A 124,729-nucleotide genomic window follows, 5' to 3' on the forward strand; every position below is an offset into this window, starting at 1 on the left:
ACTAAAAAAATAGAAATAAGGAGCTATTTTAACAGTCAGACAGTAAGTAACATAGAATGGTTTAAAATGTTACATTTAATCCTTTAATATTAAAAACACACTTGTATAATAGTAACATTACATGCTTATAGGAAACACAGATATCCAGTAATAATGATGCAGGGCAGCTTGAAGGTGAAGCAGGTGATGTCTAAATGATTTTAATCACAAATTAAGGAGCAGATTTTTTTTATATATGCAATATAAATATCAGTTTGTATTTGATTTGGCTGAATTTAGGAACTCAGACAATGAGTGATGATGTTGCAGCACAGGTAGAGAGAGGTGTTTGAACCTTCAGGGCTTCAGGGGACAGTTTAGTTTTGTTCAGTATGAGTAAATGGATTCTGTGATCTCTTTTAGAGCTCACAGAATGATGCTGCATGAATTTTAATATAGTTTGCCTGATTAACAGGTTTGTTTTTTTGGCTGTTTTCTTCACTTCAGATGTAAGAAATTAGTTTGCCATGTTACGATAAAAGTAGGGCTGCAACTAATAATCTATCTAATCTATCTATGGATCATTTCTTTGATGAATCAATAACTAATTGGCTAACAAAAGGTTCCTTAAAGAAGATTTTTTATTGAATTAAATGAGGTGAAACAAAAATGTATCCAGTTGAGGAGTTCTGGATAGAACATATTGGCAGACAAAACATTTTTTTTATCTTAAAAGCAAAATGTTTTTTTTCAATTTTTTACAATTTTGATATAATTACTGTTCTAAGTTGTTTGACATTTAATTCAATGATCGATTAATCTGATTAATCCTCTGCACTATTCTTTATCTTCAAATGAAAATACATGAGAAATCCACATATAACACACACAGTTAGACTATATTTGGTTAAATAGGCAAGTATTTACCTTCTATATTAGTTGCTGCAAAACTTTTCAAAGTGATAAAAAGTCTCAATTCCTCATTCATCAGAGCCATTGATGCTTTAAACATTGATAAACAGCATCTACTGCAGAGCTAACCAATTAAAAATCAGCAGAGTCTGAATAAAAATCATCAACCAGTAAAGGTCCAGAGACATTTTTAATTATGATCTGTAACTTTAAACAGAATTGAAAGCTAAAATAAAATGAGATGTTTATGCATCCATTGATATAATTTTTAAATAAAAATAGATAAAAAAAAATATATATAATATGTTTCAATTTTAAAATCTAAAGTGTTCTTTTAAGTAGAGAACAATAATCATTCAGTTTGGTATATAGACAATTTCCTGATTCACATATTTCATAAAACACCTGAACTGACTGTTTTTTTTTTCTGTCTTAATGTTGGCAGTGGACTTTAGGCTGCCCTGCAAGGCTTTAAACCTGGGTTTAACCAGAGACTAAGCCATTCTCAAGCACATATCAAGGTGCTCATTTTGAGCCTGGATCCAGATTTATTGTTGATTCTTTTCACGGTGGAGAATCCTGCTTCACAGCAGCAGGTTGAGCCAAACATCCTCTAAAGGTGCAGGGTCATCTTTGAGCACGCCATTTCACTTTTCTTTTGTTGGGATCTGGAGATCTGCCACCTTTCTCCAGCAGAGAGCGCCCTGGGTCTCCTGAGATGAAGCCACCTACACACCTGAGGCTGATCCACCTGATTAGGAGACCTCCCTACTTAAGCAGCGACCAGACCTGTCTTCAGCGCCGGAGTGTTGACCAGTTTTGGTTAGAGGAACCTGAGCCTCAATCTGAACTAAGAATCTCTGTCTGCTCTAGAGAGTAACCTGATCCTAACCAGTCTCTGTCTTCTCTGCTCCTAGGAAAACCCGACTGAACTCGGTAGCTCTGGAGGAGCTCATGTTTGGAAACCTGCCTGCCTGCCCAGAGAAGCCAAAGCTGAAGATCCTCAGTCTGAATCTCCCAAGTAGTTCTCAGGAGAGAACTAGGAGAACAACTCAAGGTCTGAATCTCGCTAGCCTGAAGCTAAACTCTGCCGCTGCTGAGCTCTCTGCTGGAACCACAGTCTCTGGACCCAACCGGTTCCCTCTCTCTACTGATCAGTCTGAACCTCATCAGATTACTCTGTGTAACCAAGTCCCGGACCAGTACCAGAACCAGTGCATTGTTTACTCTGTGTTTGCCTTCCTTTAATAAACTGTTAAACTTTTACCCTGCTTCATGTGGTGTTCTGCATGTGGGTTTAATCACAGAGACCCATCATAACATCTTTCACCAGTTCACCGCAGTTCTTTCAGCAGTCCACACTTTCTCTGCTCTCTTTTTCTCATCGTCTTCTCCTTCTTTCCCATCGCCCGGCTTGCCACAGGTTTGCCTGCTGTGTCTAAAAGTAGCAGCAGCAGCAGCAACCCAGACTGACAGCTCATTGGCTCATTTGGATCACATGCAGCCTGGAGCCGGACGCTCCCCAGGGCTTTACCGTAGAAACAGGAGAAGCTGTCATGATGGGTCTCTGTGATTAAACCCACATGCAGAACACCACACGAAGCAGGGTAAAAGTTTGACAGTTTATTAAAGAGATGTAAAACACAGAGAAACAAAGCACTGGTTCTGGTACTGGTCCGGGACTCGGTTTCACAGAGTATCTGTAGAGAGGGATAGTTTGGTTAGCCAGGTAGAAGAGATGGCTTGGCAGTGTTTGGATCTTGGTTTGTACCTGATGAGGTTCAGACTGATCAGTAGAGAGAGGGAACCGGTTGGGTCCAGAGACTGTGGTTCCAGCAGAGAGTTCAGCAGTGACAGAGCTTAGCTTCAGGCTAGCGAGATTCAGACCTTGAGTTGTTCTTCTAGTTCTCTCCTGAGAACTAGTTGGAAGATTCAGGCTGAGGATCTTCAGGTTTGGCTTCTTCGGGCAGGCAGGCAGGTTTCCAAACATGAGCTCCTCCAGAGCTACTGAGTTCAGTCGGGTTTTCCTAGGAGCAGAGAAGACAGAGACTGGTTAGGATCAGGTTACTCTCTAGAGCAGACAGAGATTCTTAGTTCAGATTGAGGCTCAGGTTCCGCTAACCAAAACTGGTCAACACTCCGGCGCTGAAGACAGGTCTGGTCGCTGCTTAAGTAGGGAGGTCTCCTGATGAGCTGATGATCCTCAGGTGTGTAGAAGACTCCAGCTCAGGAGCCCCACAGTGCTCTCTGCTGGAGACAGGTGGCAGATCTCCAGATCCCAACAGAAGCGGCGCAGGTGAAACTAGACACTGTCGTCGGACAACATGCAGTAATTTATAAATGTTTTAAATCAGGTTGGGTATGGAGTAGCCAGCAGGTGGGTCCGGATTCAGACCGCGGTCCGCTAATCCGTGACCTCTGATCTGATTTGTATAAATGTAGTATGAAATGCTGCTGTTTTCTTTAAACGAAATGCACCCTGTGTTGGGATCTGGAGATCTGCCACTTGTCTCCAGCAGAGAGCGCTGTGGGTCTCCTGGGCTGGAGCCTCCAGCACACCTGTGGATCATCAGCCCATCAGGAGACCTCCTACATAAGCAGCAGCCAGACCTGACTTCTTCGCCGGAGTGATGCCCAGTTTTGGTTAGCGGAACCTGAGCCTCTGTTTCTCGTTAAGAATCTCAGTCTGCTCTTGAGAGTAAAGATTCTAACCAGCCTCTGTCTTCTCTGCTCACAGGAAAGTCCGACTAAAGTCTGTAGCTCTGGAGGAGCCAGCTCGGAAACCTGCCTGCCTGCCCTAGGAAGCCAAACCTGAAGACAATCAGTCTGGATTCCCCAATCAGCTCTCATGGGAGAGCTAGGACATCATTCAAGGTCTGAAACTCTATTGCCTGAAGCTAGACGCTGCTGCTGCTGAGCTCTCTGCTGAACCCATTGTCTCTGGACCCAATTGGTTCCCCCTCTCCAGTGATCTGCCTGAACCTCATCAAGGTACAAATCTGAATCAAACATCAACAAGCCTTCTCCGCTGCCTGGGTAACCAAACACTCCATCTCTGCAGATTCACAGTGACTGCTGTCCCGGACCTGTACCCGAACCAGCTCTTGTTTATTTGTGTGTTCATCTTTAATAAACTGTTCAACTTTTACCCCGTTTCTGTGGTGTTCTGCATGTGGTTTTATACACTAGAGACCCATCATGACACCCTGATACTCAGGTCACATAAAGACTGTTTCACACAAATAAACCTTATCACTCACAAATAAAATCTCCTCTAATGTCACACACACACTTTTTTTCAAACTATCCTTAAATGCTGCACACACACAAAAATTAGTTTTACAAACCAGACTCTAACATTGCACTGAAAATATAATTTGTAAATTGTCCCCGAGTACAAAACGATCTCTGCTCGCATACAAAACAGCCTCTCCTCGCGTACGAGACAATTCTTCACACTCCGCGGTAAGTTTCTGCCAAAAGTCACGTGATATGTGGAGAATTGTTGTTCTGAATAACCAACAGCTTCTACAGCACCTGTTCTGACACAAGCCTCCACAGCCGTTGCCTTCTTCCAGCAATCAGTGGATGACTTTGGATTTCCCTTAAGGTAAATACAGGAACAATGTCATTTTCAAAATGTTGAAATGCATTCAGGTAACCGCTATCTTGCATTGTTTGATGCTTTTCCTGCAAATAATTCAATTCAATTTCAATTCAGTTTATTTATATAGCGCCAAATTCACAACACATGTCATCTCAAGGCACTTTACAGTTCAACCAGATCATACAGTCAAATTGATACAAAGTTTTCTATCTAAGGAAAACCAGTTGATTGCATCGACTCAAATACAATCCCTCACACTAAGCATGCTTGTAGCGACAGTGGAGAGGAAAAACTCCCTTTTAACAGGAAGAAACCTCCAGCAGAACCAGGCTCAGTGTGAGCGGCCATCTGCCGAGGCCGACTGGGGTTCAAGGAGACAGAAGCAGAGATACAAAAAGCAGCTGTAAAAGGCGGCCCCGTCCAGGAAACACACAGCCAGGCAGACGAGCTCCAAGGCAGCTCCCATGCCAGAGGACGAAGAGAGCACATCCACTCAGTCACGGTCAGAGAAACAGGACCACACTGGAAAACAGGCCGATCTCCAACATCTATAAACAAGGGTGTTGATGGAAGCAGCACAGCTGATGTTTCTTTCCAGGATGACGTCACAGCCAAACAGGAACAGACGAGGCAAAGCTACTCTGAGGAAAAGCAGAGAGAGCAGAAGGTTAGAGATTGAACTAACAGATTCTGCAGTTAGGAGAACAGAGAGAGAATGAAGCAGAATGATGAAATGGGGGTCCCTATGTCCTCCAAAAGTCTAAGCCTATAGCAGCATAACTATAGAGATAGCTCAGGATAACCTGAGCCACCCTAACTATAAGCTTTATCAAAAAGGAAAGTTTTAAGCCTAGCCTTAAAAGTAGACAGGGTGTCTGCCTCACGGACTAAAACTGGTAGTTGGTTCCACAGGAGAGGAGCCTGATAACTAAAAGACCTGCCTCCCATTCTACTTTTAGAAATTCTAGGAACCACTAGTAAACCTGCGGATTGAGAGCGAAGTGCTCTGTTAGGAACATAAGGAACAATCAGATCTCTGATATAAGATGGAGCTTGGCCCTTTAAGGCTTTATATGTGAGAAGGAGGATTTTAAATTCTATTCTTGATTTAACAGGAAGCCAATGAAGAGAAGCCAGGATAGGAGAGATATGATCTCTCTTTTTCATTTTCATTAGAACTCTGGCTGCAGCATTTTGGATCAGCTGAAGGCTTTTAACTACAGTTTGTGGACTTCCTGATAGTAAAGAATTACAATAGTCCAGCCTTGAAGTAACAAATGCATGGACTAGTTTCTCAGCATCACCCCTGGACAGGAGATTTCTAATTTTTGCAATGTTCCTCAGATGAAAGAAGGAAATTCTAGAAACCTCTTTGATATGGGATTTAAATGACAGGTCCTGATCAAAAATAACACCAAGATTTTTTACTTTATTATCTGAAATCAGTTTAATCCCATCCAAATGAAGTGACTGGCTAATCAGTTTTATCTGTGGTTGTTGAGGCAGCGGAGATGCCCAGACTTCATGATCCACACACACCTCCTTACATTTTTATTTCACAATAAAACTTTAATTTCTTACTATGCTATACATTTTAAAAGAATCTAAATGACAGATGGACGTGAACTGAAGTAGTTTATATATCGTGACACAAACTTAGGCCTATTTCACAAAACCATAATAGAGGATTAAGCTGGAGTGTTCCAGATATTCTGACTGAAATATGCTTTTATTTACTTTCACAATAGCAGCAACACATAAATGACCATGGTAATTTATTATTAGCAGCTAGCCTTTTTCAGACCATGCTAACGGTAATATGATATATGGCTTTATGTTTTTTTGTAGACATCTAGGGATTTTAGGCTTGGAGAGAGGGATAAAGCCAGGACACATTAATCATGCTTTCTTAAGCCTGCCTTTATCCTGGATTTGAAATTTCAGCTTTTGTGAAATAGGCCTCTGGGGTCTGGAGTCCTATGGTATGAACCACACATATGAATTTGTAATAAATCCTGTTCATCTTTTTATCAGAGTAAGAGCAGACCATGGGGTCTAAAATGTTGACATTGCCCAGCTGATGTTCTCCGTCAGGGGAACAGGAAGGTCAAGCTTCATCGCTGGGAAGAGCGTGCACAATTAAAGGCAAGTCAGCAACATTTTAGTATTAGTCATATTTCTTTTATAATAGGTTGAAATCAGTTTTTATTTTTATAGGTTGTTATAATTAAACTGCTTTAATACTATATTCTTAGTCGCCCTGTTCGTTTTGTTCCTCTTCTTGGGTAGAATTTTCCTACGTTTAAATGATTCTTTTATAATGAAGAAAAACCACCTCCCCTCACCATGACACTACCACTACCGTGCCTTATGCTGAATGTGAGGCCTAATATTTACAGCAGCTATGAGGCGCAAGCTAACCTTTCAAAATCTGAAGAGAGTTTTACAAAGCTTAAAACTAATTAGCGTTTCAGAAAATTATAAATTTAGAGAAAACAATTCAAGTATAAAAAAAGACAAAATCGACCAGAAAGGGGATGTACTAACTCCTATGATTTTATAATGTTGGTTCACACCTAAAGGCGCCAACGTAAATATTTCAGTTCAGAAGGGACATTTTACTGTAAGACATCTCTGTTTCAAAATGTTTAATAACAAGCATGGCAACAAAACATCGCATGTGAACAATGCATGTTTAGAAAAATATATCTGCAAAAGTTTTCTTATTTTGGGAGATGCTATACATTCACTCAACCCCTACTTGATATTAAAAACCAACGATTGACGGCGTCCCTGTTGAGTCGCGATAGAAAACATTTCGAGCTTCCAGTGGAACCAACTCACAGCAGGAGAAAGATGGAAATGAGTTCAAACAGGCAAACAAACCTGAGATGTCCTTGAATTCATCAGACCTGCCAGCTCTGCAGCCTCTCACCTGTTTGACGTGAGGGAAACCCTCCATTTCTGACAACATGTCATAACATACAGTTTAATAGATTTTCTTCACAAAAGAGGCCTAAAAAAACACCACATGGACAACTTACTGAAAGGATTCCTGAAACCAGAAAATATTTCTGCATCATGAATAAATCCAACTGCGTTATTTCATAACTAAATATCAATGTAGTAAATTTGGTTCCATTATTGCAAGCAGAGAACATATTTTGTAGATGCAATTAATGAAAAAATAATAAAAACACACGTTTTGGAAATTAGAAATTGCAAAAAATGAAAAAAAAAAAAACAATTTCCAGAAAAGAATCTTTGAAACACTTTGATCAAAAAATGGTTTTAAGATAAAATTTGCAGTTTTTCCGGATTTTTTTTTCAAATGTTATTCTTGCAACAGATTTTTACGTTAACTTAAAAAAAGTTCACTGATTTTTTAATTTTATTTCAGTTTAGTATGGGAAAAAAGTCAGAATTCTGACTTTTTTTCTCAGAATTCTGACTTTAAGCTCAGAATTCTGACTGAATTCTCACAATAAAAAAAGTCAGAATTCTGAGAAAAAAAGTCAGAATTCTGAGGTTAAAGTCAGAATTCTGAGATTAAAGCATGTTAAACTGAAATAAAATTAAAAAATCAGTTAACTTTTTTTTTTTTTCAGTGGCCCTAATCCTTTTCCGTAGATTTTTCAATTTTATTTAAAGATGTTATAATTTTTTGCATTTGTTTTTAAATTTTCTCTTTTTCAGATTGAGTAATATGATTTGCATTCTCTTTATATTGTGGTCTACGGATTACATTGTCTTCTGGCCCAAATCAAACACACACTGTTGACATTGGTCAATAGATTGTTGTTAATATGAATGCAGACCAATAGAAATGCCCGCCCTCAGAAATCAACAGGATGTGATCTGTAAAATGTAATTGTGTAAAAAAAAAAAAAAAAATTAAATATAAATCTTTTTTTTTTAAACTATCATTGAAAAAAATGTATTTGAAAATATAAAATCTTTAAGAAGTATTAAAAAATGTAAACAAATTAAAACAAAATAACAGAAAAAAGTCAAATTACTCAAAAACCCTTTTTTCTTATTAAAACAAGTTACATTTCTGGATTATGCTTATTCTATATAAATAATATGCTTTCTCAAATTTTGTATACAAAACGTGTTCTTTGCTTGAAGCATTAATGGAACAAATTACCCCCATAATAATTTTATTGAAAACAGATCCTGTTGGAGCCATTTTCCTCTGCTTAAATCAATTCCTTGGTGTTCAGGAGTTATACTCTCCACAGGTTTGCTTTAAAATACTAGAATCATTTAAATGAGAAGATCTGCTAAAAAAAAGGGTCATGAAATTGAGTCGTCTCTCGTGTCTCAGTGAAAGTGAAGAGGTGTCGGCGGTGTCCCTGTAGTGTAAACATAAATTCATTCCTCGGTGGTTTTTCTGTTCAGATTGTGGCTCTGTCACTGTGTTCACTGAGGGTGGGGGGCGCAAACAGGAACCAGATGGGAGGCTCAGCTCAGTATCCTGCTGGATAGCCTCCTTTCCGGGGATCGGACTCCGCACAGAGACGTTCTCCCTGCCGGACCACAGCCTGGACCACAGAGTCTGGAGTCCCCAGAGTCTGAGTTACATGGTTCTTCTGTTCCAGCCCCTCCAAGACGCTCTGGAACATGTCACACATAAATACAAGATAATTATGGAGTGAATTTCACTCCGTAACTTGCCTCTCTGTATATGGCTCCTCAGCCTCCAACTGTAAGCTTTTGATAAAGCTTATAGTTAGAGTGGCTCAGGTTATCCTGCGCTATCTCTATAGCTATGCTCTTATAGGCGTAGACTGCTGGAGGACATAGGGACCACTTTTCCTCACTGTTTCATTCTATAATTTATTCTCCAATTGTGCTCGTTCATTCAGCCCCTGACTTTATGTCCTGCATGCCTTCTCTCATAGTAGCTTCATCTAGTCTGTTCATGTTGGGGCAACAGTGGCATCGGATGCAGAAGATTGCCCTGCGACTGGAGGTTTGTCGGTTCAAGCCACAAGTCTAGGCTTTCATTGTTGTTGTGTCCTTGGGCAAAACACTTTCCCCACATAGCCTACTGATGGTGGTCAGAGGGCCCGGTGGCGCCAGCCTACGGCAGCCTTGCTTCTGTCAGTGAGCCACAGGGTAGCTGTGGCTACAATGTAGCTTGCCACCATCATGTGAATGGGGGAATAACTTAAAGGCACACTATGCAACATTTTTCAGTTAATTAATGTGTTCCATAACGTTTTGGATGATTAAATGAGTCATTTCAGGTTGAACAAAGGTATTCTCGGCCGCCCTGGTGGTCTGTGGGGGAAATACTGCACTTGCAATTGCAGGAGCACCGACCCGCACCCACAGGCTCAGAAGTCTTGCGAGAGTCAGTCTTGCTTTACGGCGAGAACTGCTACACCCCCCAGTTAAAAGCATTCTCGTTGCTAGCACAGTGGCGATCTTTGTGCAGTTATGCTACGTTCACGCAGCAAAAGCAGCAAAATCGCGTCTGCTGCTTCATTTTTGCTGCTTGTACCAGTTTAGTTCTGACGCGCGGCTGAAGCAGCTTTGCTGCTCTGGCTGTGCTGTGCAAAAGTGTGTCTGACGCGCGTTGGGCGGAGCTTCACTATCCTTTCTTTGCCTTGCAGCTATATATTTGCTGTGATCATTTGGAATAAACTAGTTGTAATATGTGTTTAAATGAGAAAATACACCTGAAAACGTAATCAGTGCAGTCAGTTCATTCAGATTATTATCCTGCCTTCAATATTTTTTCTGTCAGAGCCGCTCTGACCCCCACATACCAGCGGTGCGCCGACAGAAGGAATCCCTTCATCAGCAGCCTCTGGCCGGGTCGCCTCCTCGCGGTTTACCGCGGCAGCTGGTAGGTGTTTTTCATCTAAATAATCCAAACTGCATGTTCTGCCGGCAGATTTCTGCATTTTAAGTTCATTTAGGCGTCAATAAACTGTTTAAGAGGAGTGATCATAGCCTCTGATCATCAGCGCTGTGTCTCTCTCCCTGCGTCAGATGCTTAAACGCGCCCGACGCGCTGCTTCAGCTGCTCAGACGCGCTGGGCCTGCTGCTTAAAACGCGCCGCGGGACCTTTTGCTGCGCCTTGACGCGTGTCAACCATTGACTTTGCATGTAAACTCGCTGCTTCTGTCGCGCCAGCTGTGGTGTGAATGCAGCATTAGTCATTCGTTGCGTTCGCCTGTCTGCTAAGCTCAAAACAACCGCGCCTGGCTTGACGGAGAAACCAGGAGAACAGCTGTGCATATTTACGACAGTGCACTTTTACTTTCGCCCTCTGGGGGGAGCCTCGCTGGAAAATCAACACCGGTTGCATAGTGTACCTTTAATATAGTGTAAAGCGCATTGGTCAACTCTCCTGACTTGAAAAAGTACAGGCCACCATTTTTGCAGTGACCTTGTCCTGGAGGGAAACATCGTTTGAGCTGATGCAAAAAGCATCTTCTATTATAGCTGATATAGTTGGACCTGTTTCTCTCCTATAGATTCAGCTTTCAGCTTTTTCAGGCTTTTTTCCCATGGCCGACTCACCTTCTCAAAGCCTTGCTCCACTACCGTCATGTTGGGGTTGAGCTGATTGTGAACCCGTGGCTCCATCACAGCTTTTTTTAGGTCGTAGTTGAAGAAAAGGGAGTTGAGGATGACCTGGAGTTACCAAAATATGCAAGTTAAATTTCAGTCCTTGTAGATTGGGAATCTATAGGGAGACGTGATTGACTGACTGTACTTACTAAGGCAGTAGCCGTGGTAATCTTTGTGCCCCCTGATGCTCCTACAACCATTTTCACTTGGTTGTCCTTATCAAAGATTATTGTTGGACACATGGAAGACAGAGGCCTTTTTCCTGCAGCAGAGATAAAAAGGTCTACGTTGTCTTACAACAATATCCACACCCCTTAAAACCTTTTTACATTTATGTCCCATTACAACCACAAGCATCTATGTATTTTACTGGGCTTTCTTATTTTAGACTCTACTTCTTAACACCTTTATGGTTTAAGAGACATGGGCCTCCAAGGAACCTATTCAAAGAAAACAATCTATTGTGCTGTAGCCAGTAAACATCTAGGTGCGAGATCTTAATGTTTTTGATGACTGGAGTTGGACATGTCTGTGATAGGCAGATAGTAGAGAGATGCTTAACCAGGTTATCTTCTTGTAATACTATCAGTTTAAAACTTCATCCACCCCCCCTGTAACCCGACCAGGTTTGGTTTCCCAGTCACAGCATGATTCAACCTCCATCATGTTTCACCATTGGGATGTTCAGGGCGATGTTCAGTGTTAGACTGGTCCTTAGATGTAGGCCTGTTCACCTGGCCTGTTCCTTTTCGGCTGTGACTCCATTCCGGAAAGAAATATCAGCTGTGCTGCTGGCATCAATACCTTTGTTTATAGATGTTGGAGATCAGCCTGTTTTTCAGTGTAGTCCTGTTTCTCTGACTGACTATTTAGATGTGCTCTCTTCATCCTCTGACATGGGAGCTGGCTCAGAGCTTGTCTGCTTGGCTGTGTGTATCCTGGACAGGGCCGCCTGTGGAGCTGGTTGACAAGTTCCTTTGTATCTATGCTTCTTTTTCTATGTCTGCTTCTGTCTCCTTGAACCCCAGTCGGCCTCAGCAGATGGCTGCTCACACTGAGCCTGGTTCTGCTGGAGGTTTCTTCCCATTAAATGGGAGTTTTTCCTCTCCACTGTCACTACAAGCATGTTTGGTGCGAGGGATTGCCTTTGAGTCAATGAGGCGATGCAATCAGCTGGTTTTCCTTAGATGGTAAACTTTGAACCAATCTGACTGGATGATATGATGAACTGCACTGCAAAAAATTTAAATCTAAATAAGTAATTTTTCTTAAAATAAGTACATTTTTCCTTGAATTGATGAGGTAAGTGAGACACTTTGCCAATGGAACAAGACAATTTTCATTTGAAATAAGAAAAAACGATTGCATTGTCTTATTTCAAGTGCATATTATCTAATTATCTTGTTTTAACTGTAAAAATACTCATTCCATTGGCAACCTATCTTATTTACCTGCTCAAATTAAGGGTAAATACACTTGATTTAAGAAATTTCTACTTATTTTCAGATAGTTTTTGCAGTGTGTAAAGTGCCTTGAGATGACGTGTTGTGAATTGGCTCTATATGAATAAACTCAATTGAACTGAGTTGAACAGTCTGTAATATTATTAGGATTTGTCTAATCTGACCAGGGCACCTTTTTGCACATCTTTGCTGTGTCCCCTTCATGGTTTGATGCAAACTATCTTCTATGGGAAAATATTTGTAGAGCGTAAACTAATAATTGCTGTGAGCTCAGGGTGCTACAGCTCATCTAAAAGATGCTTCTGTAAGGAAAAAGAAAGTTTATTTCTATTGCTCCCTTTCACCACAGAGGTTATCTCAAGGCACTTTACTGAGAAAATTCAGTCAGATCATACAATCATATTGGCTAAAGCAGTGTTTTTCAAACCTGTTCCTCAAGGCACCCTGCTCTGCATGTTTTGGATGTTTCTGAGGTTCAGCACACCTGATTCAGATAATTGCAGTTCAGCAAAGCCTGATAATCTGCTATCAATTAATAACAGGTGTGTGAAAGCTGGGAAATCTAAAACATGCTGGGCAGGGTGCCTTGAGGACCAGGATTGAAAAACACTGGGCTAAAGGTTTTCTATCTAAGGAAAACCAACTGATTGCATCCATTCATTTACTTAGAAGGATTTCCACCTTGATGAACATCTAGTATCAGTAGAAACTCCCTTCCATTGGCAATTTGAAGATCTGAAATAATCCCCTACCTGCCGGCAGAGACAGACAGAAACTTCATGTGCGCAGCCTTCTGCAGAGGCAGACTGGTTGGAGATAGCCGGGAAAACGTTTTTTTTTTTTAAATTAATCATAACCTTAACAAGTTTTTTTTTTTTTGTTTCAGATTCTGCACATATTAATCCCTGACCTGCTGTCATGTTCCTTGACCTAAATTAACCTTTTTTTTTCTGAATTCCTGAGATGGACATTCATGATAAAACAATTGCGTTCCCTCCAACTGACTGAGATTTTTTTTTTTTGCTTTTATTTGTAAAAAAATCTTATAAACTGTGTTTATCTTTTCTAAAATGTGTTTTTAGACACATTGATGTTTGTGGTTGTAACGTGATAAAAAGTCAATTAAAAAGCCCCAGTGTCGTCATTAAGTTTACTGAAACCTGGCTGTATGAAGTTGTTGGGTGATGGTGGGATTCCAAACCCATTGGTCATATAAGGAGAGCTGAAGTCATCCATTTCATCATTGAAAATGATCCCAGTGGACCGAGACATGACTTTAGACCCAAAGCTGTGGAGGAAGAACAAATATTATTTATCTCACTCAGTGTCTAATAAATGAAAGTGAATACGTGGGCGGACACAGCAGGCTCTCACTATAGGTTAATGGTACTGGTAGCGGCGACGGCACTTCCATCCTCGGCTATGACGGACAGGTGAGCTGTACCGTGGTTTTCCGGAACAAAATACTCAGGCTCATAGTAGTTATCGGGATGCGTGGTGTCATCAGTAATTCTACTCCTGATTCCGTCAGCAAAGTAGTCTGAGGTCATGTTATGAATCAGCTGAATTTGTGCAAAACAAGTCAGTGGAAGAGAGAAGAGTACATGAAAAACAGCATGGGATGTTTTTAAGGGATGAGAAGCTCTCAGACTCTTGATGATCCAGTGAAACTGGAAATACTGCAGAATAAAAGCTGTGAATGGAGTGAGCTTACATCGGTAATGTTGAGGTACCGCGGGTCGCCCAGTCTGCTTCTCTTGGCATAAGCAAAACGAAAGGCCTCGACGATGCGGTGGTACGTTAGAGTTTTTCTCTCCGCTGTCGAGACGCTTGTGTCTGAGAAGTTGTACCCTTAAAAAATATTAAAACATACAAAGAAAATGAAGCAGAAGAAAAATATCCCATAAAAAACGTTTTTTTTTCTTTTCTACAAACATGAAACTACAGGTAACTATTTATTTAGTTTTAACAATCCTGAAAAAAAGGAATTACTTAAGAATCTTTTGCATAATTACAGGAAAAAAATATTTTGGTGAGGAAGATATTGGGGAATGACAAAATGGCCATAATTAAAAACAACTATATCCTATGAGGAATGCAGCGCCATCAGTCACAAGGAGTTTTCACCTTCAGTTCTATCCAAGCTACTTCACCAGCAGACCGCGGCACGCTAAAGGAGGTCTACAAAACTCCTAAGATGTCATCTGTCATGATCTGGCCTGTTTGCTCTCCCTTAAATAGTAATTCCTTTCACCTGTCGTTTTCCCTTCCTGCCTCAATTATAATTTATTCCTCTCACCTGTTTTCTCTGGTTTATATTCAGTTCAGCCTGAGCATTCAGGGCCAGATCATTACTTGTCTTTCTGTTAGCCTGTTATTTTTATTTCATGGTTCATGTCCTGGATCCTAGCAGCCAGTGGAAAGAGGGTTTTTGTGTTTGTCTCATCTCCTGATCATCCACTGTTCCTCCCCTGCGGAGTCCTTTGGGTTTTGGCTCTATATATGGGGAGGTTCAGTTTTTATCCAGTAAGCCTGGCTCCAAGGTGGAGACCAGTTTAAAGGTCCTGCATCAAGTTCTGGTTCCAAGTCCTGTCTCGGCTACCCTCTTCCACTGAGTCTGCTCATCTGCACCTGATCCTGTCTGCTCCTGTGTGTGACCACCTGGTCACGCTTTCGGACCCTGTCAGACTCTGAACCCTGCTGGGAGCTAGTGGATGCCTGGAAGTCTGGATCCTGCCTCCTGTTTCTGTTCCCGCCTGATCGGGATCCTGTCCCTGTCTGTTCCTGTCTGTTCTGGATCCCTGACCAGGATCGGCTTCCAGCATGTCCTCTGGGACTGCAGCACTTGGGGACATTCTAGGACTGGACTGTTAAACCAGGTAAGTGGCCAACTCAGATAATCATCTTCTGTCAGATGATCGTGGTCACTTACCTGTGTTTCTCCTGCAGAATGTCTGAGATTGGGCGGTGCCCCCCCCCCCCCCCCCCCCTGCAGTGTCCGTGAGTCACAGCTCTAGTTTAGTTAGTTTTTGTTTTATTTAATAAACCTTTTGAACTTTCCTACTGACTGTCTCTCCTTGAATACTGGGTCCATCTGTCCGCATTTCATGACATCATCATAGCACCTACTGCACACTCTGGATGTTGCTTACGAAGTGATTGCCAGGATAATAGAATGCAAATTTCCAGGTTTTATGTGAGTAGAAAACCTTTTCTTACTGTACTGTTTTGAGAATATCAATCTGGCCAGTGAAATATATATTAGCCTAACAGGAAACGGCCTTGATGAACTCAAGTTGTTTTGCTTCAATGTTCAAGTGTGAGAAAGTTCTTTATGCAGGGGATGGGTTGGTTCCCCTGGGGGGAGTGTGTGTGTTGAGAGTTGCTGTATAAACTTATGTACTGAGCTTTGCCCAGTCAGAGCTCTATCTCTCCGTCTGAGTATGTTAAATAAATTTGAACCTTTTTTCTTGCAAGAAATGCCTCGACCTCTGCTTCCTAACTCCACAACACTAAAATATGAGGCATAGAACAAGGACCAATGCTTGATCAGAAAACAGCCAAACGAAGCCCCCTGCTGCTGTTTGGTCAGTTTTGTCGGATCAACAGTAATGATATCATGGGTAAGAAAGGAGGTCTGAACTGCTGTGCTGAATCCAGACCTTCAGCTGTACAGATGTCATTATGAGACTGAAAAACACATGGATGATGCCAATCAAAATTGGACTACAGCCTTCTATCCGAAAGAACTACAAAACACAAAAGTTACACTAACATAGTTGTTAAAGATAGGCTCTGTGTATGAACCTTGAAGCTCTATCTCTCCGGTTATTTTCTCTGAAAAGATTTCACTGGGGACAAACTCTTTAAATAATACTTCATAACTAAAATGTATTAAATAACCAAGAGACATGACAACATATTCTAATAGAAATTGTAATCTTACTGAGATCAGAGACGTTTCTTAGATTTTACAGAAGGCAGCTGCTCACCTCTGGGCTCACCTCTTAGGAAGTGGCCCCAATTAACAGTTAAAAAAGGCATTTTACACATCTTCAATCTGCAACATCATCATATTTTACATCGTACACGTTAGCAGATGAGGAGACATAAATGGCTCCAGCCTTATCAAATTATTACACTTTGTTCTTAGCTGAAGGACACAGCTCTCATTCCATTTCCAAAGCTTTGCCAGGTACAGAAATAAAATTATAACTATATCGAGACAGAGGAACTGTCCTAATTAGATGAACTATTGTGGAAAACATCAGTTCTGACACGCAACAGGCAGCTAATATTAAAGTGTGATAAACTCACACATCTTCAATGATAATTATCCTAACATAGTGAGCAGCTTAAGCCTTCCGTTATGAAACCCAAAACATATGAAGGTCTTTACATAAGCATGTGCCACACAATTATGTTTACCTATTCTAATTAGACTATGACTGGAAGCATTTTGCATCCTTCTTCCCCATTCCTTACTGCCAGCCCTTTTTGGATAAAACTTATCACGGGAACCGCTGATGCGTTTCCATTTTGGCTAAAGAGTCCAAACTGATTTCCTGTATTCAGATCAAGCCCATGACTTCTGCTCTGATTTTTATTTTAACACTTAGTTTAAAAAGGATTAAGTTGGAAAAGCAAAAAAGGTTTGTTGCATGAAACAAGTCTAGGATTTCAGACCCTGACACCAACTGGGAAGAATGTGTCAGGGTTTAGGTAATGACAGCAACCAAAACATAATCTGTTTTTTTTTTGTTTGTTAGAAAATAATTTAATTATAAGTAACGGATGCTATAATTTTTGTTTCAGGGACAATTTAATCCGTTTAATTTTGTATGATAAATGAAAGTTTCATCAGAAATAAGGAGCCTAATTTCAAAAGGTGATAAAATGAATAAACAAGCCAAAGGGCTAATTCTGCTGAATTTACAGATAATTAATTTACACTGTTGTTGGAAAATAAACTACAAAATGAAATTTATCCTTCATCTTTTAATTGGTTTTGTTATAATATTCACATTTTGTGCAAATAGTTTTTTTTAACATTCAATTATTATCATTCTTTTAGTTTATTCCTGCTTTCTGAGTGATATAAACACCAGAGTTTGTCCTCGTGTAAAATTAATGCTGTGAGGTTATCTTGTTGTTTTAAATGCTGCTTCTCTGCAACAGATGGAGCTGAAAGGATGCATTTTAATCTGGCAACGGTTTGCTGGCTCTGCAGCAGGCGGGGAAACTTTCCCAGGGTGACCCAGGGAAACCTGACTTCCTTTCTTCCACATGGCTGCCCCAGCGCTCGGCCAGCCTGCTCACCGTCCACTATGTTGAGGATGAGTGCCAGCACAGGCCCGCTGGACGGGGCGTCTGGAACGTAGATGGTGTATTCCCCCACGTTCAGCTTCAGAGGGTTCTCGTTCAGCACCGGCTGGTACTCCAGGAGGTCATCCAGGGTGATGATGCCACCTGGAACAGTTGAAACAGTAAGAAACAGATCTCAAGTTGGGATTTCCTCTGACAGGAGAGGATGAAGGCCACTGGAAAATTTTTTTTATTTTTTTTATGGGAGTTTAAAGTGGGAAAAGGCAGAATTCTTTTATATGGTAGAGGCTTAGAGCCACTGGGGGAAAATTATTACTGATTTATTTTTTTTATTCGAGTATTTTTAATGGGAAAAAATCCAAATGACGACTTTTTACCCTCAAATTAAATAAAAAATCAGTTTTTGGGGTTTTTTTTGTTGGTTTTTTAGTGTTTTGGCCGTATGGCCCTAATCCTCTTCCATTGATATATATGGTTTTTATATTATGCAAATCAATTTCCAGTCATCTGAAGATGTGTCAGAAAGAGTGAAATCCATTAATCTTTTATTGTATAAGAATAAATCTACTGACAATAAATAGAAAAAAAACGACCCTTTCACCTGAGAACTTCTAGAAATATTTATTTTTACTCACAATACTTAATAAAGGAAATATGAGCAAAAGAGATTTTCTGAGAAAATGTGATATTTGGTTCCCATTAAACACAATCCCGGTCATTTTTTTTATTTTTGCTTCATTCGATGCTGAGATTTTAACCAGCAATTCTTGTTGCCAAATGGCAGCCTGCCTCAAATCGCTACACTCTATCATCAAATAGAAGCTGCTTCTTGCCTGTTTCTACTCAACCGAGCGTAACTTCCTTTCCAACAGCAATCTCTGTCATCAACTGGAAATATCACAAATCAATGCTGGACTTTTAAGAAAAAATATAGCAGTAGCTGATAACTGATTAAACATGTAAAGGTCAAAGTTAATGAATATTCATTGAAGCCTCAGAAATAATGAAGCTAATGTTAGCTTAGCGCAAATGAAGTTTCAGTTTTTACTTGAATCATTCTATAAAGGCCTGACATATTTCTACTGCTGTCAGGACACATTTATTTAAAGTCATTTAAATAATGAAGACTTTGCTTCCAAACAAAACAGATCCATATGTGAGTAGGAGAGAATCCTACTACATATATATATATATATATATATATATATATATATATATATATATATGTATATACAGTGTTGGGCAAGCTACATGTCCAGTGTAGTGAGCTAAGCTATCAGCTACTCAACAATAAATTAAGCTTCACTACACAACAGCTACCACCTAAAGAATTATAGCAAGCTAAGTTACACTAATGTGTTCAAAGTAGCTTAACTACATCAGAAGCTACTTAACGTTGTACCAACCTAATGTCAATTCAAAATGAGTCTGACACACTAGTTAAAATATTTATTAAAGATCAGCCAATGACATATCACAGTGTAAACATTGCTTTATGATCAGCATATTAAAATAAAAACTAAAGTAATTACTAGTAGACAAACTAGTAAACAATCTGCTGTTATTAGAACCAAATTAAAGGTACTGTGTAGTGTTCTACACACCGAGACATGGCTATGAGTTTGCATTCAATGGACATCTCTAGGGAAAACAAAACCCTACAAAAGACCTCAATTAAACAGTTGATTCAAGTAACAAACAAAACTGTTTACAAAAGAAGGTGAAAAAATAAAGAAGCTAATTAAGAGATACATATATATATGTCTCACCATTTAATTTAATTTCTACCTACATATTTATTCATTGTATTTTTGGAGGCAATTAATTGAATGCTTATTTATTTATTTATTGAGCATTTATTTATTTATGTATTTATTTTATATACGGTAGAGCTGTTCCTCCATAAATAAAAACATCTTGTCTGTGCAAAGCCTAAAAACAGATTTATGTAAACATCCTGTCAGGTAAACTAGGCCATGAAAACACAATATTGAAGTTTCACTACTGCTCTCTAATTAGAGTATCTTAGTGGCACATAGATATGGGAGAATTATCCTGCCATAATGCAAGAGCACATCATTTCAATTTGAGAAAAGAATTTCATCTTCTTGCTCTCAAAACTTATAATGCTCACACTCAAAACATGCGCTCTCTCTCAAATATTTTCTCTTCTCTCTTTGTTTCTTCTCTCAGATTTAATCCTTCTTGCACAGATATTTTCTCCTCTCGCTTGCCTCCTTTTCTTCGCGCACAAACCGCGCTCTGTTACGCTCGCAAACCCGTAGGCTCTGCTTGCGGATTTGTTTTGCTCTCTCAGACTGCAGTTGGATCGTTGCCTAGCAACCTTTCCAGCCAATAGAACGACAGCCTCGGAAAGGGTGCGCTTGTTTAACTCTACTGAGTGTGCCTCCGCTACTACGCCACTTATAAGAGCGTCAGCTGAAACTGCTATTTACAGTAGCTTGTGGCTGATTGTTGTTTCAAAATAGAAAACCTGGTTTCATTTCTAAGTTTTGCCCTGGATTTTGTAGCGTTTGTGGACGCTGCGTCGCTACTTGATCAAAACAATAACGTCGCTACAGGAAAGTTACTTGATAAATAAAGCAGCGACGCTACGGTCAAGCTACTGGAAAATGTAGTTAAACTAATAGCTTCGCTACATGTAGCGGCGCTACTGCCCATCACTGTGTATATATATATATATATATATATATACAGTATATATGTATAATAAACTGGCCAAAGGAGGAGATAGAGGCCACTGACATCAAGACAAGAAAGCTCCTCAATGCATGGAGGGTTCCACCCCAAATCCAGCACCCTGAGACTGTATACCAAGCGTAGCGAGGGAGGCCGAGGGCTAGTGAGTGTCAAGACCACTGTCCAGGATGAAACAACTAAGACCCAGGAGTACATCAGAAAGATGGCCCCCAAAGACAAATGGCTTGGTGAATACCTCAGGCAGGAGAAAACCGAAAGCAAGGACAAGAAAGAGGAAGGAGAACCCTCATGGAGGGACAAGCCACTGCACAGCATATACCACAGACAAATAGAAGAAGTGGCTGATATCTAAAAATCCTACCAGTGGCTGGAAAAGGCTGGACTGAAGGACAGCACAGAGGCACTAATCATGGCAGCACAAGAACAGGCACTCAGTACAAGATCAATAGAGGCCAGGGTCTACCACACCAGGCAGGACCCCTGATGCAGACTGTGCAAAGATGCCTCTGAAACAATACAGCACATAACAGCAGGGTGTAAAATGCAGGCAGGAAGTGCATAAATGGAACGCCACAACCAGGTAGCTGTCATAGTGTACAGGAACATCTGCCATGATTATGGGCTGGAAGTCCCAAGGTCAAAATGGAAGACACCTCCTAAGATAGTTGAGAATGACCGAGCTAAGATCCTATGGGACTTCAAGATCCAGACTGACAAACAGGTGATGGCTAACCAACCAGACATCGTGTTGATCGACAAACAGCAGAAGAAGGCAGTAGTGATAGATGTGGCAATCCCAAGCGACAGCAACATCAAGAAGAAAGAACACGAGAAGCTTGAGAAATACCAAGGGCTCAAAGAGGAGCTAGAAAAGATGTGGAAAGTAAGAGCAGCAGTGGTGCCAGTGGTAATTGGAGCACTGGGGGCTGTGACCCCCAAACTGGGAGAGTGGCTACAGCAGATTCCAGGTAAAACATCAGAAGTCTCTGTCCAGAAGAGCGCAGTCCTAGGAACAGCTAAGATACTGCGCAGAACCCTCAAACTCCCAGGCCTCTGGTAGAGGACCCGAGCTTGGGGATGACACATACCACCCCACGAGGGGTGAGAAAACAGTTTTTTTTATATATATATATATATATATATATATATATATATATATATACATATATATATATATATATATATATATATATATATATATATATATATATATATATATATATATATATATATATATATATATTCAGGGCCTGGTGGCATTGAATCTGCACACATAAAATGCTCAAAATGCAGGTGTTTTATAAATAAAGCTTCTGTGTGCACTTTTTGGCAGCATTCCGACTTCATTACAGAAATCCAAACAACGGCGCCAGTGTGGTCCCAGGGACCACCAAATCATCCAGAGATGCTCCCAGCTCAAGGAGTCCAGGAGCTACGGCTGGATCCACCGTATTTGGTCTGTTCAATACCTGAAACTGTTATCCGGCTTCAGAGGAGGATTATGGGAAAAACATCAGCTATCTATAAGGTTAATCAAAACAGCTCCTTAAAAAGCCACCTTTAACACTAAAAGGCATTCCTTATGTTAATATTTGTAGACATCCAATTTTCTATGTGGTCTTTGTTTTGTTTTTACTTCATCACCTTCACATTTCTGGGTTTTTATTCACTCTATTTGTGTCATTATCGTTTGGTGAACTCTCCATAAATAGTGAACACGGACTTTCTATTTCCCTGTGGTATAAAGCAGAATGGTGAGGAAGGGGAAACTAGCTTCTGTAGATAAACTGCTGCAGCAGAGGCCTTCTTTGGGTCACCAACTCATTTTAACAGCCATTAAATGCTATAAAAGCAGTCAGTATTGAGCCCTGCAGGGCAGCATGGATGCCATGAAACACAGATTTTTGAGGGTTGACAAACTGAAAATGACCAAATCGACAAAGAATGATTCACTAGATATAAAAGCAACAGTGTTTTACTAAAGTTTCAACTTCTAATCCAAAAAGAACAGAACAAAGGAGGGAACCCAGACCTCCGGATGCTGCTAAAAGAAAAACCTTCTCTCTGCCTCCTCCATCCTTGTGACATTTATGTTTGAAATTGTGAATAAGTTAATCAAACTACTGCAACTAATTCTGATGTAATTTAAACCCATGTTTTATTAGTGGTTTTCAAATAAAAGGGATGCATTTGTTGCAGCTCTTTTAAACAGTTTAAAGAGTTGATCACCTGCTGCCTGGATGTCCTCCACGATGGTCTGGGCCATGGTCCCGTTATAAAACACATCAGGCCCCTCCTCCGCTATCCTCTGATATGTGTCAGCCAGCTTTGGGAATCTAACGATGTCATTTTCTTTCAGGATTCTCTTTTCAGAGTCACAAAATATCTCACTGAAAAAAAGACAAACATAAAAAAGACAAAAGTGTCTGAATATGGAGAAAACTGAAGACAATCAGTGAAGACAAAGACTGTGCAGCAGGAAAGCTTTCAGTAACACAGAAGACAAGGCTGTTCCAAGGGCAGATTATTTCACCCCACAGTCTTAGAAAAAAGGGAAATCTGATGAAAACTGCTTCTATTTATTAGACACAAAGAATTAATGTTACATTTTAAGAAGTGAAATTAATATTATGAGTAAAAAATAAAACTGAACTTTGTTATTTAAACTTCTCTCAGTCCTTCACCTAAAACAAAACCTCTAACATCTCAATACACATAATTAAACTGCTGGGTTATTTATCTATCTTAAATAATGAGTTCATGATGTTGGAATGCAATTTGTAAACAAATAATGGTTAAAAAATGTGACTCAGTTTGTCAGTTTAGAAAAGAGCAGATTCTTAACAGCCGCCATTTTGGACTAAACACAAAACCAACCTTATTTCACTGAAACTCTTTAGCATGAATTATAAAATGCTTTATAAAACAGATGCTTTGTATTAATGTAAAATAATGCATTGTAAGGTTTAAGGTTATTGGGTTGCATTAGTTGATGGTAAGCAAACTCTCGCTTCAGAAACAGATGTCAGACTGCAAGATGGTAATAAAACGAAAAGGAAGCTCAGTAAACGAATGGTTGCTATAGGAGTTACTTAAGGTTTATTAGTGATTTAAGGCTTGTTAGCAGTGCAATGCATTGTGGGAGTGATGGACGCGCAGACTCTAAATTAGCAAGATATTTTTCTGATCAGCAAAACCTAAGCAAAAAGTAGTTTATTCAAGTATACTAAAAGTGCACTAATTTCATTCTTAAAATCAGGCAGGGCACTTAGAGTTAACTTATTCTAAACTATATTTCATATATTTAGCAAAAGTATAGTCAAGTGTACTTGACTTACACTGAGAAGTATAAAAAGTATTTACGAAAGTGTACTTTAAGTATACTTAAGTAAACTCAAAAATGTCCTAATTTAGTATACTTCAAGTGTACTACTTTTAGCTAAGGGCAAGACAACAGGAAAAACAGTTTCCTGCATTAAATGAATAAGGTTATTTCAAGGCAACAATGAGCAAAGCAACCTTAAAGCCCAATTTCCACAAAGATAAAGGAAGAATAATAAGGAATGCAGTCAGTTCGCTGTGATGGAAGTTGTGTCTGATGCATCTTATGCTACGTTCAGACTGCAAGCAGCAGGAGCAGAAAAAATGCACGCTGCTTAATTTTTTATGCTTGGTTCTGACGCGCGGCTGAAGCATCTTTGCTGCTCTGGCTATGCGATGGAAAAATGGGTCTGATTCGCGTTGGCAGAGCTACCCTATCCTTTCTTTGCCTGGAACAATGGAAGCCATACTTGCTGCGATCAGTGGGTAAAAAGTAGTTTTAACATGTTTTTAAGTGAGAAAGTCCACATTAAAACTTAATCTGTGCAGTCAGTTCATCAAGATTACCATCCTGCCTTCAAATATTATTTCACTGTCAGAAATACACCGTACACTGGTGGTCTGAGCGGCTGTATGGCGGTTCGCTGTCACTAGGAATCCCGTGCAACAGCAGCCTCTGGCCAGGCTGCTTCTTCACGGTTTTCTGCTACTGTTTGTGGCGGCTGGAAGGTGTTTTTCCTGTATGTAATCCAAACTGTGGGCACCAAAATAATAAAAGCAAACATATTTTGCCGGCAGGTTTCAACATTTTAAGTTAATTTAGGCGTTAATAAACTGTTCATTCATAGGAGTGATCACAGCGATTTGCATCAGCAGTGCTGTGTCTGTCTCCCTGCCAGATCAGCTTCTCTGATTGGTTGATGTGGCGCGTTGAGCAGCAAAAGAAAAAAAATGTCCAACTTCGACAGCAGCTGTTTCTGAAGCGCGTCAGATGTTCAGACACTCAGCTTTGCTGCTGAACTTTTACTGCACCTTAATGTGCGTCAACAAAAGACTTTGCATGTAAACTAGCTGCTCCTGCTGCCTCTGCTGCTTGCAGTCTGAACATAGCATTAATGTTACAAAAGCAAGCAAGTGTAGTTCATAAACTAGAGCAGTGGCTTTTATTCCTGCACTCAAGTACCGCTGGCCTGCATGTTTTCTTCTCGCTGCCACACACCTGACTCATATAAAAGAATCTTAAACAGGCTTCTGCAGCACTCGATGGCTGCTGAGGATGTCATGCAATCAAACAGGTCTGCTTCAACAGAGATCCCTGCAGGACACTGGAACCTGAGAACTACTGGACCGGGTAGAGATCCCAGAAGCAGGTTTTTATCTTCTCTGTATCAGTATTTGCAGGCCATCCCAGCACGTTGTCTTCAATATAGTTTACTATCACATGTAATCATAATTAATTAAGCAAAGCAATCTTTTTCAAGGTAAATATAACAACATGTAATTATGACAACTACAAAAAATGGATTAACTTGTTAGCTTCTTACAGACAAACACCCAGTAGCTCCTGCTGGTCGTGAGGTTGACAGCTTTGTTTTTCTTTTTATAGTTTCTAATCTTGGTTTAGAAAATACAGATTTTTGCACATTTAAGTGCAATAATGCAATTTATTTACATTTTTGATAAGACCGAGTTAAAAATGATTTTTTGGATTGATCACAGATTGTAAGGCTTAATTTTTTAAGGTTTAAAGGACATTTTTAAATGTAACGTGTCTCTGAAACGAATGTTCCCCACTGACAATGTATGCACTGCAAAAACTGATCTAAAAATAGGTAAACATTTCTTAAAATAAGTGTAGTTGCTCAAAATTTGTCTCATCAATAAGAAGATCTGCCAATGGAATTAATATGTGTTTCCTTAAATTAATGAGATATTATACACCTGAAATAATATGGATTTTTTTTTTTCTTTAAAATCTTATTTCAAGAAGAAATTACTTGCTTTATATTTACGTTTTTGCACAGCAGCCTTTTATGAGGTGAATTTTTGATCAATGTTGCCATGTCTGCTTTGCCTTCCTAATGGAAAATAATCCATGCAGTGCTGTGGGAGGATGCCATCCACTGATTGGTCAATTACTGCTCAGCCTCCAGGATTGACTGACAGATGGCATCATGTCAAATATTAGCCATTTAGCTGAGCTAAAGCTGTCGCCTAGAAGCGTCTGACACTCTTTGAATGTTGACCATAAAGTCAGAATGATTCCAACACTGCAGAGAAACAATCTGCTGTTCTGGGATTTTTGGTACTGTTTAGTTTTTACTTTGATTTTCCATTAAGGCTTGGATTCATTTTATTCTGTTTTTACTGTTAAGAATTATATCTTTTTTTAATTACTTCTTAGTTTTTCTATTCATGTTTGGTGGTTTTTCAGTGTTCTCCAGTCCATTCCCCTATTCTCTAGTTTTCCACTTGGCCATTATTTATTTTCTTCTCATTGGTCTTATTCCACTTTTGCTTCATTTAAGTTATTTTCTGGTTTTAGTTAAGCCCAGCTTACTCTTTGTTGCCCCTCTCTTTTCCCCTTAGCTGCTTCTGTCCACATCTGCTCCCAATTAGCTGATTACTCCACTCATTGTTCTGTCTCCCATATAAACTCCTCCTCTGCAGCTCCTCTTTGCAGGATTCTCTTCATTCTCCATGTATATTTCACCTGAGCTTCTTCTAGTTTTGGTTCCTGACTTCCCTGCCTGTTATTTCTGGTTTGTTTCTGTTTACCTCACTATCAAAACAGCAAGAATCCGTATCTGCATTTGGGTCATCACAAATATCCACTAGTTGGGAAACTTAACTGGCAGCAACTAAATAGTTTTGGATTAATGATTTATGACTCCTTGTCCTATTTTCACTACATGGGAGAGATCCCCTGCCCCGTTTAACAGTTTTTTTTTAAATGTAACTAAGTAACTTTTACTTAAAATACATTTTAAATTAGCTACTTATTACTTTTACTTGAGTAATTTTTCTGATGGGTAATTTTACTTGTACCTGAGTAATATTTCATCCAAGTACTGGTACTTTTACCTGAGTATGATATTTTAGTACTTTTTCCACCTCTGCTAAACAAAAACAGAAAACTCAAAAAGACCAGATTTATGTTTAAATCCAAAGCCGAAAATGTTAGCTCCCGGAAGTAGCATATGATTCCATTTCCGGTGCAGATCGGGCAGAGACGAGTAATAAAACTGAAAGGATTTTAAGGCTTTTCTCAGGAAATACATGATCAACCTTTAAAACAATATATTTTAGTATTGTTACTATTTTTGGAGAGGGAAAACATCATTTAGGTCTTTTTAACAGAATAAAATTGAGGATGACCCGGATGTATATCTGGATGCGCATCCCGATAGCGCTTGTGCAGAAGAGATTGTTCTTCCGGGACGGATAAGGTAGAGACAAGCCCCAGGGCAGCTGTGGCTACAATGTAGCTTACCACCATTAGTGTGCACATTAATCGGTGAATGACTGAATGTAGTGTAAAGCACTTTTGTCAAGTGGCTTAAAAAAGCGCAAAATAAGTGCAGGGCATTTACTATTTATATGTCTAATAGAACAACGTCCCTCACCACATGTTGGCGTCTCCCTGAATGGACTCTTTGCTCTTTAGGAGGGCGTGAGCCAGAGCCTTCCCGATGGGAAACCCCTCCCGAGCCATGGCGATGCTGGGCTCAAACAGCTCCTTCCAGGGAAGCCTGCCGTGCCGTTTGTGTGCCATCTCATAACCCCGGATCTCCCCAGGGATGGCTACGGATAATCCACCTGTCATGCAAAACATGTTATCTCTTTTCTCAAACATTTCTGATCTAGTAAAAGCCCAGGAACTGTTCTACATCTATATTTAACATCTTATAGTATTACTTTATCTGATATGGCAGAGAAATGTTATAGAATATAGACGGATTATTGCTCAGGAGAAGAAGAAGAATCTATCCACCCTAAATCCCTCCCTGGCTGGAAGAGATTATTGAGGATAGAATAAAGTGAAAATGTAATCCCTTGCTGGAAAATGTTCTGAAATCAAAGCGGTGGGTACCTGTACGAGAAAGCTTAGTGTTGTTTCCAAACATGTCCTCAGAGGCGTTCATGGGGGCTGTCTCCCTCGCATCGATTGTTTCCACCTTTCCTGTTCAGTCAGGAGTTTTAAGATGTTTGTCTATTCCTTCTCTCGGCACGCTGTGACCCACTGACCTATGAGACACACTCACCCGTGGAAGCATTGTATATTATAAAGTACAGCCCTCCCCCGATGCCCATACTGTGAGCGTTCAGAAGGCCGACACATAACAGGGCAGCGATGGAGGCGTCCACAGCCGAGCCGTTTCTCTTCAGAATGTCTCTGGAAACACAAGAATGCACTTAGCCGGGAAGAAGAACACACAGAAGAAGAAAGGCACTCACCGTTTGTCTTACCTCCCCACCTCTGAGCACTTTCCAGCATCTGCAGCCACGGCAGCCTTCGGGTAGAAGTGGTCTGAATGGGGGGGGGAGTTTTTCCTCCCTAAGCCCATGAAGACCCCCAAAAACAGGCTCACCGCAGCCACCAGAAGGACCACCAGACCAGCAATCATGGACTTCCCAACCATTTTCCTGAGAGAAAACGCGTTAATTAGAGAGGAACCTGCGGCTCAGGTGCATTAGGCCTTCCTTCGTTCATCGCCGACGGTTACAGACAGGTTTTTACCTCGCTCACCTTTATGGGATGTTTAACAGGCTGATAGAAAACCTAGAAGTGAGGAAAAACAGCTCGAGCTGTGATGGTGAGCTGTCAAAGAGGACTGAGATAAGTACCTGGGTGTGTCATCTATGGTTTCAGGTGTTATTCAGCTCAGTGACGTACTGCGTTAATTAATTATACGCTGCGTTCAGGCTGGAAGATGAGGGATAATGACATATTGAAGGATAACAATCATCGCAGCTTCTTTCATAACTCTAAAAGCTAAGATTCTGAATCACGTCTTCACAGATATCTGAGGTAATTCAGGTTTATTTCACCATTTTTCAGAGAAAAGCATGAGTTCCCCAACTGATGGATGGCTCTTTCCTCATTATTTTCGAGTAAAACTCCCAGGTTTGCCCTCCATCTGCTTCTCTATCACCTTCCATTTTGCTCTGATATCAATCTGTCATAGTTTGCCAAAGTGAAGGTGAGCTTGATCTATTCACAGTCCTGACTCTGCTTTCTGTGTGATTTGTGATCTTCAGCTCCAAACTCTAATGCAGAGGCTGCCAGAGGTATTCAGACCTCTGGATCTCTCTATCACAGCCTTTAAAGTGTTTCATACACATTTTATATAATAGATTAAGACTAAACTACTTTCTAGAAAGTAAGCCTACATAAGGGTGGTAATTAATTTACCCTCCCCTCTACCCTGACACCCCTCACTGTAAAAAACTTTAATCTAAATAAGTAATTTTTTCTTAAAATAAGTGCTTTTTTGCTTGAATTGATGAGGTAAGTGAAACACATTGCCAATGGAACAAGACAATTTACATTTGAAATAAGAAAAAACTATTGCGTTGTCTTATTTCAAGTGCATATTATCTAATCATCTTGTTTTAACTCTAAAAATACTAACTCCATTGGCAAGCTATCTTATTTACCTGCTCAAATTAAGGGTAAATACACTTGATTTAAGAAATTTCTACTTATTTTCAGATAGTTTTTGCAGTGTTAAAAGACTATTATGAACAAAAAGAAGTGTCTGTTCTTGTCAAATTAAAGAGTTGGCAAGGAGATCGTTATCCAGGCGGCCAAACTGCAGCTTTGATGGACCTGCAGAGATCCGCAGCACAGGTGAGGGAATTTGTCATCAGAACAACCATTAGTACTTCTTATTCTTATTTCTTATTCTTATTTTTTATCTTTATTATATTGTATTTGTATATAGTTGGATGTGTGTATATATTATATAAAACTGTAACTGGAGCGTGTAACAAAAGTAATTTCCCTCTGGGATTATTAAAGTATTTCTGATTCTGATTCTGAGTACACTAGAAGACGTTATATTTTTCTTTAAATCTACGTACATGATTTGCCTAGATTTCTGAATTCTTAAACCAGAAAGTTATGAATGTAAGTTATAACATACACTGGAGAAAAAACAAAAAACAAGAAATAAGCAAAAATGTCTTAAATTAAGTGCATTTATCCTTAATTTGAGTAGGTAAATGAGGTCGTTTGCCAATGGAAGGAGCATTTTTACTCTTGGAATAAGATAATTTGATAACATGCACTTGAAATAAGAAAATATGATAGCGTATTCTTATTTTAAACATTGGCAAAATGTCTCTTTTACCTCCTTTTAAAAAAATGACTTATCTAGATTTCAATTTTTTCCAGTGTAGTAACAATCAAATCACCTCTCCTGAATTTATGAACACTAAGGAGAAATGCATAAATACAAATAACTGATGTATCAAAAATTTATTACAAATTTATCAAAATAGATCAAATCTATAAACGTGAAATTACAAGCAATGAGCACAAATTAGAACTTTATGAGCGATTTTTCCTCAACATAGAACAGCAGTCAGCAACAGCATGATGATGGTGTTAGATTGATTGGATTTGTTTTATTGGCTGATATCAGACTAATATCTGAAATCGATATCGGAATCAGGAAATCCTTATTTTCTTTCCCAATAATGATCAAAGTCAGCCTCTGTTTTGCTCCTGTCCAACCACCTACATTTCTGCCAGTTTTCATCCACCCTTCACAGGTGATTAATAGTTTTACAGCTTTTTAATCCTCATCTGGATATTAGTTTGTTTTTACGTTTAACTTCTCCACACTGGAAAAAGGATCTAAAAATAAGTAGAAATGTCTTAAATTAAGTGTATTTACGCTTAATTTGAGTAGGTACATGAGATAGTTTGCCAATGGAATGAATATTTGTGCTCTTAAAATAAGAAAATTAGATAAAATGCACCTAAAATAAGACTATGCAATTGTGTTTTCTTATTGTAAGTGTAAATTGTCTTGTTCCATTGGTAAAATCTCTCTGATACCTACTTAATCCAAGAACAAATACACTTATTTTAAGAAAAAACAACTTATCTAGATTTCGATTTTTTCCCCAGTGCACAGTTCTGCCTCAGCCTGCCTGTCTGAGCATTGGTCCTTCCAAGCTCCACACTTTTAGCACTACTTCAAATTTCTACTTGAGTAAAAAGGAAAAGGAAAAGCAGCCGTTTAAGAAATGACTCAAGTAAGAGTAAAAAAGTATTTATTAAAAATGCTCATCAAATATTTCCTGTTTTAGTTTCTCAATCAGTCTGGAAATCAGACAGATGATGAAATAAAGTTATCTGTCAGTTTATTTTGTTTTAAAGACTAAAAGAAAAATATTTACCGGTAATGCCAATTAAAAAAGGGAAATAAACTCAGGCAGAAGAAACACTTCTCTAAAATAACATATAAAGACTTGAAAGAAAAAAGATTTGAAAGTCTTTGGTGTTAACATTTGGGACATTGAAATACAAAGATTATTTACTGGTGTGTATATACTGTATGTGTGTATGTATGTGTGTGTGTGTGTGTGTGTGTGTGTGTGTGTGTGTGTGTGTGTGTGTGTGTGTGTGTGTGTATGTATGTATGTATGTATGTATGTATGTATGTATGTGTGAATATATGTATGTATATATATTTATATATACATAGTTTAAATGTTTTATTCTATTTTATGAATCTCTGTAGTCCAGCGAACACTTATTCTGTATTTTTAAATCAGTTTTGAGGAGTTATAGCTGTTTTTATTTATTTTATATTTGTATTTCACATTGTAGCATGCTTACTGTTGTGTTTTTTTTTTTTTTAGGAAGACAATTTTAAGATCTGTCCAGGGACAACAGATGAAAAATAGCCTTTTGGCTAATTCTGGTGCATTTGCAGGAATGCTTTTTAATGTACACTGTCCCTGTCAAATAAATAAATAAATAAAATAATTAAATTCATTTTTCTGCTATCATTTCAAGCAAATCATTTGGAACAAAACCTAAAATTGCCTTATTTTTACCAATTACTTATAGAGCAATCATAGAGTCAATGAAGCCCATCACACATGAGCATATAACTGACAGCCATGGGTCAAAATGCTGCACACTGTTATAAATCTCAGGGCAGAACGATAAACTGTGTCGCTTATCAAGTCCGACTCAAATAGCAAGTCACATTTTCACATCAAAAGATAAACACTGCTTAGTCAAAAAAATGTTTTTAACTTTTTTAATAGTTGGAGCAGATGTGCTTTAAGAGTGAGGGACTCATTAATTATGATTCCCAGGTGTTCACAGAAAACGACCGTCTGTTCAGAAGCAACCACAGCAGGAATCGTATGTGGACTAAATTTAGCGTTGCTAAAGATCGTAAACTTTGTCTCAGAAACATCTGGAACAGACTTCAGCTGGAAAGATAACATCTGTCGTTCCGCTGTTATCTTGAAAGATATTATCTGTAAGTTCATCAAGTAAACAACAAGAGGAAGCAAAGTAATAACTGACTGCGTCATCTGCATAAAAGGAACATTTTAATCAACCACATTATGATATAACCACACATCCATCCATTTTCTGACACCCTTTATCCTAAGCGGTTTCAGGAGGGGTGCTGGTGCCTATCTCCAGCTTTCTACGGGTGAGAGGCAGGGTCCACCCTGGACAGGTCATCAGTCCATCGCAGGGCAACACAGAGACAAACAGCCATTCACACTCACACCTAAGGAGAATTTAGAGAAGCCAATTAACCTAAAAATCATGTTTTTGGACTGTGGGAGGAAGTTGGAGTACCTGGAGAGAACCCATGCATGCTCAGGGAGAACATGCAAACTCCACATAGAAAGAACCCAGAACCACTGAGCAGGCATTACAACATATGATAAATAATCAAATAAGTAAGAGTAAGAAGTATGGTGCATTTGAGTTGATGTAACTAGTTACTAACCACCTCTAGTTAACGGACATCAAAATCAAAAATTTTTATCTTAAAGGAATAGTACACCCAAAACATGATTAGCCTTCATTTTCTACTCACCCCCATGCTGAACAACACTCTGGAGTACTTTTTTGATATCTCAAATGCATCTGGAGATCTGGGAGGCTTCTTGCTGTCTGTTGACATTCAAATAATGGAGGTCTATGGCGCCCGAGGCAGAAAGGTCCATAAAAGTCCACAAAAAACGTGTCAATATTCCTCCATACTGCTCGTCCAATGTATTCCAAGTGTCCTGAGTGGGTAGCATCCAGAATTTACTCGAAATGAAGTCATTTAGAATGTTTTTAGAGCATAAACAGTTGTGTATAGGATTTCCTGAAAGCGCGCACATGCGCGCTCACGACGCTACGGAAGCCGGCAGACCAGATGAAAGTGCGCATTCAGCGTCTGCTCTGCCAATAATGCAAGCGTAGAAGAAGAAATGTGCTGTTTACCTGTGCAAAGAAAGAAACAACGAAAGAAAAATGTCTGAGGACTTCAGTGTTGAGGAAGAGCATGAGTTCTTTGCCGAGCTGAATGCGCTGGTTTGGTCTGCCGGCTTCCGTAGCGTCGTGAACGCGCATGTGCGCATGGTGGTGGCTGCATGAGGCTGCGGGAATTGTTTTTTGTTGTTGTTCAGCAGGAAGAATAAAGCTTGTCAGAGTTAATGGAGGAAAAAAAATCCTGAAAGAAAACTAACCAATGGAGACGAGGATGGATATTTATGTTCGTTTCAGACCTGCTGATAGGGTTAATGATAATAACCCCTTATTGTCCGAGAAATAAACCAACAGACACAAAAAGAGTTACTTTTCTGCAGAAGAGGAGAGTGGACCCAGATGGAGAATTACACTCCCTGAATGTCTTTGGTCAAGTTCTGCTTTTATTGTTTAACTTCAAAGAAACATCAGGAGGGGTCAGTAGTTTACACATATAATGCATGAGAGTTCATTGTTCAGTTTTATTGCGGGTGATGATCAGTCACCTGCAACAGCATAGCTGCATAAGGCCAGACTCTGGGAGAAACATTTGCTCTCCCTGTTTGAAGTTAAAACAACACAACATTCCTAGCAGGGCAAATGATGATATTTATATTTTAAAGGGGTCATAGAATGCAAAACCAAGTTTCCATTGTCATAGATGAATAACTATAGTTTAGTGGGTGAAATGGACGTACAGAGAAGTTCAAACCCCATCGACACCTCCTTCCTCTGCAAATCTCACAATTCTAAACTTCCAACATAAAACGGTATGGAGAGTCGACTGCTGCGCTGCTGACTGGACCGGACCTCATCAGAGAGCCATGAGCCACCCGTCCTCAGCTGGAGGAGGGTGGCTGGGGGCCTGTAAGGTAGGCGGGGGGAAGCACTGGGCCATATGTGTCCAGGCTACCTTCACTGGCTTCGTCGCTACGTACCCCGCTGGATCCCTGCCACTGTCTGCCGGGGTTCCCGGACCAGCCCCGGTGCTGACTAGCCTCGTGAGACCATCCTGATCTCGCGAGCTTTCAAGGTTTCACTCGCTAATCAGTCTGGAGACTCTCGGTTGAACAAAATTTGGAGCCGTTCACCAAACGAACGTCCAATCAGCGTTGGCTTTAGGGCGGGTTGAGGTGTGACGCAACAAGAAACGCCACAGTTCAGCTAAAGAACATGGCGGCTTCAGCCAATGAAACTAGCGTTAGCCTGGATATCGAGCAAGTTTTGTCGGAATTACAGAGTATTTCTTCACTGAAAGAAGAGCAAAACACTGCTCTGGAGGCTTTTCTCAGAGGAAAAGATGTTTTTGCTCTTCTCCCGACTGGTTTCGGCAAGAGTAGCCTGGCTTGTGGTTGTGTTTTCGCCGTCGCTCTGTTAGTACGTCATATGCTTCGTTGATCTGATTGGTTTATTTGGCCCGTCTATCACCAACAGAGGCCAATCAGCTAACCAGTATTTTCTCCCTCTCCCAAAATTACTTAAGCGTAGTCAGGTTAAGAGCTGACAGCTTGGTTCGAATACCTGATGTGTTTCGACTACGTGCTGCACTGTAGTTGACCAAAATCAGCAGCTTCGCTCATTGTAAACCAACCAATCAGCTCACAGCTCATCTAAATATTCATGATCATACCATAAAAGGAAGAAAACTTGTCGTTTCATTCTAGGGCTTTTAACCAGGCTTGTATTAGGGCTCATAGAACAGCAAATATGCCATTTTCAGCCCAACCAATGTTACACACCCTATTCAGGGACCTTAAAGCACCCTATAGAATCATTGTATGACCCCTTTAACACCTGCTGAGGGAGGGATCGGATCAAAGTATATTCCTGCTTGAGAATGGCCTAGTCAAAGTTTAGAGCTCAATCTGACTTAAAATCAGTGGTAAGACTTCAAATCTAATGTTACAAGAGGTTGTCTGTATATTCTGAATGGGCTTAAGGTGTTTTACAACCAGTGGTTAAATATTTTAGTCCTTGGACGTAGATATCTGTTAGAGAGGGTTGTCCAGCTTGTCCGGTGCCCAGCCTCCCGCTGACCTGCTTTAATCAGTTCTGTCTGCAGAGCCGGTGGTCTGCTGCTTCTGCTGCAGACTGTGTTTAAATCAAATCACTACTATCTTGCTCTGCAACTCTCAGGGTTCAAAAAGCCGCCGACAGTGGGGATGTTTATTCAGCAGTCGCAGCTGAATTGTTGCAGAAGAAGACAATCACATTACTGTTGGTCGCAGGCCTCAGAAGCTTTCCTTAAGTATTCCCACACGTGACTGTCCCTGGATTATTGAATATCTACAGGCTTAGTCATGTTTTTATCCCTGATCTAGCAGCTTATGCTGCAGGTTTTTCTTTCTGGGGATGCACTCCCTCTTCTCGCCATCATTTGCCCCCAGTTGTTTTGGCACGACAAAAACGGGGAGGGGGGGGGCTCTTCTACTCCTGTGCATGCAGCGAGGAATTTAATCACGGGTCGCAGCAACACCAACAGCTGGGACATGACGCAGCAGAGGATGGAGGTGATGTCACGTGTTTTCGTGGTCAGCTGCCTTTCTGTTAATAACAGGGGCTGCCTTTGCTGCAGCCATACGTTATCGCAGCCTTTTCTTCTGCAGTGATGATGAGGTTTGGGTTTTTAAATCACATTACCACTACATGAAATAGAGAAAAATACTCTATAACATCTTACTGGCTTACATTTATATATATTATTTTTTTTGTTTATGCTCTAATGTACTACAGATCATTAAGCAAATGTTAACATCAGAGAGAAATAAACAAAAAAGGTACATTTCAAATGTTTCCATGGCCTCCTGCGTTGAGGAACTTTGCATCTTTGGTTGCAACAATCATCAACCATCGCAATCAAAGGAAATCAGCTTTTAGTTGCTGTTTTTCCTAAGTTTTTTATGCAGACCTGTTTAAATCAAGGTACGTTTGATTGTTTGTACAGATAAAAAGTCTTTTCATTGTCATGCTGCAGCATCTCAACCAGAAAAAAAGTTCTATTATGTGATGGACAGACCTACAGGGGCAGATTGGATCAGTGTCCTGCTGCTTTCATGTAGAGCAGGGGTGGACAATTCCAGTTCCTGGATGCCGGTTTCCTGCAGTTTTTAGTCCAACACACCTGAATCAAATGGCTTAGTTATCTCCTTAGTATGCCATCAGTTCCTCCAGAGTCTTCTCAATTATCTAATTATTGGATTCAGGTGTGTTGAACCAAAGGCACATCTAAAAGTTGGAGGATAGCGGCCCTCAGGAACAGGAATTGCCCATCCCTGATGTAGAGGAAGGCGAGGGACGGCTACAACACTTTTTATTCCTTCTAAAATACTCTGAAATCTGTCTAATAATTGTCTATACCATTTGTAGATAAACATGGGAACGATTTTTCAGAATATTAATTTTAAAAAAGGAAAGTAAAGTAGGCCAATAATCCTGATCCCTCTAAGGGTTTTAACACACAATAAATCCATTCAGTTCAACCAAAAACCCTTTGTTTTTGTTAAAGAAATGTTGTTACCATCTTTTATTTTTTAATCATTAAAGCTTTAAGCTTTATAAAACTTTGCATGTGCATTATTAGTATCATATATACAGCATGTTTCTGATTGGAGAAAACAGAATCGCTGCAAGTGTCTGCAGTCACCTCTATGCATCAGCTAAAGGTCAGGAAAGGCTGCTTGGACATTTTAGGATGTTTAGCTGGAGAGAAAAGATTATGAATCCATCAATCATAGCAGGCTGTTTGGGTCCTGAAGCAGCAAAGTATCACTCTGTAATGCCATCATCAGTAAAGGTCAAAGTTAATGATTCAGCAATAAGAAAGCAACTTCACACCTCCCAAAGGAGGATTCTTCTGATTACTATAAACTTTGAGCTCAGCTGTAGAAGGTGGGGGTGGGGATTATGGGGTGGGGGGTCCTGCAGGACTTTAGATCAGGGCTTCCCAAACTGGGGGTCGCTGAGAGTTTTAACAATCATCATGATGTGATCCCTGAGGCATACAGAGAGCAAAGTAAAGCATAACAGAACCAAGACCATGACACATGCAGAAAGATTCCTGGGCTGGGAATCGAACCTAGAACCTTCTTGCTGCGAGGCAGCTACCCAGCTTTACTGAGCTGCCTTTATTTTATGCTACATTTCTTATTATATAAAGACAAATTCTATATATCATTTTGTCTCCTTGTTTTCTAGTTTTATTGGTTTAATTTCAGTTTTGTTGTAATTTCTAGATTTATGTTCTCATGTTTTTCTGTTGTCCTCTGTTGCCCTCTTGTGTGTGTTCCTTTCCCCTTGGCTCCCTCGTTGTCTCCTCTCACACCTGCTCCTTGTCAGCTCGTTAGCCCTCCCTTTGTCTGTCAGCTATATATGCCCTCCCTCTGCTCTTACTCTTTGTTGGTTCCTTGTTGTTGCTGGTCTTGTCATCGCTGTTGTCGTCTCACCTCGTCTCTCCCTGGCTCCTTGTGTTTGGTTTCCCCAGATGTCTCCTTGGTTCTGTTTTGTTTAACATTATTAGTTGGATTTTTTGGATTCCTGCCTTTGTTTATTGTTTCTCGCCATTAAAACTCCCAAGAAATCACCTCAGCCTCTCTGCCTCTGCATCTGGGTACTCCAAACCGTGACAGCATGGAGATTGCATGTTCTCCCTGAACATGCGTGGGTTCTCTCCGGGTACTCCAGCTTCCGCCCACAATCCGGAAACATGACTGTTAGGTTAATTGCCTTCTCTAAATTCTACTCGGGTGTGTGTGTGAATAGTTGTTTGTCTCTGTGTTGCCCTGAGATGGACTGGCGACTTGTCTAGGATGGACCCCGCCTCTCGCCCGTAGAAAGCTGGAGATAAGCACCAGCACCCCTTGTGACCCCAGCAGGGATACGTGTGACAGAAAATGGATGGATGGATGTAACATGAAATAAGTTGATGCAGCATTTATTCATTATTCTAATATAAAAATAAAATTTTCAATAGATATGAATTTATAAAACTCACAATTAAATCATTTAAAAACACATTAAACAGTTAAATTTACATTTAAGATGATTCAACAATCAAATAGACATAGAGTAAAATAAAGTGTATTTTAGGGCTGATCAGTCTGTGTTACTTTTTGGGTTCCAGGCAGAAATATGTGGAAGCCTCCCTGCTTTAGATGATGCTGTGTTTTGGTTATTCATTTAATTTCACCTCCTTTCAAGGTTTTCTCAGTTGGTGAATAAAACCTGTGCTTAACTGGAATCTCAAACCCTCAGAGATAGTTTTATATTCCTCTCCAGACTCCTCCATGTTGTTTTATAGTCATTTTTTCTGTAATCGTTTTTATAACGAGCTAATCATATATCCTGCAGCACTACTCAGACTGTAAGCATTGCTTTTCCTACATTCAGAGATTTTTTTCCGAATAAGTGGGCCGGAAATGTGCCAAAAGAAGAGTCAAACTGAGGTCATCGTGCTCATGATCAGCATCCAACTCCTTCTGAGCTACTGAGGCGTGAACGCCGCGCTGCCTCCAGTTGTTCTCTTATTCTGCCTGAATTGAGCGCTCTATTCACATTTGATCTCCTCTGCTGCCTTTAAAAATTCTCATTACAGGCTCATATTTTCTGCCTTTTTATTCACAGATACGAAGACTCTGAATTCTTACTAGTTTATAGACACCTCTCCTTTCTGTATTGGTGCCTATTTAAACCACCTGATACAATATGGAGTGACTTTTGTTCCATTATTGTTGGTGAGAACATGCTTTATAAATAATGAATCATGGAATCCAGAAATGAAACTTTGTAAATTTTTTTAAACAGAAATAGGTGGTGTTTTCACATGTTGTTCATTCTGGGGGCGGGCTTTCCTCCGGAGTGAGGCGTGAAGATGCATTTCTATTGGTCAGCTGGACATTAGCTACTTTTTGTCCTCGGCTAAAAGTAAAGAGAAAGTTCTATGAAATACAATTTGAAATGAATGCAATCCGTAAAAATCAATCCGAAAACAGAATTTTCAAATTAAGAATTTAAAAATATAGAACCTGTGAAAATAACATTTTACAAAAATTAAGTTGAAAAAAAAACGAATGTGAAAATATAAATTATTTCAAAATAATTTGAAAAAATTTTATATGAAAATCAATATCCAAAAAAACATCAACGTTTTTATCAAAACATTTTTCAAAATTTCTTCTTTCAAATTTCTATTATTTACATATACAAAACTTGTTATCTTAATTGAAAAATTATGGCACAAAATTTACTTTGCAGAGCGACCCTGATTAAGCAGCAATGTGAGAATTTAAAACCCTGTTTCAATGCATGATCGCAGTTTGCAGAAGAAATTCTCGTTTGAGATTTTTTTCATACAAAGCTGAAGTAGAGAGGAAAAAAATTGGATAATATTTTACAGAAGAACTTTTCTGATCAAAGATGCTTCAGGTTGTGGTTCCATGTAAAGGTTTGACATTTTGGAGAGTTGGCATGATGGCTACTGGTGCTCAATGCTGAAACTGGAGAGGAAGAAAATCTAAAGTTATGCTTGAAAACTGAACTATTTTCCACACATATTTTCTTGTTACGTTAGACATGCTTTTCCTTCTCTACCAGCTGCTGCACACTGCTTGTCTATTTTTTTTTATAATTTAAAAAAATAAAACGGTTCAAAAATCTTTTTTGATTTACTTTTTCATTTCAGTTTAATTTCTGCATTATTTATTTATTTATTTTTTTTAAGATTTCATTTTACAGAACATTTTCTTTGCCACGGTAATGGAACAAATTTCCCCCCATATCCTGCATTAAGCTATGCAGCCTGAATCATGGAAGAGAATAAGGTCAAATCAGGATCAAAGTCCTTTAAGCTACAAGGATTGAAGCTACAAATAGAGGCAGTCTGCAGAGGCGGGGGGGAAATTACTGATAGCTGTCCACTTTGTAGTCTAAACCCCCCCCCATCTACCCTTGGGCCCCTCGTATTTGCCCTCTGTGGCTCCCTGGAAACAGATACCGATCCAAGTGACAGAGAGTGACAGAGACTGACTGTGAAAAAGTGGGCCATGAGTTTTCCTGAAAGAAGGAAGCAAACAGGGTTTGACAGCTTGAGTAAAAGCAAATCGCCCTGAAGAGAAAAGCATGTCTGCCTAACAGCTGGTGGGAAGCATGTAGCTCGTTTAAGCTGCAAATTAGACATACTTTCAATCAGAGACCTCCACCCATAATCTCAAAAGATATTTAACTGCGGACTGAAAAGTTTGATTTAAGAAAACAACCTATTCTATATATATATAATTAAAGGGAAAAAAGCAGTAGTTAAAATCACATTGAATGAGAAGCTCTCATTCCACCCAAAGTGTTCTTGTTCAGATTGTTAGGATTATTTGAATTGATGATTGATGTTAATCCCTCATAACACCTGCCTTCTGCGTGCCAGAACTGATGTTTTCCCCAGTAGTACATACAGGATATACAGCTATCGTCTTCATTATGTACACATCAGAGAATTGGGAATGAAATGTGGCACAAACAGTCAGATAGTGGCTGCACAGTGGCACAGTTGGCAGCAATGCTGCCTTGCAGCAAAAAGGTTCTGGGTTTGATTCTCAGCCCGGGGTCTTTCTGCATGGAGTTTGCATGTTCTCCCTGTGCATGCATGGGTTCTCTCCAGGTACTCCGGCTTCCTCCCACAGTCCAAAAACATGACTGTTAGGTTAAGTGGATTCTCTAAATTGTCCTTAGGTGTGAATGGTTGTCTCGGTGTTGCGCTGCGATGGACTGAAGTCAGGAGACATTTTTAATAATAATCCGTTACTTTAAACAGAATGTAACACTGAAATAAAAGTGTTTATGCATCCAATTTCCTGACTCACTTTTTTTTTTATAAAACACCAGAACTGACCTTTTTTTCTGTCTTAATGTTGGCAGTGGGCTTTATGCTGCCCTGCAAGGCTTTAAACCTGGGTTTGAATGGAGACTAAGCCATTCTCAAGCACATATCAAGGTGCTCATTTTGAGCCTGGATCCAGATTTATTTTTGCTTCTGTTCATGGTGGAGAATCCTGCTTCACAGCAGCAGGTTGAGCCAAACATCCTCTAAATGTGCAGGGTCATCTTTGAGCACGCCATTTCGCTTTTCTTTCACCAGTTCACCGCAGTTCTTCCAGCAGTCCACACTTTCTCTGCTCTCTTTTTCTCATCGTCTTCTCCTTCTTTCCCATCGCCCGGCTTGCCACAGGTTTGCCTGCTGTGTCTAAAAGTAGCAGCAGCAGCAACCCAGACTGACAGCAGCTCATTGGCTAATTTGGATCACGTGCAGCCTGGAGCTCCTGACGCTCCTGAGGGCTTTACCGTATTAACAGGAGAAGCGGCGCAAGTGAAGTTAGACACTGTCATCAGACAACATGCAGTCATTTATTAATGTTTTAAATCAGGTTGGGTCCAGATTAGCCAGCAGGTGGGTCCGGATCCAGACCCCGGTCTGCTAATCCGTGACCTCTAATCTAGAGGTTATAATGCACACACTATTTTCAGGATTTTCACAGAAACACATCTTTATTTTTCCAGATATTGTGTGTGCCAATTTCGTAGTTACTAATAGGGCTTACAGTTTTATATCAAACACCTACAGAGACCAGCGAAGAAAGAATTTCATCCAAAGATGCCTAATTCATTTAGAAAGAGAAATTTTACATGACATCCAATTTATAAGTGTATTTTTATTGCATATATCCTTTAAAGAGCAAAGTAGAGCTTTAAAACTGTTTCTTTGAGATGTAGTCAGTAACTGATTTATCCTCCTCCAAATTGCTTCCAGAAAAAAAGCAGGAAGCACAGCGATAACCTTCTGTTTGTCTCCCAGTAGAAGGTCAGAGTGGGACCTTCACTATGAAGCTCACAGACTTTCTTCAAAATAAAAGTCCTCTTGTTTCAGACGTGCCATTACAATAAAAATCCTGACAGAAATAGCAGCTGAATTGTAAATAAAATATTATCTGTGCTTTCAAATAAAGTTTTAAAAATTTACTTTTTTACAACACAAGCAACAATTACCGAAACTTGGTTCCTTATAACAATGCAACTTGAAATCATGGAAAAGGATCATTTAAAAATGTAAAATAAACTCACATTTTAAACAGAATTATCTTTGATACACCAGCAATAAAAAGGGCAGCCTGCAAAAAAATGACTATTGTTAATAATAACATTATTTTTTTTCTTGATATAAGCGTGTTTATGGCACAATTTACCAATGGACAGTAATGATTTAGGTTTAGAATAAGAAAAAAACATCTCTAATATCTTATTTTTACGGCATAACATCTAATTAAATTGAGCCTAGGCTGAAGTTCAACTGAATAAACTGATTACTCGCCTTCATCCTCCTACGACACAGCCAATCAGCTTTCAACCACGCCTCCACGAAAGCCAATCAGTATCCAAAGATCATCGTTCATCGCCTCTGATCCGCAACTCGTCTGCTACCTAGAGAACATCCTAAAACTCAGACTTCTGGTTCTGATATGTATGGATTAGGGCCACTGAAAAAATAAAAACTTAAGTGATTTTTAAATATTTTTTCAGTTCAATATTGGAAAAAAAAGTCAAAATTCTGACTTTAATCTCAGAATTTTGGATTTTAATGTAGAAGGGCACCATGAAGGAAGAGATGTGGGAGCACTCAGCTTCACTGACAGAGATGTGGTTTGTTTGGGAGGTTAAATAACACATTGGTGGAAAATGATGGAATTAGGCGACTTTTTACATGCTTGAGGGGTCCACAGTGACGCTAGTTCATTAATGGAAGAGCAGAAGAGAATAGGGCCATTTCTCAATCTGTGAACTTGTGCGTTCTCATGTCCTCATGAAACGCCATCAGCGTCAGCCCAAGTAATGTTCCAATTCACAAGAACAGCAGGATAAAGTCCCCTAAAGAACAGATAAAGTCCCCCGATGTTGTTCTCGCCCCTCCCTCTTTACTCAGCATGCATCAGAGCAGATTCGTCCGTTCTTGAGATTGACAGCTGTTTATTCAGTGATGATTATAAAATTAATGTGTGCTTATGAAACATTTTTGCAAGGGGATGCTCCACTCCTGTGTCATGATCCAGTCAGGAGATCATCCTTCCTTGTCATATTATGGAGCATTCTGTCTTCATGAACTGATCAATTGTTCTGTCAGAACAATACTCTGTTTGTAACCATGCGTCATGTTCTGTTAAAAGTTCTCTTTTCTGTTGCTGTTGTTCGGTAAAAGTACGTTTTAAGATCATTTGAGAATATTATACTTTAAAGCGTCACTATATGGTCCATTTACCGATTTATTGCAAATAAAAAAAAAAAAATGTTCCGAAGTTGAGAGGACCGCGGCAACCAGCGGACCTCTGAGGCTAACGGCAACCCGTCTGCAGCAGCCCTCTCTCTCTGCGGTGTGTGAAGACCGCTGGCTCTGATGCCGATTTTTGTGTTTTATTTGGCAAAATGTTCATCTGACTGTGTTCATCGTTATTCCCCCATTAAATGAAAAAAGTAAGAATGTATTATTATCTAGAGACTATTATTAACAGGAGGTGAAATGCAGCTCCAGAAGAGCCGAGCGTGTGGTGATGTCATCGCTTCTGTTCCAATTGACCCATATTTATTCTGCATGCTCCCGTTCTCCCTGAGTCCGCACTTTCCTGTGTTCTTCTCAAGAACATACTTGGCGAGAATACGAGTCCGTACTCGCGTTGAGAATACGAGTCCGTACTAGCGTTCTAGTGAATTGAGAAACGGCCCTAGTTTAATCTCTAGACCAGGGTTCGCCAACGTGGTGCCTGCGGGCACCAAGGGGCCCTCAAGGACCACATGGGGTGCCCTCAACGCCTTCTGATAACAGCAACTCAGCAGTGGACTAACTTTGACATTTTATTTTATTCTGTGACTCTTCTTTTTAATCATTTATAGAGCATTTCATCATAGTAATCATATAGGGCATTTTAGCATTTATAGAGATTTTAAAATTATAATGTTGAAAGGAAAATTAGTAATTAAAAGTTAACAATAAAAATGTGTTTAATTTGGATGAAGTTTAGGTGAACGCTGACCCCTCTTGTTCATAGGTCAGTATTGGTAGCCCTTCCTATGATTCGATAGCCATGAAGTAGCCCTCAGCCTTGACATGGTTGGTGACCCCTGCTCTAGACAAGGCTACGGCTTGATGCTAACATGTTTGTTATCTGTCAGAATTCAGTCAGGATTCGGACTTTTTTTCCCATGTTAAACTGAAATAATATTTAAAAATCAGTGAACTTTTTTTTTGCAGTGGCCCTAACCATCCCCGTAGATATGATCAGTGGGGCCCCAACCCTTTAAAAACTTTTTAGAGGCCCTTCAGGACCTTTGTTTGCAGAAAGTGGAGCTGATCTTCCTGCCTGGTTAAATGAGCGCAGCATGCTGCGCAGCATGGAGAGGATGCTCTGCTGGGAGCAGAGATGCTGAGCAGACAGACGCCTCTGATTGGTCAGCAGCTCCTCGTTACACAAACCCAAACAGCAGCGGAGGATGAAGCAGACGGAGCTCCTCATCATCACAGGCACCGCACGCGCCGCACGTAGCCAAGACATCTAAACCGGGACCGGATGCACCAGCAACTGTTTGCTTTTTCCGGATAAACGGGTTCGATTCGTCCTCCTGGTAGCACCGCCAGACGCGCCATGGGCTCCAGGCTGAGCAGACAGAGCAGCTTGGATCAGGAGAATTTCTCCAAAAAGCGGCGCAGGCTGCAGGACGGCGCCGGGGAGGGCGGCCGGTCCGGGGGGGACTTTCTGTTTGCTCTGATGCTGAAATCAGACAAGCTGCCCGGGATGCTGCGGAGGGCCAACCACAGCCCCTACATGAGGAGGGTGGCCTGGATCAAGGAGATCCAGAAACTGCTCCGGGAGCGCAGGATCGAGCAGGCGACCGACGTGCTGAGATTACTGAGGAAGGTGAGGAGGGGGGGGGGCAACAAATGATGCACCATCAGGATTAAACACATGGATGATTACGCTGCACAAATTAGTGGAATAAGTGTATTTGCCCTTAATTTTATCTCTTTTTTTGTGCCAATAAATTAACATAATTAGATCTAATTACAACTTCAGATAAAATCACCCATTTGTTGTTGTTTTTTATTAATTCCAACTTAAATCTTCTCATCTCATTGGCAAATAGTGTTACCCGCCAGCTTGAAACAGGAATATATGCACTTATTTTAAAAAAATAAAGACATATTTCATTTTTTTGCAGTGTATGATCTGGAGTAGCAGGTTTTCATGATGGAAAATAAATTTTAATATATCTTGAAATACAGATGCATTAATTAGTTCATTATAATCTCATTGACTCAGCAGATATTGTTCTCTTCTTTCCTAAACAATCATAACAACAATCAATGTCACCTTAAAAAGTTACAATACAATGGTCATGTTCCTTTGTGCCGTTCTTATGGTCTAAAACCACTTATTAGAGACAGCAGAGCAATGCATGTGTGCAGAAATGCAAAAAATGAGTGTGCAGACATGTCTGAATGGTGCAAACATTCCATCCATCCATTTTCCATTACGCTTTATCCCAATCGGGGTCATGAGGGCTGCTGGTGCCTATATCCAGCTGTCAATGGGTAAGAGGCGGGGTCCATCGTGGACAGGTCGCCAGTCCATTGCAGGATAACACGGAGACAAACAGGACAAACAATCATTTACACACTCTCACAAGAATTTAGAGAAGCCAATTAACCTAACAGTCATGTTTCTGGACTGTGGGAGGAAGCTGGTGTTCTGTCAGATGAGCATATCTATAGTCAATACCCCTTTAAATTATCCCTTTATTTTTGTACAGAAAATACACTTTAAACTGCCTCATCCAGCGTGTATCCCTTTAGCCATGTACAAACAAACTATTTATTTACACTGTGAAAAATTTTAATCTAAATGAGTCATTATTTCTTAAAGTAAGTGCATCTGTTCTTGAATTGAGGAGGTTAGACACCATTTGAAGAAGCCAATTTACATTTAAAATAAGATTAAACAATTAAATTGTCTTATTTCATGTGCATATTATCTAATTATCTTACTTTAAGAGTAAAAATTATCATTCCATTGGCACCTACTAAAATTAAGTGTAATTACCCTTAATTTTGACTTATTTTTCTTATCGTTTTTTGCAGTTTACTATTTTTCATACAAAACTAAAGGGATAAACACAAATCCTGCGCATACGTATTGGCTATGATCATCTGATAGAACACCGGAGTACCCGGAGAGAACCCACACATTCACAGGGAGAACATGCAAACTCCATGTAGAAAGAGCCCGGGCCGAGAATCAAACCAAGAACCTTCTTGCTGCAAGGCAGCAGTGCTACCCACTGCACCACAGCTACATCCCCAAAAAGAGAATATAAGTATGCCCGTTTCTCTTAAAATTTGTATATTTTTTGCAGAGTACCTCCTCTGTTTTTCAGTTGGCTGAGAAACCTTTTCATGAACACAAACATTGATAGTGTCATTCAATTTAATTCAGTTTATTTCTATAGTGCCAATGCACAACACATGTCATCTCAAAGAACTTTCCAGTTCACCAGATCATTCAGTCAGATTTATTCAAAGTTTTCTATCTAAGTTGAATGCATCGACTCATTGATTCAAAGGCAATCCTTCACACTAAGCATGCTTGTAGCGACAGTGGAGAGAAAAACTCCTTTTTAACAGGAAGAAACCTCCAGCAGAACCAGGCTCAGTGTGAGCGGCCATCTGCTGAGGCTGACTGGAGTTCAAGGAGACAGAAGCAGAGATACAAAAGGCAGCTGTAAAAGGCGACCCCGTCCAGGAAACACATAACCAGGCAGACGAGCTCCGAGCCAGCTCCCATGTCATGATCTGCATTGATAAATTACGTATTTTTGTTTTTTGACCTTTAGCTTTATTGATCCCACATTGGAGAAATTAACTGCATTTAACCCATCCCCTTGGGGAGCAGAGGGCTGCCATTGTGCGGCGCTCGGGGAGCAGTGTGGGGTTAACGGTCTTGCTCAGGAACTCGGAGCACAATCTCTAACCCACTAGGCCAACACTCCCCCATGCCAAACCTCTTAAATGGTAAATGGCATGTACTTATATAGCGCCTTTATTCAAGTCAGGAGACTTGACCAAAGCGTTTTACAGTACATTCATTCACCCATTCACGCACACACTGATGGTGGCAAGCTACATTGTAGCCACAGCTGCCCTGGGGCTCACTGACAGAAGCGGGGCTGCCATACACTGGCGCCACCGGGCCCTCTGACCACCATCAGTAGACAATGCAGGTGAAGTGTCTTGCCCAAGGACACAACGACACTGAAAGTCGGAGTCGGGGCTTGAACCGTCAATTCTTCGAGTTCAGGGCAAACTCCTACATCCAACGCCACTTATGGTATTTATTCACACATTTTAACTCTTAGTTAAAATGTGTGAATAAATACCATAAAACTTGTTGTTTTTTCTGCATCCACTGATTAAAACATGTCGTCCTTGAGGCTGAGCTTCTATCTCAGTTTTTTCTTTGACCTTTGACCCTATCTGGGCTCATCCCCTGTTCGTGCGCCCGTTTGCCCCTCACTCTGTTTCCCCCCAGAGCTTTTGTTTGACCAGAAACTAGGCCACTCGGAGCGGCGTACCTGTGACACACTGCTCCATGCGACTCACCACGGCCCTGTGCGCCGCGTGTTGACATGAGATTTAAAAGGATAGTCGGTCAAACTGCAAACTGTGCTTCGTTAAATTTGCTCTAATTTTATTTTGTCTCGCTGGATGAAGGGCCGGCCCCCGGTGCATCCATGCCTTTGTTTCCTCCTCTATGGGCAGACTCTTATCTCTCCCTGGGCTGTTCTAATGCTTCCATTACAGCTGCATGTCCCCTTTATCGTTTCCCCACATTTAATGACGATCTCTGTCTCTCTCTCTCCGTTCGCTGGAACAACCGAAGCCCTGCAGCTCTGTTTACCTCAGCAGAGAAATACGTTCTCTTTTAAAGGTTATATTTACTCGTAGACCAATAAAGAAGGTCACAGGAATAAAAAAATAACTCAGATCTCTCTGTGTCTCGGTAGCGCTGCGGATCTATGTTTGTTTTCTATGTTTCTGACAGTTTGGCCTTTCTTTTAACGTCTGTTTGTCTGTATGTAAACACCCCCCCTTATACTTTTTGATATATTGATGCATCAGCATTTTTTTATTTTTACAAACACAAATCTGAAATGAGTAGAAGCAGACTCTTTTTTTTTTTTATCATTTTATTTTGTAGAACATCTGTAGTTCAGTCAAAGCGGACGGATAATAAGGGATTTTTAAAGCTTCCCATAAATTCTTTAAAGGTGCATGCTCACGTTATTTGAATTTATTTTAAATATATATGCACTCTGGTTCATTACAATGCTTCTATTTGTTATAGTTTTTTTTGTCTTTGCTTAGTTTGTTACTAAATAAAGGTCTTTCTGTATTTCTTTTTCAACTTTTTTTTATTGTCATTCGACTGTCACAAGTACAGAGCAATGATATTCACTCTCTGCACTTAACCCATCCCCTTGGGGAGCAGAGGGCTGCCATTGTGCCGGGCCCGGGGAGCAGTGTGGGGTTAAGGGTCTTCCTTCGGGGAGCACAAGGCAGTCTGTAGGAATGGGGCTTGAACTCAGAACCTCCGGTTTCCAAGCATAATGCCCTAAACCACTATGGCTGGCTGCTAGCCAAGCTCAAGATAATCCACATGTGACCAGAGGGGTAAACAAGGAAGTAGCTTACTGCAGCTAAAGCGGTTAGCACCTCCCGGGAATTATGGAAATAATTGCGTCAGTTGTCCCCATCTGGCTGGAAATAACTCCTTTAATGAATGAGGGTCTGGTGTTGATCTCTTCTGTCTTGATGTTAAGACTTTTGCAGGGTTTTTGTCACCATTGACCTATTTTTTTTTAGGTGTCGTTCTTCCCATCTGTTTATAACTTTATCAAAGCCTCTTCATGCCATCCGAGAGCAAAGGTAGTTTCTTTCCTGGAGTTTTTCCACAATGTGTTGATATATATATATATATATATATATATATATATATATATATATATATATATATATATATATATATATATATATATATATACACATGTATATGTATATATATATATATATATATATGTATATGTATATATATATATACATATACATATATATATATATATATATATATATATATATATATATATATATATATATATATATATATATATATATATATATATATATATATATATACATGTATATGTATATATATATATATACATATACATATATATATATATATATATATACATATACATGTGTATATATATATATATATATATATATATATATATATATATATATATATATATATATATATATATATATATATATATATATATATATATATATATATATATATATATATATATATATATATATATATACACATGTATATGTATATATATATATATATATATATGTATATGTATATATATATATACATATACATGTGGAATTATAAATGGAATTGTCATGAAATATGTAAAAACAAAAACACTGTGCATACAAAATGACAATAAAAGCTGTCTATGTCTAGATGTTTATATTTGCGAACCTTTATTATTTACTATTTCCATTGCAGTGTCCATATAAACTGTAAAACTCCCTGCATAATTATAATAAGGCAATTTATATGCATGAAACAAGTGGAGCAATATGGCAATTGCCATACTGCTCCACTTGTGAAAGTAAAATCTGTTGGGCTCTTTTTGGCATCAAGACAATTATTCTTATTGCCACATTGCCAGACAGGACACTGTTAAAGAAAAAAAAAAAAGAAAAAAATAACAATATATATATTTGTGAACCTGCTCCAGCAGGAGCTGCGGCTCCCTCGCCATGTTTTCCACGCGGATCCGTCAGCGTACTTACAAATTTTCCTAGGTGCTCCGTGCTGACAGGATTTCCACACACAAAACCTAGGAAAACATGTAATTATGGGGAAACTCTGTCTGCATGGACACGTCAAGCATAAATCAAGCTTTAATCAGCTCACTGCAGCTCCTCCAAAGCTATCATGGACCTCTGCTGGTGGATGTCTTTGTATGTTTTTAAGTAATAATTAGCAGTTATATTACAATTTAATAATAATAATACATTTAATTTATACTGCACTTCCCATCAAAGTATCTCAAAGTGCTTGAGGTAAAAAGCGAGAATAAAAAAGCATGAAAAAAACATCTAAAGGGGACCAAAAGCTTAATTTATTATTATTTGGCATAAAATATAATATGATTTGTAATTTATACCCATAAAGATGGATCTGAAATGATCTGAAATAATGACAAACATAATGATCAGTACTCTGAACTTCTACTTCCCCTTTTAATAAATTTGTAACCTAAATATGTAGTGGAACTACTTCCTGAAAGTATTTGACTGGTATTTTTATTTTTTCATTGGTATCTGATGATGGGTTGAACTATTTTTTTCCCAGACATCTCCTGCTGTGTTCCTTAGTCTGTTTGATGCTTTTAAAAGTCTATTTTCACTCTTTTTTATTCTAGGGTTTCAATTTAGAAGGATTTGAATGCAAAGGACAATGAATATAAACAAGTAAAATTATCTTGATATAAGTGTACAGTGTTTTCATTTTATTTGAGCAGGTAAGGAAGACAATTTTCCAGAGGGATAAGATGATTTACATTTTTAAAAATGTCAAAATCTTTTTTCAAGTCCATCTATTTATCTTATTTTAACAGGAAAAAACATCTAATTGGCTGATCATCTTATTTACCTGCTGATATTAAGGACGAATATGATTATTTGAAGATATTTTTACTTATTTTTAAATATATTTTTTGGAGTGTAGAAATAAAAAAAGAAGTATTTAAGAACCTTCCCTGTATGTAAACTAGTGTTAAACCAACTCTGATACCAGTATCGATCAGGGCCCTGGTCCAGCACTATAATGGTGGTATTGGTATCGGCGAGAACCGACAAATAGGGCACCGATACCATTTTGACAGCCAAATGTTTCTTCAACTATTGTCACCCATTCCAGGTAGGCAATAAAAAGTTCTACTGGATTCACCTTGTTTTACTCTTTTTCCTGCTTCACAAAGGTAGGCAGCAGCTTGACAAAGCCATGATGGCAATTATTTTACATCCAAGAAGTTTCATATATAAACAAACCAATCAATTTCCTCAAACATCTTTTCCTCTGAGAAAAGCCTCCAAAGCAGTGTTTTGCTCTTCTTTCAGTGAAGAAATACTCCGATAAAACTTGCTCGATAGCCACGCTAACACTAGTTTCATCGGCTGAAGCCGCCATGTTCTTTAGACTGAACTGTCGCGCTTCTCGTTGCGTTACACCTCAACCCGCCTCAAAGCCAACGCTGATTGGACGTTCGTTTGGTGAACGGCTCCAAATTTTCTTTAACAGAGAGTCTCCAGACTGATTAGCGAGTGAAACCTTGAAAGCTTGCGAGATCAGGATGGATTCACCAGGCTATCGGTTATCGGTATCGGGGCCAAAAAAATGGCATTTGGTGCAACACTGATGTAAATCAGCTGAAGGTGTATTAATAATTAACATCTGGTCAGGTAGGGTCGGCAGCATCCAGAATCACTGGCAGATCTTATTACAGATTAATTTTTTCTCACCTATCCTCTGCTCTAATAACTTTAAAGTCTTCAAACTGTGGTAAAATGGCTCCTCCTTAATTAAGACATGGAGACAAACTGGCTTTGCTTCATGCAACATGTGGGGAAGCACATGCAGGCTGGTTTTCTCCTCATAATCTGTTTCTTCCCTCTTAGTTTTTCTTCTTTCCGCTGTCCTGTTTCGTGCTCCATGACAGCGGATTAATCCGTGCGTTCGCTGTTAGATCTGATCTGAGTCCTGCAGATGCAAGAAGGATTTGCTCTCTCATGTCACGCTTTAGAAATGACAGTAGATCGTATTGAAGAGATATTTTTATTGCTGTCTCTTCAGACACGCAGCAGCTTCCTCTCTGCTCCAGATTCTGTCTGTATTTACCGTTGGCCTTGTTAAGCAGGGGGAGCCGGCCGCCCACTCAGACTGTCTGTCAGGATCCGAACGTGTTGGGCAGAAAATCCATGCAGATGCTTTTGTGCAAATGTGTATGTGCTTTACGGAGCTTCTGAACGGCTCAGCTCTGCAAAAGTCTTTCATTTGATCATCAGGTCCCTGCAGCGTGGACATGTTGATGAGGGCTGATCTTAAAGCTGCCGCCGCCTCAGAGGAGCGGCCTTCTGACACGTCTTCTCTTCAGTTTGTTTTTGTTTGCTTTTGCTGAAGAACGCTGTAGATGTTTGATTAATAGATGGTGTGTTTGGACGGTTCAAGGAGCTCCTTCATTTTGCTCCTCGTTTGATAAAGTCATGGATGATGGATCACGGTGGAGAACAAGAATTTACAAAGACAGAGTCATCCTCTCTGTGCAAACATCCTTATGTGCTGTTGCATGCTGGGAGGTGCCGCTGCACTAAAGCTTCATCCACACATTGTCGGCATTGTTATCGTTTTCATTTATGGCTTTGAACTCTTTATTTGAACTCTTATTTCCCCCAAAAAGGAACTAATGTAGAAAAATAGAAATATAAAAGTTTCAAAAGGGAACTATGAGAACATGGTGAACTTATTGTGGATTTTTTTCCACATTAATTTCTATTTCCAAAGGGTCCAACATTATGGAATCAGGCTCTAATTGCAGGTTTCTGGCCGATCGGTACCAATATTTAAAAATCCTAATTTTTGAAATGATCCATTATCCATACAATTATTATTGTAAGATCACAAGCTACCTTTTATATTTTAGTCTCATTAAAACATGAAACAATCACTGCAACAATAAAAAATGTTTAACTGCACATTAGGCATTCCTATCAAATATAAATGCAATCTTTAGAGTGTTGACAGTGGCTGATGTTCAGACCTTTGCAGAGGTAGATAAGATCCATTTCACTGATTAATATTCTTCCAGACTGATGGAAATCAATGCTTTTAACCAATACATCGGCCAGCTGATATTGTTCACAGTTTTATTCTCCTAATCGTCTAATACCATGATTCGGGTGTTTTGGACCGAGCACAAATCTAAACGTTGCAGCATGTTGGCTGTTATTAACTGGAATTTCCCACCCCTGAGTTAAACTGATGTCAAAATAATCGGTATCTGTATCGGCCTTGAATAAATCTGGATCCATTGATCTCTACTTTGGACCTTCTCCGCCTGCTGATGTAGCCACCATCTGGCTTCTTCTTTTGATTCTAGCATAATACTTCAACACCTTTTAATAATAACTTCAAAAAGATAATATTCTTTTAACTGTTTTGTTTTCTGGCACAGATCTAGTTCTTAATCGTATGTTTTAGATTTAGCTACTTTTCCCTTCAAATCTACTTTGGGTGTTTTTTTTGTTTTGTTTTTTTTGAAAACCCAAACATGTTCAGTTTCTTACAGTTCAGCCGCTTGTCTGAGTTAAAGGTTATTAATCGTCTAATTTCATATGCACCTCGCAGGGGGCAGGTGACCCTGAGCATGGTTCTACCACCACCGTGCCTGGCAGTCCCTGCTGATGTTTAACAGTAGCTTTAGTTTACATTTGCAAATTTCATTGATCAAATGTGTTTGGATTAGAATAAAAAAGGTGATCTGACCGCTCTGTTTATATGAGCTCAAAATCAGATGATGCACGTTTTTTTGCCCTAATAAAAGCACTCAGAGATGCGCCGTTGAGTGAAGGTTTGAGCCCATGAGAAAAACAAACAAACAACCATGGCGGTGTGTTGGTTCTGATGGTTCTGGGGGCCCAGGATGAACCTCCATCAGATATTTACACAAAGAATGTTGTTCTGGTTGTTTATGTTCATGTAAACATGTTTCTGTTATTGAGTCTCCTATAGAACATATGGTGTCCTCCTGCTATGAAGGTCTGGGTTCAGATGGTTGAAATTACGGCTGCTACTAATGATTGTTCCTTCAATTATCTTTTAAATTAATTAATTATTAATCGGATCGCCAGAGTTTCCCAAAAGTGACTTTTTACAGAATTAAACCAGGTGAAACTAAAACTTTTTCTTTTTAAGGAGGTCTGGATAGAGCATATTGACAAACAAAAACAATTTTTTTTTTTTACTTAAATGCAAAATGTTTATATATTTTTATACAATTTTTGTATAATTCCTGCTCTAAGTGGGTTGCTATGTCACCTAAAAGCATATTTTAAAGTCTCTATAGTCCAGCTGACGATTACTTAGTTGACGATTATTGCAATAATCGATTAATCGGGATTAATCCGATGAATTGTTTCAGCCCAGGGGGAACCCAGGAAGAAAATGTTGGATTCTAGGAGGCAAAGATGAAGCAGTTAAAGCCTTTCAATAAAGAGGAGATCAGATGCAGGCTGAAACCTTCCTGCACCTTTCTAAGAAACATTCATCCAAAGGTTCTAGGGGTGAATTTAGACATGAGACTAGAATTTAAAAATGATTTCAAACAGTAAAAATAGGATTTTATTTTTAATAGGGATTCTGTTTAAAAAAATAATCCATCATAAAACCTAAAAATTTAACCTATAAAACTTTGAGATTCATGCAAATGCTGAGTAAATGTAAACTTTTGAGCAAAGCTGTATTTAGAGAGCATTTCTAGTGACTGCCAGTTCCCCCCCCCCCCCCCCCCCCCTCCCTGCCACTAGATGAGAAAGTCTTGTCTCTGTTGATGAATATTTAAAGGAAAACACTCCTTTTATCTCTCCATTTGGAGTCCCAACGCCCCCGATCCAGAAGGCACTTATTTCCATCCCTGCTGCTGCCATTGGTGGCCCGGGGCCAAGTTCACCACTCATTAGTCACGACCCGCTTTTGTCCCGTTTCTGTTGTTCTTGTGTTTCTCATCCTCTCGTCTTTTCTAGGACCTTGGTTTGGAGGGCACCTCCATGAACGACATCTTGTACAAAAATGCTGCCTTCCTCAACCTGGTGGACCCCATCTCCCACGAACTGCTGCTCAGCTTGGCGCGAGAGATGCAGTGTCCTAAGAAGGTCAGTTGGCCCCTGTGGTCTGTGGCGTAGTCCCAGAAATGAATCATTGAATGCTGATGAAGGTTCTCCGTCATCCAGGTCATAGTCATTCCGTAAAAATTCAAATCCAGACATTTGAATTGAGAAAGCTTCCTGGAGAGGTGGCGAAACGTCTTCAAATCTTGAAAACCAAGTCCAGTGGATATTTTTTGAATTTTTACGGAATGAATCATTGAATATTTCTCTGAAGACCGACACGATCTGTTCTCCAAACAATCCCATCTGAAGCCGTTTTTTTCTGCAGACATATGTTGGATTTCTTCTAAGGTTCTGGAAGCAGGAGCAGCTTCCCGCTGAGCGCCTCAGATTGATTTCTTTGATGCATTTTTCACACCCAAAAATAGAGTGTTTGTTTAACCAGGTGCTGAATTCATATAATCCGGTTTTAGCTGCTGGAAAGGATTTGATCTTCTCCTCTAATGTGCTACAAGGTCAGAGCACACAGAGAAGGGGATCTGTGGAGGTTTTCTGTAAAACTCTGATGTTTTTAGATCCATTGAACCAGTTCTGTGTAGAAAGAAATATTAGTGTTTGTTCTTGTATCGTCCGATACATGGACGCATTCGCTGATTCATACACTGCTGCACCCGTCATCTGTTTATTATAAGGAAAGTTTATTTTTGTTGTAATTGGGACTTGTGTGACATTTGTGACATCACTTTGTCATTCTTAACACGTATTAAGGAAGGAAAATTAATATTGTCCAAAAAAATCCAGCAGCGGTTAGACTGATGACCGAATGTTTGGTATTGGCCTTTAAAAAGGGTGCTGGTTGATCTGTAACTTATGATCAATTTTCAGTTATCCGTTTTACTGAGGATGTCCTTGTATTTAAGTAGGAGAATTATATCAATCTATCAATCAATTGTTTGCAATTGAGAATTTTTTTTCAAACTGGTCCTAAAGGAAATTGCTCCATCAAACAGTATCTCTCTCCACTCACATCCAACATCCAATAATAGATTGCTCTCTGATAAATTAGACAAAAATAGAAACACTAACCAGATGTTTGAGTAGATAAAGATGTTGCAATGCATGATTTTAATATTTGCAGGCCATTTAAGAGAGTCAGGTAGAGATCCTGCAGCATGGCCAGCAGAGCTGCTGCACTGATTTTTCATGAAACATCAGATTAAATTCATAGCAGACCTTATTAGAGACATCATGTTTATTGAAAGAAAGGCTTAGATGTGACATCAGAGCTGTGCTGCAAATCGGCCAAAAAGCTTAATCAAGATTTTTCACTGAAGTTTTGCTTAGAAAACTGCTTTAGCTGCAACTTGGTTTCTTTCTGGATTGATTGATTGATTGATTGATTGATTGATTGATTGATTGATTGATTGATTGATTGATTGATTGATTGATTGATTGATTGATTGATTGATTGATTGACTTTATTGATCCCACAGTAGATATATGTAACAGCTGAAGTCTCTTATTTAGCTGGATTATTTTACAGGGTTAATGCACGGGGTGTTCACTCCCACAGACTGCCACTCTGGGTCCCGGAGCAAAGATCCTTAACCCCACACTGCTCCCTGGGCGCCGCACAATTGCAGCCCACTGCTTCCCTAGCGAATGGGTTAAATGCAGAGAGTGAATTTCTCCAATGTGAGATCAACAAAGTTCTATTATTATTATTATTTATTCATTTATTTTTTTGACTTTGGGAGAAGCTGGAGTACCCGGAGAGAACCCACGCATGCTCAGGGAGAAAATGCAAACTCCATGCAGAAAGACCCCGGGCAGGGAATTGAACCCAGAACCTTCTTGCTGCAAAGCAGCCTTTTTCTCATATGCCTTTAATCTCCCAGGCCTATTTGACATCACTGCCAAACAAGCTAACTGTTTGTAGACTATCTGTTTCAATTAATTTTATTTTATTTATATAGCACAATTAATAACAGGTTATCTCAAGGCTCTTTAGTCATATGGGTTAAACTTTTTTCATCTAAGGAAACCAGCTGCTTGCATCCAGTCGCTGTCTTTCACCCCACCATGGATAATGTGGTGACAGCAGAAATTCACACTTGTGACACAAAGAGCCATTTATTATTAATTCAAAGTTCCTAGAAACTTGGTTTGACTTAAAAAGTGAAGCATGAACAAAATATTTTACTTTACTCTTTCTGCTGCTGATTTTGTTTAAATCATCATACTTTTTGACAGTTCATTTTCAGAATAATTAACTTAGACTCAACTTTTTTTATCCCTTGGGATTATTCCTTCAGGGTAATGCTGCTTCCAGTAGCTTATATAAAGTACAAAGGGTGCGGTTAAAGCAAGATACCTTTAAAGATAACAATACAACAGACAATATAAAGTACAAAAAAGCACAAAAACTGTTGTAATATCCTGGAATATGTTTCCCTTCGATATAAAAATATCTGCACGGTAGTTGACTTGGATTATTGAACTTAAACTGCAGAGAAAATCTTAAACTGATCTTCTAATTAATGATCCTGATATTAAAGATTTGGTTTTTCTAAACTTTTCAGCTTCAATAAAAGAGGCATCTGTTTATCCATCATCTTCAGCAGGTGTCCCACATGTTTTTCCCCCACAGCTAATTTCCCCAGCTTTTAGCTGTTTATTCTTCCTCCTCTGCATGCTTCCTTCCCCTTGTGCCCTACATGTGATTAGATTGTCTTGCTCCAATAAGGCAGCCATATTGGGTTCCTACTCTGCATTCGCTCAAGGCATCAGCTCCAGCTCTGTTTTCCTTATCATGAGAAAGACGATGCGTGGCGACAGGGTTATAGAAACCAGGATAAATTTTCCACCATAGAATAGGCTGCAAAGATTGTTTGTTTGTTTTTAAGCTCTGACTGAAAGCCTCTGCTTCATGTTTATTTTATTCTGTTCTCTCCTGCAGGATGCAGACACCATCAAGTCTTCTGATAAGATCTGCAGACAGCTGATCTACCACCTGACCCCACACTCAAAGTGGCTGAGGCAGAGCATGTCCAGGCGGAAATCCCAGGCCTGGTAAGCCCTCATGTCCAGACATCCAGTCTGTAACCAATCTGCAGCTCTGCACAACAGAGAGCTGCACCAGGCCGGCCTCCCAGGACACTCATATCTCTTCTCATTGGCCCTTCTGTGGTATCAAATCAACTTTTTTATATTTTCATCAAGGATTCAAATGCATGTGCAAATAAATGAAGGATTATCTCTCAGAAAACAAGGCTAAAGGCTGATTTATACTTCGAAACTAGGTCATATGCATAGGTGTCAGTAAACGTAGAGACATCCCTGCCCCTTGCGCAGACAGGAAGCCTCTGATTGGTCAAATCTACCTCCGCTCTACACTATGCGTATTTCCTGTTTGGTAAACTTACCGGCTTCTTTTGTTTATCTGACCGCCATTGCGGAAAACGACTGGTGAAGATGGACCAGCTAGAAGAGCGAGGTGCGCGAGAACGCTGGGACCCTTTTTCCACCTGGATCCCCGCTCTTTTTCGCCCTCATGTCCCTCTATTGTAACAAACTTGCCCCCATTTCCTCACCACCGCGGCCATATTTAGACCCACAGCTAGTTCCTGATCGTCCCTCTTGCATTGTGGCGTGGAATAACAATAAAACAATAAGCTTCAATATTGGGCATAAATCAAAAATGTCTGCTAGAAGCTCACTGCGACACACTGCTGCAGAAAGATAACCAGCCCTAAAGAATCCCTCCAGCTTATGAACAAAAACATTTCCAGCTGTCTAGATGCTAAAATCGGGCATTCATATCACACAAATGAAGACAGTGCGTGTTTTGTGATATCCGACAGGTTCATTCTGAGTCGCTTGAACATCAGCAGGATCATAGAGTTAGCTGTCGGACTCTGAGCGCCGCTTTGTTGGGCTTGATTAAGCTCAATTCAGCCCCAGAAAAAAAGGATCAAAGATTCAACCGACACCCGCAGCGTCTTTGAGACTCGACATACATGGAAGCCATTGTTTAGCTGACAGCTTTTTTTTCCTCACTTAGTCATATTGACAGCTGCATAAATCTGCAGAGAGGCTGACAGGTTAAGAGTCAGCAGCAGAAACATGAGTCATTAACAGCAAGATCCTCCAGAAAACTAGTGGAGGGGAGGATGGGGTGGAGTTCTGCTGCTGCATCAGGGAACAAATGTCTGTCAGGGCTAAAACGATGAGATCAGATCAGTCTGCTGTTCTGTGTTTCCCTAACTCCTCCCTGAGTCAGAGCTTTACATTCATTAGTAGAGAAAGATCCACTGCCTCAGAAATCTTCATACTTTTTCCTGTTTTCCTGCTCCAGTCATAGAGGCCGTTATATGATAAAAACCTCAAGGTGGACGTAAGATTTGTGGTATGGATCTAGAAAAAACGGCATCATGCTTTAGTGTTAAAGCACAATGGAAAACAAGCTGTTAAAAAGTTTATTAGTTTTAGAGAAGATGCTTTGGTCCAACGACAACAGAACTGAACCGCTTGTTGTTCTTCTAAAACATTATGACAAGTAAAAACTAACACACAGCAAAAAAATTTAGTAATTTTTTTCTTAAAATAAGTGCATTTTTTTCTTGAATTGAGGAGATAAGTGAGACACTTTGCCAACGGAACAAGACAATCTACAGTTACAATATGAAAACTCTATTGCATTGTCTTATTTCAAGAGCATATTATCTAATTATCTTATTTTAAGAGTAAAAATACTCATAACATTAGCAAACTATCTCATTTACCCGCTCAAATTAAGGGTAGATACTGTAAATTTAAGAAATGTTTACTTATTTCTAGATCGTTTTTCCAGTGTGCTAACCTTGTTTTTTTCTGCCATGTTCCAGACGTCTTATGTAATGCCCTCATCATATACCGACCTTCAGGCTGTGCTGCTCTGCCATGCAGCAGAGCGTGATGGGAGCTATTTAGGTTCTAACTTATGGAGTTGATCCTGTGTTTATGTTTACAAGCAGAACAGTAAAATGTAAATTCTTAATCTTTTCTGCCTTTAAAAGAGTGTTAAAAGGCACAAAAGTGGGTGGGTGGGTGGGTGGGTGGAGTGGGGGGGGGGGGGGGGGATGATTGGGGGAAAAATTATACGACTGGCATAAAATCAAATACAAACAGCATGAAAATCAAACAACAAGCCAGTCCCATCTAGGCGTAATCAGAGACAATGACACATGAAGTGTGCTCCTGATGTCCAGTCTTCTCCGTAGCTTTGTTTTGGTCGCTGTAACTGCAGAAAATCACGCTTCACAAAGAGAGGATGTCCGCGGACCGGTGGTTGGGGACCCCTGCTCTAGTGGACGGCTGCAAAACTGCAAAGCTCACAGAAATTCATTCTAAGAAGATGTTAATAGTTCACCTGGTGAAACGTTTTTTTTTTTTTTTGTCTTTTTTCTTTACCTGTCACAAGTACAGAGCAACAATATGAACCCTCTGCATTTAACCCATCCTCTCGGGGAGCAGTGGGCTGGCACTGTGCGCTGTGGCATATATCACCCATGTGATATATTGGTGATGGCAGCATAATGCTGTGGGCGAAGAAGCTAGAAGGTCGGTCAGAATTGATGCAAAAGTAGATTGAGGTATGAGAGAAAACCGTTTACAGCAAAGGTTTTGGGACTGGTTTTGATTTTGACAACGATCCTAAACAAAGAGATTAAACTAAAATAAGAAGGTTTGGATCAGAGGTGCAACTAACAAATATTTTGCCTCCTAAATTTATCGTTAGATATTTTCTTTCAATTAATGGGATCAAAAATGGTGGTTTTATTCATGGTTCTTTGCAGAATTTAAACCTGTTGAAGTGAGGAGGCACATTATAGCGCTCGTTTATAGTCAAAGAAGATTTTTTATTCTGACTATATTTCAATAGCCAATGAATTAATAAATTGTTTCAGACTGTGTTTAGGTCAGGTCCAAATGTGAAGTTCCTGCAGAAGAACAGCAGCTATAATAGCAGCAAAGCTGATCTACAAACTCTTTACTCAGGGGAGCTGAATAGCTTTTTGATTTATTAGAAATACAATAATAGAGAACTCTACATCCTCTCTCTTAAGGTCCTGTTAAAATCCATTATTGCCTGCGGTTGTAATACGACAGTATTAATGCGTTTGTGAGGCACAGCAAGGCTTTTAAAGGGCTGCCATCTCTAATCCCAGCAGAAATGATTCAGAAAAACTTGGCCTCAGTTTTAGGTTGATGCTCTAATCGAGCTAATTCTCACGCTATTTGATAAATCATAAAAAAAAAATCTGTAATCCAAACTCAAACTAATTACACAGATTAACGGGATTACTGAGTCTCTGATGTTTATTCTGTCTATTTGGAGCGACGGGTGAGCAGAGTTAATGCTGGTTAATGATGAGATGATCCATCCGGCGGCGCCGCAGAGGGCCGCGCTGTTTGCCGGTCTTCGCCGTGCAGAGAGAGCATTCACAGGGTGGAGCTGCAGTTATTCATTTTTTTTCCATTTTACCCCCTAATAAGCCTTTAGTTTAGTCATAAAACCCTCAAACACTGAATAAACATAATCTCCACAAAATAATTGGACTGTTGGTTCGACCACATTCAACCCCTGCTGACAGTTTACTGATAGCTTTAGATTCCATTTAAGAAAATTAGTCCTGACAGAGACATTTCTGCAGGAAGCACATTTCAAACAGCCTCCCCTACTGGGTGCTGCTATGCACAAAGAGAGCAGCACTAAAAAGTGACAATAAAACAAGAAGGAACAGGTAGTAGAGCAGGTAACAGAGTCCTGGACTCAGGCAGAAAGTGTCTGAGGCATGAATACGATGAAACAAAATGTAATAAACCTTCACTGTTATCTTTAATCAGATTTTCATGTGAAAAATAGAACAGAATAGAAAATCCATTTATTGTCCCACAGTGGAGAAATTCTGGAGCTCTCCAGACTCCAGAGATGAGCTTTTCTGCATGTTCTAGATCTTCCTTCCTGGTAAAACGAGGGGGGCTGAAGCTAGCCTGAGCTAAAAGCGTGTTAATTAGAGACTAATTATTAGAACCAGCTGTATGAGAACCAGAGACACACCCAAAACATGCAGCACAAAGAGATGGGATTACCTTCTGTTATTTCAAAAAAAAAATACAGCTTATAGAATAGAAAATCCTTTTGTTGTCCCACAGTGGGGACATTCTGGTGTTTACATCTAAAAAAATATTATAGTAAAAATTGTCACATAAATGTGGACCTTAAAACATTTTTATCAGAATGACATACTAGCGAATATATAGAAAATACTGTACTGTAATCAAACAATATTAATTTGTACCTATTCATTTTTTTTAAAGACATGAAATACTAAACTATGTGCAGAAATGTCTATGGATCCAACCACCCAGGTGTGTTGCATCACTGAGTACATGTTTCAAGGCTTTGCTCTAAGTTATTGTGTAAATTTAAGATATTTTTCTGTCTGCCTTCTCTGATTTGTTTTGAACTTTTAACATCAGATTTAAAACTTACAGAATTAATTGGCAAAACAGTTAATAAAACATGGAAAACATTTAAAAGTCTGATACAGTGCAGTCTAATGCTACGTTCAGACCAAAAGCAGCGGAGGCAGCAGGAGCAGCTGGTTTACATGCAAAGTCAATGGTTGACGCGCATCAAAGCAAAAGGTCCCGCAGCTGGTTTTTGAGCAACAGGAGCAGCGCGTCATGAGCTCCTGAGCGTCTGATGTGAGAAACGCGCTTCAGAAGACGCAGCTGCTGGAGTTGGAAAAATTAAACTTTTGCTGCATGATGCGCCACATCAACCTATCAGAGAAGCTGATCTGGGAGCTGGCAGGGAGACAGACAAAGCTGATGCAGGTCACTATGATCACTCCTCTTAAACTGTTTATTAATGCCTAAATTAACTTCAAATGTCGGAAAACTGCCAGCAAAATATGTTCGATTTTATTATTTTGGTGCCTGCGAACAGTAGCAGAAAACCGCAAAGAGGCGACCGGGCCAGAGGCTGCTGTTGAACGGGATTCCCAATGACTGAGCACAAAGTGTTCGTGGGTCTGAGCGGCTCCGACAGCTAAATAATATTTAAAGGCAGGATCATAATCTGGATGAACTGACTGCACAGATAAATTTTTCCAGAGGACTTTCTCACTTAAAAACATATAAAAACTACTTTTTACCCGCTGATCACAGCAAATATAGCTGCCATTGTTACAGGCAAAGAAAGGCTAGAGTAGCTCCGCACAATGTGCATCAGACCCAATTTTGCCACTGTGCAGCGAGATCAGTAAAGATGCTTCAGCGACGCATCAGAACTAAACTGGTACAAGCATCAAAAATGAAGCAGCTTGCGCGTTTTTGCTGCTCCTGCTGCGTGCGGTCTGAATATAGCATTAGACCTTCTGATGTGACTATAGGAATGTTTGCCCAACTCTACACATAGGGACGGTGTAGAGTTTGGCTGTCCAAAGTTCTGCCCGGGGGCCATATGTAGCCCTTAGAATGACATTGTGTGGCCCCAAACAACGGGCCCAGGATGATTTAAATTAGACATTTAGTGCAGAAAAGATAGTTTTATTAACACATTTTTATCAAATGTTAGCTAAAACACAAAATTCTCAGATGGCCAATATTAGAGCATAAACCGTCTGTCTCTATAAAATCAGAGAGAGATAGATTTGTATAAATGGGATGCAAATTATTACACCACCCTTGTTTTCTTTCCAAAAGGCGCCTTAAAGAAGATTTTATACAGACTTTGGAAAGAACATGTTCATGGACAAAACAGTTTTTTTTTTTATCTTGTTTGAATGTAAATGTTTGTATATTTTTTCCTATATTTTAGCATTAACACTTATTTCAGTGGGTTAGTCTTTTAGCTCATGGCGTGTGTTAAAGTCTTCACATTACTGTTAATGATTATTTTATTGCCTAATTAGTTTATTATTGTTGTAATAATACAACAATCACAATAAATCAGATATTTCCTTTTTTCCCTCTTTATATCAACAAGCAGGTAGAAGTTTCACGCGTGGGTTTCTTTGTTTGATACGGAGGAGGATTAGGGCCACTGAAAAAAAAAAAAAAGTTAACTGATTTTTAAATTTTAATTCAGTTTAGTATGGGAAAAAAGTCAGAATTCTGACTTAAATCTCAGAATTCTGACTTTTTTCTTAGAATTCTGTGATTAAAGTCAGAATTCTGACTTTAATCGCAGAATTCTGACTTTTTTGTCTGAATTCTGACTTTCCGATTAAATTCCGATTAAAGTCAGAATTCTGACTTTTTTCCCATACTAAACTGAAAAAAAATTAAAAAATCAGATAACTTTTTTTTTTTCAGTGGCCCTAATCCTCTTCCGTAGTTTGATGATCTTCAAAGTTTGATTAATATTTCAGGACTGTTTAGTGGATCAGTTCTCACTTCTACTCCCATGCATAGATTTGACATTAGCTGCAACATTGCGCCCCCTAAAGGCCTGGAGTCAGAAAGTCTTATCCCTGTTAAATGTAATTTGACCAAACTTAAGTACTTCTGTGATTTGAACATTGTGTTTTGTAAACTGTGTTTATATTGAAAATTAATTTAATTGCCCAACTCTTATAAAACTGGATATTAATGAACTTGTTTTAATATAAAGTTAAACTTGTTCATCTCCAAGGAACAATTTTAACATCAGTATTTCAGTAGTTTTGCATATATGAAGACTGATGATCTTCCAGAGGCTCTCGCTGCGTTCACGTACACTAAACTGGTTAGAATGTAAATTAGATTTTAACATTCATCTGTTATCAGACTGTGGTTTTAGCTTCAGCTCAGGGATGGTTGATAACCAGCATCTCCACAGACATCGATCTTATGCTCCTTCAGCATAGTCAATAAAACCCAGCGACATTACTGCCTCCCTTTGGGCTAAAGAGACCAAATAACATGATGAAATGCCTGCAACACATGAAAGAAACCGGTAACCTGCCTATGGTGTCGCCCCTGTTCTCTGGTGCGAGGATGGATGATTCTGGACAGATCACCTCAGGCAGCATCATCTTCCTCACAAAAACACTGACCTGTCTGAGAGCTGTGATCTGAGCTATTAGCACCTGAGGAGTAACGCTTTTACATGGCTGTCACATGAAAACCTACAAGGACCACACTGACACCGTGTAAAGGATAAAACCTGGAAAACACCGGCTCTACTGGCATGTTTTCTTCCTTTTTCCCTTTTTTTTCCCTGTTTATGCGGCAGAGAAAATGCTGCTGAGGGAGTGGCTATTTTCAACGTGACCAGAAAAACACATCAAAGCATCAGAGGAGACAGGTACTGCTGAGGACGACACCGTAAGTCACCAGGCAGCCGAGGATGCTTTAATTTACATTGACACATGCAGCAGAACCGCAGTTCAAATTCAACACTCTGGATCCTCCCTGGTGGGCCCAACCGGGTGGAGACCTGAATAATGAATATGACTTTACCTGCAATGTACATCAATAATATTCTATTGTAAATCAATCCAAAATTTTGTTGGGCATTTTTTTATTTTATATTTTGAGCAACAATAATGAAAACTGTCTTTAAAACCGCATTTTAGCCAGGTTTAATGATTGTGCACTGGACTGTTTTTAGAGAAAAAGTTGCTTGACGTTTATGTTCCTGCTTTGAAATTAAACTAAACAACAAAAGAAAACATGAATTATTAGAGAAAAATATTCTCCTATTTAAAAAAAGATCTAAAAATGACAGAAGAACTCAACAGATTAGTATCACACTTGCTCTTTGGGCCAAACTAAGGCTACGGCAGCCTGAAGTAACCCAAATTTTTTTATTTTTTTTTTATCTGATCTTTTCATGACAGTCTGAACAACACAGATCTAAATTTTTTCAAATGCGACCCAGGCCACTTGGCTATGTGGTCCTGAATCCGATACGAATCTGATCGTTTCAAATGCGACCCGTCTGAACCGGCAGATTATTAAGAAAAAAGTCAGAATTCTGACATTATAGTCAGAATTCTGACTTTTTTCTCAAAATTCTGACTTTAATCTCAGAATTCTGACTTTTTTCTCAAAATTCTGACTTTAATCTCAGAATTCTGACTTTTTTTCTCAGATTTCTGACTTTTTTTATTGTCAGAGTTCAGTCAGAATTCTGAGATTAAAGTCAGAATTCTGAGAAAAAAGTCAGAATTCTGCAACTAGTTTCTAAACTACTATTCCAGAAGGTGGTAACCTCCATGTGGCGTTTGAGCCTTTTTGATTCTCCTAATAAGCACCACCTCTCAAATGTTTCGCCAATAGTTTTTTTCTACCATTTTGCATCTTGTTTTTTTAGTCTGCGTATAAGAAACTCTAGTATCCTAGTATCTCTACCGTGGAGCTGCTAGGCAACGCCTGAGCTTCATGTCACATGACTACCTACTAATTTAACGTGTTAATGTTGGCATCATAACCAGAAGTAAATATTTATTTAGTCTGAGCTTCATTTTTTAGAAAAAGTTGCATTTATGAGCTTTATGATGTCAACTTTATTAATTGAAAAACCAAATGACATTTAGTTTCTGTTCCTAATAAGTTGAAAGATTTTAAGGATTATTTTCTTTATATCTCTGCAGTCTGAAGACGACTCTACAGAAGAAGCTGTCTAGTGAGAGCGTGGACCTTTCTGGGATCCCCCTGTCCAGCCGCGATGTCCGACAAGTGGCCTTCTACCTCCAGAACAACGGAGACAGCCTGGTGGCCGTGGACATCAGCTTCACCGAGCTGACCGATGACAACCTGCGTCTGCTGCTGCCTCTCCTCGCCTCGCTGCCCAAACTCAGCACCCTGGCTCTCAACGGCAACCGCCTCACCTTGGCCATCATCAAAGACCTCTCTGAAATGCTCAAGGACCCTAAGATGTTCTCCAGCCTGGCGTGGATCGACCTGGGGAACAACGTGGACATTTTCACCATGCCTCAGCCGCTGCTGGTGGCGCTGCGCCGCCGCTGCAGCCTGAAAAGCAGCCTGCCGACCATCTACGAGTACACAGAGGGCCAGCCTTACTCCTACCACCTGGAGACCTCCATCGAGGAGCCCAGCCATTACGAGGAGGAGGAGGAGGAGATCGATGAGGACGAGGAAGATATGGGGGACAGGTTTGAGCTGGAGCCGTGGGGTTTGGGGGACAAACAGCTCTCTAAACCGTACCCCCTCCACTGCTGCGAGAGGTGATGGAGCGTTTCCTGTCCTACCAGATTCCAGCTGTGGTTGAAGCGACGTCCCGCAGCTCTCTGTTACCTCCTTCACCCTCTTGCCCTCACACCACGAGACCAGTCACCCTTTAAAGGCAACGAGGGGGAGCAGCGCCCACATTGTGAACTAATCGCCCAAACACAGCTGCTAAGCTAACCTTTACCATCTCTGAGTTGGACCCACACCGGACGGCGGCCTGACGGCAGACTTACTGTGTTGCTGGATGGTGCTTTGGGGGAAAAGATGCGGTTTCATTGGAGGTTGTCTGGAAGAGTCAAAGAACCAGTTTTCTCTTTTTCTCTCTCTGTCTCTTTCTGTCCCTTTATCCACGTCTAGCGCTTCATGTCTCGATCCACAGGAGACGTCAGTCAGTTGGTCGGACGAAGGAGCGGCATCCCTGGGGGATTCTGGGGCCACCTGGAGTGAATTTTGGAAACCTGTGGGTCCTCGTGGCGTCTCTGCCAGGACTGAGACTCTGCCTGTCAGGCAGGGCCTAACTCCACATTCTGTGTTCTCTGTTAATCTCCCAACAAAAGTTCAACAGACTCTACAGCCAGCGACCGTCACGTGGCGCTGGCAAAACTGCTTGGTCGACTTTTTGCGTCCCCCCCTCCCCTCTTTCCTAGTGTCCACTGGTGAATGTCCATTTGCAGATGGAAATGAGGACACAAACAACACAGATGTTTTGTTTCCTGACGTTTTTTTGTTGTTGTTGTCCCCTTAGAGGACAAAGCGTCTCAGAAGACAACAGGTAGGAGAGAGGGGTGTTTTTCTAACCACATAAAAGCTGACATCACTGCTCTTTAGGGTCATAGCCACAGTATTTCAACACGGGTCAGAGAAAGGGGCCAAACTGACCTCCTACTGCCGTCTGCCTCCACAGGTTTTGACCTCTTAGTGTTGCCGTAGATCTGTGTTATTAGGCACTTTCTTGACTGTTATCTACTCTAGTCTCTCCGCAGTAGCATAAAACCATCTCAAAGGCCGACCAGAACACTGCGAAGCACTTTAAGGCCCTGATGTTTAGATGTTACTCTTTCTCCAAAGGCTCCATATAGTCTGTGCACATTGGTTCCTCCCTGCAGGAGCTTCATTCAGATGATTGTTAGAGGGATCAATATGAAAATAAGCTCACCTGAAGTATAACAAATGTTCTCTAAGTGTTCTTTGTGTATTTGTGTCGGTAAACGGTCTAAATGTTGTTTTGTCTCTTGTCTGTTTCTGTATTTAATTGTATTTAATGAGGAAAAACTATAAAAACTGAGCCTGATCAGGTCCTGATGATCGGATCCAACAGATGACGGAATGTTTTATGGTTTTACGCAATAATCCAGCAGGTCGCTCTGTAAATGTCATCCAAAGCAGAGGATATTTAAGTTGAATGTTTGAAATTGTCGTTTTTTGCCTTTTATCATGTTTTTACAACCCAGGGCAGGACTGGCCATTACCCAACGCCCGGGGGGCCAACGCCCATTTGTGGGTGGGCCCAGGGCCTTCATAATGTAATCTAAAATGTATTTAAAGTTAACTATTATATAAAATAATTTATCAATTAACCAAATTATAATCTAATCAAAATGTTTTGAAATGAATTATATACCTTAGAAATATTCAGAAATATTCTCCATGAATAAGTAATTTCTTACATTTTCCATTTTGGTCTTTTACAATGCCGAAATTTAAACAAAAATTTAGTATTTGTTTGATTGAATATTTCCTTTTAAATAATTCAGAGGATATGATCAGTGACTCATTTTACCTAGTTTTTAATGTTTATTTCTTTTACTATATATTCATTTATGAAACCTCTCAATGTTTGTAATCTCATCTGTCTTGCTGGGCCTCTTCCCCATAGAATATAACTAATCATGGTGGGCCGACCCAGTCTGGTCCAGTCCAGTCGAGTCCAGTCCTGTTACAACCACAAACTTTGTTGGATTTGTTTGATTTTATCTGTCAGATAAAAAGAAAAAAACAGGATTTAAAAATATTTAAGCAATTAAAATCCAATGTAACAGAGTTAATGCATATTTTTCTTGCATGGGTGGTTCTAAACAGGGGCTATTGGGGCCACTGCCCCTATAGAACCGATCCAGGGCCCTGTTGTTGCCCCTGTACTGAAGGCATAATATTGCATTTTTCATTTTCATTTTAGTTTTTTCGCTAATTCAACTATTTTTAGTTTGTTTTTAGTAGTTACTAATATGTTATTAAAGCTTAGTTTTAGTGTAGTTTTAATAAGTTCCAGTACTAGTTTTAGTTTTGTCTTTGGTTAATTCTTAGGCGCAGGATTCAAAAAGTTTAAAGCATTTTAATCATAAAATTTAAGCATTTAAGCTATAAAAACTCAACACAAGATGCCTATTTTAAAGAACTGGTTCCCTTACAGTGGCCTTTGAAGAGGTCCTGTGGAAAAAAACACAAATGCAATACTGGCAATGTTGATTTCATCAAGATCAGTTTTACCTCTCCTTGTTAAAGCTGATCTAGAAACATCAATGTCTCTAGAAGCACTCAAACTCAGTCCGATTGAAAGGAGAATTTCAACAAATATCAGCTTCCCCAGCAGATTTTAGCAATTTTACTGTATGAATTAATCTGAACCATTTGATTGCAGCTGCTTGAAGATTAACATCTGCCCCACATCATGATACTGCCACCACCATATATAACAGTTGGAAGGGATTGTTTTAGATGATTCCTATCCTACGCAGTGTTACATGGGTTGGTTGCCCAACCAGAACTCCTTTGTCATGTTTGCTTTGAGGCTTAAGAGGATAATTTAAAAAAACGTCACACTTTCTAAGATCGATGTATAATTTTTATTTATTTATAGTCGTAGGTGTTCATACAAACACAGGCTGTAAAATACAAACTTAAAGCGCACATAAGGAGGAGAGGAAGAAATTACATTTTAAATTAAATAAAAACAAGAATCGATTTAGTTTGTCACTGCCTTCTTGTTTTTTTTTCTTTTTCAAATTAAGTGCTTTATTTTCCTCTATCAGCTAAATTCACACTAATATGCATTAAAGTTTGTGGTTCTAATGCATAAAGATTGGAGGTTTATGAATATTTTGTGAAGGCGCTGCGGCTTGTTTTCGTGTGTCAGTGTGGTCTGTGTTTGTACCTTATGTCTCCTTCCACCCAATGACTGCCAATAAAAGAAGCTGACCAAACTGAGCTCTCTGGAGGTGTCTTTTGTTTTTGTTTTTTTCCTGGTATTTTAAACAGATTTTATGTAGCTATTTTACTGGCTGCGTCACAGTATGAACATGCAGCAAGATACAGGAACAAGCAGGTGATTGATTTATGCAGATCAACCAGGACATTTGGTAATAGGAGGCAGGTTTGGAACATGCTGTTCTGGCGCCGTATCAGGAAAGCTGTGTGTGTTTGTTATTCAGAGGAGCGAGTCTGTCTGCTGTCGGGGAAACGCCTGAGCTGCAGCCGCTTGCTGGGGAAGGGCACGGTGGTCGCTGCATGAGGCCCTTTCCATGATCCCCCACCATGACCTTTTGTTCGTGCTGCCAGACATGGTAATGTGGCATTTGCAACAGGTGGCTCCTCTAAGGTCAGGGCACAGTGTGATTGTCCCCCCCCCAACCCCACCCACAGAAGTCCAAATATAGTTAAACAAGGCAAGGCAGCCCACCCTAAGAAATCACAAAGTTTGTATTATTTGACCTTTCCGTTCCAGAATCTGTATATTTTGGTTTTACCTCTAAAAAGTATTCATTTCCTAAATGCTTTTAGTGAAGCTGACGTTGGTGCAGACCTTTGAGCCACACCGATTCACTGAGGGGAACCTGTCTGTCATCAATTAACCAGTCTTTCTCATGGTATTAAGGCTAAAATATCACATCTTAATTCTATAAGCAAATTCATACATGTTCAAGTATTTGATAAGTTGTTCCTCAAATATCCATGCACTGTTTTGTATTTTATATGTACCTTTTGAACAAACACCAAAACAGTCATGCCTAAGGTCAGTGTAGGAAGACAATTTAAACCAACATGCATGTTTTCAGACTGTTGGAGGAAACTCCCTTTTAACAGGAAGAAACCTCCAGCAGAACCAGGCTCAGTGTGAGCGGCCATCTGCTGAGGCCAACTGGGATGTTAAAGAAGAGACGATATAAAAATGCTTTGAATATCAGAAAATGTAGCAATAATCTAGCTCTGTCTAGAAAAAAAACTTATAAGCAGGGTCTGAGCCAGTTTTTACATCAGATGAAAGAGAGCACATCCACTTAGTTTCAGTAAAAGCGGAGCTTTCTATGTCTAAGACAGAAATAGGGCTAAGCACTGAACAAAGACCCAACCCTATAATTTCCAACCATAGGTGTTGATTGCAGCAGCACAACTGGTATTTCTCTCCGGGATGACATCACAGCCAAACAGACCAGATAAAGGTACTATGATGAGAAAAAGCAGAGACATTAGAGAGGGAACTAACAAATATTGGAGAATAGAAATGAAATGAAGCAAAATGAAGTAAAGTGGTCCCTATGTCCTCCAGACGCTTAAGCCTATAGCAGCATGAATATATAGAAGGCTCTGAATAACCTGAGCCACTCTACTGTACATTTTGTCAAAAAGGAAAGTTTTAAGCCTAGAATTAAAAGTCGACAGGTTGTTTGCCTTACAGACTAGAACTGGTGCTTGGTTCCACATGAGAAAAGCTTAATATACTGTTAGGGTTGTTAAGTTTCCCCAACTTTAACCTATAAAGAAAGAAACAAAGACAGTGTAAGATTTTTCCTGACTGTGCTTTGCAAAGGGAAAATACACAGAGCTTTGGGATCACTGTGCATCTTTGTCTTGCTCCACGCTTGCAGGCTTATTTATTGAACAGTCAACACATTACAACAGCAGGTCTTAGTTTCGATTACGCAATCTCTTAGACATAGCATGAACTTTTAAGATAGGGAACATGTCTGGTTTCAGTATACGCTTTTAAAAAAGGTGTCGGGGGTCATGAACTTTTAACTTCTGTGCTTCTCAAATGAAAAACAGAAAAGCATTCTAACAAACATTTGACAGTCTTATGACCTGCATACACTATTTCCACTGATTAGAGTAACATAGCAAAAATGATTAAAAGCAATATAAAAGATATAAATGAATAAAATGATACAAACAACAGAAATCATAATAACTCCAACATATACATTTCCTGTTCCCTGATAAAAAAAAAAAGAATTTTTAGAATTAACATTTTTTGCAAAGATATCATTAAGAACTAAAGACTTAAATTATATAGGCTGTTAAAAGAAATATAATTTTTAGTACTCACTGACGTTGCCCATTGATTGTGTCTAAGCTTTGTAACAAGGCTTTTTTCACCAATTAATTTATTTACAAACTTCACTTTTAAATTATCTGATGAAAGACACCCCACATTTATCTTAGGTGTGTTTTCAGCCAAATACAGGATTTGTTGCCTATTTTCTTAGAAAGAAAATATGCTGATTTCCTATAAATAGCTTTTAGCCTTGTCTTTTTACCCAATTTTGATGTTTATTACATAGGCTATTTTTTCTTTTAAATACTGTTTATAGTTGAGGCTATGTGCAACACTGTATTTCAGCTGTTTTAAGGTGCTTAGGATATAATGTTGGCAAGGTAGGATTTTTATGCGGCAAAAAAATAAAAGTTTCCCGAGTCAGTTGTAGGAACCATGGTAGGTTCGTTAGAAAAGGTGGTGAGAGAAGGAGGAGATGGGGTGGGATGAAGGTTCAGTTGGTGTGCAGGAGGAAAGCTGAACAAGAAGAGCTAGGAAGGGGATCTTGAATGATCATTAGCTTTGGTCCCGACGTCAGGTGGCCTGAGCTTGTATGTGGGATACCAGCAGGTGGTGCAGGTGAGGCTGATAACTATATAAGAATAAGCAGTACTACAAACCCCTACAGCTTAGTTCAGCCGCCGAGTTTCTGCATGTGGTTGTTAGACTTCATGCTTTCTATGCAGATTTCAGAACTGTGCGGCTTAGATAACACTAAATTTACTTATTTTATTACGTTCTGTAAATATGTTTTTACAGTTTTTGTGGGGTTTTTTGTTGGTGTTTTTGTTGTTGCATTGGTTGCTTTCTATTGTTGTTTGTGTTATGATAGAACAAATTAATTTACTCTTATGAGTAATAAAAACAACTAAATCAAGCAAGCAATCAATCAATCAATGTTTTATTGCAGCAAATGAAGGAATAACCAATAAACAAGAATAGAGCTAATTAGAAAAATTGCAGCCAACAGCAAACATTATGGATTTCCAGAAACCTTCTTATTCACACATATTAAAGGAAAAGTTCGGACATATTCAGAATACAAACTTGAAACTATTACATGTTTTAACTGTTTTTAATTCAGAGTCATTTTCATCTGAATGAGCTTTACTGGAGGCATCCATGTTTGTCAAAGAACACTACTGCCACCTACTGGTTTGTGACGTCACGGTGCGGTATCGGCTGTTGATCAAGTCCCAGTGCTGTATCTGGTGTTTGTCACAACGTGCTATTATCCAAGTCATCTTGAAAACATTCTTCTTCCAAATGTTGGCTACATATTACAGGTTTTTTCTCTGGCCAGAAGTTCGATGGCAAATCCTCCCTCTTCAAGTTGGCGATCCAACGACCAACCCGTCCGTGGAGGATCAGGAATCAGAAAGGTGGAATAACTCTTTATTTTCACTTTTTCCCGATGTATTCCAGCATCCAGCTGCCATGCACGTGGGCATTGTCAGTTTCACTATAGCTCTGGTGAATTTCAATGGGGAAGTCCTCTGGAAATCTTCAATAATTGTTGTTGATTGCAGATGTGTCTAGTAGTTCCCATTGATTTTGCTTGTAAAGCGGGGAGAATGGCGCTAGGCTTACCGCACCGTGACGTCACTGCTGGAAGATGGCAGGAGGGAGGGGTTACTGTATGTGGGCAAAAATGGCCGCTCCCAGACTGACTGATTATGACGAAAATGATTATTTTTATTTTTTCACTGATTAACGCTACATTCATTAAATCACTGTGAACGTATTAGTTTCAGGTATAAATAATGATCCATTGGTTATTCCTTACTGACCGGACTTTTCCTTTAAACGTAATGAACCAGAGCTAAGATGGACCCAACTATGTAGAAGGGCAAGTGGAAGAAAACAAAATGACCTTAGAACAAGGTTACAACACCGGAGCACCTATGAAGAATAAAAGAAAACTAAAGGGTATATAAGTGGTTGGTATCATGAGCAAAACGCTGGCAAGTAAAAAAGGAAGAAAGACATCAGCTGAACGTGACTAAAGAGGAAAAACAACTAAACGATAACGATCAAAACTAAAGAGATCTTACAAAAGGAACCTGACATTAAAGAAAGTAAATTAAAATAAGATAAATAAGATAACTAAAGATTAACTAGAGCTTGAAAAGATGGCTAAAAACTACGACTATAGGAAAATTACCTAACACTACAGACCCAAACAGCAAAATCAATAATAGGCTAAAGATAAGCTCAAAATACAAACTAAACAATAATTAAACCTTTGATAAGAGAAAAAATACCAAACATAAGATCAAAAGACTCAAAACAGTCCCAAATCATGACACCTAAATACATGTAAAGATTACGGACTTAATTTAATACTATATAGATAATAAGTAAATTTTTCCACGTAACCAAATCACATTAAGGAAAGGCAAAAAAAAAATAAAATGAGTAAAATCTTTCTCTATGGTACCAGCATGTTACAGTCTGTGTCTTCTCAGCTCTATCAGTAACAGGCAGACATATTAAAACAAAAAAACAAACCGGTTTTATCATATCTTGTTCAGTGTGCGCTCTGGAACAACTGACACCTTCTGCTGCAGAACGATCTGGTTTATTTTCAGGAAATCTCTATAACCTGCATTACTGACTGGAGGTATTAATAACCAGCTGCTTTACCATCTTTCCTCTTATCAGACTCTGCAGAGATTTTCCCCTCCAATTTCCAAACAGCATTAACCACATTGTAGAATGTTGTACAATTGTCCCGACATTGAATGATGGTACATGAGTTTTCAGGAGACCTTACATCACCCCCAAGTTTTTTAAATATTTCCTGAGGAGGATAAAGGAAAAATAAGATGAGGTTAATTATATGCAGTTTGTTACCTGACACCTGAAAACTTAACTTACCATACTAAATTTGTACTCCAACTTCGTTGTGTTCGGTTCACTTGGATCAACATATAAAACAGGGGTGTCAATAGCCTCCTTAAGGCTATTTCCAGGCCAAAATAAGTTAAGTAATGCCTGCAAGAGACGAAAACATACTGCTGTAAATATTTGGATTAGAGTGAGTTTGCACAAAAGCTCCAATCTATCAATATCCCAAAGAAAGAGTTCCTTTATTTAATAGTCTTGCTGAGAAAAAACTTTATTTTACATGTGACTTTGTACCTGACTTTCAAAATGTGCTGAATACAGACACACAAACTGGACCTGCAGTCAGTTTAAGGTTAAAAAAAACAAAACGCATTTCTATTACCCAGACGTGGAAAGAGTACTTAAAAATTGTAATTGAGTAAAAGTATCTTTACTTTGCCTAAAGTTTACTTAGAGTAAAAGTCAAATTTGCCATCTTGAGGTTTACTCAAAAGTACAAAACTACTTCATTTAAATTGTAATTTGAGTAAAAGTTACTTAGTTACTTTGAGTAATTTGATGCAAAAAAAGGATGAGTCATGAATCGAATTGAGGTGTTTTAATCGATTTCAAGACGTATTTCAGTGGACATCCACACTTGCAAAAGATCATCTGGGCTAAGAAACATACGCAGCACAAGGACAGTCACAACCTGTGCCATAAAGTGCAAACAATTTTCAATCATACTGACCAACAGACTAGCCTCGTGAGACCATCCTGATCTCGCGAGCCTTTAAGGTTTCACTCGCTAATCAGTCTGGAGACTCTCCGTTAAAGAAAATTTGGAGCCGTTCACCAAACGAACGTCCAATCAGCGTTGGCTTTGAGGCGGGTTGAGGTGTGACGAACGAGAAGCGAGACAGTTCAGTCTAAAGAACATGGCGGCTTCAGCCGATGAAACTAGCGTTAGCGTGGCTATCGAGCAAGTTTTATCGGAATTACAGAGTATTTCTTCAGTGAAAGAAGAGCAAAACACTGCTCTGGAGGCTTTTCTCAGAGGAAAAGATGTTTTTGCTCTTCTCCCGACTGGTTTCAGCAAGAGTAGCCTGGCTTGTGGTTGTGTTTTCGTCGTCGCTCTGTTAGTACGTCATATGCTTCGTTGATCTGATTGGTTTATTTGGCCCGTCTATCACCAACATAGGCCAATCAGCTAACCAGAATTTTCACCCCTTCCCAAAATTACTTCAACGGAAGGTTTCCAGATGGATATGTGAGCAAATCCAGCAAATCCATCTGGCGGAGTCAGGTTACCAACAGACAACACCATGATAGGAATAAAGAAATTTAAACTACATTTTAAAGTATTCAAAATGCACACAAAATTAATTGCCCAAAAGATACCAGAATGTGTTTCCTCTTCGGGCCTTTCCTCATCCATACTCTCTACATCGTGATTAGCAACTGCCATATTCCAAAGCGCAGCACTGGATTATGAGACAATACAAAGGGTAATTGCAAGGCAGGGCCACGCAAGTTATAAATTCCGGCCGCATAAAATTTTTTCACCATGAGTTTTTTTTTTTTTTACTCAGTAATATGACAGGGTTTTAAATGTAGCGAAGTACACCTACTTAGGTTAAAATTTACTTGAGTAAAAGTAAAAATTACATATTTCAAAAACTACCCAGAAAATTACAAATAACTCATAAAAAGTACTCAATTACAGTAACGTGAGTAAATGTAATTCGTTACTTTCCACCCCTGCTATTACCTCATGCAAGTACTTTGTACAGTATATCACGATATCAGCATATATTTTGTATCTTCATACGTACAGATATGCTAAATGAATTGCACCTGCAGTGCTGGGCTACAGGATAGGTTAGTGGATCAGTTTGCATGTTTTATTCTTTCCTTTCAAGTAAATAATAATCAGATCGGGCCTTCAGCCATGGCTACTTACAGAAGCCAACCCCGTTGTGATCATTTTCCCTCCGCTCCCTCCAATCACCAGCAGATTTGATTTAGACTTCAAAATAGAGGGAGCCATGGAGGAGGGGGGCCTCTCTCCTAGAAAAGAAAAAAATAAGCTTTCAATGACAGCACAAAAAACTTCAATTCAGACTGACAACGTTTTTATCAAAATGAATGAATTGCAAATTTCTCTGCTTTTGAAATGTTTTATGTCGCAAATGTTTTTCCACCTAATTTCATTTTTTTCCTTTTTAAGACCTAACATATTGGCCGTCATATTTGACAGCTATAGTTTTCCAAGATACAGTTCCAAGTTAACAGTACATGAGTCATTATACACTGTGATACATGATGCTCTTTTCAATCTAAAGGCACAAAATATATATTTTTTCTCATCTGTAAATCATTCTTTCTCTAATTTAAATAATTTCTTAGTCAGCAGCTCTAGTCACATTACTGTCAGTGATCATGGTCCTGTCTCTAAGAAATTAATAAAGAAAGTTTTCAAAATAAAAGCTAGATATTTAAATATCATAGTTTGAAGATTTAGATCTTATCAAATATTTTATAGAAGCAGAGTGTATATTTGGAGTTTTATGAACTCCCCGCAACATCAGTATCTGTGTTCTGAGAGGTGAGGGAGGCAGGGATGAGAGGTAAAAATAATCTTATTCCCATTAGAGCTATCTCTATAGTTATGCTGCTATAGGCTTAGACTTCTGGAGGACATAGGGACCCCCATTTAATCATTCTGCTTCATTCTATCTCTATTCTCCCACTCTGCAGAATCTGTTAGTTCAATCTCTAACGTTCTGCTCTCTCTGCTTTTTCTCATAGTAGCTTCATCTGGTCTGTTCCTGTTTGGCTGTGACTCCATCCTGGAGAGAAATATCAGCTGTGCTGCTGCCATCAACACCTTTGTTTATAGATGCTGGAGATTGGCCGTTTTCCAGTGTAGTCCTGTTTCTCTGACTGTGACTAGAGGGATGTGCTCTCTTCATCCTCTGACATGGGAGCTGGCTCGGAGCTCGTCTGCCTGGCTGTGTGTTTCCTGGACGGACTTTTACAGCTGCTTTTTCTATGTCTGCTTCTGTCTCCTTGAACCCCAGTCGGCCTCAGCAGATGGCCGCTCACACTGAGCCTGGTTCTGCTGGAGGTTTCCTCCTGTTAAAAGGGAGTTTTTCCTCTCCACTGTCGCTACAAGCATGCTTATAGTGAGGGATTGCATTCGAGTCAACAAATCGATGCAATCAATTGGTTTTCCTTAGATAGAAAACTTTGAACCAATCTGACTGGATGATCTGGTGAACTGGAAACTGCCTTGAGATGACATGTGTTGTGAATTGGCACTATAGAAATTATCTGAATTGAACTCTACTGCTGGCTTGGTAACTCACTCCTGCAGACTTGAGCATATTTCCCCGATACTGGTGCCCCTTCACTAGCTCCCTGTTTATTACGTAATTAATTTTACGCTGCTGTTATTGGTTTTTAAATATCTAAACGACTTCCACAATCTCTATCTGAGCTGCTGCTGCCTTAGTGCCTACCACCATCACTCACCGTCCCTATAACTAGGCCGGCTCAAAGGGGGTGAAGCCTTCTCTGTAGCAGCTCTTACAAAGTGGAATTTGTTGCCTTTAGGTGCCTCCTATTATCCTGTTTTTAAATCTCTTATTAAAACAAATAATTTTTTCCTTAGTTTGTTACACTATGATCTAATTTTGTATGGCAATGCTAAATAAAACATCTCTTTTTGGCATTATATTTGACAAAATGTGGAAACATGTTATCTCCAGTCATCCTTTTCCTTCCTTATCATATACTGTATAATTTTATCTTTTTATTATAAATATCTTATGATAATGATATGTTATGAATTGAACTGAGCATTTTGAATTTTCATGCTATGGAAAAATCTTGTATAAATTCATTCGCCAGGTAAATTAAATTAAAATAAAATAGGGCATGTTTTCTAAGAGAACAAAACTATTTTGGTTCTTTGGTTTGATTGTATATTCTTTAATGTTTAACTAGTAACAAATAGAAGAGAAAACTGAGCTAGCAGCTCTTTGAGTCTGTATTGTGATAGAACTAAAAGCTTTCAAATAAATAAAAAACAAATACCAGTGGTTTGTTGAATCACGTGTGTGAAACAAACCATTAGACATGAGTAAACTATGCAGGTAAAATATGGGTAGAAAACACCCCTAAAACACAGGGAATGGATTAGACTGAAGTCATAGCATAATAACCATATAAAAAAGTTAATTTGACTCTTTGTCTCAGATTTAGTGGGTCTAATAAGAACCTTATAGTAAAGATAAATTGGTAATAAGGGACAAGAATCCTACGTTGTTAAAGTCTTTTCATTTCAGAGAAAAGGTTTGCTGCAAAAACTTGACTTATTTATAGCAAAAATAAAATGATCTGATTACCTGGGGAGATATTCTGAGTGATGTTACAAAAGTCCTTCAGCTGGTTGTTGAGGATGATCCCAGTATTTCGAGAGTAGACCCTGGAGCCAAAACTGTTAAAACAGCAGGGAACTCTTTTCAGCATGATATATTTGTAAATAGAGTTGGTGTATAAATAAAAGAGCCATCACCAAGAAAGTAAATTATTAGCTTAAAGATTAGGTTTGGATTTTTGAATTTAGGTTCTGTAGAGTTATAAGAAGGATGTTATTTCACCATCAGCTTGTCGAAAAAGTAATTGGGCAAGAAGCCAGTTAGAGATACACTATTAGTTTGCCTCCTCTCATTGGATTGATCTGATGATCCTCACTAGATAGAAGTTCTTGAAAGTAGAGGATCATACCGACATCTTTGCTCCCCTAAATTGACAAAAGATCCATGTTAATAGAAGTTTCACCAGGAAGAGTTGGAGTACATCAGACTGATTTATTCAGTCAACAGACTCAACCAATCTCACTCTTCATAGGAATTACTGGCAAAAAAAATGTCAGATGTAAAAGGCTGATATAAAGCTGTAGACTTATCATCTAAAATAGTGCTCTATCCCACTAATATGAACATTTTCCATTTGATTATTTCACAGTTTTAGTCTAAATACAGGGGCAGATTTACCATTAGGCAAAACTAGGCAGCTGCCAAGGGCCCCAAGTTCGTGGGGGCCCCATAAACCTCCTTTCACATGTATGGTTAATACAGGTATTACTCATTTGTGCACAATTATGTGTTTGATACAAATCCTTTCTCTAAAATGCCATGAGAATGCTTGTTAAAGTAAGCCCCCCACCCCACCCCCGACAACCCCCACCACATTGGATCAGTCTATTTGCTGCACAACTGCAGCAAAGCATTTGAAAACAAACGGTGCAAAGAGTACTTTTGCCAGTTTTGCCCTATGCGCTTTTGTTGCTTTATTGAGCAACTTTTCAGACCCCTCTGTCACTTCTTTAAAAAAGTGCTTATTTATAAATAATAAAATTTAAGATAAATTCTGTATCTGTATAATGGGTCTGTTTTATGTGTTGTCTTTTCAATTCAGAGGGTGAAATCTTCAATAATTGTTGTTGATTGCAGATGTGTCTAGTAGTTCCCATTGATTTTGCTTGTAAAGCGGGGAGAATGGCGCTAGGCTTACCGCACCGTGACGTCACTGCTGGAAGATGGCAGGAGGGAGGGGTTACTATATTTGGGCAAAAAATGGCCGTTCCCAGACTCTGTGTTATGGTTTTGGTTCTGTTTAAGTTTTATTTTTGAGTTTTCATTTGTCTTATTTTCATTTTGTGTGATTCTAGTTATTTTTGATTGTATTTGAGTTTTTATGTATCCCTTCTAGACTCCTCTCTTCACACCTGCTCCCAATCTGCTGATTAGCCTGGTCTTTGTTTCTCTCTCCCCTATATGCACCTCCTGCTCAGTCACTGTTGCTGGTTTGTCGTCATTTCTTTGCCCCATTGTTGTGAGGATTCCTGGTTTTCAGCATTTTTGGATTTTGTGGATTTATGTTGGTGGATTTTTGCTTCTGTTGCCTTTTTGTTATTAAATTGCAGATGTGTCTAGTAGTTCCCATTGATTTTGCTTGTAAAGCGAGGAGAAAGGCGCTAGGCTTACCGCACCGTGACGTCACTGCTGGAAGATTCACTGATTATGACGAAAATGATTATTTTTATTTTTTCACTGATTAACTCTATTGAATCACTGCGAACGTACTAGCTTTAGGTATAAATAGCGATCCATTGATTATTCCTTGCTGACTTGACTTCTCATTTAAAAAGCTCTAATTAAACCTTTTGTTGATTATCTTGTAAAGGATCCAAAAGTAGAGCTTGACTGAAGGTAAAATAAGTTACTTAATGGTGAAAAAGATTAGTCTTACAGGAGCTGAACTGACAGAACGGGACATTAGGCACGGACATAGTAGTGACAGTAACAGAATAGAGTGAGGCAGAATAACAAACATGAGAGCAGGCAAGCAAACAGAAGAACCCAGGAGCAAAGAAAGAGACAAATCTGTGGCCCCTGCTGGGTCAGTCCTCTAAAGCCTCAGAAGATGCCCCCATCAAAGCAGAACATATCAGATACTAACAAAGCGTTGATGGAGCTGGTGACAGAGACAGCAATTCCAGACTCATCCAGGACAGATAAGTGTGTTGTACCAGAGCCGCCCTCATATTTCGTCTGGCTTTTGGGTCCTTCGTTTGATTTGATCTTTCTCCATATCTCTTTAGCAAAGCTAGAGTCTAAAATCTTTTTTGCATCCTGTTAAAAACAAATGAAAGAAAATAATTATGCATGAGATAACTTGATGAGGTCATCCCAATGGTTTGAAAACCCTTTTATTCCATTTTATTTCCCTAGTCCCAAATCTTTGCTGATTTAGAGTGTATAAATAAAACTATTGGTATGCTCACTTCCCTGCTAACTACATTCTCGAGGATAAGTCAGGGACTGATCCCTAAAAAGAAACCGTCTGATTCCAACCATCAGCTGGTTCCTCAATTGCAGTTATTTTAAAACTTGTGCACATCTATGACCAAATACTTTATATTGCATTGTTTAATATACTTACCTTTAAATTACAATTACCACAATCCGGATCCATTGTAAAGTTTCTCAGTTCATTAGCAAACTTTAAAGCTTCCGCGTACCGTTGATAAAACAAAGTCGTATTTGTAGAATTCTTTAACTCCTTCTTAAATTCTGTGAACAGAAATAATACTTTGTTTGATCCTATATGTTTTCCCGTCCATTGTCACTCTACATCATTTCCTAAAATTTATCAAAACTCTTCCCACGTGATGTACTCTAGGATAAATGTTAGTATAAGTAACCAGAACACAGCATTCTCCTGTTTCAAACATCTTTTTTATGCTACACTTCATTTTGTACATAGAGAGAATCCACAGATCTGATGTCTGAATCCAGCTGCAACCTTTCATGATGTTGAGGACGATGCCGAGAAGTACCCCTCCTGAGGGGGGAGGGGGTATGTACATCTGATAGTCCCCAATAAAGATGTTCCACGCATCAGTCACTTTAACCTTATATGATGCCAAGTCCTCCAGTGTGAGGACTCCTCCTGGGAAAAAAACAACAAAATATACGAGAGAAACCATGAAAACTAAACCAGCTGACATAAATCCTGACCTTTAATAGATCAGCTGCTGTCTGAGAGATTACTGTGGTGCATACAGATCAAATTGATTTGCTCATTTCTAATTGAATCATTGAGCAATGCAGACATAGAGGAAAGTGTTCTGACAATACCTGCCTCCTGCACGTCTCTGACCAAATCCTCTGCTATCCTTCCAGAGTAAAAGGCCTCTGCTCCATCGTCTGCAATCGTCTCCAAAGTGTCTGCCAGTTTCTCAAATTTAATGATGTCTCCAGTCTTGAGCAGGTTTCCTTTTTCATCTGTAAATGCCTTCCTGAGAAGAGTTCAAATGTAAAGCTTTGTTATACTTTTTCAGCCACACTGAGTGGTATTGCCTTCTATACAGTACCTTACGGAATCGTTTTCTGAAATTTTTTGGATGTAGCAGCCTTGAATTCGAGGAACCTTGATTCCTTCTCTGGCCCGCTTAATGGTCCATTGGAAGAGGTCGGCCCAAGGCAGTTTTCCAAATAGCTTGTGAGCCTTTTCATAGCCTCGAATTTCCCCTGGAACTCCAATCCAATACATACCTGTACATATGGATGAAAGGACAATGTTTGAGTTTAGGAGAGAAACTATTTTATGGTGATTTTAATGTGACAATGCAAAATAAGTAGGCAATACGTGGGAATATTTTTTTCAACATTCCTTGGCATGCCACTTTCTAATAAATGAAATCAGATTTTGTATTCAGCCCAACAGTCGACTTTTTGTTAAATTACCAAAAGTAGAACCACAAAAACAAATAAAAGAAAAACAATTATGCATTAGAAGTCTTGTGGGGTTTTTTATGTATTTTTTTTGTAACCTGTTCTCCCAAACTTCATAAAAGTTTTTGTAGTCTTTTGTTTTTCATACTTCCAAATCTCTTTTAATTATAATACCAAACTTGCATGTTTGGTATTTGTCTTTTTAAGCATAGCTAAAGTTTAGTAGCCTCGTGAGACCATCCTGATCTCGCGAGCTTTCAAGGTTTCACTCGCTAATCAGTCTGGAGACTCTCCGTTAAAGAAAATTTGGAGCCGTTCACCAAACGAACGTCCAATCAGCGTTGGCTTTGAGGCGGGTTGAGGTGTGACGCAACGAGAAGCGCGACAGTTCAGTCTAAAGAACATGGCGGCTTCAGCCGATGAAACTAGCGTTAGCGTGGCTATCGAGCAAGTTTTATCGGAATTACAGAGTATTTCTTCACTGAAAGAAAAGCAAAACACTGCTCTGGAGGCTTTTCTCAGAGGAAAAGATGTTTTTGCTCTTCTCCCCACTGGTTTCGGCAAGAGTTTGATCTATCAATTGGCTCCTCTTCGTCGTCGCTCTGTTAGTACATCATATGCTTCGTTGATCTGATTGGTTTATTTGGCCCGTCTATCACCAACATAGGCCAATCAGCTAACCAGTATTTTCGCCCCTTCCCAAAATTACTTCAACGGAAGGTTTCCAGATGGATATGCGGAGCAAATCCATCTGGCGGAGTCAGGTTAAAAGTTTAGTCAGCTTGAATAAAGTTTCCTTGAACATTAAGTTTCACATTCTTCAACAGATTCTCAATCTGATCTAATTCAGGGCTTTAACTAGGCTTCTGTAATAGAGAGACATGCTTCATGTAATCATTAGATTGTTATTCCGGCTGTAGGTTAAGGGTTGTTTAACTTCCGGTTAATTTCTCAGTCTTTTTCAGGCTCAAACAGGTTTCTGCTATATTTATCTTTAGATGTAACAAACTTTTCCACTGCATCAAGGTGTGGAGTTATAGATCTTTATAAAAATAAATGTAAAGGAAAAAGATAATTAAATGTATGTACATATTTATTATGAAACCATAGATACCTTTGCTGCCAGAAGAATTAAGTTTAGAACAACATTGGGAACGTTAGTAAGGTTTTGGTGTTTTAGATTGTCTCTTTGTGGAAATATAGCCCGTAATCTTATCGTTCAAGGTCACTTTGATTTCACATTCTATTATAATGTTTTCTATGTTTTTATTAAAACAACAGTTACCAAATGTTAGTTTTGCATTGTTTGCACAGCTTAAACGCTGGTTTTGATTTGCCTTACCCCCGTGACATTTGGAAAACATTTGGTTATTGTAATAAGTTTCCAGGTAACTTATCTTTTTAAGTTTACAATTTTGTTTACAACTTGCCTTTCAAGTTGTTGTCCTAAATGTGATATCTGAGTTTTGGTGTTGATTTGAGCATCCTCTTTATTAGACTTCCGTATAACAACCGTGTCTTTAGTCAGAGTGTACTCCAGATCCACTGAAAGACCGTCTTCTATAAGAGATCAAGCCATTAAGGATGGCTTCACAAATACCAAACTGGGTTTGTAAATATTCTGCTGTTTCTGTGGAATAATATAATTTTGGTTTAAAGGTTCAAGCTGTTGTGGTTTTTGAGCCCAAACCATTTCTCATGTGTTTCAGAGGCAACAAAAAGCTATTTTAAGGCCATTTATTAAAGTTTCAGAAATCAGATAAAACGTTTACAAACCACAAAGTGGGTATGTGGTATGAGGTAACAGTTTGAAGTGTCTGAGTATTTTAGTTTTTTTTTTAGCTGGATTGGTTCTAATGCGACCCAGAACCACTAGAAAGCTGCAAAACCAGCCTTTATCAAAGCTTCACAGATCAGCTCTAACAAATTCCAAAGTTGATTTTAAAGATTCTACTGTTAGTATGGAATAATAAAATAACGGGTTTGAAGTGTTTGAGTGCTGCAGTTTTTAAACTACGGCTGTTTTTAAACACAGTGCAAACGTGCAGAAGCTTCGGCAATAGTTTCTGTGCACGGGCCTAAAATGACATGCAGCAACAAACTACCTACCATTTTTATTTGGAGGTTCTCCGCATTTCGTTTTGAGATCAGAAATCACATTTAAAGGTGCAGTCTCCCTGGAGTTGATGATCGTCACATGACCTTAAAAAGATATTCACACCATCAGTTATTATCAGTAGCTATTATTAGAACATTTCTGTTTGTGTTTGACTGCATGGCCATTTTCTCACCTGAGCTGTCCATTACTGTGAATATAGAGCCCCCTCCGAGCCCCGCGCTCTGCGGGTTTACGATGCTGGTGCACAGAAGCGCAGCAATGGCAGCATCTACTGCAGAGCCACCCTTTTTAAGTATGTCCCTAGAAAAATTAAACATGTCATTAGTATGTGTCTGGTTGATCCTAGACTCTAATAATAAGTTTAAATGTACAGCTACACCAAGTCCTTCATCTGTATAACAACCCATCATCTTCATTTGCTATATTGAAATGTTTCCAATAAAATAATCACCATTTTATAGTCAAACAATACCAATTATGATTTTCACCACTAGATCCAGGACGCCTTCCTAACTAAGACTATGTTCATACTGCAGGCATTAATGCTCAATTCAGATTTTTTTGTGAATTTCCATTGTATTGCGTAGCTTGTAACAGTTCTAAATATAGGCGACTTGTATCTGATCTTCTGTGTGAACTGCAGTCACACATAGGGCTGGGTATCGTTCAAAAATTTTCGGTTCCGGTACCGATACCGATACCTTCACTTCGATACCGGTTCCTGAACGATACTTTTTTCCATACCAGTTTTATAATATCAATTCGAAGAAAAAGAAAATTACACAACATAATAAAGTACAAATCTTGAGTTTTATTTTAAGCTCTGATTTTTCCATTTACATTTTTCCTCTTACATAATATTTTTTTTTTTTCAGTGAAGAAGAACAGTTGCAAACAAGTCAGTGTCTAATATTCACTGTTACATTGTGAGGACCTGTTTAGTTAGCAGTTTTTCTTTAGAAAAATTAACATGTCTGCTTTCTCAGGAGACAAACAAGCCCGTTGAATGGGATTCCTAGTGACAGCGCACCGCTGGTATGTGGGGGTCTGAGCGGCTCTGACAGAAATAATATTGGAAGGCAGGATGAACTGACTGCACTGATTAAGTTTTCAGGTGGATTTTCCCACTTAAAAACAAAACAAAACTACTTTCTTCCCACTGATCACAGCAAATATAGCTGCAAGGCAACTGCATACTATTGGCATCAGTCTTAATAAAGTGAAGCCGCACTTTTGACCTGGGGGGCATTTTAAAGGGGTTCCACGACGCTGCAACCAGTTCACAACAGAAACACATGAACCCTGGCTGTAGGCGTGACCACCTATGTATTTTTCCTGGATGACGCAATCACGTTAAGTGTTACAGCCAATCATCGAAACTTGGCACCGAAAGACGAGGCATGTTTCGATACTCTGTAGAACCGAAGCATTTCGGTCGGTACCATAAAAGAACCGATGTTTGGTACCCAGCCCTAGTCACACAACTTAAAGGTAAAGAGGAGGATTTTCACAATTTTAAAAAAAAAATACCCGCCCTCTCCACTTAAAAAATAAAAAATGCACAACCCTGTAAATTTTAACGCATGCAAGAGTGTGCACGGGGCCATTTCTTCTTGTGCTCACTCTGTTTAAAAGGTCCTGTTTGCATCTCTCTAACTTTCCAAAAGAAGATTTGCAATTTTTCCACTCTGTCACTCACCACTGGTAAGTGAAATTGGGGACAAGGATACGTAGGACGTATCAATCATTCTGGTGTCATATCACCAGAATGATTGACAATTAGGAGGACCACCCAGAAAAAGAACATCCTCCACTATACCTTTAAGTGACGTGCATGTGCAGTAGAGGATGCAATAAGGTCACAAGCAAGCATGATCTGTGTATACGGAAATAAACATGGATGTAATCATTCACAACTTCAGCCAGGGTTTCAACTAGGGGTGTAAATCACATCCATCATGGCGATTCGATTCAGTATCGATTTCCTGACCCAATGGTTCGATTATTTTCGATACTCAATAATACACCACGATACGATTCGATTCAATTAATCGGTTAATTTTTTTTTTTTTTACACCTTACAGGCTAAACAAAGTTTCAAGTTTGAAATAAATCAATGAAAGCTGTAATATCGTTATGCATTTTTTTTCCAAAACAACAGCAAATAACAGAAGTAGAAAAGTTGCATCAAAAAATACTGCAAAAATACTGCACATAATCAGTATAAGTTATACTCAGAACACTCAATTAATATCAGCAAAAAAGCCCTAAAAGCTGAAAGTCCAGAATTGCCCATTCTTTTTATTTTTAATAATAATGTCCACAAATGAGTTCCATATCCTCTGAACTCAAAACAAAGTCCTGGAAGTATTCAAGTCCAAAGTCCTGTTCCAAAATGAAAAATCCAAACGTCAAACCCCCCAAAAAAGATAAGATAAAAGAGCCACCACCAAAAATCCCCAAAGGAAAAATAAAGTCCAGATCTCACGGGGAGCGTCTTTCTTTCGTGCTCTGGGTGCAAACTCCGATCAGTTTCTAAATGCCTGTTCTGCGGCGCTGGGACGAACTTTGATTTCTGTTTTATCTTTGTTTTTTGATTTTTAACTAGTTTTAACATACAACCAAAGCAAAATCTCCCGCTGCATAGATCTGACATTGCGCGTCTTCCTCTCCGGTCCAGCCGCGTGCGCTGACGCACACTCCCCTTTTTATTAACAGCTGTTCTCCACACCAAAAACAAAACTGCATTTTAATACCCAAAATCAGTTTAAACCAGAGGAGATTCGAAATAATATTACCAATAAAACAATAGCTGTTCTATCAAACAGTTTGTTATCTGTATACTTTAATGTACTTATGCAAGAAAAGAAAATAACGTGTTACAATGTAAACATGTTTTACTTTCTGTATCAATTCCATTTATTCTTAAATGCATTTATTAAACCTACACAAATTCAATTAAGTAATGAAATAATTACTAAATAAAATAAAAATAATTATTTTATGATGTAATTATACATCATAAAATGGCCAGTCCATCCCAGCACTGGTAGAAAATGCGCTATTTGGGATCAGATAGTATTAGAGCTCTACTGCGCGCAGGAGGATTAACAATGAGGAAACAGAAAGTGCGCTTTTTATAGAAGGAAGCGGAGAAAGGATTATTCCAGGTTAACGCTGCAAATGTTACAAACATTACAAACTTACCCTTTGTGATTAAATATAAGTACAAATTTAACTGTGTGACGAAATTAGGAATCTGCGTAAACCAATCAGCTTTTTAAAAAATGTTAACACCTTTTATTTATCCACTCAGGGTCTGAATATTTTCAAATACACCTTAAAGATTTAAGGGCAATGCACAGCAGCCCCTTCACCTCTGAAATGCAGCACTGTCAGCTTTAACAGTCAGTACAGAAAATTGTTAATCAGTCTTTTAATTAACTCTGCATTTTAATAGTCATTAATGACAAGTGAAGATCAGAACTTACCTTCCAACCACTGAGCAGGTCTCTGAGTCTGCAGCTACAGCACCTTTCAAAAAGATGCCGTCTGGACATCTGGAGCTTTCTGCACTTCTTAATAATCTTAATTTTGGGGAAACCTCTGAGCATATGTCAAAGTCCGAGGGATGTTTATTCTTTGAGAAAATAATGACCGCAAAGACAACAACAGTGGAAACCGCGATAAAACAGATGATGGACTTCTTGACAGTAAACCTTCGTGTCATGCTAGACAAAGATCCCTCCATGGCTTCCATGTCCTTCTGCTCTGAATGCAGCCCAGGTTCAGAAATCAAACTCCTGCATTAGTGATTAAGTACACCCGCTTTGACACAAGCTTCAAATGCTCACCTGGTTATACCAAAGGGGCGGGGACAGGTGTGTCTTTTATCTTCTCAATAAAACTCTTAAAGTAAAAAATAGAAAAGAAGTTTTGAGTTACTACTGGGCACAAAAGTCTTTTTTTCACAATTAAACATTGCTCAATATGAAAAACAAACAAAAGAAGTAATTACACTCGATGTCAAAAACTAAGGAATCCAGTCTTAGATCATTTTTAACCAAAACTTAGGGACTCAGGGCTTTACCCAGACCTTACAGCCAAGTGAGCAATTTGACAGTTTAGGAATCTTGCTAAAACTGTCAGAGATTTTAAGTCAAAAAACAGACACTTGTTTCACCTAATGTATTGTGAAAATGTACAAAACATTGGAACTGTGTTATAAAACTGGGGGCTTCAATTAAAATTGCCATTGTTATATTTCATGAAAAATATAAATTCCATAATATCTTGCACAAAACTGTTAATAATTACATTTTTAAATATTAATTGAACGGTTATAGCAAAGTGGACTGGTTGTAAATAACAATACATAGACTGTTATTTTTAAGCATCAACTATAAAGTTCAACACTTGCTATGCATAATAAATTCAAAGCGGTCAATATAATCCCCTTTAATGTTTTTTGTAAATCTTACTAAAAACAATCTAATTATTTACAAGATCACAGTAATATACATCATGCCAAAAGAACTTATGCAGCTATAGGTTCAAGTATTTGTTTTTCTAGCTCATTTTATGACTTATTTATTCATTTGAGCATTTTCCAGCATTTTTTTATGTATTTATTTTTATTGTCATTACACTGTCACAAGTACAGTGCAACAAAATTGACTCCCTGCATTTAATCCATCCCCTTGGAGAGCAGTGGGCTACCATTGCGCGGCGCCCAGGGAGCAGCGTGGGGTTAAGGGTCTTTGCTCCAAGAGCAAGAGTGGCAGTCTGTGGGAGTGGGGCTGTGGTTGACATGATGTAGAACAAATGTAATACAATTAAAAATGAGACCTGCCTTTTTTCAAGTATGTCTTTACTACTGCTGTTCAAAAAATACCTATTATTTTCGAGAATAAAAAAAACAACTTTGAGTCATGTTTGAACTGATGCAGCTTAGGCTGTGTTTTACTCACCCAATTTTCATTTATATTTTTATTAACACATGTAATATGGGCTTACAGTTCCTCAGTTATTTTGTTTTCCTTTTGGGTATGCAATATAGGTGAAGATTACTTCAAATTGGGTAGGTGTTAAATGACTACAAGTCAACAAAATGTCTATAATGTAGAATTGTATCCAGGATTTATTTACTTTAAAAATCATCATCATCATCAATCAGAGATAGTTGCTGGTTAAGTAAATATAACTTTAAAATGGTATCTGTTACTTGTTAATTCCCCAACTGCTGTTAAATTAAATTCAGTTGAAAAATATTTCATTAATCCTAAAAGAAAGTCAAATAATGTAAGCCAGCAGTGATACTGATGTCTGCAGGGAGAAGGGATCTCCTGAACTGGTCTGTCCCACAGTGGATCTTTTGTTGCTGTTCAACAGTCTCATGAGGAGGATGCAGGGGATGTTCATGGTGTTCTTCTTGGGAAATCATGTTCAGAAGATGTGGAGGACCGGCCAGAACAGAATCAGCCCTATTTATTAGATTGTTAAGCTTCTTTAGGTCATTTGTTCTGATGCAGTTACTATATGACTGTTGTCAACAATAACTGACATCTTCAACAAGTCATAAAAAAGAATCCAGAACGAGTTACAATTACTTTTAATTTTCCCACCTTCTTCTAGTCATCAGTGCCAGATTATTCTCGAGCCTGTGGTGAGAGTTTCCCTAGCGTACCTAAGTGTTACTGATTGCCTGATCCTGACCCGTTCTGCCTTTGGACCTCAGAGCCTGCCTGTCCCTTTTCTGATCTGTTTGCCTAAACTGTCTTCGGACTCCTGCTGGATTCTGCCCATTCACTGAACTTGGAACTTACTCCTGACACCGTTCTGGATTTCCCTTCGGAACCTCTTCGGACCTCTGATCTCCTGGTTCTGACCCCCGAGCATGTTGAATAATTTGAATAATGCTGTAATAAAGATTTGACCAAGTGTTTCAGTTTGGCCTGGGATTTCCGGTTGGCCTTCATTTCTACCATTCTTCATGGAACAACAAGCTTAGCTGGGTTTGTTTTCCTTCTTTATAAGTTGTTTCTTCCCTTGTTTTTGAAACCACCCAAGCGTCACTCTCACTAGTCCTGCAGTCACACTATCGCTTATTGCCTAGACTAACTAGGTCACAGTAATTTATTCAGTTAGCAGCGCTCTAGATCAGAAAGCTATCACAGCTAAACATAAACAAACAGCTGCCTGGAAAAATGTACAGTTATAGATTTTTAAAAGTTGTATTTATCTGTCCTAAAGCAATTTCAGAGAAGCAAAAAACACGTGATTTAGTTTGCATGGTATTTTTTTTTAATATAAAATCTTCTATATTTCTTTCACTCAATACAAAGAGGTAAAAAGATGCTTTTTTGAGACTTCAGTTATAGATTTATGGTTTTGACATAACGATTTAGGTATAGTGTTAAAATTGTTTGCTAAAGGACAGACACAATACATGCTAGGAAAAATCAACTCAGTTGAGCTGAAAGATATTCTAACCACCTGTTAAGATAAAAGCTGCTTTGTTTACATTGTTCACATTTTCGCTGGAGTTAAAACCTGTTAAACCTGTTTTCATGACCTCTTTTGATAGCTCCCTAGTTTTCCCTAGTTTTCTAGTAATTCCTATTACTCCTTATTAAACCTGAACAATTATCTTCCAAAGAACATATCTTATAAAATTAAAATAAAGATACTAATAAAAAAAACAAAAGAAATTGGTTTATACAACCTATGATTTCAGTTCAACACCTATTTTAGAGACCTCCTGAAGCAATAATACATGATGTTTAATATAAACATGACATCACTTAGCTGTTGATGTAAAAAAGATTTTATTTTTATTAATTGTTTTTATGGTTGGAAAAAACTATCTCCTATTATTTCCCCTTTACATACTGATTTATGAGGTTTGAGTTTCATTCATTCAGTCCGCAGAGCTGCAAAGCTACAAGATTAGTTGTTTATCCTATTATGGAGCCTTCCTGTCTCCATTCTGATCTGTTTGCCTGACTTGTCTTCATATTCCTGTCGTGTTCCTTCCTGTCTGTAAACTGGACCTGGAACTGTTTCCCAACTGGATTTCCCCTTGGCACCTCTTCAGACCTCTGATATCCATGCTCTGACTACCGAGCATGTCTTTGACACCGGATTTGGCTTCGACCTCTTGATTATCCTGCCTTTCTTCGTCTGCTAGGTTCTGATCTCCTGCCTCTGCTCTGACCTCTGAGACATCAGTGTCTGGGACTGTCTGGGCAGTGTTCACCACATCGTGTTGGCAGCCACCAGCTGGAACCAAACTCTGGGCTCAGCCTCTTGGCTCTGACTGAACTATAAGACCAGGTTAGTGACTTACATGTTCATTATCATCCACCTCTAGATAGACGTGGTCAGTAACCTGTGGTCTCCTTCTGTAAAGGTTCCTGCCTTAGACGCCAATGCTGCTCACTGCAGTTCTGTTTCTAATCAACTGTTTCTAATAACTGTTTGTACGCCTCGAATACTGATTCCTATTGTTCTGAGCTTGGCAATATGGATGAGAAGGGACAAAAAAAAAATTGTATCTTGATGAAACATTAACATTTATTAGCAACTGAGTATTTGATATTAGTTTCTGAATAAAAAAGAAGGTACAAGTGTCAGATAATGGTAACTTGGACTTACCAATCATTGACAGAGATTTCTAAATTTGAGAATGTCCCAGATCAATGTATGTCAAGGCTGAGAACAGAGGACAGAGTAGACAGATAGTAAGATATCTCAAAAAGCATGTATTTAAAGTTACGGATCTGCAGTGAACAGCGAGGGCATCTAAGGCTGGAACCTAAAGTTCAGTCCGTGCCCAGAAGACGAGGTTGATTCCAGCCGGTCGGCTGCAAACAAGACGTGGCGAGCACCGCTGAGAGAGTCCTAGTCACTGATGTCTCGGTGGTTGGAGGAATGCAGGAGATCAGAACAGAGCAGGCAAAGGAAGGCAGGATTATCCAGGGGGCAAAGCCAAGGCCGGTGCCAAGGACAGGCTCGGGGGTCCGAACCAGGACATCAGAGATGCGAAGAGGTTCTGAAGGGAAAGCCAGAACGCTGTTTGGAATAAGTTCCAAGTTCGGTTAACAGGCAGAATCCAGCAGTAGTCCGAAGACAGGATAGACAAAAAAGGCAGAAAATTTTACCTATCAGAACCTTTTTTATGAAAAGATTTAACACCGTACATTGTTTTATTCCCAGTACAGACACACCTGACTCCTGCTAACATATCTGAACCGATCTTCTAATTGGCAAATCCCTTGTTAAATAGTCATTGATATTATTAATTACATAAAAAGATTATTATTTTTTTTTTACAGTTGAAAGGTTGGGACTGTGGTCCTATTAATTCCCTTTAACATATATATTGATTTATCAGTACTGACTTTTATTCATTCAGGCCTCAGAGCTGCAACACTACAAGATATCTAAAGGTTAGGGGTTGTTTATCATATTAGTGAGTGTTTGGGATAAAAATAATAATCTTCTAATAACAAGCTAGACTGGTTTCAGGGTTTTTATTCATAACATTATACTGTTTGCCCAGACTATCTGTAATTGTTTTGAGTAACAGTATGTGGAGAACTTCACTGCCTTTTTGCAGAGTTGAAGTTGGTGAGAAACAAACTTTGTTGAGGCAGAGCAGAGCTGGACATCATGCCAACTTATTCTCATTCTTTACAAAGAAAAAAAATGCCTACTGAGTGAAATCAATCAATCCATCAAACTGTTCATGTTTCTTTACATAGTTGAATACCTTTTTCCCACAATAATTTTATAGATTACATTTTATAGATTACCACAAAAAAAGAACAGAAACAAAAACATTTACCTTTTTTAATTCATGTAATCTTTACAATAAAACACTTATAATTACTCCAGCAATGACATTCAATTTGTTATTATTATAATGCAATGATGTATGTATTGAATTTGAGTTCCTTTTGTATTTACACACCTGTTGCAGTCTAAATGTCCCTATGTATAGACTTGTTCTTGTGTGGAATGTTATTATTTTAACTTAAAAAAATTACAATCAAACAATATCCTTAGCAGGGGAGTGTCAGGATTTGGTTGTGGTTTGAGGACCTAAATGCAGAGGTGAGTTTCTTGTAGATTTAATAAAGGGTTAACATGCAACTAATGCGGGAATCCAGAAATCCAAAAATCAAACATGAAAAAAGTAAAACAAACCAGAAACCATGGAGACTTCAGGGGAAAACAATAACAACGAGGAAGACACAGTAAGACGGAGGAAGTTAGACAAGGAACCAGCACTGAGGAACTGCACAAGAAGAGTATTTATGGCTACCTGAACAAAGAGAGGACTAACGAGCAGATTGGGAGCAGGTGTGAAGAGAGCAGTCTAAGGAGCTAGGGAAAAAGGAGAACGCCACAAGAGGGCAACAGAGGGCAACAAAAACAAACCTCAGAACTGAAATATAACAAGAAAACCCACAAAATAAAAATTAAACCAATAAAACTAGAAAACACTGAGCAAAGTCAATATTAAAACAAAAAAACTTTTGTTTTTAAGTGAGAAAGTACACCTGAAAACGTAATCAGTGCAGTCAGTTCATTCAGATTATCATCCTGCCTTACAATATTTTTTCTGTCGGAGCCGCTCAGACCCCCACATACCAGCGGTGCGCCGACAGTAGGAATCCCTTCATCAGCAGCCTCTGGCCGGGTCGCCTCCTCGCGGTTCACCGCGGCGGCTGGTAGGTGTTTTTCATCTAAATAATCCAAACTGCAGGCAGCAGGATAATAAAAGCGAACATATTCTGCCGGCAGATTTCTGCATTTTAAGTTAATTTAGGCGTCAATAAACTGTTTAGGAGGAGTGATCATAGCGCTCTGATCATCAGCGCTGTGTCTCTCTCCCTGCCAGCTCCCAGATCAGCTTCTCTGGTTGGTTGACGCGGCGCGTCGAGCAGCAAAAATTCAATTTTTCCATCTCGAGCAGCAGCGCGTTTGCGTCGCATCACGCGCGTCAGATGCTTAGTCATTTGTTGCGTTCGCCTGTCTGCTAAGCTCAAAACAACCGCGCCTGGCTTGACGGAGAAACCAGGAGAACAGCTGTGCATATTTACGACAGTGCACTTTTACTTTCGCCCTCTGGGGGGAGCCTCACTGGAAAATCAACACCGGTTAAATAGTGTACCTTTAATGTCATAGGAAAATCATATTTAAACGTCAAATTATTTTGGCTTAAACATGTATATAAATGTCCTCCTTATCAGACTATTGATTTAGAAACTTTCTATTATTGAAAAAAATCCTGTCTTAAAATCTGTGTGTGTGAGAACGAGATAGGATCCAGCCAGTGGGCTGCCAATAAGATGCATCGGTTGCCTCCCAGATTGTCCAAGATTCCACGCTGCTGGGGGACGGAAAACAAGCAGGAGACCAGATCCAGGCAGACAAAGGATGGCAGGATAATCCAGAGGGTGAATCCAAAGCTGGTGTTGAGGACATGTTCAGATTCTGAACTAGGCAGAATTCAGCAGGAGTCCAAAGACTGGTCAGGCAAAAGGCAGGCTCATTGATTGAGAGGAAGGACAGGTCAGGATAAGGTAATCAGGAACACTTAGGTGACGCTGAAACACTCTTACCACTGGCTCAAGAAAAATCTGGCCTTGATGACTCATTAGTGCTGGTTAAATAGAAGCAGGAGCAGGTGGATCAGATGAATGGCAATGAGAAACTTGGCAGAGTTAGGCAGGATAATTATATGAGTAATCCAGCCAGTCATCAGCACCACGATCATGACACACACTTATTGGTGACTTCAACTAAATCAAATTAGAATCAACACAGACCCTAATGATACCTATTGGACGGCTAATTAACCGTCCTTATAGCCATCCAGCAAAGATAAAGAACATGTCCCTGGCAGAGAGGGTCAGAGAGTTGCGCCAAAGTGTCTTGAAGCATATTCCTCAGGGGAGAACTATTAACCGGCTGTGTGGCCCAAATAGAGGGAAACATTCAGGCTGTGTATTTTTTGTCTCCACCTGTAGCACACTGAGCATTTTATATTTTACTTAGCCAGTCATCAAGCATTTATTTTTGGCTCTATGATTCATTTTCTTTCCTGATGTGCTTCTGATGCAGAGAGAATATGTATCTTTGACTAAGCAGCCCCTACAGATGCCATGGGCTCCTCCATAAAGGTGAACTTCAACTAGTGTAACATATACATTGCACATAGTCACATATGAACATGTGTTAGATAATTATGTCCACTTGCATGTTCTTAGGCTCTTCTTCCTTGTTTATAGAAAATCCGATTCAATAGAGGCTTTGCAAAGTGAAAGAACAGCAACTTCTGAGTAAAATCCCAAGCAGCTGGGTGGATTTGGCTTTATCTCTCATACATAAAGGTACTTGACAGACAAGAAAGACTGAACCTGTTGGACAATGGCATTGCCAAAACAAAGTGAGAAAAAGATAAGTCAGCTATGAAGCTTGGCTAAAAATAGGATACACTAGAACACGTTCGCTGATGGTGGGCAACCGAGTCAGTAGTCCCAGGTCCAGACTAGAAAAATTGTTTGTAAATAAATGCTGCGTTATTTTAATTTACATAAAATCTTCTCCTATTATTACTTTCATCTGATTATCCACAGAAGTATTGGGGAAGTACCCCCACCTGACGTTCCTTCTACATAGTTATGCACAGCAGATAAATGAAAAGATTGAGTGTGTGAACAAAGAATGTATGCATTGCATTTACCTGGATCTCTGTGTGTGAGACATGGATCCAGTCACTGTTTCAGGTTCAACAGGCCTTTTTTTCGTGCCTCTCTTATCACATAACAGGTTTAATAAGGAGGACATCGGACGTTTCTCCTGATTTATCTGGAAAACTTACTGACACCTATTCGGGAGTCTGTCCATTCTAGCGGCTCAAACTGGAGGAAGCGGTAAAACCGCTGAAAATAAAAGTAGCACATGGCTTGAAGTTATACTTTTCTGCAACTGGGTTACTTAAGGAGATGAAATCCCTAATTGCCATGCTTGGGAAGCTTAAGCAGAATCTTATAGCCATGCATACACCATACGATTGCAATGAGCAAACAAGGATTCTTCTTCTTCCTCGCTGATGAAAACACACAAGCATAGCATGTGTGAGTGAAATGGATTTCGTTCTTTAAAATTGACAGACCGTAGTAGCCACATTTGCTCTGCCATGTCTTTGTCCAAACATGTCGTCACCTTTTGTTTTTAGGGCTGTCAGCAAAAAAATTGCCCAAATTGCCAAGGTAGTGCGTTTCACTCTAGTGTGCTTCGCATTCTACTTCTGCTCGTCTTCCAGATAGATGAGTCCAAGTAGCAGCATCTCACTGTGGAGCTAAGTCTTACTAGGTTTTTAGACGTACAGTGTGAGCAGGTAGATCGGATCAGAGGGTCAGGTCACACAGTGTGAGAACAAACATCATGAAACCCTGCGGTTTCGTCGTACAGTGTGAGCTGTAGCTGCATGCAACGATTGAAATAATCGTGATACAGTTTATTTAGCTTAACTGTTTCATGTAATCTGTATAGGCTGAATGCATTAGTACACTGAGAACTACCAAAAGCAAAACCCACTAAATATGGTGTTGATAAGGTAGGACTTCTGGAAAACAATCAAGATAATGCCCGTACACCGTTCTCAGCTACGCTGTGAATACCATGGACCACTTCCATTTAACGAACCACATTTTTGAGTAACCTGTAGTGGTGCTAACACACAAACTGGTTATAAGAGGGTGCAAGGCCTCCGATAGCATAGGATGTGACACAAAAATGTCTTTTTATTTAGAAAAAAAAAAGAAAAGCACTTACAGCAGCTTGTTGCTTACTCTTTAAAGATATCCAGCTCATTTGGGACATAATAAAGTGCCTCAATAAAACATTTTTCCACTCTGGCACCAACTTACGTACAGCAGATTGATATGGATAAAAGACTGTAAAAAGAAGAGCTGTAAACCCAGGAATCAGCCAGATACAGAGTGCATTTAAAAGGTTTATTGAAACAGTTTGTAATGAATCTTTTTGAATGCAGCAATGTAGACTGGTAGCTAGCTTGAGCTGACAGGTGACAGCAGAACAGGTTGATTACAGGCAGGTTGCAGACTTGAGGAGGGAGATGATGGCAGAACCTGCTAGTGGCTGTTTGCATGCCTGAAAAGTCAGATGATGATGGAACAGAATCGATGAGGCTCTAAGCAGACTGGATAAGGACCAGCTGACTGGAAAATGTCTTGCAGCAAACAGAATCCAGGTAGTATGAAGGGTAGAAAGGCAGAAAACAATCGAGACGTGACCAGAATCAGAAGCTGATGAGAACTTAGTGAGGAAAAGATGGGCACAGAAACACAGGATGGCTGGCGTTGCACACTGACACTGCAGTTATCCTCATACGAACAAGATGAAAACGTTCTAACAATTACTGAAAGAGGCAAGCATGAAAAGGCAGAGTAGCACCTGACGGGAATAAAGGTAATTTATAGAGTGGCAGGTATGGGGCGCCGTTTGTAAAGTTAAGCAGTCAAAAATTACGAGCAATATTTATGGTTATTTAGCGTGTTATTTTTTTCCAATTCATTTTTTTTTACAATGTCATTCATTCATTTATAAAAATATTACTTTGTTAAATAGATATTTAGTTTGTTAGATAAATATTTAACTCCAAACTAAATATTTAGTTTGTTAAAAAAATTATTTGGCTTTAAACTAAATATTTAGTTTGCAAACTAAATATTTAGTTTTTTTAACAAATATTTAGCTCCAAATTAAATATTTATTCAACAACCTAAATATTTAGCTAGCATATTTAGCTTTAGTGAAAATGCAACTTGACTTGAACTACCAAAGTAAAAGCCTGGGAATCTCTATACAACTCCTGTTTAATCTTCGTCACACTGACAGGAAATCACAAGTTAGTAGATGAAAAAACATGTAATTAATTCCAAAATGGAAGGTACTCTTTGACCGTATACATTTGTTTTAGGAAATGGGAAAATGTCTAATGTTATGCTAGCCTCCGTCACGCACATGGGGCGTTACTGTGTTGCCATAGAAACAACTGCTTCACCCTAATTTTTGACCGCTTAACTTTACAAACGGCGCCCCATAGGCAGGTGCATCTTCTCACTGTAATTAACATATCTGAACAGAGTCAAGCAAAGATAAGAAATAAAAAAAAAACAATAAAAAACAAACTGGCAGGATTCATGACAGAAACGTGTTACAGTTTGTCCAAAAAAGCAATATAATTTCAGACCTTCAAACTAGTTGTGCTTCCTGTTTACGAGAAAAGTTACAAAATCTAGAATGTCCATGATCTGCCATGATGGCTGAACATGTCAAGCGTGTGCCAGCTTCTTCTCCACGAGACAAAAACAAATTAAATCCAGATGAAATGCTCTCCCTGCCAATTTGAGTAAACACCCATGTCCTGTCTGGTTTTAACTTTAGTTAGTAGACAGACATATAACAATGACATACATTAGAGGTTTGAATGCTTTTTATAGAATCGTTAAACAAATGACACTGCAAGTTTCGATTCGTTCCTGCCTGTAGTTGTGGTGAGAAAAAATAAAACAGATTAGCTTTCCCTTTATGCTATATTTATAGCATTGAACTACATTCCTCAAGAGCATTGAAGCCTATAAGACAGCTATTACAGATGGCAATAAGGAAGCTGAGGAAACGGACAAACCTGTATGTCTGGGTTTGACATGCAGAAGCCAACTAGCCTACAATCAGTTCAAAAGTTCAAACGATTGCTTTTTTATTTCATTAAAATATTTCTTTCCTTGTCTGTTTTTCCATGTTTTGGTTTAATAGCATCAGTAGTGTTCTTTTCTCATGGTGTTCTGGTAGAAGACTCAGGGGAGGATTCATTAAAGGTATAGAAGATGATCTTTTATTTCCGGGTGGATCATCTAAATAAAAGGTCCTCGTAGTTGTCAATCATCCTGGTGATATGTTTACGTAAGGTCGTCCTACGTGCTCGTCCTGTTAGCTATCTTTATCGTATATCTTTATCTATATCTGTGCTGAGCTATAGTTTCAGACAGTCATTGAAGCTCACCTTTCTCACCGCGGTTCTTTGAAAATGGCCGAGGGTCGTAAGAGAAAAAGTGTCTACGAAGTGTAAGGGAAGAAAAGAAAGGCCTCAAAAGAAGCAGATATATCCCAGAATGCTTTGTGGGGACAACTCTCCTCACAAAGCACTATGGGATTTGCTGTTACAGCCGCCCGCTGTATTAGTGTTGTGCCGATGCCATTTTTTGGCCCTCATAAAAGATACCTGGCTGTGCAGTATCGGCTGATACCGATACCATTTGTTTGAAATTGATGTGTGTGTATATATGAAGAACTGCATACTACTTGGATGTAAAATATTTGCCATCATGGCTTAATCAAGCTGCTGTCTACCTTTGTTAAGCAGGAAAACGACTAATACAAAGTGAACCCAGTAGAACTTTATATTACCTACCTGGAATGGGTTACAATAGTTGAGGAAACTTTTGGCTCTCAAAATGGTATTGGTGCCCCATTTGTTGGTACTCGCTGATAGCGATACCACCATTTTAGTGCTGGAGCAGGGCCCCACCCAATACTGGTATCGGTATAAGTGCAACACTAGCCGCCATAGGCTGTCACTACCCGACAGCGGCGACTAATAACAAAGATGGCACATGCACCGCACGGTGGAGTTACATGACCAACAGGGTGCATAAAGTAGAGATCATCTGTCCAAAAGGTCAGTTAACTGAGTTTGCAATAAAGTTCACTATATAGCCCCTTGCAATCAACATAATGTGACTGCAGCAGGAGTCGCTATCGCAGGCTGTGTCATGATGCGGCAGCTCCTGTCCAGCATGGAGTCGCCACAGTAAATCATATAAAGGTTGTAAACAGAGACAGAATGTGTGCTATTTGCATTTTAAAACATCTGAGTAAACTGAACTTTACACTGGCAGCTCATGAGGCAAAAGTGAAAGAAAAACCTACAAATCAGCCACTCTATCTTTTCCTCACAACTCCTAAAATCGCTTGTCCAAATCAATTATTATACAACTGTGATTTACTTATTTTCTGTTTTCTTTTCCAAATATTATCATGATATGCCCTGATGGCTCACCTTAATTGTTCATTTCACTCACCTGCCTAACTCTGCCCAGTTTTTCTAATTATCACTCATCTCATCCACCTGCTGTTTCTCCTTTATATTTGGCTCATTTCCAGCTATCGGGGACAGATCAATGTTTGTTCCCTGTTAGATGTCTTTAGGTTCTGTTTTCATAAGTTCTATTTAGTCCATGGTTCATGTTCCTGTTCCAGTGAGGAGATTATTCTGGAGCCAGTATCTTCAGGCGAGTTTATTCCCTAACCAGTAGTCTGATCTGTTCGCCTGAACCTCCTGCTGGATTCTGCCTGTCTGTTTCTGTACGTTTCTGTTTAAGCTTGTTGCTTGACCCACGGGACTAGATTTATCTACTGACATTTAAAAATAGTTTGTCTTGAAAATAAGAACAAAAGAAAATACTCTGCATATATCCTTTCAAGAATTTGAAGACTTTTTTGCAGGTTTTGCACTCGATAAGAGATGTTGTAGCAACATAATACATGTAGAATGTGTTGCATTTAGCTAAAAAGAAGGGGAGCATGAGTCGGAAAATTCTTTAAATGACATGAAATAAAACCTTCTTGATTTCTGTTCATAGTTTCACTCAGGTTTTTAAAGTAACACTTGAGTAATGGACTTTACCTAAATACACAAATCATTGGTGTTTCTTACATGGTTTCTGTTGGGACTTAGATGTTCCTCCCCGATCAAACCTATCTGAGCTGTTATCTCATTATATCCGGTATCATCTATCCATGCATTTACTCAGGTAAAAGCAGAAAGTATGACGCAGTAAAGCAAATTTAAGTCCATCCATTTTCCGTCATGCTTATCCCAGCTGGGGCCGCGAGGGATGCTGGTGCCCATCTCCAGCTCTCTACAGGCGAGAGGTGGGGTCCAACCTGGACAGGTCGCCAGTCAATCACAGGGCAATGCAGAGACAAACAACCTTTCACGCACACACTCACACTTAGGGAAAATTTAGAGAAGATAATTGACCTAACAGTCATGTTTTTGGACTGTGGGAGGAAGCCGGAGTACCCGGAGAAAACCCACGCATGCTCAGGGAGAACATGCATACTCCATGCAGAAAGACCCCGGGTGCTACCCACTGCATCATTGAGCAGCCTAATAATTTCAGTGATTTAAATTAAACTAATTTAAGTTGAATTTAAATTCAACAAACCTAAACCTTCAAGATTTAGGTTTGTGTTATTACAAAGACTTACTTAAATAGATGCAACAAATAGTAATAACTACTTATGGTCTTTCTCTGTATATATATAGATATAACCTATATTATATATGTGTGCTTCTGTGTAGATAAAGATATGTAGATGTATTTTTATATGCCTGTTTATGAATCACGTTGTAATGATTGTAAAGGACAGAGTTGGAAAAACACAAAAACTATAAAAAGCAGTGATTTCCATAATAGTCACTGGAGTGTTTCACTATTAACCAGTTTCTTCTTGTTCTATTAACACTACTTTGTCTCAGAGGTTCCCTCTAGTGACTAGAAGCAATAACAACAACGGAGACAAAGAAGTCATGGATTTTCTGTGGAAAGTATTGGAAAAATATATTTTTAAGGACTGAAATGAAATAAACAACAAAGTGAAATTCATTAATCAATAGCAGTGGGTTTTATTATAGTCTCATAAACTTCTGGCACTTGCCAACATCGTCTGTATGGGTAAATGCACTAATATGGAATCTGTATTAATCCATAGTATATCTGCGTCTATATTTATGTCTGAAATTGAAGGATTGAGGGCAGGGTTGGCCTTGTGGTTAGAGCCGTGCACTTTTGCTCTGATGAGGTTGCAAATACACGTTCTGATCTCCACTGCCTCCATTCTTGACCCCTGAGCAAGACCATTAACCCTTTACAGGGCACTCAGTGAAATACCTTGACCTTTTTACCTTTGTAATATTCAAAAAATATGGATATTTTGATGGCAAAAAATTAATGGCATTATATAATAACAAGAAAAGCCAACTTGCCTGGATATATTAAGAAAAATAACAAAAGTGCTTCTATAAAAATTTAATGAAAAACACTCTGAGAGTGAAAGAAACACTTTATCTTTTGGTACAACATAACCTTAGAGGCATTATTGCTGAAAGGGGCACTGCCATTTTTTAGTTTTTTAAACCTAAATATAATTGTTAACTAGGCTTATTCACGTTTTAACATTTTATTTAGCTTTCAACTTAATTTACAGCAGGTAATATATCATTTAAGGTCTCATCTAATTGGTCAAATGCCAAAATAAGATGTACAGCCATGTAGCAGGATCTTTGCCCAATGGCTGGATATAGATCTTGTTCTTCTAGACCTCACTGAGGGATGGTGGGGGACTCCATTTGAAAGGGGTATGCAAGTGATCAGAAACGCTAACTTTCCCTATAAATGGTTAACCCAACGCTGCTCCCTGGGGGCTGCACAATGGCAGCGCGACCGGGGAGGAGGAAAGCATTCATTCTCTTTTTTTTTCCAGGGAGCCATAACATATTTCATAATAATATGCAAATGTGTTCATAGAATTGTGTGTAAGCTTTGTTTATATACATTAACCCTGCAAAAAAAATTACATTTCATACTAAAATTACAACAAAGGCTCATATTGAAAATTCACATAATTCAAAAGATTCTGACTAAAAGAATGAACTGCAGCCAACATTCAGACTCAAGTTGTGTAAGTAAGTATTCATCAGTCCTAGTTTTATATTAAAATTAAAAAAATTTAACGGCAACAATGTACAAGACTGGCTTGAATAAAAACGCGTACAAACCCGCAGTGATAAAAAGAGTCTTTCTCCTTGGTATCAGCATGTAACAGTCTGTGTCAACAGGCAGACATGTTAGTGCAAGACAGCTCAGTAAATTAAACCTGTTTTTCCACGTTTCGTTCAGTGATGAGCAACAATGGACACTTTCTGCTGCAAGAAGATCTGGATCAATTTCAGGAAAATCCCGAGCAGAGGTGTCAGTAACCAGCTGCTTCTCCCTTCTTCCTCTGGTCAGACACAGCGCAGATGCAGCCATCCTTTTTCTCAACTACATTAACCACATTGTAGAATCGGGTCGCTTCTTTCTGATTGTGCCCCAACGCTTTGAGCTCCTTAATTATATCCTGAGGATAAAGACGGAAAAAAAACACAATAAGGTTAAATCTATGCAGCGTGTTACCAGACACCTGAAACCAGTCACAGACACATTACCTTATCAAATTTGGGTTCGAACTTCAGTGTATTTTCAGAGTCAACAAACACAACAGGAGCATCAATGGCCTCTTTAAGGCTCTTCCCAAACCAAAGGTGGTTGATGAGGGCCTGCAGGAGAGGAAAACATACTGATTGAACACACTGAACACAGAATCTACTGATTAAAGTGATCCTGAAGACAGAGCTTGACAACAGTGAGCAGAATCGGCATGCAGCAGTTAATCCTAATTGCAATTAGTCTGGTTGCCATGGATACATACAGAGGCCAGGCCCGTTGTGATCATACTCCCACCACTCCCTCCAATCACCAGCGTCTTCGATCGAGACTTCAGCACAGTGGGGGCCATGGAGGAGGGGGGCTGCTCCCCTGCAAGCAGAAGAAAAGCAATGAGTGACAGCAGAGATGACTGTGATTCAGACCGATGGCTGTCAGGAGAAACAGAGAGAAATCACAGGAAATGCTGAAAATGGAGCAACAGCGAATGAATGTGAGACAGATGGAGGAAGACATGGAGTTCATCTTCATCTGGGGTCTATTTAGTGGAGCTTCTCTCATTCATTTTAAGGTCATTTTTAGGAAGGGGCATTTTTATGCAAATTTCTTTTTTTGCACTTTTCTAAATTTTTTTCATTCCAAAAGCGTTTTAGACCTTTTAACACAAACACCTTTTTTCAGATCTCTAACATTGGGCTATTGCACTAACCTGACTCTGCCAGATGGATTTGCTCCGCATATCCATCTGGAAACCTTCCGTTGAAGTAATTTTGGGAAGGGGCGAAAATACTGGTTAGCTGATTGGCCTATGTTGGTGATAGACGGGCCAAATAAACCAATCAGATCAACGAAGCATATGACGTACTAACAGAGCAACGACGAAGAGGAGCCAATTGATAGATCAAACTCTTGCCGAAACCAGTCGGGAGAAGAGCAAAAACATCTTTTCCTCTGAGAAAAGCCTCCAGAGCAGTGTTTTGCTCTTCTTTCAGTGAAGAAATACTCTGTAATTCCGATAAAACTTGCTCGATAGCCACGCTAACGCTAGTTTCATCGGCTGAAGCCGCCATGTTCTTTAGACTGAACTGTCGCGCTTCTCGTTGCGTCACACCTCAACCTGTCTCAAAGCCAACGCTGATTGGACGTTCGTTTGTTGAACGGCTCCAAATTTTCTTTAACGAAGAGTCTCCAGACTGATTAGCGAGTGAAACCTTGAAAGCTCGCGAGATCAGGATAGTCTCACGAGGCTACTATTGCGCTGCAATAGTTATCCGTATGAATGTCTTCACAAATTTCCCTTTACTTTACCAGGGATTTTTGTGAAACCATTAATAATTGTGAACTGGAAGGAAAATTATGCATAATTTTCATATTTTTCACAAATGTTTGAACATTGCACACTGCTTTTTTCCTCAAACAACAAAACTGAAAGCAACTTGCTGCACTGGATTTCAATTAGATGGTTTAAAAGGGTATTGATTCCATACGTATGTTTTATTTTACAGATTTGTAGTGAACGCCATTTATCTTTTGGTTATTTAATGACCATCGTATTAAAAAGAAAACAGAAATCTTTGCTACTACAGCGCTTAAAGTTTGCTTTTATAAAAAGGCTAAAATATAAACTGCAACATGTGTATTTCTATTTTAGGTCAATAAGAACCACTGGAGCGTAACTGTTCTAAATTCTGGCTGCACGAATAAACAAATGTCGAAGGATATTTTCTAACAGAGACGGGGAGAATTTTGTTTTTTTCCTTTGGGCTCAAATGTCATTTTCAATTAGAAACCAACAGAAGCGCTTTGTAATCTGATAGAGATAAGCTTCCAGCGAAATGCAACAAACACACCATGAAACTTGAGTAGATTATAGCACTGAAAGCTGGGTAGAAACCAACCCATAACACATGAATTAGATGGCCTGCCTGATTAAACAAAAAGGGGAAATGGTGTCTTAGAAACCAGCCTATGTGACGCTCTCTTTCAGTTGTAGCAGCTCCACTCACAACATTACAATGTGAAGACAAAAGTTAATCATGGAAACGTTTTTATACAAAACCAAGTTTGTTCCCAATACATAATAGACAAAATAAAAACAGATGACGTCAATTTATTTACCAGGGAAGATCTCATCGGTCCTTTTACAAAAGTCTGACAGCTCGTTGTTTAGAACGATTCCAGTTCTTGAAGAGTAGACTTTGGAGCCAAATCTGTAAAGAAGAGGTTTAACCCTTTAAAGCCTGATCCAAGAATAAAACAAAACAGAAAATTACTTCTTTTGTTTTTGTTTGAAGTCCTTATTTTCCCTTTTAACAAAATATGTAAAAAGAAAAAACAGAAATAAATTTTTGATATTAATAATCTATTACTATGCGATAAGTCAAGATTATTTTTTGTGTAGTCTTCTACTGGCTGTTATCAGGTATATCTGATTGTGTACAATAGGATTTTGAGCAAAGTTTTTACCATTAAATTATGCAAAAGGTGTCAGATGCAAAACATTTCAGAAACCGTATGTATCAAATACGATACATTTGGCATTATAGGGTTAAGTTAGATGAAGTCTAGGCGAGTCGCAAACAGATGGGAGCATTAGCCGAGACACATCAATCAAAATCTTTGCAGCCAATTTCTGGTCTTCAGTTTATATAAAGCTTAACTTTTTTAATTTTAGTAAACTAGGTGTGTTTGTGAATGGCTGTTTGTCTCTGTGTTGCCCTGCGATGGACTGTTGACCTGTCCCCGCCTCTCGCCCGCACCCGTACCAGTTTCCTCGCAACCCTGCTTTGGATAAGCGTGACAGAAAATGGATGGATCAATAAAATATTTTTAATTGAATTTATATTTTTGTTTTTTGTTTTTTTCGTACTGTGCTGCATATTAGATAAACCACGCCGACTTATCTAGGAATTATAGTTCTAAAACCATGGGAGTAACTATTTGTTTTCAAAGGCATGAGTGTCTGGAATCATCATTGCCTCCTTATTAGCAGCAAAGGTTTACTTCTGTATGCTGTCTCCTGATGTGCTGCTTCCATCAACACCCTTGTTTATAGATGCTGGAGATCGGCCTGTTTTCCAGTGTAGTCCTGTTTCTCTGACCGTGACTGAGTGGATGTGCTCTCTTCGTCCTCTGGCATGGGAACAGGCTCGGAGCTTGTTTGCCTGGCTGTGTGTTTCCTGGAAGGCACCGCCTTTTACAGCTGCTTTTTGTGTCTCTGCTTCTGTCTCCTTGAACCCCAGTCGGCCTCAGCAGATGGCCGCTCACACTGAGCCTGGTTCTGCTGGAGGTTTCTTCCTGTTAAAAGGGAGTTTTTCCTCTCCACTGTCGCTACAAGCATGCTTAATGTGAGGGATTGTATTTGTGTCAATGAGTCGATGCAATCAACTGGTTTTCCTTAGATAGAAAACTTTGAATCAATTTGAGTGTATGATCTGGTTGAACTGTAAAGTGCCTTGAGATGACATGTGTTCTGAATTTGGCGCTTTATAAATAAACTGAATTGAATTGAAACTGAATTGTATGTAGCCTATGTAATAAGCAAGCCTATTCTATTATCAGTGAGTAAAATCAGCTACAGAGCTGCATTAGAATGAGTTTCTCTGGACTCTCCAAGATAAACTGTGGCGCCAACTTGGCCAAGATATAGTAGGATGTCTGTAGACTCCCCCTGCAAGGTAAAACTCATCAGATACTAACATGTGGTTGATGGTGCTGGTGACAGCGACGGCCGATCCATCTTCAGCCAGTACAGATAAGTGAGTGGTACCCAAGCTGTCCAGATAAGGAGTCAGGCTGTAATACTGGGGGTCGTGTGTCCTGTTGCTGCTGATCAGAGTCCGTATATGGTCTGCAAAATCAGCTTCTATCATTTTCATTGCTGTCTGTGGAAAATAAAGGGGAAGACAAAAAAAAAAATCATGCACTAGAAAAAGATAGCATAAAGTTAGATAAAAAACTAATTTTACTTTTTGTAAATGTATTTCTTTGAACCTAAATTTCAAATAGTTTTATTTGTAGAATGAAACATTTGGCTGTATAATCAGTTATAAGTTCAATTTACTTCAGCTTAAAACTTTCAGTAAAAAGTAAAGCTATTTAAAATCTGAAATTAATAAAATAATGTTTTTTTGAAGAACAATTTAAAGCATAGATCTGGTAGAAAATTAAAAACTATTGGTTTATATTGACAAAATTCTTATTTAGAAAAACTCCCACCTCAAACCAAACTGTAAGGCAGCAGGATGAATAATATGATACTTTATTACAGGAACAGCAGGAAAAACAGAAGCAGGTTTCCAGATAAAACTCACAGTGAATTATTTACATTTCAGCTGAATAAGTTGAATTATAATTTCACTTCTTTCTGCCAAACAGGTCGTTTCAATTTGATAGTCAAATCACACCAGGCAAAACATTTTTCTGTTTTATAATATTTCCAGGATATAGACAAATATCTGAACCCCACAGAGATTAAAGGTTTTAGGAGAATATATTATATATTGTTAATATTTTGAATTGATGGTACTGATGTTCCAACTATTTTCTCCATTATATTGCAAATAAGAGCTGCAAAAAAAATAAGGGGAAAAAAAATCCCAAATAAACTCAGTTCGTTAATCATATGTTGGGAGAGAAAAATGTGAATAAAAGTGAGTAAATCTCATATAATACCTGTACTGCTCTATTATTCTTTGTTTTTGTTTTTCTACGGGAATGGAGTATCTGGGTTTATGATCCTTTTTTGTTCAAATAGAAACCCAGGTTGAAATTCCTGTCACAAAGTTGGGCATCTGATGCTAGTCTGCTTCCTTTCACCGATCCTGTTTGTGGCTTCAGGGGTGAACTCTAGGAGAGGAGACTGTCTGGTTTGGAAACCTCCTAAATCCATTCATTTTTTTTTTTTTTCTGACATGGTTTTGTCGACTTCTGCAGGCCATGACCTCAACAATGCACTGGAAAGGTTTACTGCTGAGTGTAAAGTGGCTAAGATGGAATTAGGGCTGAAACAATTAATCAAATTAATGGTGATTAATCAATTATTGAAATAATCATCAACTAATTTAGTTATCGATTAATTGTTAAAAGTATAGAGACTCTTAGACCCACTTAGAGCAATAATTATATCAAGATTGTAAAAATATATACAAACATTTTTCATTTAAGATTAAAAATAAAATTCGCCTGTCAATATGATCCATCCAGAAGTCCTCAAGTGGAAAAGTTTAAGTTTCACCTGCTTTAATTTAGTAAAAATTCTTCTTTAAAGCACCTTTGGCTATCTGATTAACAATCGATTAATTGAAAATTAATTGACAGATTGATCGATTTTGCAAAATAATCGTTAGTTGCAGCCCTAGATGAGTGAGCTTCTCTAAATGTCCATCTTTACTGAAATTTCAGAAGATAATAATACATTTTCCAGTTTCTCCATAGTATTGCTACCTAAGTGTAAATCAATCAATTTATCCACATCACACCCAAATGAATATGAAAGCATGAATGTCAGCAAAATACAGGATTTTAAAATAGTACGGCATTCAATTACCGGATGGACATCACAGAACGTTTTAGATCTAGATTCATTCTTTTTTCATCACTCGGTCCAACAAAGGTCATAAAGGAGTATCTGTCAGGTTTCTGTTTCTGTTATGTTTTTCTTTTGAGTATTCAGTCTTACTTTACTCCTTGTTTTCTAGTGTTTAGTTTTCTTTTCTCCATGTTTTATAGTCCTAGTTTATTTGATTATCATTTTGTTGTTATTTGCAGTCTTCCAGGTTTCTATTTGTTGCTCTCTGCTGCCCTCCTATGTTCTCCTTCTTCTCTAGTTCTTTCCCTCTTTTGTTCTTTGCACACCTGCTCCCAGTTTCCTCAGTAGCCCCCTCTTTGTCTCAGTCTCCTTTAAAAAGCCCTTTCTCTTCAGTTCCCCTTTGCTGGGTCCTCGTCAAACACCGTCTAACATGCTCCAACTCCTTCTCTCTGTGCCTCCCTCCTTATCATTGTGATTCCCCAGATGTCTCCATGGTTTCTGGTACGTTTAGACTAGTTTTCATGTTTTTGATTTTTGGACTCCTGGTTTTATGTTTGTTTGGACTTTGTTTACTTTTTGGGATTTTTGGATAACCTGCCTCTGTTTTCTGTTAAGTCATTATTAAATCCACTCTGCCTCCCTGCCTCTGCTTTTGGGTCAACTAACCATAGCCAAATCGTGACAGTATCTCTGTACACACTTTGACCCCATTTACACTACCCTTGAAAAACTGTGCCGAGACCGGTCCGAGCTCAGTAACTGAGATAACTTATCGTGTGTAAATGGAAAGCAAACTGAACTGAACCGAGATAGACACAACCGAACCGAGATAACTGCAGACCAGTTCCAGAGGTGGGCTCGGCTCGGTTTTTCCCTGGCTCGGTTCTCTGATAACAAGAGCGCATGAACAGAACGCGTCATCTCCGTCTGGCTGAACATCGCGATTCACATTCCATTCCAGTAGTTGGCGGTAATGCCCCTCCGGAAGTTGCTTGCCAACCAACACAAAACAGAAGAAGAAGAACAACTATAAACAACAATCGACAACATTTTTATTTGCTTGATTCCCTCCTTCTTTGTCTTCTTCTTCTTGTGTTTTATGGCTGTTGGCAAACAACTTTTGGTGCATTACCGCCACCAACTGCTTGATTTCCTCCTTCAATGCTGGCAGTAATACCGCAGATCGTCACTAGGATGCGAGGAGTCAAGGAATCGAGATAGCTTGATGTGTAAACGGTCGTCAGAACCGAGCTCGGCCTGGTTAACTGATCCGAGCTCGGACCGGTCTCTGCATGGATCGGTTTTTCAAGGGTAGTGTAAATGGTTTTTTTTGTATTGCATTGATTCAATACTTACCTTATTTGATATAAAGTTTGGATCCCCAATGTGTTTCTTCATTCCATTGGCAAATTTAAAAGCTTCAACGTAGCGATGATAAAACCTGGTCTTTTGATCAGCAGACTGAGGAGCTGAATCCATATGATACCCTGTAAATATAAACATTGCTCTATTGAAATATGGATTGATTTTCCTTTTCTTTTTAGTTCATGATTGGTCAAAACTCTTCCCACATGACCTATATTAGGATAAAGGCTCCTAACGGCAACCATAACACAACGTTCTCCTGTTTTAAATGTCTTTTTTCCCCACTACGCTTAATTTGTACATGTTTGCATCTAGCAGCAACCTTTCATGATGTTGAGGACGAGGCTGAGGAGTGTTCCTCCTGAGGGGGGAGGGGGTATGTACATCTGGTAGTCCCCCATAGGGACGACCCACGCATCAGTCACTTTAACCTTATATGATGCCAAGTCCTCCAGTGTGAGGACTCCTCCTGGGGAAAAAAACAGCAAAACAAACGACAGAAATCATGAAAACCAAACCAGCTTATAAATTCTGACCTTTAATAGATCAGCTGCTGTCTGAGAGATTGCTGTGGTGCATACAGATCAAATTGATTTGCTCATTTCTAATTGAATCACTGAGCCATGCAGACATAGAGGAAAGTGTTCTGACAATACCTGCCTCCTGCACGTCTCTGACCAAATCCTCTGCTATCCTTCCAGAGTAAAAGGCTTCTGCTCCAACGTTTGCAATCGTCTCCAAAGTGTCGGCCAGTTTCTCAAATTTAATGATGTCTCCAGTCTTGAGCAGGTTTCCTTTTTCATCTGTAAATGCCTTCCTGAGAAGAGTTAGAGATGTGAGTCTGTGTCTCATATTTTAAGGCCCCCTGTGTTTCGTAATGTATTTCATACCATAGAGGCGGCGTCTGTTTTTGATCAATGAATGAGATAAACAAGCCCTGAACTGGAGGAATAGGAAATCCTTCTCTGGCCAGCTTGATGGTCGGCTGGAAGAGTTCGGCCCACGGCAGTTTTCCGTATCGACGGTGAACCAATTTATACCCTCGAATTTCCCCTGGAACGCCGATCCACTTGCTTCCTGCACAGATGGATGTAAAGTTGGAGGAAAATGCATGTCCTTCCTTAACATTTTATTTGTGGATTAATTTACAACACAAATCTAAATCTGAACTTCAGCTCTTGTCACCTATCTTATCAAGTGTTGTCAAAGTTTTTTTACATAAATAATTATAATAACAGAATTTTATTAATATGTGTAGGATATACACTTTATTCAGGCCTAACTTGCTGCAGTCACATTCTAGTATAATGGTATTCTAGCATAATGGTGGGCGTTACAATCTCTAGTTTTCTTAGCTCTGTGCAGCCATAGCCTAAAGGACGTCTCCCTCCATTAATATTTGACCCTATGTAATTATAAATAGCAATTTCTAAGGCAACACAAACACAAGAATTAAAACTTACAGTTTTTGGTCTGTCGCAGCCTCAAGGTTTTTTGTTTTTTTTTAGTTAAGAATTGTCCTTCTTAAAGGTATAAGTGAGGATTTTTGCAAATAAAAAAAAAATGTACATGGACAACTCTATACCCGCTCCTCTACTTAACAGTATGCAAGAGCGTGCACGAGCCCAATTCTCCTCGTGCACGCTTTGTTTAAAAGTTTCTGTTTGCTTTGCTCATACAAGCTTACGGTCCAAAATAAGTTTAACATTTTTTCCACCAAGTCAGATTCACCACCTGTAAGTTAAGATGGAGACGAGCACTTAGGACGGCCTTACGTAAACATATAACCAGAATCAAGTAGGAGGACCACTTATTTCGATTATCCACCCAGATAAAGAACATCCTCCAAAATTCCTTAAAGTTCAACTCGCCTTCCCATCACCTCGTCCAGCCTGCTTTCTCCCACTGTACGTCACACAGAAAGATGCATCCTGCCAACACTGTCGCAGACGTCCCTCCAAGACCTCTCTCTCCCAAAACACCTCCTCCACATGTCGTGGGTCGTTCTCTGGGCCTGGAAGCCCTCCTAATGGAGGTGTCCAGGAGACATCAGAAACAGATGTCTGAGCCACCTCAACTGACTCTTGATCTGGAAGAGAAACCGACTCTGTTCCATGTCTCTCCCTAATTACCAAGCTCCTCACCCTATCTCTAAGGGAGTGCCTTGCTACCCTGCAGAGAAAGCTCATTTCAGCCGCTTGCATCCAGGATCTCATTCATTGGGTCATGATCCAGATTTCATGACCATAGGTAGGAACCTAGGTAATAGATGGATCCATATATCAATAGATATAACTAAACAGACTGGTGCAGAGTCCACATAAGGGCAGCAGCTGAACAAAAACTTTCTATAGAACTCCAGCGCCTTTATCACCTCTGTGGTGAATACAAAATACTACTAAACTACTCTTGGACTTGAGGCAGGAACTCCTCTCCACCCTGGTTGAGGAAAGTTAACCTTTTCTGTTCGAGAACCATGGACTCAGACTGATTTAGAAGCGGATCTTCATCCTTACAAAGATGCTGCAGGTCTTGGCCTGATGAAGCCAACAGATCACGACCTGCAAAAATCAGAGATAAAGGCCCAGTCCCATTTCTCTCACTTGGTTGTGAGAACACATTAGTGAGTTCCCTCCACAGTGAAGTACACTCAATGATGAAAGTGCAAGTTGTTAGGAATCCAGTTTGTGTGGGTTGTGCTTTTGTTTTCCCTCCACCACCAGGCGGCGCCTGGTTCTCGTTGGCCTTCTCACACACCTGCGGATGGTTGCCTCATTACCGGAGGACTCTTAAGCTGCTGACTGCCACTACCTCGACGCCAGAGTGTTTGCCAGTTTTGGGTACTCTAGCCAAGCTGAGTTTTGCTGAGTCAAACTGAGTTTTTTCACCTGAGTTTTAATCTTGTTTTTGTCTTTGCCTTTCGGCAGGAAGTCATCCTGCAAACTGGATGCTTTGGACCTTCTCCCCCTGGAAGGATTCTCTGAGCATCAAACTGAGCTGAGGATTCAAGCTAGTGGTTTGGATCTACTTTTCCCCAAGGGATTCTTTGGGCTTCTCTCTTAGCAGGGGATTCATCTCCACAAGAAACCGTTCAATCACCGCAGGAAATCTAAGTGGCAGTCAGCTCCTCCGTTCCTCAAGAAAACACCTCAACCTGGTTAAACCCTGTCCGCCCTCCAACGAACAAGTCTATAACTGGAACAACCCACATCAACTGGATTCAATGAAAGACACATTTTTCTGGAAACGTGCGTCCTGTTGCCTTTATTCCCTTCTTCAAATCAAAGACACAAATTTCCCACTGAGCCTGAACTAACCGCAGAATCTTCCCCTTCACTTTTCAGTCCCGGTTCAACAGTATTCAGGGCAGCACTGGTCTCCTCTCTACCAACTCACAATAAAACCCGTTAAACTTTCCCCTGGTCTCTCTGTTTGGTCTTCTGCACGTGGGTCAGATCTTTAGATAAAATCATGACACAAGTGAAGATTTTCTCCCTGAGAAATGGGACACCACTAGTTGTAACATTATATTTCAGCCCAATAGATGGCGGTAATATACAGTATAGCCTGTGCACTTCAGTGATGTGCTCGCCTGCTCCATGCGTAAACCCACCTGAGTTACAACCTTCTGCCACATTCATAACTTTTCACCAGACATATGCATAATTTCATAATTTTGAATAACATATATATTACAAAACGTAAAAATTCCATTTATGAGCCAGCATGGATAAATAAAAGTATTAGAACCATCTCTAAATTATTAGACAATCATGGTAATATAATTAGCTACGTCTACTTGTTGATGAAATATCAGTTTCCAATAAGATACAAGCAATACAAATGAATTATACAATGCATCCCTAATGGACTCTAACAATTATTAAAATTATCACAATTTAATCAAACTTTTACCACCTAATTGTTTCTGAATGGACTGCATCTTCTTGGCACCAAATATAATAACAAAGAAATATGCAACAAGTTTCAAATGCCTACAACCAAGAGGCAAATTCTACTGGAACTCCATTTTTAATTGAATAGACTGGAGCCAACCATGGTCACTACCTGATCAATACCCCATTAGCAATAAAATCCATGAAATCTATTTCAAAATTCTTTATAATATAACATATTACATATATATATATATATTTATATACCATATATCTTGGTCCCCAAACCAGACCCCTGCTGGCTCTTGGCTGTGCCTAGAAATCCTGTCCTTGACAGGTATAAACAGGACTGGCGACACATGGCTGCCCTGCCGGAGTTCAACATGCAGCAGAACAAGTCAGACTCGACTCCAACAATGTGAGCCAGACCCCTGCTCTGCTTGTAAACAGACTGGATGGCCCCTAATAAAGGGCCCCTGACCTGTACTCCTGGAGTTCCTTGAAAGACACGGTTGAATGCCTTCCTCAAGTCTCCAAAGCACAGATGGACCAGCTGGACCAATTCGCATGAACCCTCTAGGACCCTGAGGAGGGGGTAGAGCTGGTCCTTGTTCCACAGCCAGGATCCAACCCACAATACTCCACCTAACTGTGTGGTTCATAAAATACTATTTGGACCCCTTAGCTCTTATATCAGAAACAAAATCTGATTTTAACGCACATGTAAACACTCAAAGTAAAATCACGGATATGACCTAATGTTAAGGCTAACTTAAAGTTCATTCAAAAATTATTTAACCATATATCTGCCTTAAACCTCTGACATATTTACAGCTGGGATTAAAGCATTTTTTATTCACTAATCGAGTGACTGCAGAAAGAAACTGGTTGCCTTTAAACAGGTATTACAGTAGTATCACACTTTCCAGGTTTCTGTTTGACCAAAATTGTTTAAAGGAAGTAACTGCAAATTTTCCATTCCACAACAATGTGTTGGTATAAATCTTATTTAATCCTAATAAAATACATCGGAGGTGTAAATGAACAGTTCAAATAACAAACCATGAAGCGCTGCTGCATGTCAAGATAAAAACTAGACAAATAAACCTTCGCCTTATGCAAAACCAGAGCAAAGTGGCTCATGAAATTAGCAGATAACAGAGCTGGAACAAGCAGAAGTTCTTGCTCCAAAGATAAGGAAGCTCATTTAAAAGCAGTAAACATGTCTGTTTGGGATGCAGCAGCAAACTACCTGACGTCAGGTTGAAGCTCTGGGAGCAGGACTTCAGCAGGTGGGGGTCCACCTTGGATGGGGCAGTCTCCCTGGAGTTGATGATCTTCACATTACCTTTAAAAAGAATCCCCCTCCCCACCTGTTATTATCACTAACTATCACCAAAACACGTGTTCAGCTGATTGGGAGCCTTTTTCTCACCTGAGCTGTCCATCACTGTGAAAATGGAGCCCCCTCCGAGCCCCGCGCTCTGCGGGTTCATGATACTGGTGCACAGAAGCGCAGCAATGGCGCCATCTACCGCCGAGCCGCCGCGCTGCAGCATGTCTCTGCAAAATTCACCTCTGTTAATATTTATTACGTGTCTGCTGGAGATGTTTATGTACTTTACATAAGCGTGGGCGTCTAAAAACGCCTGTAAAACTTTCTCTGAATTTTTTTTTTCTGATTCAGAATGTTTCAACAAGTTTAAATGAGTCATCAGCAGTAAACACCAGCTTGGTTGAACAGATCATAGAGATAAACATATCTGCAAATCGCGGATGTTGTCACAGTTTTTCCTCGATTGCTATAATAGATAAACCGGATATGTTTTTTTGTTTTTTTCTTCTAATGATTAATGGTTAATTAGGACCCACCTTCCAACCTCTGAGCATGTCTTAGTGTCTGCAGCGACGGCAGCTTTGGAGAAAGAGTCATTGGGGCATCTGCGCCTCACAGCCACAGCTATGGCCACGATGACAGCGAAGACAAGCAGCAGCAGCAGCGCGCAACAAGTGTACACCCTGGCCTTGGACCGCGCCATCTCTGCTCCGAATGTAACCAGGCTGATGATCCAAATTATCTGAGTGAGCGAATGACTGAGCGCCTGGTCGGATCAGAGGGGGCGGGCCCCGCGGGGGCCCCTCCACCCCCCGCCTGCAGCGCACAGCAGACAGGGAAAGTTATTATGACAGGCAGGGGATGAGCTGCCAATGAGTTTCCGCCTGAGGGCTTTCAGTTAGAGCTTTAACTTTATTTGGTTAAGATGAAGAAGATGAAACTAGGGTCAAAAACACCTCTGAGCAAAGTATTATATACTTTGGATTAATGTATAACATCTATATAAATGTAGTTATATAATAAAAAATTATTAAAATAATTTTAAAAATACCATGTCCGTTGGTTGCGCTGTTCTTTTTACATCTCTTTGCAGGTGATGAAGCAGACTGAAGATGTTTTATCATTATCTCTCTTTTATCTCCTCTCTCTTTAATCTTTCCTCCTTTTTTCTGTTTTTCCTTTCCTGTTCTACCTACATTGCAGTGTCCATATAATCTATAATACTCCCTGCATGAATTATAATAAAGCAAATTATATACATAAATTAAGCGGAACACTATGGCGATAGCCGTACTGCTACACTTGTGAAAGTAAAACCTGTTGGGCTCTTTTTGGTATAAAGAGTTATTCTTATTGCCACATTGCCAGACAGGACACTGGAGAAAAAAAATAAGTCTGCACCTATTAAATATCTGTTTAGTCCTGTTAAAAACTGGCACAAAAGGCTGGTTTAACATCCAGTTATTTTTTCTTCAGAACCATGAGAGGTCAATATACTTTTTACTTAAGTAATTTGACATCTTATAACTAGTGTTGCACCGATGCCATTTTTTGGCCTCGATACGGATACCTGCTGCAATAGTTGAATAAACTTTTGGCTCTCAAAATGGTATCGGTGCTCTATTTGTCGATAGGGCCTACTTGCCGATACCGATACCACCATTTTAGTGCTGGATCAGGGCCCTGCCCAATACTGGTGTCAATGCAACACTACTTATAATCTGCACAGTTCGCTTAAACAGTTTTTAACAAATACATGTAAATCTTACCAAGTAGGATTCATATTATTTAGTCATGGTAACATTTGAAATTCTGTAGTTGTTGGTGTTCTGATCCACAGGATCATAGTAACATGATGAAATGATGCTGATTAATAATGTTAATATCATTGACTTATGCTTATGAATTTAGTTCACACCTTACAAATATTAAGAAACCTTTTAAAGGAAAAGTCCGGTCATAATCGGAATTCAAACTACTGAAAGTACTTTAAAAATGAAATTATTAGATACTGTTCAATAAATGATCAGTGTTTTAATTAAGAGTCATTTTCATTTAAATGTGCTTTACTGGAGGAATCCATGTTTGCCAAAGTACACTACTGCCACCTACTGGTTAGGGACGTCACGGTGCGGTATCGGCTGTTGATCAAGTCCCAGTGCTGTATCTGGTGTTTGTCACAATGCTTTATTATCCAAGTCATCTTGAAAACATTCTTCTTCCAAATGTTGGCTACATATTACGGGTTTTTTCTCTGGCCAGAAGTTCGATGGCAAATCCTCCCTCTTCAAGTTGGCGATCCAACGACCAACCCGTCCGTGGAGGACCAGGAATCAGAAAGGTGAAATAACTCTTTTTTTTTTCACTTTTACCCGATGTACTCCAACGTCCAGCTGCCATGCACGTGGGCATTGGCAGTTTCACTATAGCTCTGGTGAATTTCAATGGTGAAGTAATTGTTATTGATTGCAGATGTGTCTAGTAGTTCCCATTGATTTAGCTTGTAAAGCGGGGAGAATGGCGCTAGGCATACCGCACCGTGACATCACTGCTGGAAGATGGCAGCAGGGAGGGGTTACTATATGTGGGCAAAAATGGCCGCTCCCAGTCTCAGTGATCATGATAAAAATTTTGTTTTTATTTTTTTTACTGATTAACACTAAATTCATTAAATCACCGTGAACCTATTAGTTTTAGGTCTAAATAATGACCCATTGGTTATTCCTTACTGACCGGACTTTTCCTTTATTAGTCATCATAACATATTTCAAATTGTGTAGTTATTGCTGTTCTGATCCAGTAGTTGGCTTAAATACTCTGTATGAGCTGTTATTTGTTATCTGTTATCATTGAAGGCAGACTTGCTCACTCCATTGTTTTTCTGCAACATGTTAGATGGAACCAACTTTAGCCCCTTTATCACCGAAGACAGACACTAATAATCCTACAACCTCGCAAGGATGTGAAAATAAAATAGATCATTTGTTTTATTTTAAATATTTATTATTTAGTACCGCAGGTTACTGGTTCTTATTTTTAGCCACTTCTTGGTATATTTTAAGTTAGGCATTACTCACTGGCTGGTTTGGGTTTGAAAAACTTCACCAAATATGTTGAATGAAACCCTGTTGTGCTAAAATGTTTACATCCAGAATCTAGTTTTTCTCAACCTAGAAGTGTAAACAAAATACCCAGGATCAGTTTAAGGTGATTTACTAGTTATTTATAATGGAAACAAGGCAGAAGATACTAGAACTGGAAATACAATGAAATGGGTGTGTGCTAAATAGAGGTGGAAAAACTGGACTTTCTAGAAGGACTCTGGTTTTTAGAGCAAATATTTCTGAGGGTGTCAGCAAACTGAGAAAAACTAACAGACAAGTGGAGCAATAAAACCAAGTGAATAAACAATTATTACAACTACTATTATACTACTACAACTACTGTAATCATAACAAGAACAACCATAGAAGCAGCACTTTGATATTATGTTATGTTACGTTACGTTACGTTACGTTATATTATATATTATATTATATATTATATTGTATTGTATTATATTATATGAGGTTGAAAGTAGCTATCTCTGCTTTGTAACTTTTAGGGAAAAAAGAATACTTGTAGGAGAAATTCTACTTCATCTTGTTTTTTCCTTTTGCATGAGTAGTTTTCTGCTGATATTGTTATTCCTACCTTAATTTACAGATTTCTCTACTCACCACAGGCATCTTGAGCTATTTGGAGCTCAGGTGAAAATAACAGTAAACATCATGTAGGAGACATAAATGGTTATGTGGTGTATGTTGTGTCTTGGAGGTGGAGACTCAAAGGGAGGTGGGTGTGCACCAAGGAAGAAGGTGTATAAGTGCGCACTCACCTGTCTCACTGATGAGAAGAGTAGCTAAGGGTGGGGCTGCCGTAATTTTGTTTGACCGCTTCATTTCACTACGTTTCATATTATTTTGTTTCAGTATTCATTCGTTTCCTATATCAATTAACGCATCTAACTTTGTTTGCCACAATCATCCCTGCTGCGCTGTCATTAACTCATGCTGGTGACAATAAACAAACAAAAGCATCCTGGATTCCAGCGTATCTGTAAGAACATAAACATTTAAGCGCGTCACAAATAGGGCAAGAAAGGAGGACCCGACCCGAACTCTCAGCGGCCTAAAGGATCTTTAAGGAAGCCGCTATACTTTTGTCAAACAAAAATGGTTTTAATGGAAATCATCACCGCGCACAAGTGACAAAAACCAAGTCATCCCTCACTGGAGAACAAGGAAGCCACAGCTAAGTGCCACATCATACCTTTCATTCACCTGGAAACAGGTAGGCCAGAGCCTTTCTTATGTTTGTGGATGGAATTCGTTTTGATTGCTTTCTGGCAAATGAGAAGAATATTGAATGGATGCTCCGCTGGATACATTGGCGCACTGATGATTGCGCAAGTTCTCCGTGCTTTATTTAATTGATAACGGGACTTGGTGGCATAAATGTGTGGCAGTTGCTGTTGTCTGAAGGCCTATTGTTTGTTTGAATGCTTGGATCGAAATTGCTCTGCCAATTAATTTAAATGCAATGTCAAATGAGTGAATTTGTTGCCTGGAAATGTGATTGTGACGAGCCACACAATAAAATATAACCAAATGAGTGGAATAAATTCAGCATTTGAATGTTCAAATATGGAACATGGAAAAAGAGAAATTAAATTGACTGTCAAAGCGTTGGAAAATAAAATTGAACGTCTCCAGCATGAGCGCAAAAGTACTGTTAATAAAATTAAAGGGCTCATTCCGCAAATTAAAGCAAAAATGAAAATAAAAGAAAACGCTGCTGATATCGTTACACAGCTGGACAATTTGAATATACTGTGTAACAGGGCCAGTGAACTGCACAATGAATTATTGCCATTATTGCCTGATGATGTGGATAAAATTCAAAACGACTGGTTTTCCAGCATTATGGATTACAGTGGTGTATTCAAGGAACAAGTGGAAAAATGGATACAGGAAAATCAAGATGAAAATTCAAATAAAACGCCATTTGAAACAAACATCTCAGAACAATCAACAAAAGAAATAAATCCTGTTGGAAAGGATAAGGATTTGCTAACTGCGCCTCTGGAAGTTGTTCCCACTGTACAAAACTTACCCGATGAACTTAATCCTTCTGATAGCATCTCAAATGCAACCAAAAGAACACGCTCATCAACTCGTTCAAAAACAGAAAGAAATCTTGCAATTTTGGCAGCAAAGCAAAAGGCCTTAAAGGAAAAACATGCATTGGATGAAGAGGAGTTAAAGTTACGTAGCCTAAAAGACGAGAGCTTCTTTTACTGGAGAGTGAAATCGCTGAGGAAATGGCAAAACTGGGCGTCATAGAATCACAAAGCAGTGTTGGCAAGAAATCAAAGTCAATGGTTTCTGATGGGATGAACTCTTACTTTGAACAGACACACTCAAAAGGACAACTTAATGTAAATGCCTCTGAGTTCGTGCCACTACCACCAGTAAAACCCCATACAACGGACATCACACAGCCAGCTGTGAAACCTAAAGTCACTCTCTTATGTAATAAAAAACAGCCCTCAGGTACCTCTTACATGCTCGAGCGCTATTTGATGGCTCCTGAAGATCCTGTTGCCACTGCTGCGCAAACTGATGGATTACGAAATGAAAGTGTTTTGGATATAATGAGGAAACAAAATGAAATCACGACACTCCTAATGCAACAACAAAGTCTCTCAGCACTTCCAAAAAGAGAGATTCCCATTTTTGATGGTAATCCACTCAAATATCACTCATTTATTAAAGCTTTTGAAAATGCAGTTGAGCAAAACACCCATAACAATTCTGACAGACTTTATTTCCTTGAACAGTACACTAAAGGTCAAGCAAAAGAGTTGGTGAGGAGTTGTCAGCTCATGGAGTCAGGCCTAGGGTATGCTAAAGCAAAGGCTCTGTTGAAGGATCATTATGGAAATGAGCAAAAGGTGGCTGCAGCATATATGGAGAGAGTTCTGTCATGGACCTCTATTAGGACAGAGGATGTGAGGGCCCTCCAGGAGTACAGCCTCTTTCTGCGTGGATGCTGCAATGCCATGGAAGATGTGCAGTATTTAAATGACCTAGACACACCCAGAAAACATGTTGGAGATCATAAAAAAACTGCCCTACAAACTCAGAGACCGCTGGAGATGCCATGCATGTGACCTGCAGGAAAAATACAATAGAAGAGCAAGGTTTATGGATATAGCCAGCTTTGTTGAGAAACAGGTGAAAATCTTAACAGACCCAGTTTTTGGAAATATTCAGGACATTACTTCATCAACTAAACAAATAAAACACAAACCTCAGCCTCGTTCCAGCATCAAAGGAACCAGCTTTGCTACCACTGTGGATAATATGGAAAGAACAGGCACACCTTTGAACAAAACTAAAGATATAAAACTATCAGCCAAAAGGATTTGTCCCTGCTGCACAAAAGGACACACATTGGATATGTGTGCACGGTTTGAAGAAAAGGCGCACAAGGAGAAAATTGACTTCCTGAAAGCAAATGGTGCTTGTTTTCGCTGCTTGTGTATAGGACACATCAGCAAAAATTGCCAAAGGAAGATTTCCTGCTCGAAGTGCAGCCAAAAACACCCAACCGTACTTCATAAGGATAGTGTGGAAAGGACAGAATCGGCTGAGAGAAGTGTTCAGGTGGCTCTGGACAGCACTTTGATTTCCAGTGGACTTACAGGGGCCGGTGAGATGGATTGCAAGCTTCCTATTGTGCCAGTACAAGTAAAAGCAAAAAAAGGCAGTAAGATAATTTTCACCTATGCCTTTTTGGACCAGGGAAGTACTGCAGTGTTTTGTACTGAGAGTCTGAGGCAGAAACTAAATTTATCTGGAAAGAAGGCAAACATTCTACTCAGGACTATGGGACAGGAGAAAATGGTCAGTAGTTATG

The 124,729-nt window shown here is 39.3% G+C and overlaps 4 protein-coding genes across 4 annotated transcripts; 1 reads left to right on the forward strand and 3 right to left on the reverse strand.

The window, feature by feature from the left end:
• Positions 1 to 8,574: 8,574 nt before the first annotated feature.
• ggt1a (gamma-glutamyltransferase 1a) lies at positions 8,575 to 68,248 on the reverse strand. Its single transcript, XM_038283334.1, has 13 exons — positions 67,938 to 68,248; positions 28,391 to 28,567; positions 28,186 to 28,316; positions 28,014 to 28,103; positions 27,547 to 27,739; positions 22,829 to 22,989; positions 17,873 to 18,022; positions 14,268 to 14,404; positions 13,928 to 14,115; positions 13,714 to 13,841; positions 11,240 to 11,352; positions 11,040 to 11,153; positions 8,575 to 9,117 (listed from the first exon to the last, which is right to left on the reverse strand). Exons 2-13 carry the CDS (start codon positions 28,561 to 28,563, stop codon positions 8,971 to 8,973), a joined length of 1,725 nt encoding a protein of 574 aa, XP_038139262.1. The 5' UTR covers positions 28,564 to 28,567; positions 67,938 to 68,248; the 3' UTR covers positions 8,575 to 8,970.
• lrrc75ba (leucine rich repeat containing 75Ba) lies at positions 44,911 to 70,914 on the forward strand. The gene is made up of 4 exons (XM_038283335.1): positions 44,911 to 45,370; positions 55,393 to 55,521; positions 58,436 to 58,548; positions 67,107 to 70,914. The coding sequence occupies exons 1-4, from the start codon at positions 45,098 to 45,100 to the stop codon at positions 67,702 to 67,704; spliced, it is 1,113 nt and encodes a 370-aa protein (XP_038139263.1). The 5' UTR covers positions 44,911 to 45,097; the 3' UTR covers positions 67,705 to 70,914.
• A 2,506-nt stretch (positions 70,915 to 73,420) lies between these two features.
• Positions 73,421 to 90,121, reverse strand: LOC119782388 (glutathione hydrolase 5 proenzyme-like). Its single transcript, XM_038283338.1, has 11 exons — positions 89,761 to 90,121; positions 86,442 to 86,569; positions 86,260 to 86,352; positions 83,790 to 83,970; positions 83,554 to 83,714; positions 83,073 to 83,365; positions 82,373 to 82,545; positions 80,254 to 80,345; positions 77,805 to 77,911; positions 75,893 to 76,009; positions 73,421 to 73,489 (listed from the first exon to the last, which is right to left on the reverse strand). The coding sequence occupies exons 1-11, from the start codon at positions 90,027 to 90,029 to the stop codon at positions 73,421 to 73,423; spliced, it is 1,683 nt and encodes a 560-aa protein (XP_038139266.1). The 5' UTR covers positions 90,030 to 90,121.
• A 14,842-nt stretch (positions 90,122 to 104,963) lies between these two features.
• Positions 104,964 to 118,567, reverse strand: LOC119782412 (glutathione hydrolase 5 proenzyme-like). The gene is made up of 12 exons (XM_038283366.1): positions 118,303 to 118,567; positions 117,866 to 117,993; positions 117,683 to 117,778; positions 113,425 to 113,611; positions 113,191 to 113,351; positions 112,857 to 113,003; positions 112,526 to 112,656; positions 109,339 to 109,523; positions 107,758 to 107,849; positions 105,905 to 106,011; positions 105,642 to 105,752; positions 104,964 to 105,553 (listed from the first exon to the last, which is right to left on the reverse strand). The coding sequence occupies exons 1-12, from the start codon at positions 118,467 to 118,469 to the stop codon at positions 105,407 to 105,409; spliced, it is 1,659 nt and encodes a 552-aa protein (XP_038139294.1). The 5' UTR covers positions 118,470 to 118,567; the 3' UTR covers positions 104,964 to 105,406.
• Between the last annotated feature and the right edge of the window lie 6,162 nt (positions 118,568 to 124,729).

The sequence above is a fragment of the Cyprinodon tularosa genome, unplaced genomic scaffold (genome assembly GCF_016077235.1).
Source record: "Cyprinodon tularosa strain WSP-4 unplaced genomic scaffold, ASM1607723v1 ctg192, whole genome shotgun sequence".
In the NCBI taxonomy this organism is placed as follows: domain Eukaryota; kingdom Metazoa; phylum Chordata; class Actinopteri; order Cyprinodontiformes; family Cyprinodontidae; genus Cyprinodon; species Cyprinodon tularosa.

Bases quoted from the DNA above. Each gene is read 5' to 3' on its own strand.
- ggt1a (XM_038283334.1), bottom strand. From the start codon at position 28,563: ATGGTTGGGAAGTCCATGATTGCTGGTCTGGTGGTCCTTCTGGTGGCT. The intron at 13,842-13,927 runs GTGAGAGCCTGC...CTTCCTCCACAG, and splicing joins ACCAGTACCATTAACCTATA to CTTTGGGTCTAAAGTCATGT. The intron at 9,118-11,039 runs GTGAGTCGGCCA...GACATGTTCCAG, and splicing joins TGGAGCAAGGCTTTGAGAAG to AGCGTCTTGGAGGGGCTGGA.
- lrrc75ba (XM_038283335.1), top strand. From the start codon at position 45,098: ATGGGCTCCAGGCTGAGCAGACAGAGCAGCTTGGATCAGGAGAATTTC. The intron at 45,371-55,392 runs GTGAGGAGGGGG...CGTCTTTTCTAG, and splicing joins TGCTGAGATTACTGAGGAAG to GACCTTGGTTTGGAGGGCAC. The intron at 55,522-58,435 runs GTCAGTTGGCCC...TCTCTCCTGCAG, and splicing joins AGATGCAGTGTCCTAAGAAG to GATGCAGACACCATCAAGTC.
- LOC119782388 (XM_038283338.1), bottom strand. From the start codon at position 90,029: ATGGAAGCCATGGAGGGATCTTTGTCTAGCATGACACGAAGGTTTACT. The intron at 82,546-83,072 runs GTTTTGATAAAT...TGTTTTTAACAG, and splicing joins GAGTACATCACGTGGGAAGA to GATGCAAAAAAGATTTTAGA. The intron at 73,490-75,892 runs GTAAGTTAAGTT...CTTCTTGTTCAG, and splicing joins TGGAGTACAAATTTAGTATG to CTTTCCTCCTGCACACCAAC.
- LOC119782412 (XM_038283366.1), bottom strand. From the start codon at position 118,469: ATGGCGCGGTCCAAGGCCAGGGTGTACACTTGTTGCGCGCTGCTGCTG. The intron at 117,994-118,302 runs GTGGGTCCTAAT...TGAATTTTGCAG, and splicing joins ACATGCTCAGAGGTTGGAAG to AGACATGCTGCAGCGCGGCG. The intron at 109,524-112,525 runs GTAAGTATTGAA...TATTTTCCACAG, and splicing joins CAAACTTTATATCAAATAAG to ACAGCAATGAAAATGATAGA.